The sequence below is a fragment of the Drosophila sechellia genome, chromosome 3R (genome assembly GCF_004382195.2).
Source record: "Drosophila sechellia strain sech25 chromosome 3R, ASM438219v1, whole genome shotgun sequence".
Lineage (NCBI taxonomy): Eukaryota > Metazoa > Arthropoda > Insecta > Diptera > Drosophilidae > Drosophila > Drosophila sechellia.
Genome location: NC_045952.1, coordinates 1,993,357 through 2,137,535, shown reverse-complemented (window position 1 = coordinate 2,137,535; position 144,179 = coordinate 1,993,357). Strand labels below are relative to the sequence as shown.

At 40.1% G+C, this 144,179-nt stretch overlaps 2 protein-coding genes and 3 long non-coding RNA genes across 8 annotated transcripts; 4 read left to right on the top strand and 1 right to left on the bottom strand.

The window, feature by feature from the left end:
• The first annotated feature begins 12,173 nt into the window (after positions 1-12,173).
• On the top strand, positions 12,174-13,039 carry LOC116801619. Its single transcript, XR_004362128.1, has 2 exons — positions 12,174-12,646; positions 12,704-13,039. It is a non-coding gene; the product is annotated as an uncharacterized LOC116801619 (long non-coding RNA).
• Positions 13,040-29,348: 16,309 nt separating this feature from the next.
• Positions 29,349-104,133, bottom strand: LOC6620523 (poly [ADP-ribose] polymerase). Of its 4 annotated transcripts, XM_032723388.1 has the most exons (6): positions 103,949-104,130; positions 102,024-102,165; positions 101,635-101,968; positions 57,195-57,713; positions 42,550-43,119; positions 29,349-30,697 (listed from the first exon to the last, which is right to left on the bottom strand). In XM_032723388.1, the coding sequence occupies exons 1-6, from the start codon at positions 104,060-104,062 to the stop codon at positions 29,407-29,409; spliced, it is 2,970 nt and encodes a 989-aa protein (XP_032579279.1). In that variant the 5' UTR covers positions 104,063-104,130; the 3' UTR covers positions 29,349-29,406. The 4 variants fall into 4 exon arrangements, with proteins under 4 accessions (XP_032579279.1, XP_032579281.1, XP_032579282.1 ...); XM_032723390.1 differs by lacking the exon at positions 42,550-43,119 and having other exon boundaries at positions 103,949-104,131; XM_032723391.1 differs by lacking the exons at positions 29,349-30,697; positions 42,550-43,119 and adding an exon at positions 78,525-78,654 and having other exon boundaries at positions 57,606-57,713; positions 103,949-104,133.
• On the top strand, positions 59,749-62,162 carry LOC116801792. Its single transcript, XR_004362232.1, has 2 exons — positions 59,749-60,358; positions 60,437-62,162. It is a non-coding gene; the product is annotated as an uncharacterized LOC116801792 (long non-coding RNA).
• Positions 104,134-105,486: 1,353 nt separating the features above from the next.
• LOC116801622 lies at positions 105,487-110,762 on the top strand. The gene is made up of 2 exons (XM_032722346.1): positions 105,487-109,257; positions 109,731-110,762. Exon 1 carries the CDS (start codon positions 105,903-105,905, stop codon positions 106,773-106,775), a length of 873 nt encoding a protein of 290 aa, XP_032578237.1. The 5' UTR covers positions 105,487-105,902; the 3' UTR covers positions 106,776-109,257; positions 109,731-110,762.
• Positions 110,763-130,410: 19,648 nt separating this feature from the next.
• LOC116801672 lies at positions 130,411-131,362 on the top strand. The gene is made up of 2 exons (XR_004362160.1): positions 130,411-131,224; positions 131,295-131,362. It is a non-coding gene; the product is annotated as an uncharacterized LOC116801672 (long non-coding RNA).
• Positions 131,363-144,179: the final 12,817 nt, after the last annotated feature.

Here is a 144,179-nt window from a genome sequence, read left to right as displayed (position 1 = left end):
GCAAGATAGATGCATCGTCTTCAAGGTGTGGACATCCCTTGAACTTTAGGCAGGGAAGTAATAAACATGCCCCTGAAATGCCAAACTCCTCTGAGAGAAATTCTGCCCAAAGGCGCCAGAGGGTTTTCAATGTTGAGCAAACCGCAATTGCGGAAGAAGGTGATGATTACGAAAACGCGACCTCCGCCGCTCTTTATGCGATTAAGGAGGACAGTGACTCATTGGACTCCAACGACCTTATCGATTTTTTAGAGGAAGGTCCCGCTTGCCCTTTATTAAACGAGGGCTGGCGGGGAGAGTTGTAAAAATTCTCATAGATATTGGAGCGGCAAAAAATTATGTATTTATTTATCACCAAATAAATGTTAAATAATAAAAAATAAAATATATTTTTTAAATAATTAAATAGTAACAATTTGAATTTGCAGATCACTGTGCACAGTGGCTGCGTCAGAATGGGGTTCGTTTTCCAAAGCATTAATAAACGTCGGCTACAAAATTTTCCTTTCCATGCTTATAAAAAACTTTGTCGTTGTGTTCTTCGCTTTCCATTTTATTTTAGCATTTCTATTCCGTTCGGATATAGCGAATGTGAAAGGCTGATGGTCCCTAAAAATCCGAACCTCTCTGGTGCCTTATAATATATAATATAATAAGTAATTTGGCAATTTCCCAATAGCTCAGACGATTGCTAATAATCCGTTGCGTGATTGGTCGTCCCTTTTGGGACAGTACCGCACCGATACCGCTAGTAGTCGTAGTCAAGACGAAAGGCTGATTAAAGTCTGGATATGTTAGTATTACATCTTCCGATGATAGAATGTCTTGAAGGCGTTCGAACGCTCAGCGTTTTGTCTCAACAAATTCAATAGCGACCTTTCTTGACATGTGTTTATTAACGGTGCCCTTCTCTCCCTTAAGTATTGAGATAAGTCTAGCTATGGAAGCGAAGTCTTTAACAAAACTTCTTTAATAACAGGCCAGTCCAAGAAGAACCTGAGGATGAAAAATTTTTGGTTTCGTGTACTCTTTAACGGGTTTTTCCTTTTCCGGGCCTGTTTTGGCTCCATTTGATATAATGATAAAACCGAAAAATTTAAAACTTTCTTTGATGAATTTGGTTTTTCATGTGCCACTCTCATGTTGGCTTGGTATGTCGTGGTCAGCAGCATTTTCGGAGAAAATTATTACGTCGTCTACGTAGACGTGACAAATTTTCCCGATTTGTTCACGTAACACATCGTCAATCGCCCTATGGAAGATGCTTCCTGCATTCTTTAGTCCAAAGGGTAGACGGCAGAATTCATACTTTCCTCCGCTTATGGAGGAGGCAGTTTTTTTGCGTCTCCCAAGTTCGCTCAAATCATAGGAATACTTGGCATGGGGTACCGATAGGCGATTGTTCCTTCATTCAGTTTCCTGAAATCGATAACCAGACGTTTTTTTATGTTTCCGTCGGCATCAGTTCCTTTTTTGTCAAGAACCCATGTTGGGCTGTTGAATGGCGACCTAGAAGGCCGGATTATACCATCCTTTAACAGCTGTTTGATTTCTGTGTTATCAAAATCGGCTGCTCCCATGGGGAGCTCTCCGTACGAATTGTGGCAATGATCCAGTTGTTAAATGGAAGCTCCTCGTTAGAGTGCAAAAACACTTGTTTCCTCTTAAGGATCCTTTTATTGAATTCAGCTCTAACCGAACTTGGGACTTCTACGTCATTGATATTTGTAAAGTTGAAAGTATCGCATTCGTGGTATTTTAGCTGTTCCGATACGTTTCCATACCTATTTACGTAGTTGTGTAGATCTAATGCCGCTCCGACCTGCGTTAGCCAGTCGAAACCTATTATGGCAGCAAACGTACTGAGGGTACCAAGTAATAAGAATGGGGCCGTTAGGCCAAATATGGGCATTAAGTACTTTCCTTTTACTATACTTGAGCCGTGAATGGAACTCACAGTGAATGGATAGTCAAGAGTTATGTTATTTAGCTCCTTTAGGGGCTTTACATAATTTTTTGCCGCTCCAATATATATGAGAATTTTTACAAATCTCCCCGCCAGCCCTCGTTTAATAAAGGGCAAGCGGGACCTTCCTCTAAAAAATCGATAAGGTCGTTGGAGTCTGTTAGGATGCTGGGGTTTGCTGGTCCTGGAAAATTCCTAGTTTGCTGAAAATAGAACACTCGAAGAAACACTCGAAGACTTATAGAAATAGCGCGGGCGCGACCGGGCGTATGTTTATTGATCGTGGTTAGTTTTTACACTAAAGCTTATTCTAAAGAGTTGGGTTCTCCCAAGCGCAGCGGAGACTCCTTGGAGACTCTGTGGTGAAGAGCGGGAGAGCGTAAGAGGGAGCGGTCCACACCCCGTAACTTGAACATTCCGCCCCCTTGCAATCACTGGGGTTGCAACATAGCCATCCTACGGCAGGCTGCAGGCACCGGACACGATCCACCCAAACACAGTTTTTTGAGCGACCGGCATTACCTCGTCGAAGGTCAGGAATCCGGACTGGATAACCTTAGGATAAACATCTGCTCCTAAGACCATGGAGACGGTACCGGCCGATGGAACTGGTAATCAGCCAGCATGATGTCTCGGTACTTGGACACTATGGTGTCGCTCAATGCCCGGACAGGTGTGCGGATCCGCACCCTGGGCTCGATCTTGAGCACGACCTCCAGCTTAGTATTCGCGTCGATCCTGGAGCGAATCGTCGTCGTGCAGACCTTCTCGTCGCCAACATTGGTCATCGGACGCGTAAAGGATGACGCCAACGAAGCGTCGATGCAGCTCATGGGGCTGCACGGATCGATAAGTGCTGCGGTCACGAAGGTCTTCGTCCCGGTCTCCAACTTGACCAGCGCTGTGGGAAGGATGTTCAAGCTGTGGTGTTGCAGCAACGACGAGAGCGATGGGCCTGGCGTGGTCGATTCCGGGCGTCGTGGCGGTGAACTCCTACGCTGAGTTGGCGGATTGTGCCGGCGGGATGGTTGGGACGATGGTTATCCAACCCGTAAATATAGCAATCTGCCCCAGTTAATAAACAAATTTCAAACTCCAATCTCAGCAGCATTACCTATGCCCTTGTATATGTCGCCAACACTTAGGCTGCTCTTACCCTTGTTTTTGTCGCCAACACCTAACCACTCGATAAATAACCAAAATTAAAGTAAACAGAATCACCACTTGGAGACCAAGCCATGATCAACTTATTGCGCTTCAATCAAACTGCATCAATCAGCATATTTCAATTTCACAATAATGTGAAATAACTTCAGCATAAACCTTTTATCCTAAACATAACTGAAAGTTCAAAAAGCTCGAATCAAAAGCTTATGGCCGAGGTGGATTGGGTCAGGATTAAAAATTAGAAGATGAATCGGGACGAGATCGTGAACAGCTTCTAGCCAAAGATAATCTAGCAATAAAGTGTCTTGGAAAATCGCAGCCCGTCTTAGGATACATCAAAACGGAAGTCACCTACCAAGATCGTAAAAGTTATTTGTTATTCCCTTACTAAATAAACTACTAAAATTGGGAGTAGATTTTTTGGAAAGAAAATAAGTTAGCCCCAGGGAAATTAGCAGAGTCGAAGCCAAATTCTTGATTTACGATTACTTGCTCTATGGGATTCCTGATGGTTGCGCAATTTATTTAAGGTGTTCCGAAAAGAAATTAAACCATCGACGCCGCAAGATTGACATGCGGAAGCGAATTGGTCATAAGCAGTATATATATATATATAGTGACATATTCACATAGTTAGCACTGTCCAAAGGTATAAGAATATGCAGAGTGTCAAAAGCCACACAATCCACATCAACTCATTGTATACAATCAATATCCTAAGCGGGGGCATACGGGGTAGCTGAAAACCCACTTTGTCACCTTGGTCTCTATCGCCGGCTAACAAGAGTTAGCTGTACAAAACAATAATACAAATATAACAATTAACATTATAACAATTATAAGATCATCATCATCTCCTGGTTCTCGCCAAGGGAGACCGTATAATGAGGTCCTTCGGCTGTCTCCTGTGGAGCCTTCTTGGTGGGCGAGCTCTGGACAGTGACTTGGCTAGGCGATTTCTGTGGCGCTCTAGCCTGTCTAGCGTGCATGTTTATTGCCTGAAAGACATTGGCTAGCTTGAGGTCTTTGTGCTGGGTTGAGTTCCTTACGTACCATTCGCAGCCGGTAATTGTCCTGGCGATTTTGTTTTGGGCAGAGTGAATGCGGCGAATTTAGCTGTCGCAAGCCAAGCCCCAAATCTGATAACCACACTTCCATATTGGCCCTATAAATTGCTTGTAAGTCGTCACCTTGTTGAAGAATGACAATTTACTTCGCGAATTAATTAGCCAGAAGTGCTTTGTCGCTGCTGCACGTATACGCACTCTCAACGCACTCTCTTGCTTCGAGAAGTTGAGTCTCCGATCCAAGGTTACACCAAGATATTTGGCTGTATTGGACTGTGGGACAGGGGTGCTATCGATGAGCACAGCCGGTGGTGTTTTTCTTTTCAGCGTGTAGCACACATTCGCAGATTTGTCACCATTGATGCCAATGTTGCCCATTCCGCAAATTTTGATGCGAAGTCCTGGATGCCGTCAGCAGCATCCTGTTCGCAGCAAGACCTGGAGGTGACACACACGTCATCAGCAAATGTGGCCAAGATTGACGTCCCGGGCCGAAGCATGTCGTAGCTGTACAGAAAGTAAAGCAGCGGGCCAAGTACACTTCCCTGTGGTACTCCGGCTGCCACATTGTGCTCATTTGACAGGGCCGAGTGGAATCGTACCGCAAATCATCTCTTTTCGAGATACGACCTCAGGAGACCGAAGTATGGTGCAGGCAGCGTATTCATAATTTTAAGCAGGATACTGGAGTGCCACACACGAGCGAACGCCTCACGTACATCCAGAAAGAGTGCGTTGCAGTACTCCTTGTTTTCGAAAGCCGATAGGACTTGCTCGACCACTCGGTGTAGTTGTTCTACCGTACAGTGTCCAGCACAAAAACCAAACTGTTGCTCGGGCAGGATACCCTTCTCTTCCATAATCCTGACCATCCGAGCAGCAATCAGTCTCTCAAACACCTTCGAAATCGAAGGGAGGAGACTGATTGGCCGGTAGGACCCAGGGTTCTTTTCAGGCTTTCCAGGTTTGTGAATCATGGAGATAATACCGAGCTTCCACTGTGGAGGGAAGTATTGCAGCCTCACCATAGCGTTGAATAACAACGTATTGTAGAGGATCGCACATCTCGGTAGTGCCTTTAGGATGGAGTTGCAGATAGTATCATGCCCTGGAGCTTTTTTTTTGGGGTTTTGTTTGGCGATGACGTCAGCAATATCGCTGGGGGTGATCGGTTGCATCGCGACTCGGTTCAGTCGCGTCAACATCCTGGGGACTGGCGAGGTTCAGAGGATGAAATCGGTCCGCGAGGTGAACAGCAAACACTTCGGCTTGCTCTTAATCAGTCCGGCACCATGCTCCACTATTATCAGCCAATGGCGCTTTCCTTGCACTTTTGATAGCGCGAATTACAGGTTCTCCAGATGCCAATCTGCACTTAGGTGGATTTCCAGGTAGTTTTCAGGTTGCAACTTCCCACGTAGTTATTAGAAAAATCAACGTTAATTGCCAATTACCCAAATAAATTAGAAGACCAACGTTATTTGCTTTTGTCCAAACTGGAACTGAATCTTACTTTATTTTCAAAACTAAAGTTAAGTTAAAAATGTATACAAGATTTCGTGTCTGTGTCTAAAAATGTACCCAAGAAAACGCTAGTGCGGCAGTTCTCATTTCTGTTTATAAGAACTGTCGCAATGGACATCCTGTCAAAGTGCTGTGTCGGCACTTGCAACATTGTAATAGATTCCAATGCTCAAGTGAGCAATGAACTGTGTATCGGCGGCTTGGCTGGTGGTACCGAATCGCATATACTCTGTAATGCGGTATCGGTAACTCGCGCGTAGCATTCCATAGCGAGTGCGTCACATCACATTCTTTACCAGTATTTGCAAGCCTGTCATCGAACCAAGCTGATTTATGTTCGACCAGGGCGCGATGTAAAACAAGTTTTGCTCATCCATCTTTTGCGTAAACGCCTCTTCTCAGCTATAAGAAGCAGAATCTCTCTGGTGATAGGGATTTTAGCTGCTGTGGACCAAAAATATTGGAAAAGTTGCTGGGTCGATGTACTCAGTGCATTACCCTTGAATAAGTATAATATTTTTTACTATGGTAGGCCGCGGACATTTCCATATATCTATATAGTGACGTATTCACATAATTAGCACTGTCCAAAAATATAAGAAAACACGGAGAGGAGAGAGTCAACTGACGGGACATTAGTTCGACACAATAGAATACAATCATTTAACTATATATATTTATCAGCGTATGTAAGTTAAGACATTTAATGTGTAAACTTAAGTATTAGTCTTTGGTGATTATTGGATCACCCTAGAATCTTTATAAGCAGACTCAGCATAAACACCTTTAGTGGTTGTGCTTGATTCCCATTGGTTGCCGGTATGGTATGATAAGCTATTTTTGCTAGTGTCAGCACTTTGCTGTACGAGCCTTGCGCCTATTACGACAAGGACTTGGGTCGGTCCGTCAAGGCGACCAAACCCTAATGCAGTGCTCCGATGAGGTCGAAACAAAATTTGCCCTCGTTACAAAACAAATTTTAATGGCATATGAAGATGAAAGAGCAACCATGATTAATTAAGAGGTTATGGCTGATGCCGTACACATATTTAAAATTCCTAGGGGCTGTTGTTTTTTTCAGCACAACCTAAAGACCTGCCCTCAGCTCTGGCATTAGCACGAGAGGCAAAGGCCAGTATCGAACGAAGTATGTTTGCGACCAGGGCGAGGGCGGAGCAAAGAAATCAAAATTTTGAATTCAACAAGAGCCTGAAAAACAAGGCAAAAATTCTTTTGCCGACCGCGGCCCAGAAAAAAAACCCCAGTATTTAAAAAAGTCAAACAAGAATCAAAATACCGGTTTATGGCGCAAACGGGACGACTGGGTCTCTAACCTACCCAAACAAAATCAATCCCCAGAAGCAAGATAGATGCATCGTCTTCAAGGTGTGGACATCCCTTGAACTTTAGGGAGGGAAGTAATAAACATGCCCCTGAAATGCCAAACTCCTCTGAGAGAAATTCTGCCCAAAGGCGCCAGAGGGTTTTCAATGTTGAGCAAACCGTCATTGCGGAAGAAGGTGATGATTACGAAAACGCGACCTCCGCCGCTCTTTATGCGATTAAGGAGGACAGTGACTCATTGGACTCCAACGACCTTATCGATTTTTTAGAGGAAGGTCCCGCTTGCCCTTTATTAAACGAGGGCTGGCGGGGAGAGTTGTAAAAATTCTCATAGATATTGGAGCGGCAAAAAATTATGTATTTATTTATCACCGAATAAATGTTAAATAATAAATAATAAAATATATTTTTTAAATAATTAAATAGTAACAATTTGAATTTGCAGATCACTGTGCACAGTGGCTGCGTCAGAATGGGGTTCGTTTTCCAAAGCATTAATAAACGTCGGCTACAAAATTTTCCTTTCCATGCTTATAAAAAACTTTGTCGTTGTGTTCTTCGCTTTCCATTTTATTTTAGCATTTCTATTCCGTTCGGATATAGCGAAGGTGAAAGGCTGATGCCTTATAATATATAATATAATAAGTAATTTGGCAATTTCCCAATAGCTCAGACGATTGCTAATAATCCGTTGCGTGATTGGTCGTCCCTTTTGGGACAGTACCGCACCGATACCGCTAGTAGTCGTAGTCAAGACGAAAGGCTGATTAAAGTCTGGATATGTTAGTATTACATCTTCCGATGATAGAATGTCTTGCAGGCGTTCGAACGCTCAGCGTTTTGTCTCAACAAATTCAATAGCGACCTTTCTTGACATGTGTTTATTAACGGTGCCCTTCTCTCCCTTAAGTATTGAGATAAGTCTAGCTATGGAAGCGAAGTCTTTAACAAAACTTCTTTAATAACAGGCCAGTCCAAGAAGAACCTGAGGATGAAAAATTTTTGGTTTCGTGTACTCTTTAACGGGTTTTTCCTTTTCCGGGCCTGTTTTGGCTCCATTTGATATAATGATAAAACCGAAAAATTTAAAACTTTCTTTGATGAATTTGGTTTTTCATGTGCCACTCTCATGTTGGCTTGGTATGTCGTGGTCAGCAGCATTTTCGGAGAAAATTATTACGTCGTCTACGTAGACGTGACAAATTTTCCCGATTTGTTCACGTAACACATCGTCAATCGCCCTATGGAAGATGCTTCCTGCATTCTTTAGTCCAAAGGGTAGACGGCAGAATTCATACTTTCCTCCGCTTATGGAGGAGGCAGTTTTTTTGCGTCTCCCAAGTTCGCTCAAATCATAGGAATACTTGGCATGGGGTACCGATAGGCGATTGTTCCTTCATTCAGTTTCCTGAAATCGATAACCAGACGTTTTTTTATGTTTCCGTCGGCATCAGTTCCTTTTTTGTCAAGAACCCATGTTGGGCTGTTGAATGGCGACCTAGAAGGCCGGATTATACCATCCTTTAACAGCTGTTTGATTTCTGTGTTATCAAAATCGGCTGCTCCCATGGGGAGCTCTCCGTACGAATTGTGGCAATGATCCAGTTGTTAAATGGAAGCTCCTCGTTAGAGTGCAAAAACACTTGTTTCCTCTTAAGGATCCTTTTATTGAATTCAGCTCTAACCGAACTTGGGACTTCTACGTCATTGATATTTGTAAAGTTGAAAGTATCGCATTCGTGGTATTTTAGCTGTTCCGATACGTTTCCATACCTATTTACGTAGTTGTGTAGATCTAATGCCGCTCCGACCTGCGTTAGCCAGTCGAAACCTATTATGGCAGCAAACGTACTGAGGGTACCAAGTAATAAGAATGGGGCCGTTAGGCCAAATATGGGCATTAAGTACTTTCCTTTTACTATACTTGAGCCGTGAATGGAACTCACAGTGAATGGATAGTCAAGAGTTATGTTATTTAGCTCCTTTAGGGGCTTTACATAATTTTTTGCCGCTCCAATATATATGAGAATTTTTACAAATCTCCCCGCCAGCCCTCGTTTAATAAAGGGCAAGCGGGACCTTCCTCTAAAAAATCGATAAGGTCGTTGGAGTCTGTTAGGATGCTGGGGTTTGCTGGTCCTGGAAAATTCCTAGTTTGCTGAAAATAGAACACTCGAAGAAACACTCGAAGACTTATAGAAATAGCGCGGGCGCGACCGGGCGTATGTTTATTGATCGTGGTTAGTTTTTACACTAAAGCTTATTCTAAAGAGTTGGGTTCTCCCAAGCGCAGCGGAGACTCCTTGGAGACTCTGTGGTGAAGAGCGGGAGAGCGTAAGAGGGAGCGGTCCACACCCCGTAACTTGAACATTCCGCCCCCTTGCAATCACTGGGGTTGCAACATAGCCATCCTACGGCAGGCTGCAGGCACCGGACACGATCCACCCAAACACAGTTTTTTGAGCGACCGGCATTACCTCGTCGAAGGTCAGGAATCCGGACTGGATAACCTTAGGATAAACATCTGCTCCTAAGACCATGGAGACGGTAGCCGGCCGATGGAACTGGTCATCAGCCAGCATGATGTCCCGGTACTTGGACACTATGGTGTCGCTCAATGCCCGGACAGGTGTGCGGATCCGCACCCTGGGCTCGATCTTGAGCACGACCTCCAGCTTAGTATTCGCGTCGATCCTGGAGCGAATCGTCGTCGTGCAGACCTTCTCGTCGCCAACATTGGTCATCGGACGCGTAAAGGATGACGCCAACGAAGCGTCGATGCAGCTCATGGGGCTGCACGGATCGATAAGTGCTGCGGTCACGAAGGTCTTCGTCCCGGTCTCCAACTTGACCAGCGCTGTGGGAAGGATGTTCAAGCTGTGGTGTTGCAGCAACGACGAGAGCGATGGGCCTGGCGTGGTCGATTCCGGGCGTCGTGGCGGTGAACTCCTACGCTGAGTTGGCGGATTGTGCCGGCGGGATGGTTGGGACGATGGTTATCCAACCCGTAAATATAGCAATCTGCCCCAGTTAATAAACAAATTTCAAACTCCAATCTCAGCAGCATTACCTATGCCCTTGTATATGTCGCCAACACTTAGGCTGCTCTTACCCTTGTTTTTGTCGCCAACACCTAACCACTCGATAAATAACCAAAATTAAAGTAAACAGAATCACCACTTGGAGACCAAGCCATGATCAACTTATTGCGCTTCAATCAAACTGCATCAATCAGCATATTTCAATTTCACAATAATGTGAAATAACTTCAGCATAAACCTTTTATCCTAAACATAACTGAAAGTTCAAAAAGCTCGAATCAAAAGCTTATGGCCGAGGTTGATTGGGTCAGGATTAAAAATTAGAAGATGAATCGGGACGAGATCGTGAACAGCTTCTAGCCAAAGATAATCTAGCAATAAAGTGTCTTGGAAAATCGCAGCCCGTCTTAGGATACATCAAAACGGAAGTCACCTACCAAGATCGTAAAAGTTATTTGTTATTCCCTTACTAAATAAACTACTAAAATTGGGAGTAGATTTTTTGGAAAGAAAATAAGTTAGCCTCAGGGAAATTAGCAGAGTCGAAGCCAAATTCTTGATTTACGATTACTTGCTCTATGGGATTCCTGATGGTTGCGCAATTTATTTAAGGTGTTCCGAAAAGAAATTAAACCATCGACTCCGCAAGATTGACATGCGGAAGCGAATTGGTCATAAGCAGTATATATATATATATAGTGACATATTCACATAGTTAGCACTGTCCAAAGGTATACAATCAATATCCTAAGCGGGGGCATACGGGGTAGCTGAAAACCCACTTTGTCACCTTGGTCTCTATCGCCGGCTAACAAGAGTTAGCTGTACAAAACAATAATACAAATATAACAATTAACATTATAACAATTATAAGATCATCATCATCTCCTGGTTCTCGCCAAGGGAGACCGTATAATGAGGTCCTTCGGCTGTCTCCTGTGGAGCCTTCTTGGTGGGCGAGCTCTCTCTGGACAGTGACTTGGCTAGGCGATTTCTGTTGCGCTCTAGCCTGTCTAGAGTGCATGTTTATTGCCTGAAAGACATTGGCTAGCTTGAGGTCTTTGTGCTGGGTTGAGTTCCTTACGTACCATTCGCAGCCGGTAATTGTCCTGGCGATTTTGTTTTGGGCAGAGTGAATGCGGCGAATTTAGCTGTCGCAAGCCAAATCTGATAACCACACTTCCATATTGGCCCTATAAATTGCTTGTAAGTCGTCACCTTGTTGAAGAATGACAATTTACTTCGCGAATTAATTAGCCAGAAGTGCTTTGTCGCTGCTGCACGTATACGCACTCTCAACGCACTCTCTTGCTTCGAGAAGTTGAGTCTCCGATCCAAGGTTACACCAAGATATTTGGCTGTATTGGACTGTGGGACAGGGGTGCCATCGATGAGAACAGCCGGTGGCGGGCCAAGTACACTTCCCTGTGGTACTCCGGCTGCCACATTGTGCTCATTTGACAGGGCCGAGTGGAATCGTACCGCAAATTATCTCTTTTCGAGATACGACCTCAGGAGACCGAAGTATGGTGCAGGCAGCGTATTCATAATTTTAAGCAGGATACTGGAGTGCCACACACGAGCGAACGCCTCACGTACATCCAGAAAGAGTGCGTTGCAGTACTCCTTGTTTTCGAAAGCCGATAGGACTTGCTCGACCACTCGGTGTAGTTGTTCTACCGTACAGTGTCCAGCACGAAAACCAAACTGATGCTCGGGCAGGATACCCTTCTCTTCCATAATCCTGACCATCCGAGCAGCAATCAGTCTCTCAAACACCTTCGAAATCGAAGGGAGGAGACTGATTGGTCGGTAGGACCCAGGGTTCTTTTCAGGCTTTCCAGGTTTGTGAATCATGGAGATAATACCGAGCTTCCACTGTGGAGGGAAGCGTTGAATAGCGTTGAATAAAAACGTATTGTAGAGGATCGCACATCTCGGTAGTGCCTTTAGGATGGAGTTGCAGATAGTATCATGCCCTGGAGCTTTTTTTTGGGGTTTTGTTTGGCGATGACGTCAGCAATATCGCTGGGGGTTGTAGAGGCAACTGAAGCAGTGGGCGAGAAAAATGTCGATGAATAATCGATAGGGCGGTCAGCTGTGACACACTAAAGTGAGGTCTTACTAGATGTAGCAAGAAGTAGCTGGAATATACCAGACTGGATGCAACCCTTGTTAGCTGCACCCGATAAATTTGGTATAATTCGGTTATCGGAGAAAAAGTGTTGTTCAGCTGATCGTGGTTTCCGCCGATGGGCTACGCCTCGACTAATGTTTCCGGTTTGCCTTCTTTTCGATCTGAACAGTCAACGCGTCGAGTGGCGAAAGTGCATCGGAAAAATTTGAACTTGCGGTTATACGGAATCTTTTGTCGCGCGAAATAGCGAAAATACGGCGTTCCTTCGCCTATAGTGGTGCGCGAAATAATTCCGGCGTGTGTTTCCCGGCGATATTCAGCCGAAGAGATCGGCGTTCGTCACGGCCATCCCACGGCCGCCTTGCCGCCAAATCCTAGCTTCGACTGGGACAAATTGCAGGTTAGTAAATTTCGGAATATTGGTGGACGGTAGTTTGATACGGGAATATAATCACAGCCGAAATTGAAGACCGGAGGGTTTTCGCTGGACATCTAATACGTTCGCATCACTGCCCGGGTCCCACGATTTTACGAAGCCGCCACCGGCGGGCAGAAGGAGAGACGGCAACTGCGCCAGGCCGAGGAGTGGATCGCCTTTCCAGCAAGCCGGAGCGAAGGACCAGCCGCAGCAGCAGGACAGCGACCGCCCTAAGCCGGGGCCACCAGGAGAGATATTTAAACTAATCAAAATGCAGCCTAAGTAGACATTAAAGTGAGGTTAGAGTGAATGGAAAATTTTTATTGCTTGATTGACTGTCCAGAATGCCCAAAATTAAATTAAATCAATGTTAAATCGATCAAAATTTCTAATTATACGGAAAATGCTGAAGGGCAGACCTAACCTTTTCTAGAAAGTATTAATCCAACCGGATCGCCATTTTGAACATAGAGTTTAAGAAATTAAAAATTTTTTTTCTATGTAGTTTAAGTTTAACGTTAAGCTATAAGAATATGTACTCGAGTAGGAAACTCGGTCATACTGTTTAATAATTTTTCTTGGATTTAAATTGAATTCTTATTAGCGATTAAAATTTCTATATAGTAAGTGATCTAACCTAAGCTAATTAAATTTTTTTTTAGAAGACTTCCTTTTCGGAAAGTGCTTATTTAAAAATTTTCGAGTAGTGTTTTATAAAAGTTTAATCGCAGTTGTGTAATCCGAAATAATGCCTCCTTTTAGTGTTTGTGGGAAAAAAAATCCAACTTTTCGTTTCAGCTCATCTGCGCCGGGAGATTGATCTTTCGCCGAGGAGTGAAAAGTTGAGTGAGTCTCATTGATAAAATTTATTTTTATTGGAAATATTCGGTAGTGAACCGATTAAATTTTGCTAAATTTTGTATACACACTGCAAATAGACAAGTAAAAAAAAAAATGGAGTGGCGAGAGCAGCCATTTGAAATATAAAAAGAAAAAGAAATAAAAAAAAATCTATCCGAATTTTCTTGCGGCTCTCTCTCAAACAGAATTAATTTTTCTTCTCGCTAAAGATTCGTTATAAAGAAAACTCAAAAAAATAAATAAAATTAATAATTCCCAGAATAAGATTAAAGAGAGAACAAAAATTATTGAAAATTTAAATGAAATCTTTGTTCCTTTCTGAAAATATATTTAGCCAATAGTATTTTTAATTTTTTTTATTGTAAAGATCTCAAATATCGAATTGAAACCACATTTTCTGAAACCTTGTTTTGGATTCCTTTGAGTCACACTAGTCTGTATTTTTTTTATATTTTATTATTTCCTTTAGTATGTACTTATTTTTAGATATAAATATTGTCATTAATTATTAAGTACTGATTGATAAAAAAAAAATATGAATTTCTAAAAAAAAACCTAAATACTGACTCGGCTGATGTTTCTCCGGACGTAGGGCACAAAAGGGGCCCCTAGAGCTATGCTCTTAAGGAAAGTGGTCTAAGGTGGGGTAGGGCAATGCGCGAACACGATTCCACCTGTGCTTCGCAGGCGAAAAATTCTCAAACTTTCCTCCCATTCTAGAACTGTCCGCTTCCGATAGCGCGAATTACAGGTTCTCCAGATGCCAATCTGCACTTAGGTGGATTTCCAGGTAGTTTTCAGGTTGCAACTTCCCACGTAGTTATTAGAAAAATCAACGTTAATTGCCAATTACCCAAATAAATTAGAAGACCAACGTTATTTGCTTTTGTCCAAACTGGAACTGAATCTTACTTTATTTTCAAAACTAAAGTTAAGTTAAAAATGTATACAAGATTTCGTGTCTGTGTCTAAAAATGTACCCAAGAAAACGCTGGTGCGGCAGTTCTCATTTCTGTTTATAAGAACTGTCGCAATGGACATCCTGTCAAAGTGCTGTGTCGGCACTTGCAACATTGTAATAGATTCCAATGCTCAAGTGAGCAATGAACTGTGTATCGGCGGCTTGGCTGGTGGTACCGAATCGCATATACTCTGTAATGCGGTATCGGTAACTCGCGCGTAGCATTCCATAGCGAGTGCGTCACATCACATTCTTTACCAGTATTTGCAAGCCTGTCATCGAACCAAGCTGATTTATGTTCGACCAGGGCGCGATGTAAAACAAGTTTTGCTCATCCATCTTTTGCGTAAACGCCTCTTCTCAGCTATAAGAAGCAGAATCTCTCTGGTGATAGGGATTTTAGCTGCTGTGGACCAAAAATATTGGAAAAGTTGCTGGGTCGATGTACTCAGTGCATTACCCTTGAATAAGTATAATATTTTTTACTATGGTAGGCCGCGGACATTTCCATATATCTATATAGTGACGTATTCACATAATTAGCACTGTCCAAAAATATAAGAAAACACGGAGAGGAGAGAGTCAACTGACGGGACATTAGTTCGACTCAATAGAATACAATCATTTAACTATATATATTTATCAGCGTATGTAAGTTAAGACATTTAATGTGTAAACTTAAGTATTAGTCTTTGGTGATTATTGGATCACCCTAGAATCTTTATAAGCAGACTCAGCATAAACACCTTTAGTGGTTGTGCTTGATTCCCATTGGTTGCCGGTATGGTATGATAAGCTATTTTTGCTAGTGTCAGCACTTTGCTGTACGAGCCTTGCGCCTATTACGACAGGGACTTGGGTCGGTCCGTCAAGGCGACCAAACCCTAATGCAGTGCTCCGATGAGGTCGAAACAAAATTTGCCCTCGTTACAAAACAAATTTTAATGGCATATGAAGATGAAAGAGCAACCATGATTAATTAAGAGGTTATGGCTGATGCCGTACACATATTTAAAATTCCTAGGGGCTGTTGTTTTTTTCAGCACAACCCAAAGACCTGCCCGCAGCTCTGGCATTAGCACGAGAGGCAAAGGCCAGTATCGAACGAAGTATGTTTGCGACCAGGGCGAGGGCGGAGCAAAGAAATCAAAATTTTGAATTCAACAAGAGCCTGAAAAACAAGGCAAAAATTCTTTTGCCGACCGCGGCCCAGAAAAAAAACCCCAGTATTTAAAAAAGTCAAACAAGAATCAAAATACCGGTTTATGGCGCAAACGGGACGACTGGGTCTCTAACCTACCCAAACAAAATCAATCCCCAGAAGCAAGATAGATGCATAGTCTTCAAGGTGTGGACATCCCTTGAACTTTAGGCAGGGAAGTAATAAACATGCCCCTGAAATGCCAAACTCCTCTGAGAGAAATTCTGCCCAAAGGCGCCAGAGGGTTTTCAATGTTGAGCAAACCGCCATTGCGGAAGGAGGTGATGATTACAAAAACGCGACCTCCGCCGCTCTTTATGCGATTAAGGAGGACAGTGACTCATTGGACTCCAACGACCTTATCGATTTTTTAGAGGAAGGTCCCGCTTGCCCTTTATTAAACGAGGGCTGGCGGGGAGAGTTGTAAAAATTCTCATAGATATTGGAGCGGCAAAAAATTATGTATTTATTTATCACCGAATAAATGTTAAATAATAAAAAATAAAATATATTTTTTAAATAATTAAATAGTAACAATTTGAATTTGCAGATCACTGTGCACAGTGGCTGCGTCAGAATGGGGTTCGTTTTCCAAAGCATTAATAAACGTCGGCTACAAAATTTTCCTTTCCATGCTTATAAAAAACTTTGTCGTTGTGTTCTTCGCTTTCCATTTTATTTTAGCATTTCTATTCCGTTCGGATATAGCGAAGGTGAAAGGCTGATGGTCCCTAAAAATCCGAACCTCTCTGGTGCCTTATAATATATAATATAATAAGTAATTTGGCAATTTCCCAATAGCTCAGACGATTGCTAATAATCCGTTGCGTGATTGGTCGTCCCTTTTGGGACAGTACCGCACCGATACCGCTAGTAGTCGTAGTCAAGACGAAAGGCTGATTAAAGTCTGAATATGTTAGTATTACATCTTCCGATGATAGAATGTCTTGTAGGCGTTCGAACGCTCAGCGTTTTGTCTCAACAAATTCAATAGCGACCTTTCTTGACATGTGTTTATTAACGGTGCCCTTCTCTCCCTTAAGTATTGAGATAAGTCTAGCTATGGAAGCGAAGTCTTTAACAAAACTTCTTTAATAACAGGCCAGTCCAAGAAGAACCTGAGGATGAAAAATTTTTGTTTGGTGTACTCTTTAACGGTTTTTTCCTTTTCCGGGCCTGTTTTGGCTCCGTTTGATATAATGATAAAACCGAAAAATTTAAAACTTTCTTTGAAGAATTTGGTTTTTCATGTGCCACTCTCATGTTGGCTTGGTATGTCGTAGTCAGCAGCATTTTCGGAGAATATTATTACGTCGTCTACGTAGACGTGACAAATTTTCCCGATTTGTTCACGTAACACATCGTCAATCGCCCTATGGAAGATGCTTCCTGCATTCTTTAGTCCAAAGGGTAGACGGCAGAATTCATACTTTCCTCCGCTTATGGAGGAGGCAGTTTTTTTGCGTCTCCCAAGTTCGCTCAAATCATAGGAATACTTGGCATGGGGTACCGATAGGCGATTGTTCCTTCATTCAGTTTCCTGAAATCGATAACCAGACTTTTTTTATGTTTCCGTCGGCATCAGTTCCTTTTTTGTCAAGAACCCATGTTGGGCTGTTGAATGGCGACCTAGAAGGCCGGATTATACCATCCTTTAACAGCTGTTTGATTTCTGTGTTAACAAAATCGGCTGCTCCCATGGGGAGCTCTCCGTACGAATTGTGGCAATGATCCAGTTGTTAAATGGAAGCTCCTCGTTAGAGTGCAAAAACACTTCTTTCCTCTTAAGGATCCTTTTATTGAATTCAGCTCTAACCGAACTTGGGACTGCTACGTCATTGATATTTGTAAAGTTGAAAGTATCGCATTCGTGGTATTTTAGCTGTTCCGATACGTTTCCATACCTATTTACGTAGTTGTGTAGATCTAATGCCGCTCCGACCTGCGTTAGCCAGTCGAAACCTATTATGGCAGCAAACGTACTGAGGGTACCAAGTAATAAGAATGGGGCCGTTAGGCCAAATATGGGCATTAAGTACTTTCCTTTTACTATACTTGAGCCGTGAATGGAACTCACAGTGAATGGGTAGTCGACAAGAGTTATGTTATTTAGCTCCTTTAGGGGCTTTACATAATTTTTTGCCGCTCCAATATATATGAGAATTTTTACAAATCTCCCCGCCAGCCCTCGTTTAATAAAGGGCAAGCGGGACCTTCCTCTAAAAAATCGATAAGGTCGTTGGAGTCTGTTAGGATGCTGGGGTTTGCTGGTCCTGGAAAATTCCTAGTTTGCTGAAAATAGAACACTCGAAGAAACACTCGAAGACTTATAGAAATAGCGCGGGCGCGACCGGGCGTATGTTTATTGATCGTGGTTAGTTTTTACACTAAAGCTTATTCTAATGAGTTGGGTTCGCCCAAGCGCAGCGGAGACTCCTTGGAGACTCTGTGGTGAAGAGCGGGAGAGCGTAAGAGGGAGCGGTCCACACCCCGTAACTTGAACATTCCGCCCCCTTGCAATCACTGGGGTTGCAACATAGCCATCCTACGGCAGGCTGCAGGCACCGGACACGATCCACCCAAACACAGTTTTTTGAGCGACCGGCATTACCTCGTCGAAGGTCAGGAATCCGGACTGGATAACCTTAGGATAAACATCTGCTCCTAAGACCATGGAGACCGTAGCCGGCCGATGGAACTGGTCATCAGCCAGCATGATGTCCCGGTACTTGGACACTATGGTGTCGCTCAATGCCCGGACAGGTGTGCGGATCCGCACCCTGGGCTCGATCTTGAGCACGACCTCCAGCTTAGTATTCGCGTCGATCCTGGAGCGAATCGTCGTGCAGACCTTCTCGTCGCCAACATTGGTCATCGGAAGCGTAAAGGATGACGCCAACGAAGCGTCGATGCAGCTCATGGGGCTGCACGGATCGATAAGTGCTGCGGTCACGAAGGTCTTCGTCCCGGTCTCCAACTTGACCAGCGCTGTGGGAAGGATGTTCACGCTGTGGTGTTGCAGCAACGACGAGAGCGATGGGCCTGGCGTGGTCAATTCCGGGCGTCGTGGCGGTGAACTCCTACGCTGAGTTGGCGGATTGTGCCGGCGGGATGGTTGGGACGAGGCCGAAGCTGCTTGCCGGGTTGGCACCGGTTGGAGACGCGAGCGCGCTCGCTACCGCGACAACGAGCTAACCTGCTCGTGCATGAGGAGCAGCGTGTGGTGGGATCGGTCGCACTTCTTGCAACGATCACCGCTTCGGCAGTCTCCCGTGGAATGCTCGTGAGCGAGGCAATTGGCGCAGTATTTGTTAATGAGGACTGCTCGCAAACGCTTTTCAGCGCTGAGCTTTAGGAACCTCGCGCACTTCCGAAGAGTATGGATACCGCGGCAGACTCGGCATCGGTAGGATTGAATACCTCGGGTACGTCTGCTCTCCACGGCACGAGCACTGCGTGCGTTTTGTTGACGAGGGGCCATGCTCGAAAGGAGATCGAAAACGAAATGAAAAATAATGGATGATTAGTGCCAGTAAACTACAACTAAGGACGATAGGAGCGCCTATTATTGTCCAGATTCGGAAGACTCCTTCGGCAAAAGCACCACTTTTGCCACTGGACGTTTAACAACTCCACGCGCAGTACGGATATTTACTACACGGACGTTGCCGTCTGCTCCTGGGAAAACAGACTCAATTCTGCCGAGCCGCCACTCATTAGAGGGCAAGTTGTCGTCCTTAATGACGACCATGTCATCGATGCGGAGATTTTTGGACGGGGCCTGCCATTTAGAACGCTTGTGGAGTTCTTTGAGGTACTCTTCTTTCCATCGCACACGGAACTGCTGATGGAGAGCTTTCAAATGCTGCCACCGATTAAACATGGATTTCGTTTCCCCCTTTACTTCGGGTTCCACCGTGGACATAAGGGGTCCCCGACAAGGAAATGACCTGGCGTCAGAACCAGCAAATCTGTCGGATCCTCAGACATAGGAGAGAGCGGCTTGGAGTTAAGGCACGCTTCTATTTTTGCCAAGAGCGTGAAGAGCTCTTCGAACGTGTATTTTCGTGTGGCAGTACATTTGTAAAATAGCGTCTTGAAACTTTTTACGCCTGCTTCCCAAAGGCCTCCCATATGGGGTGCCCCCGGAGGAATAAATTGCCATTGCATCTCTTGATGAATATAGGCATTCGTCACCGACTCTTTTACGGCTTAAAGGAAATCGCGGGACAGCAGGGTGGCAGCGCCAACAAAGGTTTTGCCATTGTCTGACTGGACTTAACGTGGACACCCTCTTCTGGATACAAAACGAGAGAAAGCGGCAAGAAACTTTTCGGTCGTTAAGTCAGATGTAGGCTCTAAGTGGATGGCCTTGGTGGAGAAACAAACAAAAACTAACACATACCCCTTTGTAATAAGACATGCTCTTCCCGTATAGTTCTTTATATCGAACGGACCGGCGTAATCCATGCCAGTATACGTGAATGGTCGGGAGAACGATGCTCTTTCTTTGGGCAGGACACCCATCAGTTGGCTTTGCAACCGCTTTTTGTGGATCACACATACTTTGCACGAATTAACTACTGCTTTCATCAGGTTCTTAATTCTCGGAATCCAGTATTTCGACCGGACGAGGCGCACCATTAACTGGTTGTGGCCTGGGCGATCTTAGTCACCCTATTGGCTACAAATGTGGTCCACTGGCACGCTGGCTTGCTTAACCATGCAAGCACTATCGTGGAGTCCGTCCAACAGTAAAGTTCGAAGTTAATCGTAGGCATCTGCGGAATGATGGCTGCAGCCATTTCGGAAAGCAATAACGCTCCGCACAGCGCCAGTCTTGGGAGCGAAACCGTTTTGACTGGTGCTACCCGGGTTTTCGCGGTTAGGAGTTGCACCATAATGGTGCTGCCCACTTCTACGCGGACATATATTGCCGCCCCATAAGCCTTTTGCGATGCATCGAAAAAGCCATGATGCTCGATCTTGAAATCTGGGCGAAACGATAGCCAGCGTGGAATGCGTATCTGCTCTAACACTGAATAACTTTGGAGGAAATTAAGCCATCGCTGAAAAAGCTCATTTGGAATGTTTTCGTCCCACCCAAGCTCCTGCAGCCAAATCTCCTGCATGAAAATTTTAGCTCGAACGATAAACGGCGCTAACCAGCCTGCAGGGTCGAACAACTTGGCAATTTGGGACAGGACTTGGCGTTTTGTAAAGGACGTTTCGATAGCCAACTCTGGCGGGACGAAGAAGAATTCGTCGGAGGTTGCCTTCCAGCGAATACCGAGGGTTTTGGCAGTATTTTCTGCATTGATCTCGAGAAAATCACTATTTAAAAGATGGTTGCTCTGAATGACCGCTAAAACTTCCTTTTGGTTGGAGGTCCATTTCCTCAATGGAAATCCGGCGGAATTCAGAGCGTCTCGGAGCTCTTGCACCATGAGCTGAGCTTCTTCCGTGGAGTCCGCTCCGGCTAGAACATCATCCACAGACATGAAATTTCGAATGACATTGCTAGCTTTTGGATGGCTGAGTTCTACGTCAGCTGCTAGCTGCTGCAGTACTCGGATGGCCAGGAAAGGCGCGCAATTGACTCCAAAGGTTACTGTTTTCAATTCGAAATCTCTGATTTCTCCTCTATGGTTACGGAAAAGTATTCGCTGGAATGGAGTGTGTTTCGGATCTACCCAGATCTGCCGATACATTTTTTCGATATCGGCGTTGAACACGTATCGGAAATAGCGCTACTTCAGAATTTGAATGGTCAAGTCGGAATGTAAGACAGGGCCAGCATGAAGGATATCATTTAAACTGGTACCATTCGATGAAGGGCTGGAGGCATTGAATACTACACGGAGTTTAGTAGTTACGCTCTCCGGTTTTAAGACGGCATGATGTGGCATATAATAGGCGTTGCAATCATGGGCAGGAAGAACTTGTCGCATGTGCTTTAAGTCGAGATATTCCTGGATCACCGAATCGTATCTCGCTTTTAAGGCCTCATCTCTTTTTAGACGCTGCTAATTTCTTAAGAACTGAGCCAACGCGAAAGACCTAGAATGCCCTAGCCCGGAACCGATATGTTCTGGGTCGCGAAAAGGCAGAGTAACGACATATTTGCCGCACTCGTTTCTCGTGGTCGTTTGAAGGAAATTCTTCTCGCACATGGAACCGGGTTCCCTTACCAACTTTGTTGGTATATCCTCCACCTCCCAAAATTTTGTGAGGAGTTTGTCCAGTGAATTATCGTACGCGTGGGAGATCTGTGTCGAAAAAGAGGAAATTCTGCTTTGGGTTGAGGCTGAGACTGGCCCAGTTTGTACCCAGCCGAAAATGGTCTCTTGCCCCAAGAGAGAGCCACAGATGTTGGTTTTTGCTCCACTCAGAAGCACCGAAGGCAGGATGTCGGCTCCGATAAGAACATCTATTTGTGCGCTCTCATAGAATTTTGGATCAGTGGAAAATCAAGAAGATCCCGAAGGAAATTTTGCGGAATTGGGTAGGAAGGCAGATTTCCGGCTAGTTGAGGGAGGACATAGGGCGTCGTCTCCAACTGCAACGCGGGCCTAGTCGGAGATCGGATGGTGAAACTGCAAAACTTCTGGGACTGAGCAGCTACTGTTTGGTTTAAGCCCGAGACTTGGGCTTAAACCACCTAGAATGGCAATCTAATTAGATTGAACAGTCGCTCGGTTATGAATGTCGCTTCTGATCCGGAGTCGATCAGGGCGCGTGCCCTAAAGTTAGTGCCAAGATGGGAAATATTGATTATGGCAGTGCCAAGAAGGATAGCTCTTGAGCCTGTGGCGAAATAATTTTGAACACCGGCTTGCTCATTTGGAACGAAATTGGCCTGATTAGCCGAAATTGGCCTTGCAGGATTTGAAGGGCTTGAATTGCTGGAACAGAGGTTGTTTCGGTGCAACAACGTTTGATGCCGGCCAAGGCAAGTAAAACAATTGTGAGTGCTTTTGCACTCACGAAGCTGATGTCCCTTTGCGAAGCAGTTTAGGCATAACTGCTTCCGTTTAATGTAGGCTGACCGGTCGTCAACCGACATTTGGAGAAAACGCGGACATACACGGACAGGATGGTTCTCCTTGTTGCACAAGTCGCAACTTTTCAATTTCGGAGCCACTTTCGTCTCATAGGAATTTAATTTTCTAGAGGGCCCACTTGAGTTTATCGCTTTGGAATGCGACTGACTCGGTACGGACGGTCTCACATCATCGATGGCCTCTAAGGTTCGATGACGTTCTGAGAGGAAGGTGTTCAGCTCTCCCGGGATGTCGGCTTTCTTATGTAGCGACTGCTCCCATAAGGAGAGAGTTATCTTCGGGAGCTTGGATGAGCACAGATATACCAGCAGGCAGTCCCAGTTCTCAGTGTTGATGCCTGACAGTTCTAAGGCAGTCAAGCAACCTTGAACAGTACTTTGCAGTACCTTCAAGGCCGCCCCAGATTCCTGTGGTATCGACTGCACATTAAACAGTATTTTCAATTGACTGTTTACCAACAATCGTTTATTTTCGAAACGCTCTATCAGGTTTTCCCACGCAGAGCGGAAACCCTCGTTAGTGCGAGGCGAAATCGAGACTATGGCATGCGCCTCGCCACTTGTATTGGCATTTAAGTGGAATAACTTTTCAACCGGAGTCAGCCGTGGATTATTGATATAAATGGCTGTGAAAAGATCCCGGAAAGTCGGCCAGCGAAGATAGTCGCCTGCGAAAACTTCTGTACCGACAGCCAGAGGAAATGTAGGCCTAGGGCGCAGCGTTCGCGGTTGGGATGGACTGAGAAGTGCCCTGCTTGTTTTTATCAACGAGCTGGGCAACACACCTTTCATAGACTGAATAGCAATAACTGTATTTAGCCCTGAGAATAGGCATGTTGCTTGCTGCCGCTTCGCCTGCTGACACAAGGCACTCTGAGCAGAGATCGTATTCCTTCTCAACCTTGTCCCATAGGGTTCGGACTTGGTCGCGACGGACGCCAAGCATCGTGACGGTTGGAGCTGCGGATTCCGGAGTGTTGATCTGAGCCTCAAATTCGCTTAAGCGGTCAGAAACCGAAATGAATTTGGCTAGCGCTAGATCGGAAGCAGCCATATTTTTAGCTGTGCGCTGTACTGTGGCTTTGGATGGAGTAGCACAGTCGTCGGAAATCTGCGCAGGCGTTCTCACCGAAATGCTTGGGATTCTTGGACTCTTGGGCCCTTGTGGTGAAAAAATAGACCTGGGTTTGTCAGCGGACAATTTCTTCTTATCGTCCCCCATGGGCATAATCGAAGAAATACGAAATGGAAGGGAAGCGGTTTTGGAGCCCGGTCAAACTTTTGAAAAAGTAGACAGATTCCTCAGACTGTACTTAATAATTTAAGTGGTGTAAAATTCACGAAGTGGAAACGTCGTAGTTTAGACTGATCGGACAGGTGACTTGGAGTGAACAGCGAATTGTATAAATGACCTGTGATTTACGGTAATTGGGTCCACCTTATTTATGGTTGGAACCCTTGGAAATTGGAACACGGTGATATAAAATGTTTATTAGAAGGAAGAAAATTTTATTCTTTTATTTACAACTGGAAACGGAGAAAATGGAATGACTGGAATTGAAGTCTTTTCTCCGCGTTGTAAATACTTCTAAAACAACCACAAGCTAATATCCAAGCAATACGAAAAAGAAATATTTGTCGGGTGAACGACTTGTATTTGGCGGTCGTATTATTTATTTATGGATAATTATTTTTTTTTTTAAATTTTCAAAAAAATGTAATAAATATTGAAAATGTTTAATTTAATTTATAATTTATTTATTGCTCGGAAATTAATTTGGAAATTTACGGAAAAATATTGATGGAAAATAAAACGCCTTTTCCGCGTCGGCACTTGGAATAAATTTTATTTGTGGTATGGATTTGCCGACGGGAAACAATCAAAACTTAGGTAAACTTTGGTTATACGCCTTTTCCGCGTCGGCACTTGGGAAACAGGCAATGTAAACTTTGGTACACTTTGGTTAAAGGGAATGCGCAATGTATGTCTCTAATATGTGTAATGTATATGGAGATGTATGCGTATATGTATGTATATGGCGATGTATGCGTATATGTATGTATATGGCGATGTATGCGTATATGTATTTATATGGAGATGTAATGCATGCAATGTATATGGGTAAATGGCGGGTAAATATTTAATTAATATTTTACTTGGAATGGCCAGAGGGTATGTGTTGTTTGTTGTTGTATTGGAATGTATAGCAAAGCAAATTGTGTTAAGCGGACTGCGGAGTTGAAGCAAAAAAATGTGTTGCGAAAAGAATTTGTCTTGCGTTGGACACAGTGAAACGAGAATAGAATTTTTGCCACTTTCGGCAGAGCTTTACTTTAGAAATTTTCACTGAACTTGGCACAAATTAATATCACTTTTTCACATCCGGAATTTTGCACTTTTCGGACTGGATGAATATTTAAATATATTCGGAAGGTGGGACTTAGAAATTTAGAACGGTGGGTAATATGGCGGCGCCCGTGAGAATGGATAAGTACTTTCCTTTAATTGACTTTTGTCGAATAAATAAAATCTAACGGTTTGACAATAAATCTTACAGCAAATTGAACGAAATTGGATTTTCGAACCTTTTGCTGCAGACAGGCAATTAAAGGGAATGGAAGTTTCGTACTTATCTTATAAGTTGGTCGCTGGTGGACAAACTTGAAAAATCCAGGATATCCGGCTCGAAGGACCAAAATGTTAGGATGCTGGGGTTTGCTGGTCCTGGAAAATTCCTAGTTTGCTGAAAATAGAACACTCGAAGAAACACTCGAAGACTTGTAGAAATAGTGCAGGCGCGACCGGGCGTATGTTTATTGATCGTGGTTAGTTTTTACACCAAAGCTTATTCTAATGAGTTGGGTTCTCCCAAGCGCAGCGGAGAAGAGCGGAAGAGCATAAAAGGGAGCGGAGAGCGGGTGACAGTCCACACCCCGTAACTTGAACAGAGTCCAATGAGTCACTGTCCCCCTTAATCGCATAAAGAGCGGCGGAGGCCGCGTTTTCGTAATCATCACCTTCTTCCGCAATGGCGGTTTGCTCAACATTGAAAACCCTCTGGCGCCTTTGGCCAGAATTTCTCTCAGAGTGGTTTGGCCTTTCAGGGCATGTTTACACTTTGAAGACGATGGATCTATCTTCATTGCTTCTGGGGATTGATTTTGTTTGGGTAGGTTAGAGACCCAGTCGTCCCGTTTGCGCCATAAACCGGTATTTTGATTCTTGTTTGACTTTTTTAAATACTGGGGTTTTTTTCTGGGCCGCGGTCGGCAAAAGAATTTTTGCCTTGTTTTTCAGGCTCTTGTTGAATTCAATATCTTGATTTCTTTGCTCCGCCCTCGCCCTGGTCGCAAACATACTTCGTTCGATACTGGCCTCTGCCTCTCGTGCTAATGCCAGAGCTGCTGACAGGTCTTTGCGTTGTGCTGAAAAAACAACAGCCCCTAGGAATTTTAAATATGTGTACGGCATCAGCCATAACCTCTTAATTAATAATGGTTGCTCTTTCATCTTCATATGCCATTAAAATTTGTCCCTGTCGTAATAGGCGCAAGGATGTTTTATCTGCATAGGAGCTTTTGTCTAATCTAGACAAAATGGCTTTTAAATTAAGCACTGTGTTGTGCGAAACTAGCATCGCACGCGCTGGTCCTTTAATTTTGTTTCTAATAATTGTAACGGCATGAAAATGACCGCACATTGCACGGGATTGCAGATTGTAGATCCAAATGTAGAATTAGAATGATTACGTAGGCCTAGAGACTCAGATAGCGTGATAATAGGTATTGCTTCTTATTGAATCAGTGGTCAAAGCAAATCTAAAAACTTATCTAACTGTACTAGAGCTAATCGCGGCCGGCAAGACGACCGCTCGTACAGCAAAGTGCTGACACTAACAAAAATAGCTTATCATACCATACCGGCAACCAATAGGAATCAAGCACAACCACTAAAGGTGTTCATGCTGAGTCTGCTTATAAAGATTCTAGGGTGATCCAATAATCACTTCTAACAAAAACAAGTTTTCCTTTCTTCTTCGCAAATATCCCACCTGTGCACAGTGGTTCCGTCAGAGGCCAAAAATAAAAAAAAAACATCTAAATATTTTTACGCATATAGTAACCAAATTGTTTCCAAATAGTCCAAATATTTCCAGCCAAAACGAGTTTGAGCTTCAAACCTAACGGAACTTTCTAAATATATAATTAAAGTTATGTAAACGTTTTCATTTGTGAAGCGAAATTGCATGCATTTTAATTTCTGCATTCCAAAAGCAAAGTTCAAAGGCATCATACTTTCATTGAGGAGCTTCGATTTAAATAATTTAAAATGGATTTTAAAGTATAAGTTATTTACTTTGTATCATATACAAAAACTAATAATTAACTAATCGGTTATCTAAGTTAAGTAAAATTAATATCTTCAAATGGCCTTTTTATGGTATTTTTTGTGCGTATTTTCATGTTTACTTAAACTTTTAGTTGTGTTCCTCAAAAATGCAGAGCTAGACTCCTTATATATTAAATTAAACATAGTTTTAAGATAATAAAAGTGTTGAGTTCAGCTGCGGAAACTTGCGGATGTGCTTGTAATATTGAATCTACTAAACGCCCATAGTTGTTATTTTTGGGTTAAGTTTGTGTCGTTATGTCTTTTGTGTTTGTGTATTATTTGTGTATTGAATCTGCTAAACTCCCATAGTTGTTATTTTTGGGTTAAGTTTGTGTCGTTATGTCTTTTGTGTTTGTGTATTATCCCCTATGTTAATTTAACTTTTATTATTTTATTAAACAAGTAATTATATTTATTTGTTTAAATTTATTTTTACTTATGGAAGACGATTCAGAGCTCTGTGTGTTTCCACACCTATATATTTTTGATTTATGGTGCACAAAGAAGGGTACCCACGGAGAAAAATTACAAGAAGTCATCAATATTGTACAATTTAATATTGAAAATAGCGGACACCTGCCAATAGTAACTGAATTAACTGAATGCGTTGGCAAAATTTGTCAAGTATATTGGACCTTCAAGCTGAGGTAGTCGAAACTCTCACTAATGATTGTTAACAAATTTGTATTAATTGGAAAGTGGAGATTTAATGGAAGTACCGGTCATAGCGAATATAATCAAAAGTTTTCCAGTAATGATTTACAGGATAAAAGTTTATTTATTACATCCTAATTTCAAAATTTTTAATTTGGAAAAACTACAGACCGTCAACACGTTACTGCAGGTCAGTACGATATCAATTTAAAAAAGAGACAACCAAGCTGAAGTGAAATTTTCAGACCACATTTCGACTAATGTCAATAAGGCCAGGGGTGTGCTGGGTTTTATAAGAAGGATATCAAAAGAATTTGATGATCCTTACACAACCAAAACCTTATTAACTTCGCCAGTCCGTCCGATTCTTGAGTATGTTTGGAGTTTTCAATACGCAGTTCAATCGGACCGCATTGATTAAGTCTAGGGTCGAGAAGTACTTAGCTCTTCATAAATTATCCAGCACATTACTTATTATTAGTAATGGATACCTGTCCTTTATCAATTTATTATCAAATCGAGATATAATGAATTGGTCCAAACCACTCGCCATTCTAAATTTTGTGCAGAGCTCCTTCTCGATTAGCGATCGAGGCAAAGTTGGCATATTTATAAAGTATAAGTTTAGGAATTGCTGGCGGCTGCGTGACTCGACACCAAGAAAAAAATGGTTAATTGAAAAGATCTTAAAGGGGGAAGGGTAAACCCAGCGCAACTTAATCAAGACAAATAAAAATTAACTAAGACTAAAAACGAGACAGAATGCTATAGTTGAGTTGCCCGACTATAAGATACCCTTTACTCCGTTAGTGGAAATGCAGACGCGAAATTTCATCACTTTTCTGGAATAGATAGAATAACAACCATTTAAAATTCTTCAAAAATGTGGACGTGACAGTTTTGCTCAGTTTTAGGGCGTTAAAGTGAGCGTGAGAAAAAGTTTTTTGCAAATCGATAGAAATTTACATAACTAATTATAATATGACAAAATATCCAAAAATTGTTAAAAAATGTGGATGTGGCATTTTTTGGGCGGTTTAATGGTGTCAGAGTGGTAGTTTTTTTTTGCAAATCGATAGATATTTACAAGACTAATAAAAATGTGACAAAATATCAACACGTTTTTCAAAAGTGTGGGCGTGGCAGTTTTGTGCCTTTAGTGTGCGTTGCAGTTGGCGTGGCACCACATGTAAACAAACTTGTGCTGCGTCTTAGTCTCTAGAATCTACGAGTAACGGGTATAAAAATTAAATAAACGGAAGTAATTCCGAAAAATTGAAGTTATTATTATCCAAGCGGATTTATATAAAAAAAAGTATAAAACAAAATAGAAAGCTATAGTTGAGTTCTCCGATTATCAGTTATCCACCCGTTACAGCTAGTTAAAATGAGAACGCGAAATTTCATCAATTTTCTGCGAAAATATTCGCATATATATTTCATATAGGATATACTCGTGCTTAAATGGCAATGTTACCGAGTTTCCTGCTTGCCGGAGATCACTTCCTTCATCTCTGAAAATTCAACGTAAAATATAACAAGTGTTTGTAATTTTTAAAAATAATTCAAATTTATTAAAATCAATATCACTCAATATAATTTAAGCCATTTAATAAGAATACTTGAATTCCATACGAAACAAATATTGAATATTGACCTGCGCAACATCATATACTATATATTCGTTATATAATAACGATGACTTTAAATGTTCGTCGGTAATGGTTTCTCCATAAGGAATTTCAACCCCATCACTTCTTATATAGCTTTTAGTAGGATCTGGCATGGTGCGACCATGACCAAAACAACTATGTTTATTATTCGATAGTTTATTAATATATTTCGCTGAAGTACATTCCATCATATCGCCCAAAGCAACTTCAGATAGAAGCATTAATCCAGTGGAGTGTTGTCGACTTGTGCAACAATAATTTGCGGATTTTGAAACCATATCCGCAAAATAAATGCCTTTTCCGAACATATAACCTGTTGGTGGTGCTTCTGGGGGAGCAATTTTTAAACCATGCGATAATATACCAACAAAATTAGTTAAACGTGATCCGTGCCATAATAATTTTCTGTTATGTAGCTTCTTGAATGGTTTAAAGCGCCTTGCTTCTCCCTGGCGAGATACTTTAAATACATCAACAATTTCTAAATCATAAGATTTGTGGGTAGATGCATGACTGTTTTTTACGTACTGGCTTAGAATCGAAAATTCTTCACTATTTTTGTCTAATGCAACCAACTGAGTTTTAATCTGTGCGTAATGATTATCTAAAGGATTACAAGAATCAGATCCATCTTCGCTTTTGATTATACTGTACGCAACCTCTATCTCAGCTAATGAATCAAGCATTTGTCGCAAATCTTCAATTTGTTGATGTGTTTCAATTAATGTTGGTGATTGAACACCAAAATTATGAGGAATTAACGTATAAAACCTATTTGTTGCATCAATAAGTTTTGCAGCATTGGAACCGCATTCTAGTACTTCATAAATTTCCTTCACTACTCTGTAAGCAGATTGGATTTGATGAGCACTGAGCTTGCCCAGCGGCATTTTATCCATGTCAATATGGAATTCCATCAATGTTTTATTCATTGAGTCAACATCAAAAATCAGCTTCATTAAATTTTGTACAGATATCTCTAATTTGGAAGTATTGAAATGGCTATTGTGTTTTACCAACTTTTGGTCATCATCATATTGAATTTCGATTGGGTACATTCGACCTGCTATTTTAACAAAGTTGTCTCGTTGATCGTATTCATTTCCAGTTTTATCTGCATATATTTCTTTAAAATTTCTTTTCGCAGACTCGCTCGTGTCAAATTCTTCAAGTTTTGAGTTTCCAATGTTTGTTCCAATTCGACCCCATGAACGAAAAATCCAATATCTGAAAAAAAAAAGCATGTGCAAAATTATTGTATATATTAAACACACTTATTTATTAGTGAAAACAAGAAAGAATGCTAGTCAACTTTTCCGATTGTCAGATTCATCTAGAGGAAACGCGAAATTTCATCATTGTTCTGGGTATCGATAGATATGGGTTAATTAAATACAATACAATTTAAAAATTGTAATGCAAAAAGTTTTTATATATATATATATATAGTGACGTATTCACGCCAACTCATCACGCTCAGTTAATTGAATATTCGCGCCACCCAAACTGGGCCGCTCTTGTAAACAGATTCCCAAGCCTGACCTAGCAGTTTCGTCTGCTCTCACTGAGGCTCTCCTCAACGTAAACATCCAAGATTAAACTAACATAACATGATTTTATCAGTTGCTGATCTACCGTTTAAAGCTATTTTCTGCGTTATCTACGTTTCGATCGTCTATTGCTTCACTTCACAGCCTTGGGAGATATTCCGTTTTTCCTATTCTTTATTTCTGTAACCCATAGAGGCCCCTCCTCAATCTCACTCACATTCGAAATCAGTCTTAAGTTGAAAGTTATACCGTAAAGTTCAATAAGTCTTAAACCGATATTCAATAAAACCAAAAACGAATTTATTCAGTGTTTAATTTATTTCGGAGTTGATCCTAGTTTAAATACGGATCATTTGTTCGACTTGAAAAATAAAAACTATTTAACTTTCAGCGTTGATCTTAGTTTAAATACGGATCATTTGTTCGGCTCAATAAAAAACTATTTAACTGGCGCAGTCGGTATGATAACTCAAAGATTGCTTGATGCGAAAATATAAAATTTTTAATTCCTGTAATCTGTGTTATCCGCCAAAGAACTTACGTAGTGTTACTGTGAAAGTGAAGTGTTGGCCATTAATACGCCTACACTTAAAAGAACAGTGAGACACATCTGTTTAAACAACAGTGAACTTCCAACATTTACCGCAGCTATAAATTCAGAAATTTTTTTTTGGTTACTCCGAACAAGTGAATTGCTGGAAAATAAAAAAATAAAAAAAAAGAACCTAAAACTAAATATATTAAGGAATTACCAAATAAGTGAAAAATTAAAATCTAAGTGAAACAAAACATAAGGAAGTAAACCCAAATCAATCAGTTAAAAAAAAAAAAATCTTTAATACGAACTATTAAATAAGTGCATATAAAACAAAACTATATACACTCAAAGAAAATATATATCTAAATAAACTCTATCTAAGCTCAACGGAAAATAACAAAAGAAATAAATCTTAACGTGTTTTCAAGAGAGGAGAGTAATAGACTTCAAACGTAACATAAGTGAAAAATCAATAAGAGTGAATAAAATTTAAATGAAGACAAAAAAAACTGAAGATATAAAGTTTGAATAAATTAAAAATAAACTAAAACTATACAATACAAAAATAAAAATAACAATAATAAAATTATGAAATAACCGCTACTCACGAAACATCAGCAACTATAAACATTTAAAAACAAAAAAAAAAAAAAGAAACCAACAATTTTGTACTCTAATAAAAAAAAAAATGGCAGTAGCAGCACCAAGCCCAATATATGGATAAATGGAGTCGAACACTTCAACGGGGACCCACAGACCCTGTATACGTTCATCAGCCGCATCGATTTCATCCTGGCACTATATCAAACGACCGACGAACGGCAGAAGCTCACCATCTTCGGACACATTGAGCGCAACATCGCGGGAGAGGTCATCCGCACACTAGGAGTTACGAACCTCACCACCTGGACGGAACTCAGGACTCATCTGATCCTAAACTACAAACCCCAGAGACCAAATCATCTACTATTGGAGGACTTCTGGAATACCCAATTCCGAGGTAACGTTCGTGAATTTTTAGAAGAAGCCGAACGTAGACGGCAGATATTAACAAATAAGTTAGACTTAGAAAGCGACACTGCAGAAACTACCCTGTATAACCAACTAATTCGAACCAGTATAGAAACATTAATTCTAAGATTACCAACTCACATACAGTTAAGAATAATCAAATGCGAAATTCCGAATTTACGATCATTGATAAATATATTGCAAGAAAAGGGAATTTATGAAATAGCAACTACATACAAGAACAATACAAAGCCAGTCTCAAATCCCATTAAATCACCTAACAATGCAACTCACAGACAAACAACTAACTACTATAATCATACAACACCATTCCAACCATCATACAACGCCATGTATCAACCAATTCGCCAACCAATTTCATATATACCACCTCAATTACCCAGAACTAACCCTAATCCGTTTTCCCAATACCAATACCGTCAACTTCACCCTCAACCTAACATATCTGTTATAGCTCAACCTAGACCATTGAATCGTCAACATACATTTGACCAGAACCGACCAGGACTTAGTTATTCAAACGCACTAAATACAAGAGAAAATATAACGACCGGTGGACCAGCACTAAAGAGACAACGACCGTCTGACAGTGGACAATCACGTATGAGTTTTGATGAGGCTCATTACCAAGAAGAATTAGACCAAACTCATCAACAGTTCAATCCTTACATGCATTACGGGAATCATACCCAATATCCTTTCGATCTTTACATGCCTTACGGGCCGCCCCCCAACAACATCCCGATTTATTACATGCCTTACGACCCCCCACAACATCATCCGGTTGGCATACAAGAGATGGCAGAGGCACGAGAAGAGCCAACTGAACCTCCTATGGAATTAATAACAGAAGCTGAAACGGCTGAGAATTTTCGGCCCCAAGCCTCGGAACAAGCCAATTCATAATTATTAAACACAAAGGACTCAATTTAAAATGCTTAATAGACACAGGCTCAACAGTAAATATGGCCACTCAAAATTTTTTCAAATTACCAATCCAAGAGATAGCAAAGAAAATAAACTCAAGTAATGGCCAGTTCATTGCACAAAAGAAAGTAACGTTACCCAAAAATAATCTTTTCCCTAAACCATACGATTTTTTGATATATCCTTTTTCAACTAAATACGACTTGATTTTAGGACGACAATTACTTGACGAGGGAACTACATCAGTAAATTACGGACCCCGTACAGTTACAATATACGGACACGTGCACGAAATGTTCGATGCCTTCCTTCCTTCAGAAGAAATACATATTCAAGATACACAGAATAATTCCTTTAGGCTAGACCACTTAAATTCCGAAGAAAAAGCAAAATTGATAACCCTCCTAAAAGAATTCCAGGACCTTCAATATAAGAAGGGAGACCAGCTCACATTCACTAATAACGTAAAACACACTATTAGAACATCCCATAATGACCCAGTATAGAGAAAGCCTTACGGATATGCACCCGGACTAGATACGGAAGTAGAAAACCAAATAAAAGAAATGTTAGATCAGGGAATAATCCGAGAAAGCAATTCCCCTTATTGTAGCCCCATTGTAGTAGTACCCAAGAAAACAGACACCTCCGGACAGAAGAAATACAGAATAGCCATAGACTACCGTAACCTCAATGAAATAACAATAGCAGACAAATACCCAATACAGAATATGGACGAAATCTTAAGCAAGTTAGGAGGATGCAACTATTTTACTACAATTGACTTAATCAAAGGGTTTCACCAAATAGAAATGAACCCCGAGTCTATCCCCAAAACAGCCTTCACAACTAAGACAGGGCATTACGAGTATACCCGTATGCCATTTGGACTGAAAAACGCCCCAGCTACCTTCCAACGATGTATGAACGATGTACTTCGTCCACTATTAAATAAAATCTGTATGGTATACTTGGACGACATTATTGTATTTTCAGCTTCCTTAGAGGAACATCTTCAATCCTTTGAGCAGTCTTTCAAGTATTATCTAATGCTAATCTAAAACTCCAATTAGATAAATGCGAGTTTTTAAAACACGACACATATTTCTTAGGACATATGGTTTCTCCAGAAGGTATAAGACCTAACCCGGAAAAACTACGAGCAATAGAAAATTACCCCCTTCCTACTAAGCCGAAGGAGATAAAATCATTTTTAGGACTCACAGGTTTTTATAGAAAGTTCATACCCCATTTCGCACAGATTGCAAAACCCCTAACAACATGTCTTAAAAAGGACAAAAAAGTAGATAGTAAAAACCAGGAATATATTGAGGCATTCAAAAGGTTAAAACTACTTATTTCTAACGATCCCATACGTCGATCACCAGACTTCAAGAAAAAATTTGTACTCACAATAGACGCTAGTAATGTAGCTCTAGGAGCAGTACTTTCTCAAGATGGTCACCCCATAAGTTATATTAGCAGAACACTTAACGACCATGAAACAAACTACAGTTCGATTGAAAAAGAACTACTAGCTATTGTTTGGGCAATGAAAACGTTTAGACACTATTTGCTAGGTCGACATTTTGAAATAGCAAGTGATCACCAACCGTTGTGCTGGTTGCACAAGATGAAGGAGCCCAACGCTAAATTAACTAGGTGGAAATTCAGACTAGCAGAATACGACTTCGATATTAAATACGTCAAAGGCAAAGAAAATCATGTAGCAGATGCCCTATCCAGGATTACTATAGAGGAAGCGTTCTTTACTGAAGCTACACAGCACAGCGCCCAAGAAGACAACCAGAATTTAATTTCCCTAACAGAAAAAGCGGTAAATAATTACAATAGACAAGTCATTTTCACTAAGGGACCAGAAAAAGTAAAACAGGAGAATTATTATAAGAAAAAGATCATTCATATTTCGTACGAAACACTCACTCATAAAAAAGCCAAACAGTATTTGATAGATTACTTCGTAAACAACCACAGCGCTTTATACATAGACAGCGACGCTGATTTTGAAACAATACAGGCAGCCCATAAAGAAATTATCAACCCAAGCACCACAAAGGTAATTAGAAGCCTAACTTTACTAAAAAACATTAAATCATATGCAGAATTTAAGGAATTAATCCTTCAATCCCATGAAAAGTTATTGCACCCAGGAATCTAGAAAACTAAGAAATTATTTAGTGAAAACTTCTTTTTTCCAAATAGCCAACTACAAATCCAAAACATTATAAACGAATGTCAAGTTTGTAATCTAGCAAAGTCAGAGCATAGAAATACCAAAGTCCCATTTAAACTCACGCCAAGTATAGAATTCTGTAGAGACAAATTCGTTATAGATATTTATTCAGCCGAAGGCAAACACTATTTGAGCTGCATAGACACTTATTCAAAATTCGCTACACTAGAGCAGATAAAAACCAAGGACTGGATAGAATGCAAGAACGCCCTGATGCGCATATTTAAGCGTCGCTCCTAGATCGCTCTTATACTTGGAAACGCTTTCCGAGTATTTTCCCTCTACTTCGAGCAAGAGCTCACCTTGCTGAGTTCTCCGAATTTTGCGTACGTGTCTGCCCAGTTCGCTAAAGCTCGGGTCCGATCTTAGTTTCCGGAGCATCGCTGTGAAGAAGCCTCACCCGACTTCTTTACGATCAGTGCCTTTGGCTTTTTAGGGAGACGCATAGTCGATAGATGCATAGCTGCCTGGCTTGGACTCGTTTGCTTTGGTTGTCGCCTTTCCTTATTCGTTGCTACCAGTCGTATGGTTGCTCGGCTTGGGCGCCTGAACCTTGTGCACTTGCTGCTTGGGCACCTGCACCCTTTTTGGTAGTCTTTTGGACCTTTGTACGGGTAGCAAGAGCACGTCAATCCGTCAAACTCTAACAAACCTCCAGACTTTATACAAAATTTAAAACAAGAGAGAATGATATAGTCGAGTTCCCCGACAATCAGATACCCGTCACTAAGCTAGTGTGAATGTGAACGGGAAATTTTATAATTTTTTTGGGGAATAAAATGAGAAAAAATTTAAAAATTGTTCCAAGGTGTGGGTGTGACCTGTTCGGCGGCTTTAGAACGTTAGAGTGGATGTGGCAACATGGGTCAGCAAACTTGCACTGCGTCTTTGTCTCTAGAATCTATATGCTGAATCTCAACCTTCTAGCTGTTATAGTTCCTGAGATATCGACGTTCATACGGACTCGGCTATTGATCATGGTCAAGAATATATATTCTTTATATAGTCGGAAAAGCTTCCTTCTGCCTCTTACATACTTTTCAACGAATCTAGTATTCCCTGTTATATATTCTTGATCAGCATCAAAAGGCGAGTGTCTGTCTATCCGTATGTTTTGTTCGTGAGTAATGTTAAAGTTTTTTCTACCTCGTCATAACAAGTCTGGCTATAGTAGCTTTACAATTTTACACACTATTAAAAGATGCCTATTTGCCAAGCGGTTCGTCGCACTGAATTCCCTGAACAACGTTTACTCTTTGGTAGCTTGTGTGTCAAGCTCTAAGCGAATGTCAGTCTCCATGGCTTTAATTACGTCTTGTTGAGTCATTTTGTCAGAAACATTGTTTTCTCCGTACGATTAAATAATTAATTAATCAATTTGTTTTCACCATCAGGATATGTTGTGGTATTAATGTTTCTCCACATTAATCTGTCACCGGATCGGGTATTTGATTATCAAAAAGAACACAAATTTCGCAAATCACAAAATATTGAATGTAAAAATTTTTCACTTTAAATTCGAAATACTTAATCAATTCAACAATATTATTTTCCTTTATATTTTTTTTTATTAAAAGGAGTGATAACCTTTAGCATTCCATTTACATGGATCTCATGTTTTGTTTAGAAAATAACTTGAAGAGGCGTCGACGAAGAAGCGGCAAGTGTTATAAATAAATGTTATAAATAAATAAATATATTAAAAGTACCGCAACGAGACACGTTATCGACATACTCCTAATATTAACCAGGAATGCCGGGCCGCGTAGTATTCGATCGAGGAACAGCGTTCAGCTCAAAACACTTCGGTAAATTCTGTCGAGATAATAATATAAAGCACATCCTAACAGCCGTAAGAACCCGAACGAGCGGAGCGGATCATAATGTCAATGCTATTGCCGACTAATTGACAACGACAAGCGTTAGGATGATATGCTGCGCTCTATCCAATGGAGCGTCAATACAATGCAGAACAAGACTACAGGGTACACCCTAACCAAGTTTTATATGAATTCGAATCGCATGACATTCTGCAGAACAAGCTCATTATATTTTCCTTTTTACCCTTAATTTAGTTTAACAGCATTAAACAGGTATATAATATTTGGAACTTTTTATATAATTATTATATTTTTATATTTTTTGTTGAGCTAAAAAGCTCTTTTCTAAGCTGGGAGAGATTTTTAATCAATTCGATGTGCATGATAACGAAAGCGAATTGTAATGAGCTACTTAATTGCAGAGTGAACAATAGAAAGCTAAGCCAAAGTTGTAGGTGCGAGAGGGAGTACAGGAGAGAGATCGCGAGAGAGGATAGCTTAGATAACGCAAGATAATGGCACAGTTGGCAGCAAATAAACAAAAGGATTTTTGAATTGCTGGCGGCTGCGTGACCCGACATTGTTATTATTAATTATTCCCAATAAAGTTATGTATATATTGTCTTACAGATGTTTGCGCTTCGTCTACCAGGGAATAAATAAACAAAGTAAATCAAAACGGCTATTGAACTGAAATTTAAGACTTGAAGTTAAATAAAATAAAAAATGAAATATTTCATAAGCTGGGACATTGTTATATTCTTTGGGAACACTTCCTCCTCTTTAGAAGCACTCAATATCGGGCTTCATGATAATTGATTCCGGAAAGTATCCAGTAATATTCTAGCAATATAAATAATACATCTACATGGAATAATACATCTTCATAGATATTACAATAAATACATCCAGAAGCCATTGAGGGAATGATTACAAATGCATTTCAGGAAATAAATCCAAAAGCTTTTCAGTGAATGCATCCATATGCATTTCACGGAATGCATCTAGAAGCCTTTCAGGAAATGCTTACAGAAGCATTTCGGGGAATTATGAAGCAGAGTCTTAAGCCGGACAAAAAGCAATGGTAACTTTCCTTCTTATGAAAGTACTTCCGCTCGAAAAAGGAGGAATGCTGTGCAAGTATCTGCAAATTTAAGGAGGTGAACATTGAAAGTAACTCCTTTGGTTACGCAGGATTGCAAACAACACAAACAGTTATATTGTGCGCGTACTAAGCCAAATAACGGAAACTGCCGCTAACTCTTCTTTGCGCTCATGTTCCCGCTTGAACCGAATAGTCGCTATTTCTGCCGTTTCGTTGTTGTTGCTCTTGCCATGGAAGCTGATAATTCTGCAAACGTTACCGCAGATGCAAACAGGGTGTCATTTTTGATGCGCAAGGTGGATGCAATTTATAATTGAGCGGATTCCTTGTCAACCTCGTAACGCGTAAATCCTGTATTCGGGGGTAGCCTGAGTGCGTCTCTCAAATGCACTCCCACTTAACTTTCGATAACGGCATTGCTCCGTATGGTTGTGGCCACCAGCAGCGTTCACTGAAGAATAGGGCACCGTCGGTGCACCCTCTGGAGCTCCCAAAATTCGTTGGAGGCTATGCTAACTTCGTTAACATCATTAACCCATCAGCACGCTGGGACAGGGTGCCAGTGGCGCACCAGAAAGCAGTGGTCTAGAGCAAATATCGCAAGACAACGGAACAGGCTTCTCGGGACCAGTCCAGTAGAATAGGATGCGCTGCAGAACGACCCAGAAGCAGCAATAATTGCAACAGGGAGGAGTTCAGCAACCACAGCCGCAAGAGGCATCCCACGGCAAAGCTGCTTACAATGGCGCACGTATGCCTGGTGAATCCATCGATCTGACTTCGATCCCTTCGATTTGGTCTGCGGACTTGGTCACAATTCTTAGATTCTATGATCCAGTTCTTTGACAGGTCAAACCAGTTGGCTTTGCTGCTGGAACACTTTCTCGCCGAGATGTTCGAAAAAAGAAACAAGAGAATGCTATAGTCGAGTTCCCCGACTATCAGATACCCGTTACTCAGCTAGTGTAAATGCGAACGCCAAATTTCATAATTTTTCTGGGCTATCGATAGATATTTTGGAATAAAATGAGAAAAATTAAAAAATTGTTTAATAATGTGGGCTTGACCATTTCGGCGGCTTTACGGCGTGGCTAAAAGCTATTTTTGCAAATAGATAGAAACTTACAGGACTAATAAAATTATGACAAAATTTTGAGAAATGATTTACAAGTGTGGGCGTCGCAGTTTTGAGATAGATTGTTTTGGGATGGTTTACACGACTAATAAAACTGCCACGCTCACCTATTTAAAAAACTTCTTGATATTTTCTCATAGTTTTATGTGTCTTGTAAATTGTAAAAGACTTTTCAGCACGTCCACTCTTACGCCCACAAGTTGAATAAAACTTCCACGCCTATAATTTTGAACAATTTTAAAATCTTTTTCTCATTTTATTCACCAATAATAGATATTCTAGAACAATTATGATATTTAACGTTCGCATTTCCCCTAAATGAGGAACGGCCATTCTGTCTTACTTTATTTTCTATTTATTGTATACAAATACAATGGTAGACGGTAACCTTTACTAGAAGTAATCTATTTCAGGGGCTGGTTTATCGGAAAAAGTAGATATCCGTGGTTGGTATCAAAATAATTTATTTGAATTTACTGTTCATGAACCGCTGCGATCATCATAAGTAATAATGTTATCAGGTGGCAGGTGCCTGTAAAATTTAAAGTTGATTGTTTATCTTTTGTTTTTTTGAAGTTGTGTTTTGTACGAGTATAGTGATTTTAGTGATTTTCAATATGCATTTACTAATTTGCCTTTTTGTTGTGGACCTTTTCTGTAATTGTGTCGACTTAATATGCCGTTCTGTCGTTACTTAATTTTGTTTATTATGTTTTCTTTGTTTTATTGGGTGTTTAACATTGGTTGTTTGCCTTGGAGAAATATGTGTGCCGGGGTCTGTCCAGTGGTATCATGTTTAGTCTTGTGATAGTATATGTATAGCATTGATTCTATTCTTCTTAGTTTGCCTTTGTCGTCGTCGGATGTTTTGATTATGCGAATCTTTTCATTAACTGTTTTATATAGTCTAGTCTGCCAGTTTTAGTTGTGTTAAGTTGTAAATCGATTTCCTCACTCTCCAGTCATCGCCGTGAATAACTTTGGCTTGCCAAACTAGTTGAATATGCGTGTTGGGTCATGCAGCCGCCAAAACTGTGCAGTATACTAATCTCATACGTGTTAATATTTAAGCCGAATTAGTCATGGGCATCGCAACTGCTACGCCCATAGTGCAAACCGCTGTTCTCGCACGCATTTATCTGTTCGGCGCTCATTCCTTGTTGTTTGTTATCTACCTACGTTAAGCTTGGGCGCAGCATTCTCGGCTGTCTGTCCCGCCAATTGCCACTTCTTCGTGTTTCGGGAAAGAGTAAGCTTGTGCATTCTATATAGCTCTTTGTCGGCCCTAGCTGCCGCAAAAAATTCGAAAATAAACAGTGTCGTAATATAAACAAACTTTCTTCGGCTTTTTTATTATTCGCAACAGCTATTGAAAAAGCTCAATAGCTAAACAATGCGCATAAACGCATTTCGCATTCATACAGTCTTTTGTATGAACAAGGAACCGTTTCCGATTGTATAAAGTATATATATTCTTGATTAAGATCAATGGACGAGTCGATCTACCCATTTCCGTCTGTCCGTATGAACGTCGAGATCTCAGGAACTATAAAAGCTAGAAGGCTGATATTCAGCATACAGATTTTAGAGACAAGGACTAATGAATTAATTTTCTTTGACATTTTTATTAGTCTTGTAAATTTCAATCGATTTGACAAGAAACTTTTTGCCACTACCAATCTAACGCCCTTAAGCCGCCAAACCGTCACATCCACACTGGAAAGATTTTTAAATTTTTTCTCATTTTATTTCCCAATATCTATCGATATCCCAGAAAATTGATTAAATTTTGCGTTCTCATTGACACTGATAGTCGGGGAGCTCGACTATAGCCTTCTCTCTTGCTTTCGTTTTCCCATTTTTGGAAAATGGGAAAATGGGAATGAAAACGCATTTCCAAATGCTATCTATGCTTTTCAGACAAATTTGTTTTAAGTACAACAAATGAAAAAAACATCCCAACATATATTTTTTTCGCGTTTTGTCTGAAAGTTTTAATAAAAAGTTATATTTCGTTGTGAAATAAATAAATTTAAGATGTTTTATTTTCTAAGTTAAGTATAAAATAATTTTTCGTCACAAAAGTTGATAACTAGTTTGTGTTAAGGGTGCGTTAAGTTTAACATCGTTAAGGCGCGTTTAATATTAAAACCTCGCAAAACTACTAACAATTGATCTCTACCGGTCAGCTCCTTTAAATCGGTCTGGATAGCGGACAAGTTATTAAAATAATCGTGAAGTTAAAAAAATGGCGTAATGATCTGGACATGACCTCCTCTCCTGGAAAGATGGTCCTGTTTGTATATTGTATAAATACCTGGGCAAAAAGTTCAGATTAAGTGTGCAGATTCTCATGACGCCTATGCTGTGCAAAATTGATGCTGGCTCACTTTAAGCACAAACTCCTAAAAAAAAGTTGTCCCACAATTTAAAAAATTTGGATTCTTTTTAATTTTCTTATTTGTGTTACCAATTTCTATTGATAAACCAGAAACGTGTTGGATATGCACAAAACACCGAAATGCTACGTACTCATTTTTACAGAATGTTTTCAAGGAAGTATACTATACAGATCTTAAATTATTTTATTTGTATTTACAAAAAGTATTACTTTTTGGAAATGGAAATTGAAACCCCGTGAATTTCAACTTCTTTTTAGGACAAACACACAAATTGCACTAGTAATTTTGAAGAAAGTGGAAAAGTTAAAATACTTACTTCTCCATTTTATCCGCTTTTAACAGCTGAACTTTGTAGTAAGAGTTTTTATTTCGCTGAATGTCAGTCAAGCCAAGAACAACACTGTATTTATTGTTACTGTCCACATAAACATGGGCGATGTCCTCAAGCCGACTGTCCGGATCAACAGCTAGGCCATCTTTTACTTTAAATGTCCGTGATACTGGCATGGATTTTGTATATATACTGTTCGAATTTAAACTTTTTGTTGTTTCCTTTTGAATTCTGGATTTTGGATCTGTCCCCCAACTACAAATACATGTGCTATTTATATATTTAATAGCTCCTTCTTTATCGGCTTCAACAAAATCTAAAAATTCAATAGGCACAATTTGAATTCCGAGCTCTTCTGCAGACTTCATACGGACAGATTTCTTTTGTATTTCTAATTCTGTTGATATTATTGCTATCGTGTTTTCCGATATCTTAGCTTCAAATTTTCCGCCCAAATTTGCTATTCTCTTTCTTAGCTCTTTGTGCTGGTTCTTTAAGCCTATAATTGAAAACTTTAAATTGTATAATGGCGGACTTATAGGAGGTATTGTTGGCCTGAAATAAAAAGGTGGAAAAATAACTATTAAACAAAACGAAAAGACTCTTTAAATAATGGAGTACATGTAATAATGACCGTGGGTGATACAAAAACGAGTATTATATCTTAAGTTTTTATGAAACAAAGCCCAAAGGCCCTTTTCCACGTGTAGGCGTTCTGAAAAGCTAAAGAGTACTAATGCAGGAGCATATGTTTATTCATGTTGAGTAAAAGGGTATACTAGATTCGTTGAAAAGTATGTAACAGGCAGGAGTTGCCGACCATATAATGTATATATATTCTTGATCAGGATCAATAGCCGAGTCGATCTGGCGCTGTCCGTCCGTCTCAGGAACTATAAAAGCTAGAATGTTGAGCTTAAGAACACAGATTCTAGAAACATAGACGCACTTTTTGCCTCGCAAACAGTTTTCAAAATTTTTTTGATCTTTTTCAATATTTTGATCGCTAATTAATTAGAATATGCTCAGCGGTTTCCTCAACGCCGCATTCTGGGAAGTTGAGGTCATCGTCGTGGCCAAGCCTGGTTAGGTAGCTCCTGAAGCATCCATGCCCGTATAGAATCTGGGTAAGGCAAAAATGGAGTCCATCTCCTCACATCCGGGATAATCCTATGGGTCTGGCACCTCTTCGTCGACTGATGCCGCCGTTTCTACCACCTTTCCAAGCTATTAGTTCTAGCGTTGACTTTATTGGCTCCCCTCTGAGAAGTGCTCACCTCGTCGTAGATCTCCTTTGCCTCCACAGCCAGCAAGTCTATAGGAAGAGTACCAGCTATAATATGGGCTGTGGAGGAACATGGAGCACACCCTGAGAACACAAAACCTGTGCGTCGATTCTAAACCCCTAATATATGACCTTCTCTCTTTGAACGACAGCCTAGTGACTTGGACTCCTGGCCTCCGTTTTGTGGTGTTCAATGTCTAGGTCAACCGATGAAAGCCACTCCACTATGGTGCAAATAGATGCCTATCCAAATCCTTTGCTGGTGGTAGCGACCACTGCGAATGGTGATCTCAACTACCGACCCTGCTCCAGCTGTGCCGAAGGTGTGATCCGATCCCATATTTAGGAGAGATACTTCCAGCGACGCGATAGCTTTCTGGAGGGTTCGCCCTCTTGCATTCGTGTGGACTGGGCCCCACTCTTTGGGACGGCGTCAAAGTCCCCTGCTATGAATACGCTCCGCTCTCCTCTTGCGCCATTTTCCAGCTCATCAATGACTATGGAAAATTCTTGAAGGGAAGTCGTGGTCTTAGGTCAGAATCGCGGCGCTTCTTGGGAGGATTTTTTGTACGGCTCGCTAATAAGCGCAAAGTCAGCTTGAACTTCGTAAGCAGTTTGGCCCAGCAGGTGGTGCACAGCTTCGCAATTATTGAGATAGAATTGGATAATCTTCACTTACTCGGCGGCTAGGTGTTCATACAGTAGTGAGCAGTACATTTTACAGCATTAATATTAAGTTCATCAATATTTCAACATAAATTGTTATTATTACTTTTGTAATTTAAAACATAATTTTCAAAAAAAAAAAAAAAAAATATATATATATATAATTAAATACTCAAGTGCTTTGGCTTATAATTTGACACTTTTGTTTTTCGGGACTGCGAGTCCGAAGTTTGAACGTGATGTTTAGTCTACTTGTAGGTGATTATTGGAGTTGGGATTTTTCCATTCAACCTTGGTTTTAAGGATCTTATGACAGCCCATTATGATTTGGGGTTTTTTCCATTCAACCTTGGTTTTGAGGATCTTATGACAATTTATTCTTATATGATATTTGTTGGGTACATAGGGGGTGTATTTGGGTGTACATTGTGTATTGGTGTGTAGGCATTGTAGGCATGTGCTTAAGTCTTAGGGACTTATGGATATTTCTCTATATATATATTTAAATATATGTTTCATAAAAATAATACAAACACACAATTATAAGTAAATATTTATAAAATAAATAATAATATGCCTGTATGCGGGCACCTAAGAATCGAGGTCTACTAGACAACATATACTCTAATTTTTCACACGTCGAAAGCTGAATACTCTAATGCCAATTATTCTAATATAGTCATTTTTGAAATTTATTTTGTGATAGATAGGTACATAGGTACATAGATTCGGCTTTTATTATTTCTAAGTTATATTCAAATAATAAGCGTTAAGGCAATGCAAAAAAAGATTTTTTACATGGTGATCAAAAATAATATAGATTTAAAGTCAAAGAACTAATAAGGGCATATTTTGTCAAATTTAAAATGCAAGTTAACAACAGAAACTCTGGTTACTCCTCTCGACGGTCGATACAATGAACTCTTTACTTTGTCTGCAATAATTGTGCAACAATGTATTCTAAAGAAAACAAATGTTCAAAATCATAAAACAGCAATATTATAATTTGATCCAGTTCAAACCACTCCAATTCTTCGCCTAGCTGCCGATCACTTAGTCAGTGACGACGCCAACGTTCTGCCTACGCCGCTGCCACACAAGCACATCTAGCTTAGGGCTTACATTAATTTTCAATGTTTAGTTCCTAATTTGAATCCAAATTGGACTCGAGTTTTAATCAAGTGAGATAATAACTTGCATGAGCATGCGTATGCACACATACAGTTGAAAACCTAATTTCCCCAACTGCCCATTTTCCTAAGTGAGCATGCCTAGCTCATAAGCTAGGGGGTCGACAAGATCATTCGCCAACGTGCTCGGGTCTGTCGGCATATCGGCTGCTGTGTACAACTTTTAAGGTTGCTCAAATACCAGGGTAGTCCTGATGAATGTCCTGCCGCTCGCGATTGTATTACTCTAAGCCTATTAAGCTGAGTCTTAGAGGCAGTTCCCCACACTTCGATGGCGTAGGTCAGTGTTGGACCTAATATGGCTTTTATTAAGAGAGCCTTAGTTGCCATGTGGAGTTTGCTTGAGTGAAAATAAGTCCGAATAAGTGCAGTTAATGGCTATGTTCCATTTGGCAGTCCATCGCTCGATTGCATGCAGCTATTCCTAAACTGCAGTGGAAGCTATTTGCGAGGATGAGTAAGTGGCCAGGAGCAGCTCAGTAGGAAAGGCTTCGTCAGGAAGGGTCCAAGAACACTTCCCTGTGGAACCCCTCCATGAATGTGTTTCTGGCTAGACCGAGAGTCTTGTACTGCAACATCGAAGGTGCGATCAGCGATAAAGGAGATGAGGATGACATAATGGGATGCTGGCAGGAGATCTTTCAGTTTATATAGCAGACCTTCGTGCCACACCTTATCACGCGCTTGTTTCACTTCCAAAAATACGCATACTGTGCGCAAATCTTGTGCTTAAAGCCATGCGTGATGGCTTTACAAGGCGATGGAGTTGTTTGGGGCAACGACGAGACTTACTGAAACCGAATTTTTATTGTGGGATGTGTTCTGTTACCTGCGGCAGTTCCATCAAGCGGGTAAGCAAAATTCGTTCAATAACTTTGGAGAAAGTATGAGTCAATCAGTGTTAGTGAAATCCCCAAGATCATTACAATTCGTGCACGCTTCCATTGCCTGGGGAAATGACCTAATTAGCATAGCATTTAACATTTTCACAAAAGCAAGCACTCCTTTGCGTGGTAGAAATTTCGCAGTTTGGTTGTCTATGCCATCGTAACCAGATGTTTTTTTTTTGTTACAAGACTTTTAGTTGCATCATTACTTCCTGGAGTGAGGTATGTCTTATGGGGCGTGTCTGAGCAGTCGGAGTATCCAAAAAATTTGCGATAGCTTCACGATTGGTGTCGTCCGTTAAAGTGAAGGGCATGAAGGTGGAAGACAGGTGCGAAGCAAAAGCACTTGCTTTCTCATCATCCGTCTTAAGGCAGAGGTCACCTCGATCCTGAACTGATGATTGAATCAAAGGCTGTCGCTTGATGCCTCTCATGAGCTTCCATATTGAGAATCCACTATTACTATCTGGACCAGGTATCCAGGTTTGCTTTACAGTTATTGGCTAGCAGCTGGCGCAGTAGATTAGTAGTACTTGAATATTGCTGGTAAAGGCTAGGATCTCTTGACGCGATGTATTGTCTTCTGAGGCTATTATTTTCCCTAGCCTCCAAGCTTAAAATGGGAGACCTCCTTATTGGAGAGGCAGTTCCACGATAGGCAAAAGTTTCCTCTGCTTGCAGTCAGCTGAATAACCAATGCCTGGATATGATTTTCCGATGGCGAATGGAATGGTTAATGAGATATTTATTAGAGATATTTTATCTAACAAAGATCGCCGCACCTCCGTGTTGGCTGTCATCCGGATGGTTGGCAGTTTTAAGGCGTTAGAGTGGGTGTGGCAAAAGGTTTTTTGGCAAATTGATAGAAATTTAGAAGACTAATAAATTTATCCAAAATATATATATTTATATGTGGGAATTGGTTCGAGTAAGAATACTCCCAGTGGAAATAGGTATTAGATCTATCGATACTTCTACATTGCAGCCTTGATTAAAACGCAACCCTAGACCAGAGCAAATTATCGATAGAAAGAAAGCGAGTGTAGAGTGTAGGGGGTCGAGTGAAGTTGTTTCCAAGAGCGGCTGTTCCTTAATCTAAATAATAAATTTCGTCATAAGTCTAAATAATTAAATGTGAAGTCTTGAAGTGATGATTTGATACACTTGCATATAAGCTTTACTACTTGTTTAATAGAAACTACATAAACAAAGAACTACAAATTGGCGGCTCGTCCGGGATGAGCTTAAGTGTAAAGACAAAATTTGTGCATATGACGCAGTTCGTTTTGGTAGCAACCAGTGAACGGTAAAACAGATCCGTTGCATGATCGACGCTGGAACAACGCGAGCTACAGAATACAGAATTCTCGAAGAAGTTTCGAGAGTCGGCAAACCAAAGTTGCTGCTTAAGTTGACAGAAGCAGAACTGGTGCATACGTCGGCAGAGGCAAAGTTGCTGCTTAAGTTGACAGAACTTACTGGTGCATACGTAGGTAGAGGCAAAGTTGCTGCTTAAGTTGGTAGAAGCAGAGCTGGAGCGTTCGTCGACAGAGGCGGAGATGTTGTTTGCAGCGACAGAAGCAGAGCTGATGTTTGCGTCGTCAGAGGCACAGCTTAGAGCGAACTTCAGCAGAGTCCCAATTGCTTCATTATATCGAGGCAGAACTGGTGCTTACAGTCGTCAGAGGCAGAGTTGCTGTTTCCGTCGGCAGAAGCAGCGTTTCTGCGTGAGTAGACAGAGGCAGAACTTGGTGCGAACTTTGACAGAGGCAGAGCTTGATACGATCGTCGGTAGAGGCAGCGCTGTTGCATGAAACTTCAGAGGCACAGCTGGTGTGTGCGTCGACAGAGGCAGTGCTGGTGTTTGCGTCGACAGAGGCAACGTTGTTGCCTTAAACTTTAGAGGCAAAACTGGTGTGTGCGTCAACAGAGGCAGAGCTGGTGCGAGTTTTGACAGAGGCAGAACTAGTTTAAGGTTACGTTAACTAACAATAGTATTGTCAAAGACACTAGAATAACAATATGCGTAACGGCCATACATTGGTTTGGCACTATGCAGCCACTTTTTTGGTGACGGCCAAAATTGCTCTCTTTCTTCTCTCTTACGCTGAGAGTGTAAGAAATCTAAAAATAGAATTTGCTTGTTTGTGTAAATAAAAATAAAAACAAGAAACGAGAACGCGTATATGTGTGCGTACTTGTGCTAGAAGACGATTTTCGGGCCGAAATAAATTCTGATCGAAGAAACGAATTTACATATTTAGAGTTTTGGCCAATTTCGTAAGAATATGAAATAAAATCAAAACTCACGCCCTGACTATTATAATTTTAAAGTTTCTTAAATTCGTTTGTTAATATCACCGCTCGAATTAGCTACCCTTTACATATTTATATTAATGTTGATAATTAATTATGTGTAATATATATACACTACCTTTATTTGTGCACTTTATGCTCAACAATACATTTTTTATACACATTTGTTTTTTATTATTTTTAAAAATATTTCAAAAACTTTAATGTGTATTTTACAAACATTAATAAAAATATCAGATGGTGCCTTTAGTTTTCCGAAATATTACAAATTTATGTAATAAAAAATAATATAAAATAAATAAAAATATGAAAGCAGTTTGTTGCAAAAGTCATATCTTGAGGCACGAAGTGCGGACACAAGCACTCAACAATCATTGCCTTATTAATTTTTCTCACGTCGCAAGCTGATTACTCTAATGACAAATATTCTAATTTAAAGTCATTTGTTAAATTTATTTTGGTATATTATGTACATAGATTCGGCTGTTACTATTTCTAGGCTAAAATAATAACGTTAAGGCAAAGCAAAACAAGAATTTTTCGCATGGTGCCAATTGATCAAAAATAATATAGATTTTGTCAAATTTACAATGCATGAGCATACGTGTGCACACATACAGTTGTCTGCTATCACTGTATGCGTAGAAAAGAGCTGTTCGCTGTAGCGCTCTCTCGCTCTCGAACAAAAACTCGAAAGAACCTGGAGCCACCTCTAGAGTCACGGCAAAAAAATCGTGTGCCAAAAAATCGTATGGCGTTACGCACCTTGTTATTCTAGTGTCTTTGGTATTATGTTGTATACTTTTACTAATTTTGATTGTTTTCTAACCATTTCAAAAAGCAACTTGACGAGATCTTGGAACATCGCGTTGCAGATTTAAGGTCAAAGTTAGCAGAGTTGGCGCTACCAACAAGTGGAAGAAACTAGAGTTGCGGAATAGATTGCTTACACATTTTGGAATTCAGCATGAAGAGGAAATCGATTCAGATAAAGTTCAATTCGTGGTTACAGAGCGAAATTTAGCTAAAGATCAAAGAGTACATAATGCACCATGGGTAAAAAGCCGGACATTTTGGTTTAAATGTAATTTTTTTTGTAATTGATATTTTAATGCTACTTTAATTTTTTGATTCGTAAGTAATAAGATAGCATAAAATAAATTTAGAACATTTTTACGAGTTCATTTTTGGCGCGCTTTCAAAGTAAGCTGATTCAGAGGTGCTTTGAATTGTGAAAATTGGCGGAAAAATTGTCTTCATAGTAAACTTTGAGTTTATTTTTAATTATGGAAAAAAAAAGTCAGAGTATGTAAAGTAATAGTTAATACATGTTTTTCGATAATTGTGTGTTGTTGTTGAATTGTCCAATGTATTGCTTGTGAGTATTTTCAATTGTTTACTAACAAATGTTCTAGTGTTCTGTGGAATATTACTTTTGAATGGCACAAAGAAGCACCAAGGTTAATGTTGTATGTTTTTAACAAATATATGTGGAATCAAATATGTAGAATCTAAGAGACCTTTTTTAGTCACAAAGAGCAAAAGATTACCATTTCAAAGAAAGTAAATCAATTTATTGCTTATGTGAACAAGCACTTAAGGAAATACAATACAATGTTGGAGTGATTCAAACGAAATCATTCATTGTGGCTTCCGTCTAACAAAGTTCTTGTTATTGATAAGCCAAAAATGACACTATGCAATGGTCGAAAACAGTTAACATATAAAGATGCAGCAAATAATCAGCAAATAAGACGGCTGCAGAACAAGGGCATTCAACACCACTTCTCGTATATGCTGCTTCAATTCAAAACGGCCTTGGTATTAAAATAAAAGCATAAGCAGTGAAAACATACATGATATAAAAAAGAAAATTGAAACAAATCATCCCATTAAAATAAGTGCTGATAATGCTTTAGCTTTCTTAATTGAAAATGAATTTACAAAGCAGCAATATAATAATATAAAAGCGCTCAATAAGCAGCAAGGATGCGATATTTTGAAATGCAGTCCATCCGAACTAAAATTTCCTGAAAAAAGGGCAGAAGTATCGTTGCCAGATTTGATACATATATACTTATAATGCAAGAGGAAGTTTAAGATGTTTGCACAGGTACAACTAATTGTACATTAATTGTGAGCTATGGCTTCAATGGATCTACGGGCCAAAGCACGTACAAACAAGGCTTTCTATCAAACGACTGTCAAGATCGCTGTCTAGATTGTCTAGATCAATCCCTTTTTGTCACTACAATTATACCGTTAAAACTAATATCAACAACAAGTTATTTGGATAAATTCATAAAAATAAAAAACCTTCGACCATATTCCTACACTTCCAAAAACCAAATAATAGCAGTTAAATACGAACCTTATATGACATTATTTGATGGTAAAGTTTTGAACGTTTTAAACGGAACAAATTCATGCCAACCATGTCCATTATGTGGAACAAAGCCAACTATGTTGTTTCACACAACAGCCTTTAATTCGCCCCCTTTAAATGTAAAATCAGAGAATCTGAAATATAGAGTAAGCACGCATCACGCATGTATTCGATTTTTAGAATTTTTATTAAAAAATTCTTATAGAATTGAGTTGAAAAAATAGCGCGTCTACGGAGATAAAAAGCTCAGCCTATCGTTGTGTGTTGTGGACCGAATTGGGCCTGAATGTTGACTCACCTAAACAAAATGGAAGCGGTAATACCAACGACGGAAATTTGAAGAATAGCAATAAACTTAAAAAAATATAAAAAAATGTATTGACTTTTATCTCATAATAATGGTTTTTACATCTTGTGTCCTCACTTCGCTCCCACGCCACGATCCATATACATATTAACACCCACACCTCCTTCGCCACCCATCCATGTCCAGATTTGCAACTTTTTGTGTATTCGAAACAGATGCTTACAGGAGCGGCTAAACTGTTTGTGCGTAGTGAGGCGATTCGTAGTTGGACTGTTTTGAAGGCTAAATTTCAAGTGTCATCAGCTGAGGTTGATGAGCCAAGTTTAATTGACTATTACATAAAGGGTATTCCAGATTCGAAAGGGAATAAGATTATGTTATACCAGGCCAGAAATATACAGGAACTGAAGCATCAAATCGAGATATATCACAAAGTTAGATTTGGCAAATCGAATCAATGAGCTGGGGGACGTCAGGAGCAAAAGAAATATCAAGGCAATGGTCAGGTTAAGTTTGGAACATCCAGGAAATGTTGCATATGCGCCGAAAGACTGCAAGAAAACAGATTTGGTTTGTTTTAAATGTGGTCAGACAGGACACCGATCAGCACAATATACAGCAAAAACAGATGTCAAGAAAGAAACAAATGCTAATGTAGTTCAAATAGATAAGTAGGAGTGTCGTTAGGCAGTGAATTTACTCTTTCAGGTCTTGAAATGGAAAACGTTGTTTACAAAAATATTATATTTAAAGGATTGATTGACACGGGCGATGATTTGTGCTTAATGCGCAAGTTTCCAATGGAAGTAGAATTTCATTTGGTTCCAGATAAGGATATAGGTTTCGATGCTATTTTAGGAAGGACAATTTTGGACACTGTCGATATGAAGGTTACCAAAAGTGGTACACACATTAATATCAGGACAACAACTGAAGATGGAGATAAAATTAGGGATGCAAAGATATTTGATCGTTTGATCGAAGCATGTGTGTGGAAGAGCTTATATCAACTTCTAAAGTAGATTTATATCATCTTAGTCAGCCTGATGCTAAAACGGTATTGGAGATGATCGAACAATATTGTCCAATCCGTACGTAACACAAATGCCCCTGGCGAGATGAAAATTGGTTTGAAAGATGACGTTCCAGTTTATCAGCATCCGAGGCGACAGTCGTATAGTAACCAAAACTTTGTAGATAAGCAGGTGTGGGAATGGTTCAAAGAAGGTATAATACAGCCAAGTACATCCGAGTATGCTTCGCCCGTAGTCCTGGTGGCTAAGAAAAAGCGTCTATGCTGCGACTATCGCAAATTAAATGAGAAAATTATACGAGATAATTTTCCGATGACACACATGGTCCGTGTCTAGAAAAACTTCGGAATGCGAAGATATATACAACATTGGATTTGACCAATGGATTTTTCCATGTGCATGTAGACGCAGGTTCCAGAAAATACACTTCGTTCGTGACTCAAAATGGTCAGTACGAAGTTTTGTTTCTATCGTTTGGCATTTCGAATTCGCCTGCAGTTTTTACTAGGTTTATAATGTCTGTTTCACTCGTGGAGTAAAAACGTATACTAGATTCGTTGAAAAGTATGGAACAGGCAGATGGAAGCGTTTCCGAATATAAAGTAAATATATATTCTTTATCAAGATCGATAGCCAAGTCGATCTAGCCATGTGCGTCTCTCCGCATGAACGTAGAGATCTCAGGAAATATAAAATCTTGAAGGTTGAGATTAAGCAAACAGATTCTGGAGATAAAGACGGAGCTGAAGTTTGGTGCCTATGGTGCCACGCCTACTCGAACGCCCACAAGCCACACAAAACTTTTTGCCCACACTTTTGAAAAACGTGTTGATATTTTGTCACATTTTTATTAGTCCTGTAAATTTCTATTAAATTGGCACGCCCACTCTAACGCCCTAAAAGAGCCCGAAACTGGCACGCCAACATTTTGTTCGATATTTTTTGATAATTTTGGGGAATAAAGCGAGAAAAAATTTATAAATTGTTTAAAAGAGTGGGCGAGACCGTTTTCGACATTTTTAGGGGTTAGGAGAGGCGTGGACAAAGTGTTATTTGGTGAACTGATAGAAATTGCAAAAATTTAGATTTTTCTTAGATTTATTGTTTGTCTTGCCAATTTTTATAGGTATACCAAAAACACTGTGGACACGCCCCAACGCCCCCCACCCCCTTCACCAACAGAACGACCAAAACGGTTACGCCCACACTTTTGAAAATTTGTTAGAATTTTTCTTATTTCCTCAACATTGTTAATTTTTGCGTTTGCATTTACACTAGCTGAGTAACGGGTCGGGGAACTTGACTATAGCATTACCTCTTGTTTTTACATTCACACTAGTGTTAGGTAATCCTAGTTCGATTTGAGGAATAAGTTCGTTCGTTCGTTTAAAATCAATGAACTAGGTCACTTTTTTAACTTGCTTAAAGGTGCTTAAAAAAAAAAATATTATGAATTTAATTCATACAATGCTGTCATTGAAAATTAATATTACTTATTCAATTTATGTCAAAAAGACATATACATAATAATAATAAGAAATAAAAAAGAGTTTACAAACAGATAATATAGTATTTTTAATGCATTAGTTTTATTTATAAAAAGAGAATAGAGAATAACATATGATAATATTATGTTTCTACCTGTGATCCACAGCAGTCACCTCCAGCGTCCAGCATAAAATTCACCAAATAAACATAAATGAACAATATGTGGATCCAAAACATTCTTATTCAAATGCTCGTTTCTTCTAAAACAGAATAATGACTCCCTTAATAAAAGCTACCCGGAACGCTAATGGCGTTTCGCGGCACAAGCTAGAACTTGCTCAGTTCCTAGCCGACAGAAACATTGACGTTATGCTACTCTCAGAGACTCACCTTACCGAAAAGTACAACTTCCATATACCAGGATATAAATTTTACTTTACGAATCATGGCGGATGGCAAGGCCCATGGAGGCACTGGCATACTAATACGATTGCGAATTAAGCACAACTTTCTTGGTAATTGGCAAGATGACTGCTTACAATGTACCTCTATAAACCTCCAATGCCATAACCGTGCTCTCACTCTGGCTGCTGTTTATTGCCCACCTCGCTTCACAATCTCTGAGAAAAAATTCACAACACTTTTGACTTGTTTGGTGAAAGTTTTTTGCAGCTGGCGATTGGAATGCCAATCACATTTACTGGGGATCTCGGATAGCTAACCCTAAAGAAAAGCAGCTGTACAACGCAATCATCAAACCGCAACACAAACTTAACTATGTTTCCCCGGGAGCGCCTACATACTGGCCAGCAGATCCCATGAAGCTTCCAGATTTGATTGACTTTGCCATCACAAAAAGGATACCACAATTAATGATTACAGCTGAGGCACTTTCAGAACTCTCATCTGATCACTGTCCGGTGCTCTTTCATCTTTTGTACCAGCTACAACACATCGAGCGACCGTGTGGGCTTGAAAGCAATAGGACCGACTGGGCGAGGTACAAAAAATGCGTTTGTTCCCATACCTGCTTTTCTAGCCCCCTGGAAAACGAGCAAGAAATTGATCAGTTTGCTGGTGATATAGAATCAATACTTGTAGCAGCAGCAAAAGCGTCAACTCCACAAGACAACCATGTATGCAGTAAAAAGTTTAACAAGAGATACTGAAGATAAATAAGCAAAACATGGGAAAAAAATCTGTGATCCATCTACATGTTGCTATGAAGGAACATTAGATTTTCTACTTTATATGGTTTTAGTAGCATCCGTCTTTTTCGGATGACTTCCCCAGCACTTGAAAATAGGCGTTCGCAAGGAACTGATGTAGCCACAAGGCATAGTCGCTTAAGGCTGTAAGAATATAGATGCGGATACAATTTCTTTCTTTGTTCCCACCAAACCAAAGGGTCAGCAGTCCTTGGTATATATTCCTTTTCAAAGTATTTTTCGATCTCTTTCTCGGCAGAACCGGTAGTGTTTGCATCCTTTGCCGTGTTCTTGAACTCACTGTCAAAATCACACCAAGCCGAACTCTGATTGGCTGAATTAGGTTCAAACGCAGGTGATTCGAATTCATAATTTTCGCTGTTGAGACAAATTGAAGTTACTTTCTTTGAAGATTACATTCAGCTTTTTCGTATTCTTCTTTTGACTTGAACCAATCGGGGATCTAAAATGTTACTCTCTGCGTAGAGTTCGTTACTTTCCAGATTGCAAAATCGTCGATTAGGCTCAGGTTTTAGAACTGCAACAAGTGCAGCAACACATTTATTCAAACAGTTCTGCAGCAAAATAGCAAGAACTATAACCTTTGAAAGGGTTACAATCTTTTCTGCTGATATTTCTTCTGTTACCTCCATGAATGGTTTTAATATAGGCAGTAACTCTTCTACTATCGCCCACTCATTCTGAGCATAGAGCATATAAGAGCATCTTTCAACAGAACAACCCTTTCTTTCTAGCATTTTAAAAGTTGAGTTCCAACGAGTTGACACATCTTGAATCAATTTGAGATCGGGCAAGTTCAATTGGGTTTGAGTTGACTTCAACTTCTTAAGGCCGAAAGTGCTACGATTGAAAAACTCCGCAATGAATTTTACTTTGTTTTGTACAACGCTGATTTCGCGGAGTCCTTTTTGCGCAATTAGGTTCAAGCTATGTGCAAAACATGGTATATGTGGCCAATTTCCTGTTTTAATGGCATTGACAGCTCAATACAGTTGCCTCACTCTCAATAAAATGAGCTGTAACAGCAATATAACTTTCATTTGCAAGAGAGGTCCAACAATCCTTTGTCAAACAAACTGCAGATGCCAGCTCCATTTTTTCTTTGACGCTACCAACAATTTCGTCCCGAAGCTTTGGAAGAAGCACGTTGGACAGCGTTTTTCGAGAGGGCATCTTGCAATTAGGCACATCATTTATGAGCTGCTTGAAATCAGGCTCTTCTACAATTCGCAATGCATGTTGACCTTTTGCAGTTATACGAACTAGTTGCCTATCAATTTTCTCAGCTTTCCCGGCAGCCGGTGGTCGTTGAATGAACGAAGTTATTACTTGCTGTTGGGGTCCAATTATCTGAGGAGTTTATTTTAAAAGAAATCAAAAATTTGGTAAGCCTACTTAAATAAATAAATAAAAATATTATGTTTACATTGGTTTCCTGTCGGCTTTCATTGGTCTGGCACTTTGTTTCCTCCAAAGCAGCTGAGTGCTTATATTTAAGGTGACCCGATCCACTAAGCACAGTTTTGCAGTATTTGCATTTAGCACTCTTCTCATCCACTGAATCAAGGAAATTCCAAACTTTGCTATGCTTTCGTTCTAAAGCCATAGATACGCACAAACTTGTAAACCGTAGTTTTAAATGTATGCAAAAATTAATCAGCTTATTTGATAAGCGAACTTTCAAACTAAATGAACTAAGACCGACCTATCGAACTAAGTGAACAACGAACAATAGATCAGGCTAAGCGATCAAAATGAACGAATTGAACTTCGTTCGTTTACGAACGACACAACACTAATACACACGTAATTTATTTTTCATAGCATATTTCCAATACATACCTAACCAAATTTTCACTGTTTTTATTCGTTTTCAAAAGACTTCTACTGGGAGGAATGTTATGAAAGATCCGTGCAGATGGAGTTTCTTTCACGGTATTCAAGAAATGATATACTGCTTTAAGTTCTTTTGGCACTATGCATGCCGATCTTGTTGGCTCTTTAATCAGCTTGTTACATTTGGTCCACTCAGAATGGTTTCCATTACATATATATCCAGATTTATTAAAAATAAACTGAGAGCTGTTGCATTCAGAGCATGATTCAATAGCACCGAATGTCAGTAAATCAGCAGTTTGATCGAATAACTTTTCTGTGTCACCAATTACAGGTTGTTGATTATTAGACTTGAGAAGTATATCAATGTCTTTCTTCTTCATTATATTTTTAATGTCATCGCGAAACCTAAAGTAGGCATCATTTTGATCTTTTAATCGTTGTTCCTTTTCTCCTTCTTCATTTGTATCTGATAATTCCATCTTGGCTCTTTTTGTATCTGGTATTCCTTCAGATTTTATTGGTCTGAAAAACAAGAAAATATATATAATTTATAAAATATTGTTAAGTTAATAGTCAAATGCCCCCTGCCGGACAGATATATTTAATCGGCATTCCCTTTATAATATAGTACTGCATTTTCTGGAAAGAAATATATTAAACCAATTTTTCCACGAATACCATTTCTAAAATCAGTAAACTTACAAGCACATTCAGGTTCCGAAACGCCTTACCAACGCAGAGTAATTTAAGATAAAAGGGAGTCAAACAAGGCTGTTGCTGAATTGCTTCAGTAATTTTTTATTATTTTGGTGGTTATTATTTGTAAAATAATTTAATATGCAATTACTACCACGAAATCAGTTGTTTTATGCTTGGACTAGAAAAAGCAAAATATAAGGGGAGGTGTGCCACGACTACAATTTTTAGTACCATAAAAGAGAATCTAAATATCTTCCTCCGTTCCGGAGTTACAATCTAAAAATATATTAGGGGATGTGCCACGCCCATATTTTTGACATCATATAGCCCGCAGAGATAATTACCTCTGGTCAACAGATTAAGCTATCATGGTAATCCATCCCAGTGGAAATGTTCCAAAACCGGGCCAGCCCGATGCTAAACTGTCGTCCTACAGGCCAATCAGCCTTCTAACCATCCTGTCTAAAATTCTAGAAGCTCTTAAAGGGAATAATGCCAATATTGGAGGAGAAAAATATCATTCCTGACCACCAGTTTGGCTTTAGAAGGAGTCATGGTGCTGATCAGCAGTGTCAGAGAGGTGTGAGCAGGATTTTGGAAGTTTTTTAAAACAAAATTTATTGTGCTGTAGATTTCCTAGATGTTAGACAGACCTTCGGCAGAGTGCGGCATCAAGGATTGCTTTATAAGCTGCAGCATTATCTTCCTACACCTTACTACTTGGTCCTAGAAGGATATCTCGATAATATACTAAATATCTCGATAGTTTTTATGTAAGAAACAAACAATCAAAATCTCATACACGGAAATTACAAGCTGGAGTACCTCAGGTCAGTGTGCTGGGTCCGATATTGTACTCCATGTACATTGCTGATATGCCGATCACTATGGAAAGAAACTAAACAACGTGCATATATGGTGATGATACAGCATTCTGGTATCAGCTGACACGCTTGCTATAGCAACCCAAGAACTGCAGCAGACTCTGGACAATCCTTGTTACTGAGAACATCCTAATAAATGCAGACAAATCGACACACATAACTTTCACTCTAAAAACAGTCATCTCTCCACCTGTTTTGATAAATGGCACAGTCATACCGCAGCATCCAGCATATAAATTATTTGGGGCTCACATGGAAAGAACCCATCAAGGGACAGGTCTTACCCCATCTTACACCTAACTACACAATATAGCAACATCCCACAATTTCAGATCAACAAACCAAACCATTTAATTATTTCCCCTCTGTGCATATGTAAATGAAGAAATTTAATTAAAAAAAAAAAAAAAACAAGAGAGAATGTCATAGTTGAGTTTCCCGGCTATCAGATGCCCGTTACTCAGCTAGTGTGAATGAATTAATTTGAATTGAATGTAAATTAATTATTTAATTTTTCTAATAATCGATAGATATTGATATTGGGGAATAAAATGAAAAAAAAATTAAAAATTGTTACAAAGTGTGGGCGTGACCGGCTCGGCGGCTTTAGAACGTTAGGGTAGGCGAGTCAAAAAGTTTTTTTGCAAGTCGATAGAAATTTACACGACTAATAAAATTACGAAAATATATCCAAAAATTTTTCAAAAATTTGGCGTGGCAGATACAAAATAAGAAGACAAATAAAATATCATAAAATTTCAACACGTTTTTTAAAAGTGTGGGCGTGACAGTTTTGTGCCGTTTGTAGGCGTGGCAACAATGGTCAACAAACTTTGTCTCTAGAATCTGAATACTGAATCTCAACCCTCGTCCTTTTATAGTTTCCGAAATCTCGACGTTTATAGAGACATACGGATATGGCTAGAACGACTCGGCTATTGATTCTGATCAAGAATATATGTATATACTTTATGTAGTCGGAAACGCTTAGTTCTGCCTGTTACATACTTTTCAATGAATCTAGTAAACTCTTTTACACTACGAGTAAGGTGGATTAAAAACCTGTTATATAGATCACGTAGGAACGATAGAGATCACAACTAAATCAATTTCCAACACTAAACAGATGGCAATATAATAATATTAATAGATGACGTAAATTCCAATACAGGCAACGAGATGCAGCGTCTGCAAGACAGCTTCGAAATTTCCTGGAGACGCACCGAAGGATGGCGGTCGCCAGTAGCAGTGCCAGTCTAGTGGAGGCAACAACGATGCCAGGCGCGGCGAGAAAACGGACGGCGCCAGCAAAAATGGGCGACCAGTGCCAGAAGGGGGCATGCTGAAACCTCCAGCAAAGAGGGCCACGGCGAAGAAGGCAAAAAAAGAATTGCGCAGAACGCCCAGGAGAGAGCAAGCAGTGAAACGAGCACAACAATGCCGCAGCCCAAAAACATCCGAGTGGCGACATTGCAGCCATCACAGTCACCAAACCAACAGGCGCCAGCGCGACCATTTTCAACTCCGACGTCAATATTAAAAATATTGAAGACACCCGTTCACAGACATTGGGAAGCCCCCACCGTGAGCCCAAACCTATTAACTACGCACGAATAGAGCCCCAATAACCAATTACTGTAATATCAACGTCTTTTTCTTTAGGACCGTGTCGGATTTTCTTATAACCCCACCTGAACCAAATATTAGTTCCTGAGACGAATCCTGGCCATCCCATATCTATCCAAACACTTACAGATCGACACAGTGGCGTCCGAGCAGGTTTAGGGGTTGCAAGGGAGCCGACACCGAGAGAGAAATGTCGAGCTGTGTTAACCTGGCAACGAAGGAAACACGGGATACGCAGCCGTGTTCGGATTGGACACGTTAGGGAGAAACGAGGAATTAAGGAGCGGAGAGGCGAAACGGGAATCGTAGACCGGGTACGAAACTGGGGTATCCGCTTTAAAGGCTCGAGCAACCCGTTAGAATTCCTGAGCAAGATGGAGCAATGTGCCACCGGTTGCGGTATCCAGAAAGACCAGCTCGACTAGACAATGACGTTTATCTTGGAAAGAGCTGTGAGAGATTGGTGGAATACATTTTGCCACCGAGATATTTGAACATTTAGGAATGCAAATCACTCAACTACGACAACGGGAAACGGAACCGGTACTGATTCCGTTTACAAGGCCATCAGAGGATGAAAAACTCGACCGAATCTAACGGAACTGCAGAAGCAAGATAAATCTATACACGCGCAGTACAGGATTCGAGACGCTAACACAGTTTCTCACGCTAGCAGAAGAAGTAGAGGAGATAGAGGCCTCCGAGAGCCAAACAAGAGTCGAGCAACCACGTCAACAGCAGCTCCGACCAGACGTATGCATGCGGTGCGGCGGAACAGGTCACGCGGCACGAACCTGTGGCAACCTGGATCTGCGGAAGGAACGGCATGAGAACAACAGAATTCTGCAGACCGGGATCGGGAAACGCAGCAGGCCTGAGCAGTTAAAGCTCAGTTTAAAGGCTCAGGCGGCTACATAAGAGCCAGCAGCAGAATAGTTGAGTTGCGATGGATTCCACATAATAGCCATGATAAGAGTATGAAGGAAAATGGCGAAGGGAGTAGTGGATACAACACGGAACAGGGCAAATGGAGCGGTGCCCGATCCGAGATAACGCTGGCCAATGGTTCATAGCAAAACACCGTAAGAAAGTTTACAGAGGAAACCCGTTTAGGAAGAGTTCTTTGCACTATGCAGCCACTTTTTTAATGAAGGCCAAAATTTCACTCTCTCCGCTCGCGAAAAAGTGAGATCGTAGGAAATCTATAAATAGAAATTGCTTGCTTGCTACAAGATGATTTTTGAGGCGAAATAATTTTTAATCCATATAACTATTTTACAAGTTCGGAGTTCCCGCCATTAAAGTTGCTATCTGGAATTGTTATTACTTTTATATATTTATTAAGTGTAGAATCCGTACATCTTATAATTGTATCTTAACATCATAGGGTGGAGAAATATTCTTCAGAATTGCCAAACACTATATCAAATTAAGCGAAGAAACTTTTTTTGATAATTAAAACCATAATGTAGGGCTACTATAAGCCCTCTTATTTAAATAAAACACGAACGCAGGAGTTAGCCTCTTCGGTTTATTCGGTACTTCGCATTTCCAGCTTTGGCATTCGACTGACTCCCTCTCCGTTAGCGATCTGCCTCTATGCTTGTTGCTACAGAGCCGATGTTGCGAAACAGAGAGAATGCCACCCGAAAGCGAACAATGTCTTCATGTTTATATACTTAATGTTTATATACTATGTTGCTATACTGAACTTATGTATGCGTACCTCTAGCCTACTACAATAAAATTTCCAAAAAATAAATAAAAACATAGAAAACAAGAGAGAATTCCATAGTCGAGTTTCCCGTCTATCAGATACCCGTTACTTAGCTAGTGTGAATGCGAACGCAAAATATTATCATTTTTCTGGGGTATTTATTGATATTGGGGAATAAAATGAGAAAAAGTTTCTAAATTGTTCAAAAGTGTGGGCCTGACCAGTTTAGCGGCGTAAGGGCGGTAGAGTGGGCGTGGCAAAATGTTTTTTGAGACTCGATAGAAAATAAAGACTAATAAAACGTGAACAAATTTCAATATCTTTTTCAAAAGTGTGGGCTTGGAAGTTTTGTGCGATTTGTGGGCGTTAGTTGGCGTGGCCACATGGATCAACAAATTTGCGCTGCGTCTTTGTCTCTAAAGATTCTGAGATCTCGACGCTCATACGGACAGACAGACACGGAATGTACGTACGTTGTTATATACTTTTTAACGAATTTAGTATACCCTTTTACTATACGAGTAATGGCTATAAATATCAAACCTAAAAAACATTATAGCCAATAATTTAATTGAAAAGTATTACCAGAAAAGAAAGTATACAGAAAAATTCCGGCGCAGGAAAAGATCAAGTAGATTTGCCTAGACAAACTTACAACAAAGCTCCTCAGCTTAAATTGAGTAGAAGACAAGGTGCTGTAGAATATGTTAGTGTGTTTCGAGAGAGCATTGCTTTTGCATGCCCAAGTTGAGGAGAGCTCTAGTGATGTCGGATGTTTTAATTTTGAAAATCTTTATGTGCGCCACACTAGTTTTAGTTGTGTTGAGCTGCAAATCGATTTCCTCACCCTGCATCGCCTTCGGATTTCTAAGCTGGTTTACACATCCAGACTTTTGTTTTATTTCCTCCAATGTGGCAAATTTAGAAACACGAACGTCACTCTGACTACGAATAAAAAGCTGTGCCACTCCACTGAGTGGAGTTCAATCGACGTGTACAATCAACAAAGTGCATAGTTCTCATCTTCGCAAATATATTTTTAGCCACTGTTCAGCTAAAAATGTTCTTCATATTTGAACTTCAACCCCGACGAACGTGTTTTTAACAGAGCTGCAGTTAATATAGAAGTTTAAGTTTAAGTTTAAGCCTAAGTGCAACCATCATATAAAAGCGAAAAGACTAACACATATTTATATGTGTTAGACACCTTATATAACTCTGTAAACAAGATAAACAAAAAAAAAGTGAAAACAATAAACAAACAAAAATATATATAATTTTTTTTCTTTTTTTTTGGGTGTATTTATTTAAAACTGTCCTTCGCGGACAATCATTAAATTTGAGGACTAAACTTAACGGTAGAGAATTAATGGATTACATAATTTATTGCGAAAACTTTACAATAACTGTCGATATTGTATGTGTGATGTATATCATCATGTATGTATAATTTAATTTTAATGTGCGTGTCTAATCCCAGAGAGGTCCAAAGGGTGGGATCGGTGCAACCTCCTGGTGCGTTGACTGGAGTCCAGCAGGTCTTGTGCCAGGTTGTTTGGGTGGTCTTGAAGCCTCTGCATGTACTGCCTGCTGCTTTTCTTAATCTCATCCTTCACCCAGGGGAAGCTGAGGACCTCGTGGATAGTGGCATTATCGTGGACAGGGTGAGCGTTGGTGACGGTGCGGAGCGTTTTGTTTTCGAATGTCTGGATAATGTTGATGTTACATTTCGATGCAGTGCCCCACAGTTGAATGCCATACGTCCAGATTGGCCTTATGATCGCTTTGTAGATAAGGAGCTTAGTGGAAGTCGGTAGCTTAGATCGTCTGCCCATCAGCCAGTACAATTCTCGGACTCGGTTCTCCGCCTGTTTCCGCTTCTTTAGCAGGTGTGGTCTCCATGTAAGTCTCCTGTCCAGTGTAAAGCCAAGATAATTTGGATTGGCTACCTCTGGGATTGGGTACCCGTTGAGACTGACTGGAAGGCAAGTGCCGCGCCGAGTTGCGAAGGTGGTGGCGGTTGACTTGTCGCTGTTTACCGATATATTCCATCTCTTGTGCCACGTGTTCAGTAGATCTTGTTGCTCCTGCATAGTCTGGGAGGCCTCTGCTGGGGTATCTGCTATTGTTAGGAACGCAGTATCATCGGCGTAAGTGGCTGCCATAATGTACTGGCTCCGTATCACCGGCAGGTCGGCCGTATACGCATTGTAGAGGAGCGGACCGAGAACGCTTCCTTGGGGAACTCCTGCACGGGCTTCTTTGACGCCTGAGCGCGCTTTTCCACACCTGACGGCGAACCTTCTGCCCTCCAAGAACGACTTCAAAATCAGAAGCGAGAGCTTCAAGCTAAACAAAAACAACTCCTACCTTTCATTCACCCACATATCATACTACACAAACAATTATCAAAGCCTACACCCTCAAAGTGATGGAATAGCGCGATCTTGCTCTTCAGCATTAGAGAGACACAACAATTACTCTCTCTCTCTCTCTCTTACTTTGAGCGATACGTCAGTAAAGTTCGGTGATCAAGATCAAATAAAAATTTCATTTTCATTTTTTCATTTTAAACTTTGGACTCTGCCTTGCAGAGTCGGCATATGGACAACAACAAACAACAGTGGATAAGGTGCGTTAAACTTGCAATTTGTGCCCATTGGGCCCTTCTCTCTGTGGACTTCTCAAAAACAGTAAACACCAGAGCGAAACTGAAAACGACCCTGCCCATTAGGCTGGTGACTTGTCTCTCACTTGTTAACGTCTCGGAAGAGCTGAACCGATTCGAGAAGATGAAGAAAATCGCTGGACATACTCAAGCAGAGATACGAGCCATGATTGCCTCAAGGCAATACGATTCTTTTGGCCTTTCACAAGGAAGTCTTGTTAAAACCAGCTCTGCTTCAACAGTAACTAAAACAGTTACCACTTCTCTTGCTTGTTCAACAACAACAACGTACACTGTGGGAACAGTTACCACTTCTCTTGCTTGTTCAACAACAACAACGTACACTGTGGGAGCTTCGACAAGTACTGCTCCGACAAGTACTGTTTCGACTAGAACTGCTAGTTATGTCAACAGGTTATACTACTTTACCAGACCTTTCCCGTCTGGGGTGGTCCGTAGTATGTGCCTATGTTATATTGAGAACATTTAAGTGTAACAGCATACAAACATATAGCAGCACTTTGTTGCTATGTTTATGTTTATGTTTATCCAAGCAATAAGGCCCGAGGCGGATGTAACATGATCGCACACTTGAAGGCCACAAAGTATAAGTGCATGGTCAGCATTCCCACGCCGACCAAATGCATAATACATACGTACATACATAGCTCGCTCTAGCCTAGATATATAAGATATACATAAGACAGCCGCTCCGCTGCTGGGTACCCGGCAGCGCAGCTACGCGGTTTAGCCTAAGACCGAATATATTCAAAACTTACAATTCAGACACTGTTGAGACATTGAACTGGCAGAACCATTTCTGCTAATCAATAAAATATAAAGAAAGAACTTAAAAAGAACAAGACTTGTGTTATCCTTGGAGGAACTATACATGGCGGCCGTGACAGTCGTCCAACGCTGGACGAATTGACCAAAGCTATTAATAGCAAAAAGGAAAACTGGACTGGAAGAAGACCCATCACCATTAAATGGAATTGCCAAGGAAAAATCTGAGTGAGTAGAGTTCTATTGAGTATGGGAAATCACCGTGGCGGTTTAAAAACTAAGCTGAATAAACGTATAGCCCACGTAAGGTGGCTAATGTACGGTCAGCAAACGCCACCGGTTTGGTCGAAAGCTCTAAAGCTACATGCAGAGCTAGACCACTTGCTGCAATATCAGCAAGAATTAAAGACCCAAAAACTCGAGAAAACTCACTCAGATAATATTAAAAATATACCCAAAACTAATGAAGTTCCAAAATACAAGGCATGTCCAGCACCAGCACTAACAAAGCCGAAGAAGTCCTGCCTCCCTGGCTGCGAAGGAATCTGGAGTCCTCACTGCCTGGGGACTTGTGAGCAGCCATCAACGTCATCAGCGGCCAAGCAATAGACAGCAGCGAGGGAGTGTCAGCGTGCCACCCCCGGCGACGCCCTGCTGAAACCCAAGAAATAGACAGCAGCGAGGGAGTGTCAGCGTGCCACCCCCGGCGACGCCCAGCTGACACCAGATGAACATCAGCAGCAGTAAAACATTAAATAAATAGCAATAAATGTAGAATATATATAAGAAAATTGTAAGAAATATTGTAAAACGGAGCATATACTACTATGCCTTGTTAACCCAATATGGCCCGTGAAGCCATAGCTAGAATCAGGCAGGAAATAATGTAAAATACAATTTTTTTTACGAGCATTGAACAAAATTTTTTTTTTTTAATTAATAATTCCAAATATAATGTCTGTAGAGACACATGGAATAAGTAAAACTAAAAATATAAATATATAAAGAAGATTCTCTACCAAAATATAAAATTAGTATACCCAAAATGGGTCTAATAGACACTAAAACTGTGGACGCCAATGTTTTAAACAAAGTGGGAGGCCAAAATGCAGACTTGTTCTGGATAACCATAATACTAATTATAATTGCACTAATTATGGTATCCAATATTAATAATAATAATATACAAATTGCACAAGTGTCTTAAGAAACGATACCGTAGCACTGCTAACGGTTTAGATAATATTTAAGGAAGATTTTGAAGAAACTCAATTATGAAGAAAATATGAGAAACATTTTTTAAAGAAAAAAAAAATAAATAAAAATTTAAACGTAATATTGAATTTATCACGATTAGAACCTAAAAATACAAATGCCTAAATGGACTGGGAAAAGCTTGTTGATCAGATAAAAGATTCAAATGAAAACTTCAGAAAATCTTATAAATGCTTAACGCAAAATAGATCAATACAAGTTGTAACAATAAATAAAAATGCCCAAATCTTGGTGAATAGTTATTATGAAGTTAGAGAACTGATCAATAGAGAGAATTTGGACAGTAAACAGTGTGCTAAAGTTTCGGAACTACTGGTGACATTAAGAGAAAAATTAATATTAATAAAAAATAAATTCAGCCTCCAGATAGAAATTCCGACAATAGTAAACACTCCGCTAAGAATAAATTTGGATGAAGAAAGCACTAACTCGGACGAAGAAAATACGACTGTAGTCGAAGAAGATATTAAAGACGAAGATCTTCACGATCTAACTTTACCAGCAAAATTAATGCTGAAGGACGAAGATAAAACAAATAACGCAGCTGACTCCGAAAATAAATTAACCATGGCAGAACAAGCAGCAGCCATTAGGTCTTACATTAAGGAAGTCGCTTGCTCAGTGCCAGAATTTGATGGGCAAAAGATCCATTTACAAATATTCATTAAGGCAATCAAATTGGTAGACCTAGCTAAGGGACCATTTGAAGACATTGCAGTTCAGGTCATTAAGTCAAAAATAGTTGGCACAATTTTGAACTCAGTTGACAATGAAACGACAATTCCAGCAATTATAAACAAATTGCAGAAAGTAGTTGTCGGTGAGACATCCAGTAATGTCAAAGCAAAGCTAGCAACAGTTCAGCAAAGAGGTAAAACTGCAATGCAATTTACCGCTGAAGTTGATAGCCTGAGAAAGCTATTAGAAGCTTCCTTTATCGATGAGGGTATACCTCTAGAACATGCCATTGGTCTAAGCACCAAAGAGGCAATTGACACCATGATAAATCGTGCTGAGCACGAAAGTATCAAAACAGTACTGGAAGCAGGGACTTGCACCACTATGGATGCAGCGATAAGCGCATACATAAGAACGAGTGCAAGAGTTACCGGTGACATCAATAAAGTGATGTACTTTAGAGGTAACAGATTCAACAGAGGATATGGAAACGCCAATAGAGGTGGTAACCGAGGTAGAGGCTACAATACCAATATTAATAGAAGCAACTATAACAACGGTTACCAACATAACGGTTACCAGAATAACGGTTATCAAAACCGCTATAATGGAAATAATAACCGTTTGATGGCTATAACAGAGGCCGCAATAATGGAAACAGAGGCCGTAACAACAATCAGAATAACTATAACAGAAATAATGCCAATGTACGAGTAATCCTAGATCAGGGAAGCTCGCAACAGCCTTTAGGTACTCAGTAGAAGAAGATCGTAGAGTAGACACCATCAATTATAATCTCAACATATTTTCTACATTCATTCATGCCGAAACAGGCGTAAAACTAGTTTTTCTTCTTGATACAGGTGCAGATATCTCTATTCTTAAAGATAACTCTGACAAATTTTCTAATATTCAAATAACTAACAAAATAAACATTCAAGGCATAAGCCAACAGAAAATTCAGTCTCGAGGACAGACTTTTATTGAGATACAGACAGGTAAATACATTATCCCACACGACTTTCATTTAGTAGATAAAAATTTTCCCATACCGTGTGATGGAATAATAGGAATAGATTTCATTAAAAAATATAATTGCCAAATCGATTTAAACCCAGAAGAAGATTGGTTTATAATTAGACCAAACAATTTGAAATTTTCAATCTACATTCCCATAACATACAGCTCTGGTATTAACACAACGTTATTACCAGCAAGATCCCAAGTTGTCCGAAGATTAATAGTATCATCAAAAGATGATAACATTTTAATTCCAAACTAGGAAATTCAAACTGGTATTTATGTTGCAAATACAATCGCAACATCAAGTAATACAGTTGTCCGAATTTTAAACACAACCGATTCCGACCAATTAGTCAATATGGACACTTTAAAATATGAGCCACTTTCGAACTACAATGTAGTTCAGGCAAATAGTGAAAACAGAAATAAAACTGTATTATCTCAATTAAACAAAAATTTCCCCGACTTGCTTAAATCACAATTAGAAACTATATGCAGCGAATATATAGATATATTTGCATTAGAATCAGAACCAATAACGGTTAATAATTTTTATAAACAACAGTTGAGATTAAAAGATGATGAGCCGGTATACACAAGAAATTATAGAAGTCCTCATGGTCAAGTAGAAGAAATGCAAGCCCAGGTTCAGAAATTAATAAAAGATAAAATAGTCGAACCATCCGTTTTACAGTACAATAGCCCTTTGCTATTAGTACCTAAAAAGTCAAGCCCAAATTCATATAAAAAGAAATGGAGATTAGTAATAGACTATCGCCAAATTAATAAGTTAGCTGACAAATTTTCACTACGAGAATAGATGATATTTTGGGCCAACTTGGTCGAGCAAAATATTTTTGCTGTTTAGACTTAATGTCAGGCTTCCATCAAATCGAGCTGGATGAAGTCTCGAGAGATATAACATCTTTCTCAACCAACAATGGCTCATATCGTTTCACGCTATTGCCATTTGGCTTAAAAATAGCGCCTAATTCATTCCAAAGAATGATGACTATAGCATTCTCCGGAATAGAACCGTCTCAGGCATTCCTTTATATGGATGACTTAATAGTCATAGATTGTTCCGAAAAACATATGCTTAAAAATCTCACTGAAGTTTTTGGTAAATGCAGGGAATACAACCTAAAGTTACATCCTGAAAAATGTTCATTTTTCATGCATGAAGTCACATTTTTAGGACATAAATGCACAGACAAAAGAATTTTGCCGGATGACAAAAAATATGATGTCATTCAGAACTATCCAGTTCCACATGATGCGGACAGCGCTAGACGTTTTGTAGCATTTTGCAATTACTATAGACGTTTTATCAAAAATTTCGCCGACTATTCGCGGCACATAACAAGATTATGTAAAAAGAATGTTCCATTCGAGTGGACAGATGAATGTCAAAATTCATTCGCACATTTAAAATCTCAGCTAATTAACCCAACACTCTTGCAGTACCCAGACTTCAGCAAAGAATTTTGCATAACAACAGATGCAAGCAAGCAAGCGTGTGGCGCTGTTTTAACTCAAAACCATAATGGCCACCAACTCCCAGTTGCTTATGCATCCAGAGCTTTTACGAAAGGTGAAAGCAATAAGAGTACAACAGAACAAGAGTTAGCAGCAATTCATTGGGCAATAGTACATTTTAGACCATACATTTATGGAAAACACTTCACTGTGAAAACAGACCATAGACCATTAACATATTTATTCTCGATGGTGAACCCCAGTTCTAAATTAACAAGAATAAGGCTTGAACTAGAGGAATATAATTTTACAGTAGAGTATCTAAAGGGCAAAGACAATCATGTAGTTGATGCGTTATCAAGAATAACCATCAAAGAGCTAAAAGAAATAACTAGAAATATATTAAAAGTCACTACAAGATTTCAACGTAGACAAAAATCCTGCGCAGGAAAAGAACAATTGGATTTGCACGAACAAACCAAAGAAATAGCTTCAGAGCCCAACGTATACGAAGTCATAACAAATGACGAGGTACGAAAAGTAGTGACATTGCAATTGAATGACACGATATGTTTATTTAAACATGGAAAGAAAATCATTGCAAGATATGATGTTGGTGATCTTTATACTTGTACTAATGGAATTCTTGATTTAGATCAATTTTTCTAAAGGCTTGAATTGCAAGCCGGTATATATGATATCAGCCAAATCAAAATGGCACCGTGGAAGAAAATCTTTGAACACGTTTCAATAGATGAATTTAAAAATATGGGCAATAAAATATTAAAGAATTTAAAACTGGCGCTACTTATCCCGGTGACCCAAATAAATAATGAAAAAGAAAAAGAAGCTATATTGTGTACACTACATGATGATCCAATACAAGGAGGGCATACAGGCATTACAAAAACCTTGGCCAAGGTCAAAAGACATTACTATTGGAAAAATATCAGTAAATACATAAAAGAGTGCGTAAGAAAATGTCAAAAATGCCAAAAAGCAAAAACAACAAAGCATACAAAGACTCCAATGACTATAACTGACACACCAGAACATGCTTTCGATAGAGTTGTCGTGGACAGAATTGGTCCACTACCTAAGTCAGAAAATGGTAACGAGTACGCAGGTACTTTCATATGTGACTTAACCAAGTACTTAGTTGCCATACCAATAGCAAATAAAATCGCAAAAACAGTCGCAAAAGCTATATTTGAATCTTTTATTCTAAAGTACGGTCCAATGAAGACGTTCATAACGGACATGGGAACAGAGTATAAGAATTCAATAATTACTGACCTATGTAAATATTTGAAAATAAAAAATATAACATCAACAGCTCATCACCACCAGACAGTTGGAGTAGTAGAAAGAAGTCATAGAACTTTAAACGAGTACATACGATCCTACATATCGACGGACAAAACCGATTGGGACGTATGGCTTCAATATTTCGTATACTGCTTCAACACGACCCCATCTATGGTACATAATTACTGTCCATATGAATTAGTTTTCGGTAGAACAAGTAATTTACCAAAATATTTTAACAAACTACATAGCATAGAACCAATATATAATATAGATGATTACGCTAAGGAGAGTAAATATAGGCTAGAAGTAGCATATGCGCGAGCAAGAAAACTGCTTGAAGCGCATAAAGAGAAAAATAAGGGAATCTATGACTTAAAAGTAAAAGACATAGAGTTAGAAGTAGGACATAAAGTTTTACATAGAAATGAGGTAGGTCATTAATTAGACTTTAAATACACAGGGCCCTATAAGATAGAAAGCATAGGAGATAATAAAAATATTACGCTACTTGCTGATAAAAACAAACAACAAATAGTTCATAAAGATAGATTAAAGAAATTTTATTCATGATTGATTTTAAACTTATATTTTTCTTAATCATTTATACAAAATTTTCCAAACATATATTTATGGTAGACATTTCACAGACCACAGACCACTTACATACCTGTTCTCTATGATATATCCGAGCTCTAAACTAACTCGTATGAGACTTGAATTAGAGGAGTATAATTTTACAGTTGAGTATCTAAAGGGAAAAGACAACTATGTAGCTGATGCGTTATCAAGAATAACCATCAAAGAACTACAAGAAATGACCAGAAATATAAAGAAAGTCACTACAAGATATCAAAGTAGACAAAAATCCTGCGCAGGAGATAAAGAAATAGAATTGCCTAAGCAATCTATAGAAAAAGCTTCAAAGCCCAACGTATATGAAGTCATCAAAAATGACGAATTACGTAAAGTAGTGACCTTGCATATAAAAAATATGCTATGTTTCTTTAAACATGGTAAGAAAATTATTGCAAGATATGATGTTAGCGATTTATATACTAATGGAATACTTGATTTAGGTCATTTTTTCCAAAGGCTTGAAATGCAAGCCGGTATAAATAAAAAAATTAATAAAAGATAAAATAGTCGAACCATCCGTTTCACAGTACAATAGCCCTTTGCTATTAGTACCTAAAAAGTCAAGCCCAAATTCATATAAAAAGAAATGGAGATTAGTAATAGACTATCGCCAAATTAATAAGTTAGCTGACAAATTTTCACTACGAGAATAGATGATATTTTGGGCCAACTTGGTCGAGCAAAATATTTTTGCTGTTTAGGCTTAATGTCAGGCTTCCATCAAATCGAGCTGGATGAAGTCTCGAGAGATATAACATCTTTCTCAACCAACAATGGCTCATATCGTTTCACGCTATTGCCATTTGGCTTAAAAATAGCGCCTAATTCATTCCAAAGAATGATGACTATAGCATTCTCCGGAATAGAACCGTCTCAGGCATTCCTTTATATGGATGACTTAATAGTCATAGATTGTTCCGAAAAACATATGCTTAAAAATCTCACTGAAGTTTTTGGTAAATGCAGGGAATACAACCTAAAGTTACATCCTGAAAAATGTTCATTTTTCATGCATGAAGTCACATTTTTAGGACATAAATGCACAGACAAAGGAATTTTGCCGGATGACAAAAAATATGATGTCATTCAGAACTATCCAGTTCCACATGATGCGGACAGCGCTAGACGTTTTGTAGCATTTTGCAATTACTATAGACGTTTTATCAAAAATTTCGCCGACTATTCGCGGCACATAACAAGATTATGTAAAAAGAATGTTCCATTCGAGTGGACAGATGAATGTCAAAATTCATTCGCTCATTTAAAATCTCAGCTAATTAACCCAACACTCTTGCAGTACCCAGACTTCAGCAAAGAATTTTGCATAACAACAGATGCAAGCAAGCAAGCGTGTGGCGCTGTTTTAACTCAAAACCATAATGGCCACCAACTCCCAGTTGCTTATGCATCCAGAGCTTTTACGAAAGGTGAAAGCAATAAGAGTACAACAGAACAAGAGTTAGCAGCAATTCATTGGGCAATAGTACATTTTAGACCATACATTTATGGAAAACACTTCACTGTGAAAACAGACCATAGACCATTAACATATTTATTCTCGATGGTGAACCCCAGTTCTAAATTAACAAGAATAAGGCTTGAACTAGAGGAATATAATTTTACAGTAGAGTATCTAAAGGGCAAAGACAATCATGTAGCTGATGCGTTATCAGGAATAACCATCAAAGAGCTAAAAGAAATAACTAGAAATATATTAAAAGTCACTACAAGATTTCAACGTAGACAAAAATCCTGCGCAGGAAAAGAACAATTGGATTTGCACGAACAAACCAAAGAAATAGCTTCAGAGCCCAACGTATACGAAGTCATAACAAATGACGAGGTACGAAAAGTAGTGACATTGCAATTGAATGAAACGATATGTTTATTTAAACATGGAAAGAAAATCATTGCAAGATATGATGTTGGTGATCTTTATACTTGTACTAATGGAATTCTTGATTTAGATCAATTTTTCTAAAGGCTTGAATTGCAAGCCGGTATATATGATATCAGCCAAATCAAAATGGCACCGTGGAAGAAAATCTTTGAACACGTTTCAATAGATGAATTTAAAAATATGGGCAATAAAATATTAAAGAATTTAAAACTGGCGCTACTTATCCCGGTGACCCAAATAAATAATGAAAAAGAAAAAGAAGCTATATTGTGTACACTACATGATGATCCAATACAAGGAGGGCATACAGGCATTACAAAAACCTTGGCCAAGGTCAAAAGACATTACTATTGGAAAAATATCAGTAAATACATAAAAGAGTGCGTAAGAAAATGTCAAAAATGCCAAAAAGCAAAAACAACAAAGCATACAAAGACTCCAATGACTATAACTGACACACCAGAACATGCTTTCGATAGAGTTGTCGTGGACAGAATTGGTCCACTACCTAAGTCAGAAAATGGTAACGAGTACGCAGGTACTTTCATATGTGACTTAACCAAGTACTTAGTTGCCATACCAATAGCAAATAAAATCGCAAAAACAGTCGCAAAAGCTATATTTGAATCTTTTATTCTAAAGTACGGTCCAATGAAGACGTTCATAACGGACATGGGAACAGAGTATAAGAATTCAATAATTACTGACCTATGTAAATATTTGAAAATAAAAAATATAACATCAACAGCTCATCACCACCAGACAGTTGGAGTAGTAGAAAGAAGTCATAGAACTTTAAACGAGTACATACGATCCTACATATCGACGGACAAAACCGATTGGGACGTATGGCTTCAATATTTCGTATACTGCTTCAACACGACCCCATCTATGGTACATAATTACTGTCCATATGAATTAGTTTTCGGTAGAACAAGTAATTTACCAAAATATTTTAACAAACTACATAGCATAGAACCAATATATAATATAGATGATTACGCTAAGGAGAGTAAATATAGGTTAGAAGTAGCATATGCGCGAGCAAGAAAACTGCTTGAAGCGCATAAAGAGAAAAATAAGGGAATCTATGACTTAAAAGTAAAAGACATAGAGTTAGAAGTAGGACATAAAGTTTTACATAGAAATGAGGTAGGTCATTAATTAGACTTTAAATACACAGGGCCCTATAAGATAGAAAGCATAGGAGATAATAAAAATATTACGCTACTTGCTGATAAAAACAAACAACAAATAGTTCATAAAGATAGATTAAAGAAATTTTATTCATGATTGATTTTAAACTTATATTTTTCTTAATCATTTATACAAAATTTTCCAAACATATATTTATGGTAGACATTTCACTGTCAAAACAGACCACAGACCACTTACATACCTGTTCTCTATGATATATCCGAGCTCTAAACTAACTCGTATGAGACTTGAATTAGAGGAGTATAATTTTACAGTTGAGTATCTAAAGGGAAAAGACAACTATGTAGCTGATGCGTTATCAAGAATAACCATCAAAGAACTACAAGAAATGACCAGAAATATAAAGAAAGTCACTACAAGATATCAAAGTAGACAAAAATCCTGCGCAGGAGATAAAGAAATAGAATTGCCTAAGCAATCTATAGAAAAAGCTTCAAAGCCCAACGAATATGAAGTCATCAAAAATGACGAATTACGTAAAGTAGTGACCTTGCATATAAAAAATATGCTATGTTTCTTTAAACATGGTAAGAAAATTATTGCAAGATATGATGTTAGCGATTTATATACTAATGGAATACTTGATTTAGGTCATTTTTTCCAAAGGCTTGAAATGCAAGCCGGTATAAATAAAATCAGCCAACTCAAAGTGGCACCGTGGGAAAATATCTTTGAACATGTTTCAATTGATAATTTCAAAATAATGGGCAATAAAATATTAAACTCATTGAGAGTAGCGCTACTCAACCCGGTGACCCTAATAGAAAAATTAAAAGAAAAAGAAGCTATATTGTCTACATTTCATGACGATCCAATACAAGGAGGTCACACAGGCATCACAAAAACCTTGGCCAAGGTCAAAAGATACTATACTGTCGCTAAAGCAATTTATGAATCTTTTATTCTAAAGTACGGTCCAATAAAGACGTTCATTACGGACATGGGAACAGAATATAAGAATTCAGTTATAAATGACTTGTGCAAATATCTAAAAATATAACATCAACTGCACACCATCACCAGACAGTTGGAACAGTCGAAAGAAGTCACCGAACTTTCAATGAATATATACGTTCATACATATCGGTTGATAAAACTGATTGGGACGTATGGCTTAAATATTTCGTATACTGTTTTAACACGACCCCATCAATAGCACATAACTATTGTCCATACGAACTTGTCTTTGGTAAAACAAATAACTTACCAAATCAATTTAATATTGATTTAATATTGATTCAATTTAATCAACTAATATTGAACCCATATATAACGTAGATGATTATGCTAAGGAAAGTAAATATCGATTAGAAGTAGCCTATAAAAGAGCTAGAATTATGATAGATGAACATAAAGAGAAAAATAAGAAACTTTATGATCAGAAAGCAAGGAACTTAGATATATTAGTAGGAGATAAAGTTCTATTAAAAAACAAAACAGGTCATTAGTTAGACTCCAAATATACAGGTCCGTATAAAGTAAAGGAAATAGGAGAAAATAATAACATTATAATAACTAATAATAAAAATAAAAAGCAAACTGTTCATAAAGACAGATTAAAAATTGCGACGTCGTAAATATTTATAGTATGATCATACATAGGCATAAAAATAAAAATAATAATAATAATAAAAAAAAAAATATTTTTCTTTTTGAGGTTTTACTTAAAAATTCTCACTGCATAAATGTACTTAAAAACAATCATAATACAATTTTTAATAATGTATAAAATAACTTCATAATATTACTTTATTTTTCAAAAGGAGGGAGATGTAGTATGCACACGTATCGGTTAACCACTGTATTCATAATGTACAATCACATTGTAGCACTCTGTTGCAATGTGTACATAAACAGTTCAGCCCAAGCGTATGTTGAGGGCAACGTACCTAATATGCATGATCAGCAGTACTCACGCTGGCCAAGCGCTGACCGCTAATATGTGTGCCTATAGCACCCCTCCTCCAGCACCGTCGCTCGGCGCTTACACATATTACGCTTACCAGCATTGTACATACAATCTTGCACATGCACAAACCAATTCACATTCTTGCTTACATATCATTCTTTTGTACACATATAGAAAAATCAAACCCCACACCCACAAATACACTGAATAGACATTCCCGTTTCTCGCGGCTCACTTCGAGCCGATAAAATCTCTGTACAGTAGTCTTAAGCTGACATTCTTGAAATAAAGACGTTAACCGAAATTTGTTCGTGTTTCAATTTAAAGTTTTCAGCGTTGATCTTTGTCGTTGTTATTGACGGATCATTTATTCGACTAATAAATTAATAACTACGTAAGTGGCGCAGTCGGTAGGATGATACTAATTGATGCGATATTAAACATATTCAATTCTCTGTGTATCATCCGCTAAAGAACTACCACTACAACTTCAAAAGCTCGCGTCGGTAAATCGGTACAGTCAGTTCAGAACCAAAAACATATCCGAAACCACAGAGTGATAGTGAAATTGGAAAAACTTAGAATTATATCAAATTTTAAGAAGACGCCTTTGAATTCACTGAGTAGTAAATCCACAAAAGGTTACTTAAAACAAAGTGAAATGGCTAAGTGCGCAACACTAAATAAACGTAACTACAACTAAGTGAACTACAATAATAAACGTTAAACTAAGTGAAAATTAAATAAACGTAACTACAATTAAGTGAACTACAATAGTAACCGTTAAACTAAGTAAAAACTAAAGAAACGTAACTACAACTAAGTGAACTACAATAATAACCGTTAAACTAAGTGAAAACTAAATAAACGTAACTACAATTAAGTGAACTACAATAATAACCGTTGAACTAAGTAAAACTTAAATAAAACGTAACTACAACTAAGTGAACTACAATATTACCAGTTAAACTAAGTGAAAACCAAATAAACTTAACCACAAATAAGAGAACAATAATAATAACAGTGAAAATAAGTGGAAATTAACCCTTTCGCGCCCAACGTTGCTTGTGAGCAATTTCTGTTTTCAGAACTAACTGTAAGCGAGCCTCTTGTTTTATCGGCTCATTCTTTTTGATAGCACCGTGCTTTTATGTATATGCCTACTCTGAATACGAAAAGAAATAAGCAAAGACACAAACCATTAATTAGAACACAAATCCCATCCAAATCACAAACCTAAATAAAGACACTAACAAAAAAAATTCAAACCAACAAACCACGATGGTCGTAGCAGCACCAGCACAAATAGAATTGTCTGAATCAAACATGATTCAAGTAGAAAGACAAATACACGCAATCGAGGTTTTCAACGGAGATCCCAACACTTTGTACACTTTCATCAGTCGCGTCGACTTCATCTTGGCTCTGTATCAGACCACAGATGAAAGACAAAAGCTAATAATCTTTGGACACATCGAACGGAACATCAGTGGCGATGTTATCCGCACTCTCGGAGTAACCAACCTCAGCAGCTGGAGCGAACTCAGGACTCAGCTTATACTTAACTACAAGCCCCAAGCACCGAACCACCAACTTCTGGAAGAATTCAGGAACATACAATATCGAGGTAACATTCGACATTTCCTCGAAGAAGCTGAAAGAAAACGACAGATACTTATAAGTAAATTAGAACTGGAAAATAATACTAACGAAACCATTCTCTATACTAGATTAATACAAACCAGCATCGAAAATCTAATTCAAAAACTTCCAAGCCACATTTATCTCAGAATAGTTAACTGTAATATTCCAAACCTAAGATCGCTAATAAATATATTACAAGAAAAAGGTCTTTATGAGGCACCAACCTCAAGTAAAGATAATATGAAGCCAAATTCAATTCCAAACAGAATAACAACCAACCCCCAAAATAGACAAATGAATAACCAAATTAGACCCTTTGTACCCTTACAACCATTCTATAATAACGTCTATCAACCCTATCACCAACCACATTCTCATATGCCCAGGTTTATACCAAACACGGTTCCTCAATATCAAAATAGACCCATTTACCCACAATCTAACATACCCATGTCACAAGTACCCAGACCAAACCCAGCTTTTAACAGACAAAATATTTTTGACCAAAACCGATTTGGACCTAGCCACACTAACATGCCCACAACATATCCTCAAAACAGAAACGTAGAAGCCAATAACCCAATAAAAAGACCGAGACCATCAGACAGTGGACAGTCTAAGATGAGCACAGGAGAGCTAAGATACCAGGAAGTAACGTATAATCAACCCGAAAATCCTTATAATTATAACTACTATTATCCCTGCTATCCAGAATATTTTCACCCTCAGCCTTATCCCTACCAATTGAATTATACTCAAGAATCAATTCAGTTTCCCCCTGAACAGAACTACGACAATTCAGAGATAACAGAAGAGGAAATACCAACAACAAATGACAACGAACCAGTTGACCTTGAACAAGCAGAACATTTTCGGTTAGTAGCCCCGGATCAAACCAATATATAATTATAAAACACAATAATACTGAATTGAAATGTCTAATCGATACAGGATCTACGATAAATATGCTCACGCGAAATATTTTTCAAACGCCAATACAAGAAACCAATCAGCTAATCCACACTAGTAATGGCCCATTAATTATTAACACACTTACGAATATACCACCTAATAACTACTTCCCTGTTGCCCAAGACTTCTTTATCCACCCGTTCTCGGATCATTATGACATGCTGATTGGACGATAATTGTTGTCCGAAGCCAAAGTAATAATCGATTATAAAAAGAAAACTGCTACCCTATTTAACAAAATATATAAGATAAAAGACAGTAATAACATTACAGAACGGAATCATATCCAAATGGACCCTTCATTTCCACAAGACCCCACCTATTTAGAAACCTCCACACTTCTGAAAAACTTGTTCCGACTAGAACACCTTAACGTAGAAGAAAAACAAAAATTAATTAACCTACTGATAAAATACCAAGCCATTCAATTTCACGAAGGTGACACGCTCACGTTCACAAACCAAGAAAAACATGCTATCAACACCACACACAATATCCCCGTCTACTCTAAAGTTTATAGTTTCCAACAGACATATGAAAAGGAGGTAGAAAAACAGATCCGAGACATGCTAGAACAGGGTATTATCCGAGAAAGTAATTCACCGTACTGTAGCCCCATTTGGGTCGTACCTAAATAGCTAGATGCTTCTGGACAGCAGAAGCTTCGTATCGTAATAGACTATAGGAAATTGAACGAAATAACAATAAACGACAGATACCCCATACCAAACATAGATGAAATATTAGGAAAACTAGGGAGGTCAAATTATTTCACAACAATAGATCTTGCAAAGGGCTTCCATCAAATAGAAATGGACTCAGAGTCAATAGCCAAAACTGCCTTCTCTACAAAATATGGACACTACCAGTACACGCGAATGCCATTTGGGCTTAAAAATGCCCCCGCTACATTTCAACGATGTATGAATAATTTACTCCGTCCGCTTTTAAATAAATGTTGCCTAGTATACCTAGACGACATCATAGTTTTCTCCACATCATTAGAAGAACATCTTCAAGCCTTACAGGCTGTTTTCAAAAAATTATCACAGGCAAATTTAAAAGTACAACTAAACAAATGTGAATTCTTAAAACAAGAGACAACTTTCTTAGGACATGTTATCACTAAAGACGGGATTAAACCAAACCCGGATAAAATAAAAGCTATAGTCAAGTATCCATTACCAAGAAAAACTAAAGAAATTAAAGCCTTCCTAGGACTCACAGGGTATTATAGGAAATTTATACCTAACTTTTCTGACATTATCAAACCACTGACCAAGTGCCTAAAGAAAGGAGCAACAATAGATATAAACAGTTCAGAATACTTAGAAGCATTCCAAAAGTTAAAATTATTAATCTCTGAAGACCCGATCCTAAAAATACCGAATTTCGAGAGGAAATTTACATTAACAACAGATGCCAGCAATGCAGCTTTAGGAGCTGTTCTATCACAAGACGGACACCCTGTTAGCTACATCAGCAGAACATTAAATGAACATGAAGTTAATTATAGCGCCATAGAAAAAGAATTATTAGCAATAGTTTGGGCCACTAAAACCTTCCGACACTATCTCTTAGGACGACATTTCGAAGTAGCTTCCGACCATCAACCCTTGTGCTGGCTATACAAACTAAAAGAACCTAATTCAAAATTAACAAGATGGAAAATTAGACATTCAGAATATGACTTCGACATAAAATATATAAAAGGAAAAGAAAATTATGTAGCAGACGCACTTTCTAGAATAAAGATAGAACAAACATTTTTTGGTGAATCTACACAACATAGTGCCGAAGAGGACAGTAACAATTTGATCGGACTATCAGAAAAAGCTATTAATCAATATAAAAGGCAAATCATCTTAACTAAAGGTCCCAATAGTACAGAAATAGAAACTTACTTCAAAAAACAAATTATACACCTTTCTTATAAAGAAATGACCCTCGAAATAGCCAAAAGATATCTACTCGATTATTTCTGTTCAAAAACCAGCGCTCTTTACATCGAAAGCGATGCAGATTTTGAAGTAATTCAAAAAGCATATAAGGAGACAATGAATCCAAGACATACAAAAATTTTCCGAAGCCTCATCTTACTAAAAAACATTCCCACGTACGCAAATCTTAAAGAACTAATTCTAAACACACATGAAAAACTCTTACACCCCGGAATACAGAAAACTGTAAAACTTTTCAGCGAAACATACTACTTCCCAAATAGCCAACTCCTCATTCAAAATATAATTAACGAATGTCAAGTTTGTAACTTAGCAAAAACAGAACACCGAAATACAAAAATGCCAATGAAAGTCACCCCTAAACCCGAACATTGCCGCGATAAATTCGTAATAGATATCTACTCCTCTGAAGGAAATCACTATTTGAGCTGTATCGACATATATTCTAAATTTGCCACCCTCGAGCAAATAAAAACAAAAGATTGGATAGAATGTAAAAATGCTCTAATGCGCATATTCAATCAGTTCGAAACTGAAAATGTGGAATTACAACTTAACACTACAAAAACAGGTTTTGCAGATATAGAAAGGCTTCACAAAACGATAAATGAAAAAATCCGTATTATAAAAAATTCCGATGACAATGAAGTAAAATAGAAACGATCCTTTACATTTACAACCACAAAACCAAACACGATACTACTGGACGAACTCCTGCCCCCATATTTATTTATGCTGGACAACCAATTTTAGATACACAACACAACAAAGATATTAAAATCAACGAAATAAACAAAGACCGAACAGAATACAACGTCGACACTAGATATACAATTACAGATTAGATATACATTACAAAATCACCAATAGAAATAGAGAAACACATTACTACAAGACCCAATTTAAAAAACAGAAAAAAATTAATAAACTTTACATTCCACAGGCCCATGGTTCATCATAATATTCCTCCTTACGTTTTCAAATAAATAACATTGATACTAACCATGGATACCTCTTATTTTCCGATAAAACAATTCAAATCCCTTCAGAAAATGAACATCATTGTCTTCGCGTAAACCTTTCCGATATAGATAACCTAACTCACTATTTCAACAATAAAATAACTAACTACACTAACATTCCTCAAATTGACCTTTTATACAATAAAATGCGAAGAGAACTTGGCGGAATAACTTTACACCAGACAAATAGACAGAATTTAAATATTTATTTGAAACACTCAACCAATATGCAATTTCATTCCTACAACAGTTAACCAGATAATTAAATATGTAGAGCCAAACAATATCCTTACTTGGAATATAAAAAAAAAAAAAAAAAAAATACTATTATAGAACAAGATTGCCAAGAAATAAATAAAAATGTAAAAATTAACGGCAACAAAATAATAACAATAAAACAATGTAAAATCAAAATAGGAAAAATAACGTTAAACGAAAATCAGCTGAGTCCCGAATTAAATCTAACACTATTGTACACACCCATCGAATTAATAAAAATAAAACCAATAGAACATAAGGACATTGTAAAACTAATATCAAATAATAATATTACAGGCTTTATTATCGTATCACTCATTAGCCTCACGTTTTGTATAGTTTGTATCTATTTAAAACTAAAAATAACAAAAACAATTATAGAAACACAAGATACAAACCCAACTGCATTACCAAGATTATAATCGTCAAGCACATTGCAAGCATAAGCTTCCTTTTAAGGGGAGGGAAGTAGCATAATACACATATTACGCTTACAAGCATTGTACATACAATCTTGCACATGCACAAACACATGAAACCAATTCACATTCTTGCTTACATATCATACTTTTGTACACATATAGAAAAATCAAACCCCACACCCACAAATACACTGAATAGACATTCCCGTTTCTCGCGGCTCACTTCGAGCCGATAAAATCTCTGTACAGTAGTCTTAAGCTGACATTCTTGAAATAAAGACGTTAACCGAAATTTGTTCGTGTTTCAATTTAAAGTTTTCAGCGTTGATCTTTGTCGTTGTTATTGACGGATCATTTATTCGACTAATAAATTAATAACTACGTAAGTATATATATGTGGGAAACGCATATAAGCGTCGCTGCGCTGCAGGCTATGCCGGCAACGCTGCTCCTCGACTTAGGCTAAGAAACCATTATATGTAGATCGCCAAAATGATTGACGAATTAACTTCGAATGGAGCGGGACCTTCCCTGCTCCTACAAATCAATAAAGAGTAAATTCAAAACTAAAAACCAATCTTTCAACTGGGTGATACAACAATATATTCAAAACTTACAATTCAGACACTTTTGAGACATTGAACTGGCAGAACCATTTGTAAAACCATCAATAAAATATATATATCAATATATAACCATCAATAAAATATAAAGAAAGAACTTAAATAAAATCTAAGTCAGCCTGACGGCTGCACTCTCAAAAAGAACAAGACTTGTGTTATCCTTGGAGGAACTTTACAGGTCGTTTCAGACCATCCCCCCCTTCTAGACGCAGGAAGCGGAACCCTACCGATTTGGGAAAAGATCCGAATATATGGATTCTCATCAGGAATCAATTGAATTTAGCGATGACAACTCAAAGACTGAACAGCCGCGTCAAACGGCAGCTCCAAAACCTCCTCCAATATGTGTTCCTAATGTTAACAGTATCAGTAAGCTAGAAAGCACCCTCAACCAGGTAATCTCTGAAAAAAAATACGACATACGTACCTCCAGATCAGGAATCTCTCGAATCTACACAGCAGATGCAACGTCATTCAGAAGTGTGGTTCGTGACTTGACTGCCCTGAATTGCCAGTTTTGGCATCATCAACTGCGTGAGGAAAAACCATATAGGCTGGAGGTGAAGAACATAGAGCGCTGCTTCACAGACAAAGGCTTCGTTGTACTGAACATCTACTCCCAAAGGAAGCCCGGCTGGAATAAAATCTTGGCTGATGGAAATGACGACGAAGAAGCCATTATCGCACAAACTAGACAACGTCTGTTTTTTGTAAATCTTAAGCCGACTCCGAATGTGGCCGAGTCTCTAAAAGTAAGCCGTATTGGAAGGCACAGGGTTACAGTGGAGAAGGCTACTCTCAACAAGGACATAGCTCAATGTTACAATTGCCAAAATTTTGGGCACACCCGCAATCGCTGTCATTTAAGCCCAGTTTGCGGGAGTTGTGTGGGTGAGCATCCTACCGGTTCTAAATCATGTGAGACACACCTAAACAATCAACACGTATGTGCAAACTGCATAAAGAATCACCCTGCCAGTTTTAAAGGCTGCAAAGTCAGAATACAATTGAGTAAAAAATTAAAGCCAGGGCCTAGACCACCCAACTACACCATTAACAGAAATAATGAAATCCGCCATGTACAATACGCGTCGTCGTCAGCTGTCAGAAATGGAGTCTCCTATGCTGACATAACAAGAACTAAAACTGAAAACAACTACAGCGTTTCTGCTAAGAACACAATCACGCTAAATATCAACTAATGAAATAAAAATACAGCCACTAGAAACTACTCACTATCACAACATATTAAGACTATTCAAAATAAATCGACCAAATACTACACCTTCAGACCAAAAAACCAGAGCGGGTTTAAGGTAATTCTTCGTAACGTCCATCATGCTACAGACAAAGACGATATTATCAATGAACTAGATCAGAAAGGGCTTGAAGTTATAAATTTACACAACATCCAGCGCTACGACTCCAAACAACCATTGCCTCTATTCTCTATTGAACTCAAAATGAAAGACAATAATAAAGACCCTACTTGCGTAAAGTGCGCTGGAAAACACAGCTCATCATCCTGTACTATTAACACAAGATCGGACAGAACAAGCATTAAATCTGCACTATGCAGTGAAAACCGCACTGCAAACTATAAATGTTGTATGGTATACCCAATTACCCAATATACCCCAACTCTTCGAAAAAAATAAATACCTGTAACAGAAACAACACATTAAACGACACAACACAGTACAAAAAATAACGTAGTAAGCTTAAAGATGCCAGCTTTATCCTATGCCGAAGTCTTTAAGTAACTAGCCATCAAACCAACTCAACAACTCAACCTACTATTGTACCTGATATACAGCCTGCTTCACCTCAATTAAGCCAAATGAACATTTTCACGCTTTTATTATCTTAACTTGACAAATAAACACCTAACAAAAACATTCTAAAATGAAATTGACGTAATGCTCATTTTTGAAACACACTGAACTAAAAACATTCTAAAATGAAATTGACGTCATGCTCATTTCTGAAACACACTGAACTGAGAAAACCTATATTAACATACCTAACTATAATATTTTCTCTACTAATCACCTGGACGGTAAGGCCATTGTGGTACTGCAGTAATAATTAAAAAAAGCATCAATTGCCTTGAGCTTGAGGGATTCAAAAAGAACTACGTACAGGCTACTACTATATCGACCTCAGACAACGAGTTCAGCAAATATATCGGCAGTTTATTGCCCGCCTAAATTTAATAACACAAAAGATCAATACCTCGATTTCCTAAAATCACTGGGAATTCGGTACTTGGCAGGAGGTGACTATAATGCCAAACACATAACTTGGGGCTCCAGACTTACCACTGCAAAGGGACGTCAACTGTATGAAGCAATAAGTAACAATAATAGCCGTGCTGTAAGCACAGGAGAGCCGACTTACTAGCCAACTGACACAAATAAACTACCGGATTTAATTGACTTCTGCATTACAAGAATTATAACATGCTAGAACCTAACAATAAAATCATGCCTAGACCTCTCTTCCGACCATTCCCCAATATTTATTACAATACATGGTGGGATAGAAGAAAACGAAAACGACTCCCCTTTATTTAACCACAAAACAAATTGGAACATGTTTCGCGACATTTTGGAACAGAACATGGAAATAAATATCTCTCTAAAGACAAACAACGAACTGGAATCTACAGTGGCATATTTAAATGACAACATCATTTATAAATCTATAAAACTGATCACATTAAAGAAAACTCCCGCTTTTATTAGAGAAAAAAGCGTAAACTTAGGAGGATATGGCAAAGAACTAGGCATCCAGAAGAAACAAACTTAATAGAGCAACAGACGCGCTCAAGAGAACTCACAGGGAAGACAAGCCGGTTATCTGCTTCAATACTACCTTAGCAAACTTGGAACTTCCTTATCTACAAACTATTCCCTGTGGAAAGCGACCAAAAAATTGACGAACTCAACTATACACAAGCCACCTATAAAAAGAAACAACAACACATGGGCGAGATCAAACAAGCAGACACTCTTGCTAAACACTTTAAAACATCATTTAGTAATGACATGGACGGCCGCCACGCCAGTAGGTATCACAAGGGGATCAACGCGCCACCAACGGTGGTACGCGCCGTAATTGTGACAAACTACTGGAAGTGCAACTACACTCTCCACGCGAGGGCGGCTGGAAACAGACTCTTCCACACCTCCGGGCCAGACTAAGGTGTCATTCGACCCGTGCCGAAAGTCTGCCAGGCTGGGTGCCCGTGTAATAACTAGCCCAGTCGATAACGGAGAGTCCGGGCAAGTGGCGTCCGCCCGTTCTAGTTAGCCTTACCCGGGTACTGCGGATCTCTGCCCGGGCGGACCTTTTATTTCTCTGCAACTCGTGGGTACTATGAGCAATAGACCAAACAATTTTAAAATACCGCAGGCCTTGACTGCGGGAAATGTCGCAAGGCATTACGAGGACCATCTCCTTGACGGAGAGCGGCCTACTTCGGTGGTAACACCAAAAAATGCTCCTAAACGGAGTGCGCCAACGGCGCAAGCACGCCCAGTTGCGGGAGGGAAGTATCAGGCAGCTACACCGAGTCACTCGAATGTCGGCCAAGCCGACCAAGCGGGACGGGCTAAAAACCCATTACCGCAACTTGGTCAGCATGGGGATGACCGGGATGACCCTAACCGTAAGGGGCTGAGCGGGTCCAGAACGAAGTGGTATCTTCGTTACCTTCAGCAGGGCAAGTCACCCGCAGAAGCTTTGTCTCTGGCCAAAACACCGCAGCCGCTAGAGCAAAAGCCCAACTCTGCTTAGAAGCGGGCAAACACCACCCTGACGCCTCCGACGGAAACGCCTACGAGGCAGAAGGTGGAGAAGAGCAGGCCACTGACTGCTCCCTTCGATGGCCCAAGTACCTCAAGGGCTGCAAAGGCAACTGAGGTACGCAAGCCATCATATGAGACCGTAACTGGGGCCATTAAGGTTGCGGTCGTACCAGAGGGGTACCCCAAAGTCATCCTCAGCAGTGAGAACCTCTCACAGCTCGAGGACGCACTACTGGAGGAAATAGTCCTCTCCGGTTGGGATTCTCCAATCAAGTTTGGAGGAATCCACTTCAGGGTGGGCCACCTGATAGTGGACTGCCGCAACGCAACCACTGCTGAGTGGCTACAATCAGCAGTCCCCAGTCTCAGTAAGTGGAGCAGTGTCCCCCTGGAGGTAAGGATGGGCGACGACCTGCCATCGTCACACAACATCAGCATCTTCTGCCCCAACAAAGTGGATCATGGAATTGATCAAGAAACAAAATGACTTGGACACTGAGAACTGGCGTCTCATATCAAGGAAGAATGAGGGTGGTGGCTCTCACCTCAGCCTTGGCATTGATGACAACTCATGCGCCAAAATTATTTCTAGTGACCACAAGCTGAGCATCAGGTTTGGAGACATCTCAGTTTGTGTTCTAAAGAAGGATAAAACGATAAAATCCGGCCCAAGACAGGTCGAGACTCCTCGAAATCCACCATTCTCCGCGGAGAAGGAGAAGCCCAATAAGCTCTCCGAATCCAGCGAGGATCTGGCGGATGATGAGGATCTTGATGCGACCATCATCGAGATGGGGGATCAGACCCCGTTATCCTCTCAGGAGCTAGGCATAGAACTAGACCTGCTGAGTAAGGAAGAAGCGATACCGGTGGATGGTGATCTGGGTATCTCCAGATCAGCAACGCCGACGATGGAGCCGATCATCTATTGGTCGGAAGTACAGGGATAGCTCAGGTGAACATCCATCGCGCCAAGGCGGCCTCGGCTGTGCTAGCAAGGATGTTCACCAAACAACATCTTGGGTTAGCCCTGGTTGGGTTAGCCCAATGTTCCGACAATTGTTACCAGGGTAAGATCTGAGGTTCTGGACATTACCCTTTCCAGCAGATCAGTGGCTTCGCATATAAGCGACTGGCACGTATCTCCTGAGGAGTCAATGTCAGATCACAGAATTATCCGTTTTAACATAGGGCTAAATCTAGAATGTAGCGAGCGTACGGCGAGGAATACGAACTGGGAAGGGTTCAATGCCTCCTTACTGCGGAATCCAGCTTCTGGGGTAACCGGGAAACTCCGTACCACTCTAGAACTAGAGGCCGCCGTAAAAGATATTAACCCGTGTCTTACTAACGCGTTTAGAGAAAACTGCTCCCTTGGTCGAGCCAAGAAGGAAAAATATGCTCTATGGTGGAACGACCAATTGGAGAAGTTACGGTAAGCGACCAGGCGTCTCTTTAACAAAGCAAAACGAGAAGGGAACTGGGATGCCTACCGGAATAAACTGACCACGTATAACCATGAGATCAGGAAAGCCAAACGAAGGAATTATAATACCTTCTGTGAGGAAATAGTAAACACATGTGAAGGCGCAAGACTTCACAGGGCAATCTATAAAAGGAGTGCCAGAATCAAATCAGGCACTACGTACGGAGGATAAATCCTATACTATAGGAAGTAAGGAGAAACTTGAGCTACTACTGGCAACTAACTTTCCGGGAAGCACGCTTCAAACGGATGGGAATACCCCGGTAACGGCACAAAGTAGACCGTGTGCTACTGATTGGGCCAAAGCAAAATCAATAGTAACAACGGAGAGATTAAGATGGGCAATTGGTACATTCCAGCCCTACAAATCTCCTGGTCCAGATGGAATTCAGCCAATCCTGCTACAACGAGTGCTAAATCAGCTCGCTGTGCCGATCAGGAAAATACTGATCAGCAGCCTAGCTTTAGGACACATACCTACTGCCTGGAGTATAGCAAATGTGGTCTTCATTCCAAAAGCTGGAAAGATAGACATCAGTGATCCGAAGTCGCTCAGACCCATCAGCTTGACACCGTTTTTGCTAAAAACGTTGGAAAAGCTAGTGGACGTCAGCATTAGAAGCACTCTGCTTGTAGAGCATCCGCTCCAACGGACGCAGCATGCTTACAGGGCGGGCAGATCAACTGATACTGCCCTATATCACCTGAAAAGCCTTATTGAGGATTCACTTACTCATAAGGAAGTGGCGCTATGTGCCTTCTTAGACATACAGGGTGCATTTGAAAATACCTCTCATGAGGCGGTTAACGTATCCCTGGCAAGAAGAGGACTAGATGCAACAACCAGTAGATGGATCAAATCACTACTGGCATCTAGGTGAGTCAAATCCACTATAGGAGGACAGTCGTCCACAGTATCTACCACAAGGGGATGCCCCAAGGGGGTGTCCTCTCGCCTCTCTTGTGGAGCTTGCTGGTAGACGAGCTGCTGGACAGACTGACCCGCAGAGGTATACTTTGCCAGGGCTCTGCTGACGATATTGTCATTATAGCCAAAGGTAAATATGAGGAAACACTCTGCGATATCATTCAACTGGGCCTCAACATGACCAGCGAATGATGCAAGGAAGTAGGCCTTCAAAACTCATGTCGATAACACAATTGATAAGTGCACCAGAGCACTCTTCACGTGTAGAAAAATTGCTGGAAGTCGTGGGGAACCTCACCACGCATAATAAGATGGCTGTACCTCATGGTAGTCAGACCCATACTAACCTATGGAGTAATAGCCTGGGGTGATAGAGCACGCCTTAGCACCACTAAGGTGAAACTACATAAGCTCCAAAGAATGGCCTGCATATGCATGACAGGAGCAATGCGCACCTGTCCCACTGCAGCCCTAGAAGTACTAATGGAGGTAACGCCGCTTCATATCGTCATTGAAATGAAACAGAAAGCCACCCTAATAAGAATTGAGGGAGCAGGAAATGACTGCAACCTTACAAGAAAGGATGCTGAAAGCCTTAAAAGGGATATCCCTTTGCTGATGCAACCAAGGGATGAGATGACAGCTGAGCACAGGTTCGCTCAGAACTTCAGCACTCATATCATTAATAAAAACAGTTGGACAACCCTGGGGAAAGTACACCCTATGAAACCACAAACAATAAAGTGGTATACAGACGGATCCCTCACCAACGAGGGAAGTGGGCTGGGGGTTGTAGGCCCCAGGTTAAAATACCACGAATCAATGGGCAGATACACCAGCATTTTTCAAGCTGAAGTCTGTGCTATTGGACGCTGTGCGGAGTTTAATCTGCAAAGGAACTATCGTTTCAAGGACATTGCTCTACTGTCTGATAGTCAAGCAGCCATAAAGGCGCTCAGCAAAGCTAAGATAACATCTAAGCTAGTAAATGAAGTGAGGACAGCCCTAGACAAACTGGGAGCTGTTAACAAACTCACAATAAGGTGGGTCCCGGGACAAAACAACATCCCGGGATATGAGCTAGCGGACAACCTACCCAGGAAAGGGGCAGAGAACCCTCTAATTGGGCCCGAACCATTCTGTGGTGTTGGTCACCACAGAGTACTGGGCTTACTTAAGTCAATAGAGGAAGAAAAACGTCTGTCCTTCTGGGAACACCTACCAGGACTTAGGCAGTCTAAAATTCTCCTTCGTGAATATAACCACAAAAGATTAAAGACCTTAATGACACACGGGAAAAACACCGTGCGCATTTTAACTGGCCTTCTTACGGGGCACTGCCGACTTCGCAGTCATTTGCATAAGATTGGCATTGCAGACAGTGAACTCTGTCGCTTCTGTTGCATGGAGGAGGAGAGCTCTGCACATATTATATGTGACTGTACGGCATGGACAACGACAATGCTGAGCTTCCAAGACAAATCACCAACTTAAATTGTGCAATTAAAACTATAACAAAGGCAGAAATTAAATCTCACATAAAACAAATTAAAAACCAGAAAGCCCCCGGATATTATAAAATCGGAGGAAAAATTCTTAAAGAACTACCGGACGCTATAATCACCTGTATTAGAAACTTGTTTAATGGAGTCCTTCGATTGCAGTACTTTCCCAAAACTTGGAAGGTAGGCTAAATTAAAGCAATTCCAAAACCAAACAAAAACGCCAATACTTTAAGCTCGTACAGACCAATCAGTTTATTACCTGTCCTCTCAAAAGTATTTGAAAAAGATATTATGCCAGTGTCAGAGGGTGTTTCCCAAGGTAGTGTGCTTGGGCCCATATTATACGTGATGTATACCTCCGATACTCCAGCGCCAACTACCCCTGGATCAATGATTGCGACGTACGCAGACGATACTGTGTTAATGTCGTCAATCGAGTGCGAAAAAACAGCTGCAAGTACACTACAACAAATCATGACACAAACAGTATCCTAGGTTGAGAGATGGGGTACCGAGATAAATAAAAACAAAACTGAACAAGTAATATACACAAAACGACAACCCAAAAACGTCGCAATTAAAATCAATGACAATCAAATATTATTACACCCATATGCCATATGCCATATATATGCCATATGCCACCAGGGGAAAAAAAGTCGGGCGCGCGCGAAGTGCATCGAGGTGGCGCTCCTGGAAAATCTCTAAATTTTCCGGGTCGCGCCGGGCCGACAGATACAGGATCGGCTGTCCCTAACGCACAATGTTTAGGCGGTGCTCACCAGCAGTAGGGTCCAGGGATCGCCCGCCGACGACGATCTTCAGGGGCATGGGGCAGGACAGGGTGAGAGTAGCAAAGAACTTTCTCTTCGCTATTTTATTTTCGTCCCGTGTGTTGTGCTGTCGCCACTTGCCAGTCACGCCAGCTGATCACGCAGTCAGCTGGGATAGCAGTGCTGGCAAACGGCAAAAGCTCCCAGGTCTGGCAGCGCTGGTCGGCTGCACGAGTCCCCTGGCATAGGTGGCGCTTTCTTCCCAGTGTACTCACTGACAAAAGCTAGCAGCTACGGAAATCACCCGGAGACAGATCCACAAATCGATCATGAGAGGCAGAAGAAGAGTGTAAAAAGTCAAGGAGCAGACCAATGGCCAACCCCCCCGCGTAGGCGGCACACTATAAACTCGGGGCTCTGGCGACCGAACTGGAGCGGTATATCTCCCACCGTCGCAACGTTTTTTTTCCTTCTGCTCACTTCACCACACCACATAGGTATAAAGCCGCAAATCTGGCAGGAGGTATAAAATGCAACAATTAACTAGAATGACTTTTTTCCTTCTGCTCACTTCACCACACCACATAGGTATAAAGCCGCAAATCTGGCAGGAGGTATAAAATGCAACAATTAACTGGAATGGCTGGAAACAACTTGATTACTCCAGGTGGCAGCCACACATGTGGAAATCCACCCTCGGCTAATCCCGAGGCTTGGGCACGGATTCTGGAGGCCCTACCCAACATTCCCCCATCCCTGCCCCGACGGCGGCACACTTGGCCGTCGGACTAAGCAATGCAACAAGTGCACCCAGTAAAGAAGAAGAAAGCTTGGTGTTCGGGAAAAGGTCAAAGGTACTAAGGACCCCACCCCAAAACCCGAGCGATGGCACCCACAAGAGACTATTGTAATCATTCTGCTAGGAAGCCCATACCAGAGCTCAACTAGCAAAGCGGGTTAATACCCCCCAGCTAGAAATCGAGATGGGAGCAATCCTGGACGCCCTTCTGACGAAGGTCAACCATTAAGGGGTGAGGAGCATTAACCTGGCAATGAAGAACTCATTCGCCAGATTGAAGGAGCTCCAATTAAAGCTGCGCACTAGGCTGACGGAGGCGGAGAAATCGCAGGTCGGACGCTCGGCAAGAGCTGATGCTAGTCAACAGACCACCCCTAAGCTCCCATCCAGCCACAAAGAACCGTGCAACGGTAAGGTTAGCCCCAAACCAAAGGATCGCCCGGCGCTGTCCGCGAAGAGAGCCCAGCGACCCGACCACCAGAAGGCTGCGGGACCCAAGCGCCTACCTAGGGCTCCGCCCCAAGCCACTGCAGCGGGAAGCAAGCCGCACCAAGATGGCAGCAACCGCCCGGACCGCGCAGGAAGAGACCGCCGAGGGAGAGGCCAGACGCGCTGGTTATCACCCCTTCAGCTGGCTTACCGTACAGCGAAGTGCTGTCGCTGGTCACAAGAGGGATGGACGCCAGGCTCTGGGCCATCGGGGAGAACGTAGCAAGGGTTAAGAGGACGGCCAAAGGCGAACTGCTCCTCGAGCTACGTGCCTCTGCCCAAGACTTGACGCAGAAGCTCAAGATAGACATGGGAGCTGTGCTAGGAGACCGCGCCAGCCTTCGCGCGGTAACTCAATCAAAGGTATTCTTGATTCGCGACCTCGACGAGCTCACTACGGAAGACGAGTTGAAGAGGGCCCTGGAGGCCAAGGCAGAGATCCCTGCAGCAGTGATGGCTATCAAGAGCCTACGGCAAACGCAGTACGGAGGGAAGACTGCGGTAATAGCAGTCCCAGCCAATCTGGCGGACCAGCTGATCAAGCGTGGCAAGCTGAGGGTAGGATGGTCCCAATGCCTGCTCAAGGAGCTGGAGCCACGCCAAAGATGCTTCAGATTTCTGGAAGAAGGCCACATAGCGGCCCACTGCAGAAGCACCGTTGACAGAAGCCAGTGCTGCTTCAGATGTGGGACCGCGGGACACAAGGCCGCTTAGTGCCCTAACGAAGCTAAGTGCTTCTTGTGCGCAAGCAGAGGAAGCGCCCAATGCACACTGGTTTTTTATGTGTTTTTTTTTGGCAGAAAGTCAAAAAATTTTTTTAACGGAATAAAAAAATTTATAGTTTCTTTATATTTAGGATAGTCTAATTAGATAAAAAAAAGTCGATTTTTACTTTTTTATGCAACACTTGCTTATTGTCCACCTCTCAAAGACAGGTGATTGTCGATAGCATGCGTAAGACAAAATTGGCGGCAAATAATTTTGCAACATTTGTGGTTAATATTTCCTCAGAGAATTAAAAAGTTTAAGGTGGTGTCATGGAAAACAGTAGGCCAGGTATGTAGATTTGTAGTTCAGTAAAATTTTTGTGTATGTTATATGTTTTTGTGTAGTTGTATCGTGTTTTGTTTATGTACCTTTTTTACAGTCAACTTAACAAATGTAGCTGTGTTTCGTGGAATATAACTTTTGTATGGCAAACCACTTCAAAAGAATTTTAACGGCAAGTTATTAACTAACATGTGTATAATATTATACAACTAGTTTCATATGCACCTTTTTGTTCCTTTTTGAAAAAATTACGTTTTTGTAGATGAATACTTGTTTGGGCATGCAGAGCTGCTAGACATTTGGAGCAACAATAGTCGCTCTGAGGACGCAGTTAGACAGCATATATTTAAAAAAATTGGTCAGAATAATTTAAATGAATGTTGTATTTCATTGATAAATAAAAAAGTTAAGTCCTTTGATTACATAAGGAAATATTTGCCAGGTTGCAATAGATCGTTGGAGGTTGAAGAAAAAACACTTCAAATGGCTGGCATCTAGTATTAGTATAATCGCTGATTGGAAAACTCCAAACAAAGTTGGTCGTCCAAAACTAGTTTATGAAAAGGCTAGTGCCATTAAAATTAGTAGACAATGAAAAAAAAATAATTTGGATCAACAGATCGCCACAATCTATACGGGTTTGTTGTCCTTTAAAAATTGAATTTATTAAGAAAACTCGAGAGCTTATATTAGCAGAAAAAGAAAACTTGGATACCCAGATTTGTAATCTGCACATATATTTGCATAAAATAAACAACATTAAAATATTTGCAAAATATGTCGGTCAAATGACACTAATAGACGGTAAAGTCTTAAACATATTAACAGGATGTAACTCTTGCCAATGTTGCCCGATTTGCGGAGCAAAGTCAACGCATTTAATGAATGTGAATGATTTTAATTCAGATATTCTTGATGCTAAATATGATGCTAATATAATATAATTAAATATAGATACATTTTTTTTTTTTTGGTAAGGTAAATATTTTTATGGCATATCGGCCAGATCGTTTATATGGCAGATATATGAAAGCTGACCAAATCACTTGAAACTTTGTGAATCATCTTGGGGGAAGAAAAGAGTAACACAAACCAAATTTGGTGAAGATAGGTCATCATTTCCAATTTCTGCCAAAAAAAACGTATAAAAAACCACAGTGCAATGGCGGGCAAAGGAGCACCAAAGGCATTGCAATGATGCGTCTGATTCAGCTAAACCTGACGCAGAGTAGAGCTTGCGCTACTCAGCGAGCCCTACCGGACGGCGGCTAGAATTAAACAATTAAATTATTAATGTATTAGCGTATCCTTACTTATTGTTAATTTAAAAAAAAAAACAGATTGTAATTTAAAGAAAAATAATAAAAAAAAAAGCCACTTTTCAGCGGTGGAAAGTTATGGCCCTTATCAGCATATAAATTGTGTCAAACGCTTCGAACGTCTAAATTTGGTGTTTCACGGATAAACACAGACAATTCTGATGCTTTTCGTGCTGTTGTTAGGCATTTATTAATGGTAAATTGTCAGATTTGGCATGATCAACATAATAAAGACAAGCCATACCGAATGGTGCTTCGGGGAATGCACGCAAACGTGCCAAAGGTTCAAATTGTAACTTCTATTTTTGACCTTGGTTTTGGTAAAACGAATAGATCTCTGAAGAAGACGACAAAGCGACAATCGACTACAAGACCATTTTTTCGTAAACCTAAAATATGGACCGAATGTTGACAAAGTACTGAAAATAGCTCAACTAGGCAGACATCAAGTCACTACAGAGCGTGTGCGCCGCAAAAAGGTGTTGCAATGTGTGAGATGCCACATTTTTGGGCACTCCAAGAACGATTGTCTTCAGAATTCAATCAGTGGTAAATGTGCACTATTAATAATTTATTGTGCATCAATTGTGGTGGTGATCATGCCTTAATAGCAAAGTCTGCCCAGGGAGGAACGAAAAATGAAGAAAACTATAAGCAGGACTATGCAGGCTAAGCCAAAAAATACAAATTACTATTCAGGCGGATTCATTCCCGATGTTACAGTAAAATGCAATATGTCATACACCGACATTGCTCGTGCAAATGGGGCGCAACTTGGATCAAATTTGGACAAGCAATCTAAGAGAGGATCAAAATCAAGACCTTGGCTTTGGGAATAGATTCCTGGCACTGGAAATCGCCATTCTGGAAAAACGCTGGAATAGACAAAATGTTTAAATTACTTGAGGAGACTGTAGAGTCTAACAAATCATTTCGAGAAGTGGTCCAGCTTCTTTTCTCTCGGATTCCAATATGACTGATACCATCATAAAAATTTGATTGTGGAACGCACGGGGACTAGCGAGAAACTATGATGAGCTTCGAGTATTCCTACATAATATAGATATCATGTTTGTCGCCGAGTCACACAAGCGTGAATGACAGTGCATCTATTTACCAGACTACACCTCTTACCACATCTACCATCCCAGTGGAATTAGCAGAGGAGGTGCCACAATCGTTGTGTGTTCGTCCTTGTGCCACTACCCCCAAACACCCATCTCAATGAATGACCAACAAATAGAGATAGTTAAGCTGCAAAAATCGGAGGGAACTGTTGTACTCGCAGCTGTGTACCTCCCATCCACTGAGTGATTGTTGAAATCTATAATTGAGTCCAAACTAGCTATGCTGAGCAACAAATTTATATCAGGCTTAAACCACGCTTGGTGGGGCAATTCTGGAGACTGCGCTAGAGGCAGATTGTTACAGAAAGTCGTTGCAATACCAACTTTTACTCTCCGAACCCTAGGTTAATACCATCTGCACTGGACTTATAACAAACGGGTAAGACAGGAGTAGGTTCAATATCCGAAAGCCTCATGAACAACTCTCGTCGGACCACACGTACCATGGAAATCCAAGGAGCAGAAAGCATTGATAACGCCGTTAGTATCTTCATGAACAACTTGAAACACTCATCTGCATACACTACACCAAGAAATCTACACAATAGCTAATATTCTTCAACTAAAACGAAAGGTCATAAAAGAATATGAGAGATCAGGAGATGACAGAATACAACAATAGAAAATAAAGTTAAGATCTACAAAAGCATATTAGATCCTGATTTATTTTATCCTATCCAAGTGTACGGTATTGCTGCCGAAACCCACCTGAACAAATTACGAATACTGCAGTCGAAACTCCTGCACAAAATCACTTGTGCTCCGTGGTATATAAGAAACTCTGATATAGACAGTGATCTCAAGGTCACAATAATAGGAGACAAAACTCAAGAGGTGTGCAAAAAAATACCAAGAGACTGGATTTACATCCCAAAAGCATAGCAAAACGACTGGGCAACCCTGCACTGCGAATTGCAGATCTCCAGACAAGGACACGAAGAAGACTCAAACGTCATTATCCCTTAAGATCTGCCAGAACGGGTTTTGACTTGACATGTATGAACAAAGTTTCCATTGATGTTATTCATGCTATCGATGTTAACGATAGCCCCAACACAATATAAACCTATATAAATATATAAATATAATTGCATAAGAAAAATTTCTCATTAGATTAAGCTGCCTGGATGGTAGTAGTTCGTAGCATTCCACCGTAATTATACACTCCTTAAGTTCTTTGATCCACTGATTAATATCTGCTGAACTAGTTCCCGAAAACTGTGATACAATTCCATCAGCATCCTTCATTCTAAACCATGAGCATTCTGTATTATGAATTTCAAACTGGCGATCTCACTACACCTGGATTCCGCGTGCGCTCACAATTTCGAACTGTCTGCACATTATTATATTATTATTATATGTTACGGATGCAAATGACTCCTGATAACAACTCCGGATCATCAACCTTTTCAATTTTTCCATTATCCGATTTCAAGCCATAGTGAGCAAACAGTCTGATCTGTAATTCTGTTCATTGTTTCGTAAATGTGCAACTACCAGTTCCAAAATCTCTTGCCTGTTCATTTTCAAACTAATGTCTACTTCTAAAAAATAACGTTAGATCAAATATAATATAATAAATATAAAATATAAATATCAAATATAAAAGTTTAAATCAAATATGTCACTTGGGCAATAACTCCAAGGAAAGTTAATTTAAAATAGTGTTAACTTAAGATGGAACTTCTGTTAATGAAGAAGTACAATTACGTAATATTAATACCTTAATAAGGATCATCCAGTTACGTCTTCTTTTTGCGTCGACTTTCTCTTCTCTCCAATCCGATCGCTTCCTGCCAAATCGTTATGTTTTCTACGACTCACCAATGTTCCAACTGTCTGAGTGTCTCAATAACACAAATTTAAATTCGGTCTCCCTATCTCACCAATACTGCTCTCAATATGACGAATTTGTTCTTCTCCAGATCTTTCTTTTTGTCCAGCTACTCGGAGTCACCAATATTTCTCAAGATAGATAGCTCGTTCTTCTACTTATCTTTCCGCACACGGCGCGGAAACATGTGTGAGTGATTATATAAGTATGTGCTTCAATGTGTTACGCTTGAGATCTCGGCACCGAATGCTCGTCAATTTGATTGATTTCTATTCCCTCACGCTCTAGGGACGTTATTAAAACCGTCTCTCGGACTACTTGCTCTTATGGCTTGTTTCTGATTCCTACATTTGTTTCTTTAGTGGAACCACCGAAAAGATTTTGGGACTGAAGGTTGTGTGTCAGAAGGGCCAACTTGTGCAGGTAGTACGGACTCTAAATTCCATTGCGGTGATAAACTACGATAAACAGATGGAATCACTGGTTGTGAAACCAGTACAGACAAGTCGGAATCTCTAACTGTACGGAATTAATAGGATTTCTCCTAATCCTATTAAGCTGCCGATATTAGCAACATTTGGGGGTATGCTGCGATCGACAACTGATCAGCTGTGAAGTCTTGTTAACCACTTGCCGCAGGCACTCCCTTTCGGTAGACTACCACCAGCGGCTTTCTTGCGCTTTGGAGATTCCACTTATACCGTAGGGCTATTAAACTGCGAATCTAGAGCGGAAAGGAGTTCATCGGCTGGACGAAAACTATCTCTAGCTACGCCCAAACTGTTGATCAGTCCTTTCAAGACACCTTTAAATTGGCGCAAAATCGATTTCATCCTATTCGCAACCCCAATGCAAGCATCGCAACAGTCTTTTAGATATATACTACATTCGTTGAGAAGTATGCAATAGGCAGAAGGAAGCGTTTCCGACCACATAAGGTATTTATATTCTTGATCAGGATCAGGACGTCGAGATCTCAGGATCTCTAGGGACAGAGACGCATCGCAAGTTTGTTGACCCATGATGCCAACCCCACTCTAACGCCCTAAAGCCGCCTAAAACTGAAACGCACACACTTTTAAAAAATTTAACTACAAACAACAGCATCAGCTACAGCCGCACCAACCCTCTCAGGCGTATCCATGAATTTTTTTGTGCATTTTAAACAGATAAACAAATTCAATGGAAGTCCACTTTATCTGGCTAGCTTCATAAAATAACCTGTTTATCCTGAGATACCTATTATTCTATTTGTCAATAAATGCTGACGAATGTTAAGATGATCCTGATTGTGTAGAAGGAAATTAAACTGATGAATCTATTATTCATTATTTAACGTTAAAATAGGTAGTAAAGAATATATTGATTAAAAAAAAACCAACAATAAATTATTAACAGTGCTGGGGAGAAACAAGGCGCCCACTTTGCTATAAGAATTATATCTGTGTGTCTAGGACTGGGAAAAATTTATCATCGTATCTTAAATATTTTACGAGATATTAATATATACCGAGAAAAACTGTTAAATTTACCATAGTGTACAGTTTTTATCACTTTTTATCCCAGATATAAGCTATAGTTATAAGAAATATGCATAAACTTAAAAGCCCCTGACAAATAAGACTCAATTGAAAAATATTAAAATTATAAGTATTTTTTCAATGTATCTCGGACCGATAAATGAAATTTGTATATACAATTAAATATTTGTTGTAAGTGCTACAGTGTTACCTCGCCACATTATTAAACTCGAAATTTGACTACGAGTGGTATGGTCCTGGTCAATTTTACCCCCATGATGCCCTTCGTGGGTCGTGACTAACACAGTGACACCATTTTCGTGATCCATCCGTTGTCAGACAACAGACACCTGAACTGAACGTTAAAACAGTAACGATAACGGTAGCAACATGGATTCAATGCGAAAATGTAAAAGTGCCATTCTAGAACCATACTCCCAGGACCTTAATGCAATAGAAAACGTGTGGGGGCGGTTGGCTGGGAAGGTATACGAGGGCGGTAAACAATATGCCACTCAAGAAGAATCGATCACCGAAATAAGACTCGGTTGGTCAACGATTACTTTGGATTACATACAAAAAATAATGATTCACTTCCCAGACAAATGTGTGAAGTCCTTGAAAACAAAAGTGGATTAACTCATTATTAATTTCCTTTAAAAATATTCTAATTTTTTCGAAATAAATCAAATCCTGATGACCCAATTTTGATTTACCCATCTATGGATTGTTTTTCTTTTTATTTAAATAAAAATATATAAACAACAAACTGCATTCCATAAAAACTTTTCATTTATAGAATTATTCAACTTTAAAGGGAAAATTTTTTCCAATTTACCTGATACATATTTTTCAACAAAGAATATATACTATTACACTCACGGTTACTATAGTCGAAGGGCATCCCCAACTAAGGAATTATCGAGAAGAGACCCCAATACTTAGTGGATCAAATTACTGTTATCTATTTCAGTTTACAATCCTTAGTTTATACTGATATAATTTTCGTTAAGAGGGATAACTTAATAATAACAATGCAGAACAGTTACCGAACAGTTAATAGAAATTCAATGTGAGATTAACTTACGGTATGGCGTTTTTAACTTTTGCTTGATCATCATCTGCTAAGCTCTGAAATCCTGGCATATCTTCACCTGACGCAAACCAGCCAAGCTCAGAGCGCAATTGGGCGAAGCATTCCAAATGATGCCACAAAGGTTGGCCTCCGTACTTCATACCAACTTCAGTATCATAAACAGTTTTACGTAAGCGAACTAGATCCTTGCTTATTTTTTGTTCACATCCACGACACGTCGATCGACTAGATTTTGCATATTCAATCCCATAGTCTTTTAGTGCTAAGTCAAAAGCCTTGGGTCGCTTTTTTCCGAATTGTGCGCTTATAACTTCTTGTATATTTTCTAAGTACATTTCAAAATGTTTTTAAATTAATATAGATCAGTTTTAAATACTTACCCACAAGATCCGTTAATTCCTTTTGATCGGCAAATCGGAGATTTCCAATGTTTTGTATGTCTCCTACTGAGCTGGGTCGCTGATTTTTAAAAAAGCAGGTTTTATGAAACCAATTCGGAACTTTGGCATCATGAAATGCAGACTAAAAAATAGGAAGTACAATAAAATAGTTTCGTCTAATCATCTCAATTTAAAACTTGTCACCTAAAATTAAGAACGATAAATTATTAGACTGCACTGCGTGTTCGGGCGAAATGGTCTTATAAAATTAATTCTACTCCGTTGTTGTTAAATGTGAGAATCATATTATCGTTTTTATGGTGATATGAAATTTTTTAAGTTTTACATAATACAAGTTCCCATAAAAATATTTCAACTGTTGTAAAAAACAATTAAACACAAGCTTTGCGACTTCAGCTGTGCAATTGTATTTTGTCTTATTTCCTAGCGATTGGAAATAAAATAATCCCTTTGTTATTCCTTTTCACAACATACGCATATATGCGAATGAAACCATGAACAAAAAATTAAATTTAAATAGTCGTCTTAATTTACAATGAGCTAATACAATTGCTTATTAACCTCATTATTACAAAATAGAATGATATAGTCTAGTTCCCCGACTATCAGATACCCGTTACTCAGCTAATATAAATGCGAACGAATCAAAACATTTTTCAAAAGTGTGGGCGTGGCAGTTTTGTATCTTTGTTGGCGTTAGAGTGGGCGTGGCAATATTTGGAAACAAACTTGTACCTGTCTCTGGAAGCTGCATGCTTAATCTCAACATTCTAGCTTTTAAAGTTCCTAATATCTCGACGTTCATACGGACACGGTATTCTCGATTGGCCTTGTCCTTTTGTATAAAAGTTATGATCTCGTAAAACTATAAAAGCTAGAATTTATGTATCGCTTGCTGTGAAAGTTTGTTTCAGAAAGAACTTTTCTCACAAGGCGAAAATCCAAAACGTAAATTCAGCTGATCTCACAATTTTTGCGGTCCCATACATACAGTATGTCAAGAAACTGTTTACACACTGTGAGATAAGTTGAATTTTTGACTTTAAAAGTAAAAATTAAGAGTTATTTGCTTAATTAAACCCATTTTTTTTAATATAATTAAGCAATATTTATTTTACTTATAAATCAAGAAACAAATTAAATATACAAGGAAACAAACAACAAATACTAAGTTTACACACTTTTGAGACTGTCAAGAAACTTTTTACACATAAAATTATGCTCTTTTGTAACGATGGGCTAGAAAAACAAAATATCATTCCAGCGATTAAATTTGGAAAAATGTCACTGATGGTTTGGGGCTGTATCTCCACACGTGGAGTGGGAAAACTAGCCTTCATTGAAAGCACAATAAATGCCGTGCAATATCTGGAAATTTTAAGAACAAATTTGAAGGCCAGTGCAGAAAAATTTGGTCTAGTTAGCAACCAGCAAAATTTTAAGTTTTATCAGGACACGATGATCCGAAACACTGTACTCTATGTACGCACCGCCTCAGAGTCCTGGTCTGAATTCCATTGAAAATTTGTGGGCCTACTTAAAGAAGAAGGGCTCTAAAACACGTCAACAGCTTATGACTGCAATGGTCGAAGAGTAGGAAAAGAACCCGCATGAATATGACCTACAAAAACTTATCTATTCCATGAAAAAAAGGCTTCAACTTGTAGCCAAAGCCAATGGGGGACATTTTAATAAAATAAATGTAATTGTGCCCCCACCGCTACACGATTTACCGTTGGCGATTACATGGCTACGCCGCTGCTGTCTCCGACCGATGGCACTAACGGCGAATCTGGGTCTTTTAAAGTAAAGTAAGTCAGTTTCATTTTCAATCTTTTATCTGCAGACGGCTTACGACACATACATACAGTACATACATATGTATGTACAACTTAGTAACTTACTTGAACCATGACAGCAATCCGAAGAGTATCTTTAGAAATAGAACTTTTACATCCTTTACAAGTGGCTCGTCCAGTTCTTGCATACTCGGCAAGATATGGTAATTCAATATCCATATTACACTGTAAAGGTAGCCAATTTCAAGATATATATTATTTATCGAATTATGTTGGTGATATTTTCCCAAATGATAAAATTGTATATCGATGGTAAAGACTATACAAATTTAGTTATACATGATTTCCAATGATTCTAAAAACTTTATACAGGAGCTCATTCCGTAAGTAAGCTGTATTCTGTTATACTATGTAAGACTGTTAGCTTTAAATAACTTTCTAATTGAATCCGCAACTTTTTAATTCAATTTGATAATTACTTAGGCGGCTAGAAGGAAAAATTCCAATTATTTAAAAGACTTATTAGGAATATATATTTTGTATCCGTATAAACTCGAGTTGCAAACGCAGCTCAAGTTTATTTTAAAAGACGCCCACTCCCTAGCACTGCCTGTAGTCAAGTAATGGGTATCTGATAGTCGATGAAATCGACTATATCGTTCCCTCATGTATTTCATTATTGTTGGGCTCTAGATATCGATGACGACGTCGGTGACAGGGGTCATTGTTTCGGGGTTCTCGGTCGCCGACAGCTGGTGTATATATCTTACCAATTTCTGTTTTGAAATGCACGTAATTAATTCATTTCGTTTTCATTGTGGCACATTCGTGAAATCGATAGAATGTTAAAAAAAAAAACAAATTATACGACCATGTAGAAGACCTTATAATTCAGACCAGTCTTAGTAGTACCCAAAAAGGGTCAAAGCGAAGACGGAACTCTGAAACATCGACTAGTCTATAGTCTATATACTAGACTATACAAAATTAAACGAAAACACAATACCGGACAGATACTCGATGCAAGACCCGTCTGTAATATTATCTAACTTAGGAAAGTCAAAATATTTCTCAACAATTGATTTGGAATCAGGATTTAACTAAATTTTAATGAAAGAGTCTGATATTGAACAGCCTTTTCTATTAACAACGGAAAATTTTGAGTTCTTACGTATGCCATTTGGGTTAAAAGAACAAGTCGGAAAAACTTGCCATGTTTATATGGATGATATAATAATCTTTTCAAATGCAAATGAACAACATAATACCGATCTAATACAAATATATAATATTTTACAACAAGCTAATAAAAAAACCTTTCTTGAAACATAATTTAATAGCAAAAGTTGAACCAGAATATAACAAAAAATTAACATTGACAACAGACGCATCAGATGTAGCTATCGGAGCAGTTTTATCACAGGAAAATAAACCAATTGCTTTCATATATAAAACCTTAAATAAAACCGAACAACTTTACGCCACAAACAAAAAAAAATTGTTAGCCATAGTTTGGGCTCTTAAAAATCTCAGAAATTATTTATATGAATTAATCGGTATAGAAATACAAACAGACCATCAAAATTTATCTTTTACAATCTCAGATAAAAACCCGATCGTAGAAATGAAAAGATGGCATTCTTTAAAAGAAAGTTTCACCCGTAAACCGTTAAATCAGTTTCAGCAAGAAGTGTTATTAACAACGGGGAGGTATACAATACATGAGTCATTGAGAGTTTTAGATAAGACACGACATATAATCGAATATCATATTTGTCGCAGATCATTTAAATGAAACGAAATTTCGTGTTTCTGCTTGGCACGCGCCATGAAGACGCCTCCTTTTATTTTTCTGATGCGCGGCGGGGGGGAAGTAGATGTCTGTACGAAAACGAGAAGCATACAGAAAAATGCGGTGTGCATAAGTATTGGTGTATGCGGACTAGAACAACTGTCATAATTGTGTTGGTATTGCATGTAAAGTCAAGAACTACGCATAATTCTGATTTTGTGAAGAAGAGATCAGGCAGTCAGTTTTCGATCGTTACGCATAACAGACATGCCTCGCGTAAGCGCCAGAAAACGTCGCGCGAACCATAACGAGAGTAGTGAAGAGGAAGAAGGGCATCCTGATGACTCTTCGACATCAGAAGTGGGATCGCCTATACCTACTTTGAACAATGAAAATAGTTTGCTGACAATTTTGGAGTCGCAAAATCGCCATTTTTCCGAACTTTTGAAACAAGTGCAACACTCACAAAGAGAGTCAAGAGAATCGTTTGCTGTGGTATTGCCCAGGTTTAATCCTGAACGTGCGGGATCAGATGCGCAATCCTGGTGTTCAACGGTGGACTACATCTTGTCCGAAAACCAACTGGAAGGCAGCACTCTTGTGATGACCCTTAGCAAATCACTGGAAGGAAGCGCGTCTCATTGGCTTTCACAGACTTGCTTTCCTGGTATATCATGGCCACAGTTCCGAGAATTGTTTTTGCAACATTTTGCGGGAACAGAAACATTAGCGGCAGCAGTTATGAATCTGCTAAATGGACGCCCTGCGGAAGGCGAGTGCCTGTCGTTAAACGGAAGCCGAATGGTTACTTCGCTTATGGCCAAATGGAAGACGCTGAGCGTGGAGCAAATCGCAGTCTCCATTACACTGGCGCATGCAGCTGGAATTGACAGGCGTTTGCAGCGTTTAGTTTTCACTTCCGATATCAACACTCGGAACGAGCTGCACCAAGAACTAAAGGCCTATTCATTCGACGCTAGACCGAGCCACCTTCCAAACGATGGTACATTAGATCCGCCAGGAAAACGAGCTAAGCCCTACTTCAAGTGTCACAACTGCGGAAAGCCTGGTCATAAAAAGGCGGATTGTCGATCAAAAACAGTGGCAGTGCACGTTCAGCAACCCGACAAGCAACCATAAGGGAAAGACCGGTCTACTTTGACTTGTTTCAACTGCGGAAAAGCTGGACACATCTCTACCGTATGTCCTGATCGTCAGGAGCGTTCGTCGTCTAGCAATAATAACATTGTTAAAGATGTCAACATCTGTACCGTTTTTGAGCCCGTAGGGACGTTTTCGCAATCTGGTGAGTCGTTCCAATTTTGTTTTGATTCTGGAGCCGAGTGTTCACTCATCAAGGAGGCTACTTCGCAGAGACTATCTGGATCCAGAATGGGCAACGTAGTTATTTTAAGGGGTCTTGGTAGCAATACTATTTGTAGCACTTTGCAGATATTGGCTAATGTTTTGATAAGTGAACGCTCATATGAAATATTGTTTCATGTAGTGTTAGACAATTATATTAAGTATGACGCTCTGATTGGTCGAGATATTTTGAGCCAGGGAGTCGGTGTGACAATAACATCAAAATCTCCTACAATGTTTAACGAAAAATCTGTATTGTCTGTTGAAGTTTTGGCTAATGTTGACATCGATTTGCGTGGACCTGATAGAGACCAATTGTTGTCAATACTACAAGAATATTCAGGGTCATTCATAAATGGAATTCCACTAAGCCGTGTGACTACGGGCCAGTTAGAAATTCGCTTGATTGATCAGAATAAGACAGTTCAAAGGCGCCCATATAGGTTGAGTGTAGAGGAGAAGGAAAAAGTTCGGCATTTAATTCAACAGTTGTTAGAATCATACATTATTAGACCCAGTTCCTCCCCCTTTGCGAGCCCAATGTTACTTGTCCGAAAAAAAATGGTACTGACCGCCTCTGCGTGGATTATAGAGAGCTAAATGCAAATACCGTTTCAGACAGGTACCCTTTGCCGCTAATTTCTGAACAAATAGCCAGGCTGAGTGGTGCTAGGTTTTTCAGCTGTATAGACATGGCAAGCGGATTTCACCAGATCCCAATTCACCCGAATTCAGTCGAGCGAACGGCATTTGTTACCCCAGAAGGCCAGTACGAATACTTGACTATGCCATTCGGGCTTAAGAATGCACCTTCTGTATTCCAAAGAGCTATTAATCGTGCCTTAGGTGATCTTACCCATTCGTATGCCATTGTTTATATGGATGACTTAATGATAATTGGACGTACAAAAGAAGAAGCTTTTAATAGATTGCGAGTAGTACTGCAAGCACTTACGCATGCTGGATTTTCTTTTAATATTACAAAATGTTCCTTTCTCAAGTCTTGTGTTGAATATTTGGGTTTCGAGGTTAAGTCAGGTGAGATTCGGCCAAATCCCAGGAAAATTCGAGCCCTTTTGAATTTGCCACCTCCGCAGTCCGTTACTCAGTTGAGACAATTTATTGGGCTAGTCTCGTATTTTCGACAATTTGTACCCAAGTTTTCACAACTGATGAAACCTCTTTACGCCTTTACTTCAAAGAGCAGGTAATTTTTGTGGGAATTGGAGCATGAACAAATACGGCAAAAAGTAATATCTATTTTAACTAATGAACCTGTCCTTACTATATTCGACCCACAATTTTCTATCGAGCTCCACACAGACGCGAGTTCTGTCGGCTACGGCGCTATTTTGCTGCACCGGATTGAACAGAAGCCTCGAGTTATCGAATATTTTAGCAAGATGACATCTTCAGCAGAATCGCGTTACCATTCATATGAACTGGAGACACTTGCTGTCTACAATTCTATAAAACACTTTCGCCATTACTTGCATGGCCGTCATTTTGTTGTGTTTACTGATTGCAATTCGCTTAAAGCCTCTCGTACAAAGATAGAACTGACCCCTAGAGTTCATAGGTGGTGGTCGTACATGCAATCTTTCGAATTTGATATTCAGTATAGACCAGGTGAGCGTATGGTTCCGGTTCCAAAAATTGTAAAGAATTCCATAGGCGTAGTCGAAAGGCATATCAATCTGACAGAAATATCCGAAAACTGGTTATTGGCTGAACAGCAAAGAGACGAATAAACTTCTTCCATTATCTCTAAATTGCGTAATAATGAATTGTCCGAGGATTTGGCCAAGACTTATGAACTACGGTCTGGAACTCTGTACCGAAAAATTCAAAGAAATGGAAAGACTCGATGTCTGCCCATAATCCCAAAGCAGTTTAGGTGGTCCGCTGTCAACAACGTACACGAGTCAGTTATGCATCTCGGTTGGGAGAAAACTCTTGAGAAAATGTACGAGTTCTATTGGTTCGATAAAATGTCTAAGTATGTTCGCCAATTTGTGGACAACTGTAACACTTGTAGATTATCAAAACCTCCGTCTGGCAAAATACAATCCGAACTCCATCCCATTCCTAAAATTGACATCCTGTGGCATACGGTTCATGTGGATATTACAGGTAAACTTAGCGGAAAAAGTGACCAGAAGGAGTATATAATTGTGATGATAGACGCATTTACCAAATTTGTCTATCTCTCTCATACTACGAAGCTAGACACCGATAGTTGCATTAAGGCAGTGAGGTTGGAAGGAATTGTCCGAGGATTTGGCCAAGACTTATGAACTACGGTCTGGAACTCTGTACCGAAAAATTCAAAGAAATGGAAAGACTCGATGTCTGCCCATAATCCCAAAGCAGTTTAGGTGGTCCGCTGTCAACAACGTACACGAGTCAGTTATGCATCTCGGGTAGGAGAAAACTCTTGAGAAAATGTACGAGTTCTATTGGTTCGATAAAATGTCTAAGCATGTTCGCCAATTTGTGGACAACTTGTAGATTATCAAAACCTCCGTCTGGCAAAATACAATCCGAACTCCATCCCATTCCTAAAATTGACATCCCGTGGCATACGGTTCATGTGTATATTACAGGTAAACTTAGCGGAAAAAGTGACCAGAAGGAGTATATAATTGTGATGATAGAGGCATTTACCAAATTTGTCTATCTCTCTCATACTACGAAGCTAGACACCGATAGTTGCATTAAGGCAGTGAGGTCTGTTATATCATTATTCGGTGTCCCCTCCCGACTTATTGCTGATCAAGGTCGTAGTTTTGCTAGTTCAGCTTTCCGTGATTTCTGCTCAGCACAGAAAATGGATTTACATTTAATTGCCGCAGGTGCTAGTCGTGCCAATGGCCAAGTGGAGCGAGTCATGAGTACTCTAAAGTCCATGCTGACTGCGGTTGAAACTGGCCCAGGATCTTGGCAGGATTCTTTATATGAGATTCAGCTGGCCCTTAATAGCACGCCCAATAGAGTTACTAAAGTCAGTCCATTGGAGATACTTATTGGCAGAGAAGCAAGGCCATTTGGGCTTACACCTGTTGTAAAAGAACAAAATATTGTTGATGTTGGCTTAGTTAGAGAAATGGCAAAAATAGATAAAGCTAGATTCGATAAAAACAAAGCCACTATTTTAAGACACAAGCTAGGAGACCATGTTTTACTTAAAAATGAAGAGCGTCACCAGACCAAATTAGATCCTAAGTTTAAAGGTCCATTTGTAGTGGCCGAAGTATTACCAGGAGATCGATATAAACTCAAAGCATTAAATAATAACCGAACTTATAAGTATTCTCATGAATCTTTGCGATCTATGCCTGAGAAGAGGATTACCACAGTATTTGAAGATGAAGGCACAGAAGATGCCAGTGATCAAGCCAGTGAGGGCTGTGATCTTGAGAATGACTAAAAATTTGTAAACCTCCGGACCTATTCCAAATACGACTTTCTCTACCTCATGGGTGCCCGAGTTATGTGGTTCGCCATTTTGTTGGAGTTAAGTTTAAATTTGGTAATGGTTGGTGGTGTGAGTTGGTTGGCCGGCTTATAGACTACGCCAACTGGTTGCCACGTATGTTGGCTGGATTGTCGAGTTGTAAGCTGTGAGCTAGGCTAACAAAAGATGGACTGGCCGGTTTGAAAAACTGTGCGCTAGTAGAAAAATGTATTGAAAATCAAGAACGTTAACGATTTATGTTTGAAGAAGACAAAATTATGATTGTTTGATTGAAAGCTAATGGTAGTCCGGTTCTCATGACTTAAATGAAATGTTTTAAATATTTGTATTGATTTAAAGTAATAAAGAATGAAGAATAACTTTATATTTAAAAAAAAAAAAAAAAAAAAATAAGCCTTTGAAAGATTCTGTTTAATTATTGAGAGACTGTTAGCACACGAGGACGTGTGATAGGTCAGGAAGGCCGTGTCGCAGATCATTTAAATTAAACGAAATTTCGTGTTTCTGCTTGGCACGCGCCATGCAGACGCCTCCTTTTATTTTTCTGATGCGCGGCAGACAACCGTTAGAGTTTCTGCCGAACGGAGTCTGGTCGCGGGTAGGAGCGGGGGGGAAGTAGATGTCTGTACGAAAACGAGAAGCATACAGAAAAATGCGGTGTGCATAAGTATTGGTGTATGCGGACTAGAACAACTGTCATAATTGTGTTGGTATTGCATGTAAAGTCAAGAACTACGCATAATTCTGATTTTGTGAAGAAGAGATCAGGCAGTCAGTTTTCGATCGTTACGCATAACAGCCATACCTCGCTCAAGCGCCAGAAAACGTCGCGCGAACCATAACGAGAGTAGTGAAGAGGAAGAAGGGCATCCTGATGACTCTTCGACATATTCAATTACCTTTAAAAAATAAATTTACTAACAAATTTAATTTTACCAAAATATTTTTGCAAGACAAAGAGAATAATGAAGAAAAGGACTAGATGAAAATTAAAAAACAAATCAATAAAATTAAAGGAAAACATTAAAAATTGTACAACTTGCAACGAAAATATATATAATACAATTAAAATCCTGATTGGGGAAGCTCCTATTCCAACTAAAGAAGAGGAAAATATTATTATTTTTTTTTCTTAACTTGCTTTGTATTCAAAATTCCTAGTAGAAAACTAAACATCGAGAATTATCTTTAACATTTTCCCCAAGCCAAAGTAATTATGACTGATAATGAACCTCTGCTCAATTTAAATCCTTTCGCATACCCCAGACACAGTACCTCGAACGGACAAGTTGAAAGGGAACATTCAACATTAACAGAATTAGCTCGTTGCATAAAAGAAGAATTTAATCTCATTGACTATTCAGAAATATTTATTAGAGCCGCAAAAGAATTCAATCAGAGCATTCATTCTACAACAAATCAAAAACCTTTTGATATTCTATATAATAGAATTGAAGAACACTGAAGAAAAAATGTTAGAAACACATAAGGAACGAGAGATTATCATGTAGGACAAGTGGTTTTTGAAAAGAAACATGAAGAAAGATATAAACTAAAAACAAGATATAAGAATCAGGTTGTTAAGGGGAACTTACCATACAAAATAATAATCAATAGTAGAAACAGAATTATTCACAAAGACAATATTAAGTTTTAACAAATATTATATTTCTTTTAAAATTACAGAAAAATTATTTCTTATTACTTTTAACACCATTCGTAATGATAGCCACTTCAGAAATTGATTACTCCAATCACGAATTTTCCTGTTCAAAGACAAAAAGGATGTTCTTACTTATGAATCATATGCCGACTTATTCCAAGTAATTAATTAAATTTTTTATAAAGAAATAATCGATCTTTAATCAGGATATATAAAAAAAATCATACAAATAATAGGTCACAATGGGAAATAACTTACGAACTACAGTTAATCGAATAATTTTATCAAAAATGATATCAACTAGATCAAATTGGGAATTAATGAGTTAGGCACTGTTTGGAAATGGTTAGCTGGAACTCCTGATCACGATGATTTCATTACAATACAGAATGAAATACGACTTAATTGAAAACAATAACCAACAATTTATTTTCAATTCCAAATTGTTTAACGACATAAAATCACTTTCCGATCTCACTTTAAAAACATTTTTATTGATCAAAAATTGCCGTTGTGTGGTTAACTTCCTTTACACTTAAATGTTCGAGTCTGTATTCGTTATACTCGAGTAATTCATTATTTATCGCGAGGCTTCTACATCGTCGTCAACCGACTTGGGATCAAAGTGCTTTGCATCATTTTCCACTGTGTGTTATTAGGAGTGGATATTTGTATACCCCATTAAACTTGCTGTCCGGGAGCACGCCAGACCACCCCCCGCAAGCCGGAACGATAATCTCGGCGGGGGCCATGACTGTAACTCCACAGTCCCATGGGCCTATATCGGCTGGGGGCGCATCTAAACTGCGGCGTGTAAAGCCACCTTTTTTGCAGCCACAGCTTTCTTATGATGGCTATGCACCACGGACTCTCTCCACCGTAGCTGTTGGCTCGCAGTTTTATTATGTATGGCACAGCACCCTGGACTGTGACCCGTTTGTGTACACCACAGCTTTGGATATGGCACCATCAACATCCAGTACTCAGAAAACAGGGGAAGAGATCGAGCAAGATTAAAAAATGGTGTTGACGCGTCTTAGCCATCGGCGTCGGCATTCCCAAGTTGCCCTAGGTTGCAAAATTTCGAGCTAAGCAACAAGGTCAGTTCTTTCAAAACCTCAACAAGTGTTTTACAATCCCAGCTAAATCCAGATTGTGGAAAAGATTGAAAAGGATCCTACCCAGCAAGCACACTGTTGTTTTCAACATAAAAGAAATATTGGCACCCGCGTGTGTCTATTAAATAAATGTTATGTTTCCAAAAAAAACATTATTTTCAAAAAAGTCGATGGTACAAAAACGGAAAATATATTTGTTAAATTAATAAGTTGTCTTCCGACAGCCGAGAGGAGCCGGCAACCATGTACAAATACACTACAAATTTGTATTTCACTAGTCTACGTATTTCACAGTCTTCCGTATTTTGATCAGACATTAATAGCAGAAAATATGAGAATACATTAATAAAAGTTGGACAAAAAAGTAGTCTCCGGAGAATTATTTTGTTAATGCGCGGAAGGAAAAGTTCACAAGCTTATTTAAATAAAATTGCGGTTTTTGAATGCTACGGTGCCTCAACGTCCTGAATAAAAACACTACTCCTATCGGCCCGCATTAATAAAATTTGCGCCAAAGTGTAATACATTTTCATTGTTAAATCGGAAACTATGCAGTTGACGGCAGAAAGGTGGTAAAGTTAGTCTTAGGCCCTGCGCATTTGGAAAACCTGTATATTGGGGATAGTAATTCTTATATAAAAAGTTAGGAACAACGTGAATATATGCAGTGTGCATCTGCATAGTTGCATTCAATCTTCGGTTTAATGTCATTAAAATATTTAACAATAAGTTTTATTTAGACGTGGTTTGGGTTGAGGTTTACTTTTAATGTCAAGTGCCTTCCTCATTACATTTAAGTGTAAAGTAGCCGTAAAAATACCAAACCATTGAAACATATGTTTGCTAACGTGTAAAAAATAGTGTAGCAGTCAATATTGTTCGGATAAAAGCAAACCCGAAAATACAGGAACAGCTATCTACAGTTATACATAAAAAATACAAATGTTTGAAACAAAAATTTCCGGATGTCCAAAGTTTTCAAAAGAACGCCATTAATTACTTGTATTGAGGGTACAATTCTAGCCAAAAAATATGAATATATAATTGGTACTCGTCTGTGAAAACGGTGAACCAAATAAATAAAAATTAACTCATAAACAATGCATAAAGCCATGTTAATTAATTTAATTAGGTTTCCCTACGCTTAAGAATTATTCTATAATGCAATCCATAAAATAAATAATAGATTAAAGAAGTCAAAAAATTATCGGTAGAATAAGTATACATAGTAAGTAATATGGTTTCTGTTGTCTCTTTTCCCCCTACAAGTATGAATTCTACATTTTATACGATTCATTTAAAATAAAAAAACTATACATGATTATAAAAAGATTTATTTAATTGATTTAATTTGTCGTTCCACAACAAATAAATTGTTTTAAAAGTATTTGTAAGCTAATTTTGTCATCAAAACATTCTCATAATTTTTGGTAAGTATTCCTTTTTATACCTATTTCTCGTAGAGTAAACTATATACTAGATTCGTTGAAAAGTAGAAGAAGGAAAAGAAGGAAGAGTATCCGACCATATAAAGTATATATATTCTTGATCAGGATCAATAGCCGAGTCGATCTAGCCATTTGCGCCTGTTCGTATGGACGTCGAGATCTCAGGAAATATAAAAGCTAGAAGGTTGAGATTCAGCATACAGATTCTAGAGACATAGACAAGTTTGTTAAACTATTTGGCACACCCACTCTAACGCCCAAAACTGCCACGCCTACACTTTTAAAAAGTGTTTTGCTATTTAGCCATGTAAATTTTTATCGAATTTCCAAAAAACCTCTAAAGCCCACAAACCGCCCAAGTCTGACACGCCCACATTTTTGAGAAATGATTTAATTTTTTTGGATTAAATGAGTTGTTTGTCAATTTTCATCGCTATGCCGAAAACATTTTGTCCACGCCCACTCTGACCCCCAAAAGCAGCCAAAATTTATTACGGCCACACCATATAGCATTTAAATTAATTTTTTGCCTCGATTTCTACCGATTTCCTGAAAAAATTTTAACATTCTCGGTCACACTTGGACCAACTGAGCATCGGGTATCTGATAGTCGAGGAAGTCGACTATAGCGTTCTCTCTTGTTAAGTACTGCATAATACAGTATTTAGATAAAAGGTTAAAGAATATATGTATATATTGTAAAATAGTTTTTATATTTTTTATTGAATCCCGTCAGTTGACCAAGGAAAACGCTGAGAAGAAATATTTTGACGAAGGTTTTTATTGAAGTTCTTTATTCGGATATCAGCTTAAGACTAAAAATAAAATGTAATTATGATTGAGGAGAAGCCTCAATGTTTTATGAATACTCTACTTCGGGAGAGCAATGCTCTTGGATCCTTAAGTTTAGAAGATTCAAAGAGAGCAGGCAAAACTGCTTTAGGATTTGTTTCCAAAGAAATGATTTTTAACGCATAATGCGCAGATGGCTTACAGTATGGAAATTAAAGAAGTGCCTTATTGTTTATAGTTCTTCGAAATAATGAAGTGTCCGGTTTGGGTGGATCACCAGTCTACCGGCCTCCGAAGTACTCAATACTGATAAAATGTAAAATAATAAAAATGACTTCATATACGTATTTCTGACGCCAGTGAAGTAAGGTCCCGGCCTGGGGGCCGTTGCGACACATCGGAGTAGCTCTAAGTATATATTAAAAGGCGACTTAAATTGCTTAGCTTTTAAAAGTAGGGAAGCTCCATGTTATTAAAAAATATGGTTTATGATTAAATTATTTTTAGATATCGGTACACGCTGCATGTACTTATCCGTGTTTTTTTACGTAATTTATGCCCGGTGCTGACAATTAATGTCCCTTCAGCTCCGGGATTTCGGAGATGGACACGTCTGGATTTCAGCTCGCCAAGAAAAGAATATTCCAGACTCGGCAAATGACCGGTGGTACTTCGTGACAACTTAACCGCTCCTGACAGCCACGTTTAGCAACACCCGGTTTCTCGTACTATTATCGATCTTTTTTGACGGTTCTTTCAACCTGCCGTGTCAGCTGTTTCAAAGTTTATTTGACTTCCATGGGTGTGCAGTTCGATCTGAGTTGTATAATTTCGTATTGTATTATTGTTGGTATTGGTAATTACACCCGTTACTTGTAGAGTAAAAGGATATACTATATTTGTTGAAAAGTATGTAACAAGCAGAAGGAACCTTTTCCGACCATATAAAGCATATGTCGGAGCGGGACTCTTCGAATTCTGGGTATTGTTTCTATGATTTCATATTCTGATGTAATTGTAGTATTGCGGTAAAATTCTGACAAGCACTGCGGGAAAGGCACGAACAGCCTCTGCAGCTGAGTGAGGTCCGATCGGGCTGTCATAAATAGTGTGTTAGAGTAAGATGACAATGTAGTGACCCTGCAGTGAAGTTTGACTGGTTGAGCTGATCGGAACTTCCTGTGCTGCCGCACCAATATTACAAAGCTAATAAACAAAACGGATGAGACTCCCCAGAATTCGATTTTTTTGCCATAAAGTATTCAAACATTGTACATTTTGTTGTTAAATCACAAATAGTTTGCACACAAAATTTGGACCGTACGACCACGCCCTCTCTCTCTTTTTTTAAATATAATAAGTGTGTTTAGATATATCGATTTATGAATAATCGCCCTCTTCTTCTTCTAGTTTCCAAGTCTGAACTCGAATCAGAATCAGAATATGAATGTTTAAAATTAGACTGTATTTTCAAAAATGTTTCTTCCTATTTTTTCACTCTCTTTCTTTTAAACAAATTGTTGATAATAGTGTGTCCGAGGAATCTATCGCTTTATGGAAAATATCACTCATATTATTGATTCGACTATTTTTCCTGGCATGTAATAGTCGGTCCGTTTTGTAAAGTTTATTTCGGGCTTCATTCGCATTTTCGCCTAGGCATCCAAGTGGAACCAACGCCGAAATATTGATTTGAAATCCGTGGACGAGTACTGTATGGATCGTTTGTGATATAGAGATTTTGTAGTAGCACTTGAGCAGTATTTTCCAGTACATTTATACCCTCTGGTCGGCACTGTAATTTTGCTTCGATCACATCATTATAGGTTGGATATATGTCGCTGTTATGGCTTTTATTTAAAAGCCTGGTGCTTTTATATTTGCTGTGCTGTCTTGGAGTTTTCAAAATCACGAACAAGAATTTTTATCTTAGACGCCATCCACTTAGTATGTTTTGCAATATATATCGGTCAAGTTGACTGTTACACTCGGGCAGATTTCTTTTAATGAATAATTCAAAATGTAATATTTTTTTGGCAATCTCTTCTCTGTTTCGATTCCAGATTATTGTTGTTGATAATAAACGTAATCTGAAACATAACTTATGTGCCTATTGTTACGCCTCCAAATGTCCAGGAGGCCGCTATGTCTGAACTCGAACTTGCCTATTATATAAAAACAAATTGTTAGAAAACGAGCAAAAATGAGCAAAAGATATTACTTTATTGTCAAAGAGAATAGTTAAAGGTACTGTAGAGGCGACTGAAGCAGTGGGTGATAAAAATCTCGATGAATAATCGATAGGGGGTTGGCGGTCAGCTGTGACACACCAATGTAAGGTCATACTAGATGCAGCAAGAATTAGTTAGAATATACCAGACTGGATGCAACCCTTATTAGCTGCACCCGATAAGTTTGGGATAATTCGGTTATCGGAGAAAAAGTGTGGTTCAGCTGATCGTGGTTTCCGCCGATGGCCTACGCCTTGGCTAATGTTTCCGGTTTGCTTTCTTTGCAATCAGAACAGTCAAAGAGTCAAGTTGCGAAAGTGCGTTGAAAATTTTAATTTGCGGGCATACGGGTTTTCTTGTCGCGCGAAATATCGGAAGTACTGCGTTCCTTCGCCTATAGTGGTGCGCGAGATAAGTCCGGCGTGCGTTTCCCGGCAATATTAAGCCGAAAAGATCGTCGTTCGGCACAGCCATCTCACTGCCGCTTTGGCGACAGACTTTAGTTTCGACTGGGTCAGTTACAGGTTAGAGAACTTCAAAAAATGGTGAACTGTGTTTTGATGCGGGAAATATAATCGCAGTTGAAATTGAAGGCTGAAGGGTCTTCCAGAAATTAAACGCCCGGGATCGACTTCAAAAAATTTCGTACATTATTCTCGCACTTGTAAATTAAGACTACCTTAAAACTAACAGTGGAAATACCGCGGGACCGCGGAGTGGTGAATACCTTGCTGGAAGGGAGGAGAGCGAGAGGAGAGAAGGAGAGCGCCGACGTTGAGTCGGAAGGTGCTTGTTCGGGACCGGAGTGTCACCGAGCAGAACTCGTCGCCTCCCAGCCCGGTGATGGGCAGCCGGAACGCAGCCGCCAACGACCGGTCGATGCTGCTCAGCGGCATGCATGGGTCGATCATGGCCCCGGTCTCGAAGGTCTTCGAGCCCGTGTCCAGCACGACGATGGCTGTAGGCAGAATGGGGACAGCCTTCTGCTGCCCCGTTGCCACCGCCGGAGACGCGACGGAGACCTTCGGACGCGGACGATTGTTGGCGACTGGGGCTGGTGGCGGAGTGCGGGAAATGCGGACCGGACGAGGTGCAGCGGGATGGCGCTCTCTGCGCGTCGGAGCTGGTAGCGCGCTTGGGGACGGAGCGGGAAGGACCTTGTGCATGTGGAGTAGAGTGTGGTGGTCTCCTCCACACTTCTTGCATCCCTCTTGGCTGCGACAGTCTCCTCCTGAGTGCTGATGGACGAGGCAGTTCGAGCAGTACTTATTAATAAGTACTGCCCGAAGGCGCTTTTCAGCGCTCAGTTTGTGCAACCTCTTGCATTTCCGAAGAGGATGGATTCCAGAGCAGACTCGGCAGCGGTAGGATTTAATATCTCGAGTACGTCTGCTCTCCAACGACTGGGTGGCACGAGGACGAGGAGCCATAATTGGAGGAAGTGAGTAAGTCTGCCAATAAAAGAAATGAAAAAGCTTAGTATGAGCCGACTACTATTGGCCCCGGAATGGGGGAAGTGCCCTAATCCCTAGGAACGGAGGACTCTTTGTCCTCCATCGGTAGCAGAATAACCTTGTGGACAGGGCGTTTTATGGTGCCGCGAGACGTACGGATCTCAACGACTCGAATGCGGTCGTCGGCTCCTGGAAAGGAAGAAACGATTCTGCCGAGCCGCCATTCGTTTGGTGGTAGATTGTCCTCCTTGACAACTACCATATCGTCGGCTTGGAGCCATACGAGTCCCTGATGGCTATATGCATCAGTCACGGACTCTTTGATAGCTTGGAGAAAGTCCCTGGAAATCAAAGTTGCCGCGCCCACAAAGGTCTTACCATTATCCGAATGGACCCGCTGAGGACAACCGTGTCTCGCTACGAAACGAGCAAAGGCCGCTAGAAATTTCTCGGTTGTTAGATCGGAAGTGGGTTCCAAATGGATAGCCTTCGTGGAAAAGCACACAAACACACAAACATATCCCTTCGTTATGAGACACGCTCTCCCTGTATAATTTTTTATTTCGAAAGGGCCGGCATAGTCGATACCCGTGTAGGGAAATCGTCAATCAGCTGTGTTTGGAGTCTCTTCTTGTAAATCGTGCAAATCTTACACGGATTGACCACAGCCTTCACCAGATTCTTGATTTTAGGAATCCAATACTTCGATCGGATTAGGCGTACGATCAATTGACTACCGCCATGAAGAGTAATCTGGTGAGTAAATTGGACGACGAGGCGCGACAGTCTACAGTCATAGGGGAGAATAATCGGATGACGTTCATCATATTGCAGGGTTTTGGAGGCAGTGAGACGGCCGCACGCCCGTAACAGGCCGTGTTGGTCAATGAACGGGAACAAATTCACCAAAGGACTTGACACTGGAAGAGGCCTTTTCTCGGTCAGATGCTGAAGCTCTTGGCCATATGCTCTGCGCTGCGCAATGGCGGTCAGAGTTCGTTCTGCCCCTCGGATCTCTTCACTCGTAGGGCGTGAATTGGGCAAGAACGAACCTTTGCGGCAGCGTTTAAGGAAGCGTTGAACATAGACCAGAACTCGCAGGGCCTTGTCCAATTTGGAGAAACGTTCGAGAAAGTCGATGGACGGGGCCTTGACAAAATGCACTTTGACCGCGCGCTGCTCTAGCTCTGTCACTGGAAGAGTGTCGCTTTGTGCTGGCCATAGCTCTCGTGGCCCTTGCAGCCACTCTGGTCCGTGCCACCAGAGATGGTTTTCTGCCAATTCATGTAGGGATACGCCTCGACTGGCTAGATCGGCGGAGTTTTGTTCTGAGCGAACGTGTGCCCAACAGTCGACTGGCGTCGCTTGCGTGATCTTGGCAACTCTGTTGGCCACAAATGTGGTCCAGTTGTACGCAGGCTTTCGCAGCCAGGCTAAGACGATTGTGGAATCTGTCCAGCAACGGATATCTGAACTGGCGGAGGGCATGTGCGGAAGGATTGCTGTCACCATTTCGGTTAACAGCACGGCACCACAGAGCTCTAGCCGAGGAAGGGAGACGGTTTTTACCGGGGCCACTCGTGTTTTGGCTGTAAGCAGGCGAGTCAGGATCTTTTGCCCCATCTCGACGCGGATGTATATAGCCGCTCCATAGGCTCTCTGAGACGCGTCACAGAAACCGTGGTGCTCTATGATTACCTCAGGCTGGTACCAGATCCATCTCGGAACGCGGATCTGGTTGAGGTCGGAATACTCGTCTAAAAACGATTGCCACCGCTGACTCATTTCAGTGGCAAGCTTATCGTCCCAGCCTAAGTTTTGCAACCAAATCTCCTGCATGAACATTTTTGAACGGATTATGAACGGCGCGAGCCACCCGGCAGGATCGAACAACCTAGCGATTTGGGACAAAACTCGCTTTGTATAGGAGGGTTCCACAACTATGTCGGGGGGAACGAAATAGAATTCGTCGGACTTTGCCCTCCACCGAATACCGAGCGTCTTGGCCGTGCTTTCGGCATCGATGTCGAGGAACTCGCTATGAAGGAGGTGTTCGGCCGGGACGTCTTTAAGGACGCTTTTGTTGTTCGAGGTCCACTTTCTTAGCGGAATAGATTAGCTTTCAAAGCGAACGGTCGTGTTTTTTTTGCTCCCCGGTTTTTATTTTGTGTTAGTCAAACCAGCCGTGGTTTTTAAATAATTTTCTATAATAATTATATATCTAAACATAATTATTAAAGATCCGTTCGCTTCGCGAGTGATTCTTTTGTGATTTGTGCAGTAGTTTAAACAAATATACAAAGTAGTTTGCATTTTTCGTCTCTTTGTTTTGTTTACTCTCCCTTTTTGTGCGTTGTTCGCAGTGGTGTTTGGTGTTGTTTTTTTTGCATGCACATAAACTGCACTTTTCGATCTCACTCTCTCTCTCTCTTTCGCTCTCCCACACAAAATCTAAATTTCTCAGCGTGCTCTCGTGTGGTTCTTTTAACAGCTCGCTTGAAAGTTTTGGTTTTGTGTTTTCGTGCACGCACAGTGGTCTGATTTCATTTAAACATGGAAACCGTAAATGTTGTCTGCTTTTATAAAAATTGTTGCCAGGTTATAAAACCTGAGCAGCCAAAAATGACTTGTTGGCTATGTGATAGAATGGTGCATACTAAGTGCGCTGGTTTTAATGGCCGTACAAGTGATGACCTAGCAAAGGGTAAAAATCTAAATTACTGTTGTGATGCTTGCCTTGTGGTTGCGAACGAGATGAAATCGTTTATGCGCCAAACTAAAGGTGGCTTGAAAGAACTGATCAACAGTTTTGGCGTAGCTAGAGATAGTTTTCGTCGAGCCGATGATCTTCTTTCCGTGCTTAATTCACAGTTTAATGGCCTTAAGCTATTAGATGAATCTCCAAAGCGCAAAAAAGCCGCTGGTGGTAGGCTGCCTAAGGCCCCGCAACCACGGGCAAATGATCAACAGGACTCCACAACTGATCAGCTGTCAATCGCAGCAAATCCACATATGCTGCTAAGATCGGTAGCTAAAAAAGATTCGGAGCAATCCGATCAATCAGCTCTGGATGGACCCCACCCTGTGATTGCTAAAAATTCCGAATTGTCTGCACTGGTTTCTCAACCAGTGATTCCACCTGTCTCGATTAGTTTACCACCACAAGGGAACATTGAGTCCGGACTACCGGCACAAGTTGGCGCTTCAGAAATACAATCTGCAGCACCAAAACCCCTCGCGGTGGTTCCACTAAAGAAACAAATTTTTGTTTCTCGGCTTTCCCCTGATCAAACATCGTCGGATGTATTGTCTTATATACAAGACAAAACAAAAGCCGATAATATAAAAGTGGAAAAATTTAACTTCTCTTACGCTAGGGACATATCATCTTTCAAGATAACTGTCCCAAACGAGCTCTTTTCGACCATATGTTCGGGTGATTTTTGGCCGGATAGTATGGTGGTAAAAGAGTTTGAAGCTAAGATCAAAAATAAGAAAAAGGTGCCCCAGGGAATTAAACTTCCCTCACGTGGCCAGACCACTGCACCATCCGCCTCTTCATCTTCTTCCTCTTCAAAAAACTAACTACAAAACTTACTATCTCCTATCAAAATGTTAGAGGCTTGCGTAGCAAATTAATAAAATTGTATTGTGATAGTCTTTCATTTGCATCCCATATTATAGTGCTCACAGAGACTTGGTTAAAGCCGGAGATACTTAACTCCGAAGTCTTCCCAGGTATGTACACTATATATAGGTTTGACCGTCCCTCCAGACGGGGAGGTGGAGTCTTAATTGCGGTTAGATCTACCCTCGCGTCGGAGGAGTTACTTTTGGACGATTCCTGTAACTCGGAATTCGTATGTGTAAAGCTGTCTTTTTCCGACAGATCAGTTTATATTACGTGCTCCTATATTCCGCCATCTTCTGAATTCCCAGAATATCAGAATCATTTGTCCGCTATCCAGTCCATCTTGAATAAACTTTCTGACAGGGACCAATTGGTAGTTCTAGGTGATTTTAATATACCTGGCACAATGTGGTCCCCAGAAAAACAATCGAATATCCTTCTCCCTTTAGCACAACATGACTTTATTGACGGCTTGCTCGACTTATCGCTGTCGCAAGTTAATTATATCCCAAATTCTCTTGGTCGACTTTTGGATCTATGTTTTGTAACAAGTCCTGAATGTGTGTTTCTGTCCAGGGTAGTACCTCTTACTCAACCTGAAGATCAATATCATCCTACTTTCGAGGTGGAAATCGACTTAGGTACGGTATTAAAAGTAAATTCAGAGAAGTCAACAAAACGAATTCCCTGTTTTCGCAAGGCAAATTTTCGGAGGCTAAACAATTTTATAGCTGGCTTTAATTGGTCCCATCTTTACTCCTGCAACATAATGGCGGATGCGATTAATATGTTTTATACCGCAATTAAATCATTTTTTAACTCTTGTGTTCCGATGTACTATCCGTCAATCTCTAAACCTCCTTGGTTTAATAAAGAGTTGACACACCTAAGAAATGTAAAGTCCAGACTCTATATGAAATTTAAAAATACCGGTTCTCAGTCCATCCTTTGTAAATATTTAAGCGCTCGGTTAAACTTTACCGTGCTTAATGCTCAGTGCTACAAAAATTATTTAAACCGTTGTAAGTTCCAATTTGCACAGGATCCGAAACAGTTTTATAATTTCGTTAGCACTAAGCGAAAAACAAGTTCTCACCCTTCCTCGCTATTTTTTGAAAACACTATGGTTACATCGGATCAGGCAATAGCCGATCTATTCGCCAAGTTTTTTCAAACAACATATTCAACTTTACCTCATTCCGAACAGCCATACTCTTATGCGGTATCTAAGTCGAATCTAATATTTTGCCCCACTATAAACGAAAGCTCACTGCTAAACGATCTTCAGCGTGTTAAACCGGTCTATTCGCCAGGTGCCGATGGAAACTCTGGCTGTGTGCTCAGATTCTGTGCGGAAGCCTTGTGCAAGCATCTACTGAAACTGTTTACCTTATCTTTGGAATCTTCACAATTCCCTCATATATGGAAGGAGTCCTTTGTGATTCCTCTTCACAAAAAAGGTAGCAAACTGGATGCAAGCAATTACAGAGGAATCTCTAAATTGTCGGCTATCCCAAAACTTTTCGAAAATGTTATCACTCCTCATTTGCAGCACCTTTGTAGATCAATCATATCACCGTGTCAACACGGTTTTATGAAACGCAGATCTACAACCACTAACCTCTTGGAGCTAACTTCTTTCGTAATAGAGGGTTTCAAAAATAATCTTCAAACAGATGTCATCTACACTGATTTTAGTAAAGCATTTGACTCTGTTAATCATTACCTTCTAATAAAAAAACTAGATCTTATAGGTTTCCCTGTTGATCTTCTAAATTGGATTTCAAGCTATCTGAATGGCAGGACACAACAAGTTCTCTTTAAAAATTCGTTATCTTCTATTCTCCGAGTCACATCCGGTGTCCCACAAGGGAGCCATCTTGGTCCGCTTCTTTTTACCTTATTCATTAACGACCTCCCCTTAATAATAAAACATTCGCGTGTACTTATGTACGCAGACGATGTTAAATTATGCCTCCAGTACAAGGACACTTCTTGCCATTTGGACTTACAATCCGATCTAGACCGATTTCAAATATGGTGCCGTGATAACATATTAGACTTAAATGGCTCCAAGTGTAAAGTTATGACCTTTTGTCGTGCCAACCCAATACGCACGACTTACACTCTAAGTGGGTGCCCTCTGGACAGAATAACACGAGTTGATGATCTTGGTGTTCTTCTGGACCCAAAACTAAAATTTTCTGACCATATTTCATCTATTGTCAATAAGGCCAGGGGTGTGCTTGGTTTTATAAAAAGGTGGTCTAAGGAATTTGAAGATCCTTACTTGACTGAAACCTTATTTATTTCGTTAGTCCGTCCGATTCTCGAGTACGGATCACCTGTTTGGAGTCCACAATACGCAGTCCACTCGGACCGCATTGAATCGGTCCAAAAAAACTTCTTACTTTTTGCCTTGCGGCGCCTAAATTGGGATGCAAACCATATATTACCTCCTTATTCCAGTAGACTACTTTTAATTAATTTACCATCCCTAGCTAACCGTAGAACTATGCTTTATTTATTTGTAAGCTTATTCGTGGGGATGTTGAGAGTCCCGACTTGATTAGTCGGCTTATCTTCTCGGTTCCAAGTAGAGTCACTAAAAACTATATACCCCTTATCTTAAATCATTGTAGATCTAATTATGAGTTGCATGACCCTTACAGAGTTTTATGTTCTGACTATAATAGACTTTATCCTATTATCTGTAATCTTGACTCTCTGCCGCTATTAAAGCAATCGATCTTATCTTTTCTATTACATAATTAGATCCTACTAACACTAATATTTATTTATTATTTAACATTATATTCATTTCCTCGTTCCTATTCTATTTTTTATATCGCGTCTATATTTTCTCGCGAATCGAGCCGTACGATACACGGCAGCGCCCCTCGGTCGGTTTGTCGGGAGGTGTGACCGTAGGACCCGTGCGAAAAAAAAAAAAAAAAAAAAAAAAAAGAAACCCGGAGGCACTTAGGGCTGCTTGCAACTCTCGAATTGAACTTTGGGCTTCGTTTACGGAATTCGCCCCTGCCAGAACGTCGTCGACGTACATGTGCTGCTGGATGATACGGCTGGCATTTGGAAATGGCACTTGGATATCCTCTGCCAGCTGTTGCAAGACTCGAATGGCGAGGAAGGGGGCGCAGTTGACCCCGAAGGTAACTGTTTTAAGTTCAAAGTCTCGGATATCTCCTTCCTTGTTTCGGAACAGAATTCTTTGAAACGGGGTATGTTTTGGATCGACCCAGATCTGACGATACATTTTCGTTATGTCTGCACTGAAGACGTATTGAAAATAACGCCATTTCAGGACCTGGATCGTTAGATCGGATTGTAGGACTGGACCAGCATGAAGGATATCATTTAAGCTGGTCCCATTTGCCGACGGACTTGAAGCGTTGAATACAACGCGAAACTTTGTAGTGGTGCTTTCGGGCTTAACTACCGCGTGATGAGGAAGATGATACGAGGGAGAATTGTGAGTCGGCGGAAATTCTTTCATATGACCCAGATCCAGGTACTCCTGGATCACGCTGTCATATTGCTCTTTTAAGGGAAAGTCTCTTTTTAAACGATTTTCGTTTCTAAGAAACTGAGCTAACGCAATGGACCTTGAATATCCTAAATCAGATCCGGTATTCTCGGGATCCCGGAACGGGAGCGTCACCACGTACCTCCCGCTTGCGTCTTTTGTTGTTGTTTGGAGGAAGTTCCTTTCACAATAGGAGTCCGACTCTTTTACCATCTTTACTGGTAGATCATCCACCTCCCAGAACTTGCTGAGAAGCGTGTCGAGCGAATCAGGGTCGCCTATTTGGAGCACCTTGGTCGTGAAGGATGCGACCCGTTTCGGCTTACCCTTGGAAATCGGCCCCGTTAGCACCCACCCGAAAATAGTTTCTTGGCCCAGGAGCGAGCCGCAAATATTTTGTCGGGTGCCATCCATCATTATGGATGGTAGAATGTCAGCCCCGATCAGTACATCAATTTGAGAGCTCTCAAAAGGAAGGTAGGATCTGCCCAGCGGAGTGCGGGCAGGTCCCTCAAAGAATTCCGAGGGATCGGATAGGAGGGCAGTTTGCCTGAGAGCTCCGGAAGGACGTACGCTTCAGTGTCTAACTGTAGACCTGGCTTAGTAGGAGAGCGAATCCCGAAGTGACACAGCTTCGAGGATTTCGCGGAGACCGAATGATTTAACCCGGAGACTTGGGTCTGGGTGTTGCGGAATGGCAACTTGATGAGGTTGAACAGGCGTTCTGAAATGAACGTCGCCTCGGATCCCGAGTCGATTAAGGCTCGGGCTCGGTAGTTCGTCCCCAAATGGCACACGTCTATCATCGCTGTGCTCAGTAGGACGGCTGAAGTGCCGGACGCGAAAAAAGTTTGCACCGCAGAGGTGCTTGCCGATGCATTTCTGCTAGAGGGTCTCGGAAGTTGCTGTGTAGGGGGCGAGGTTGAGGAACTCGCATTTTCGGAATTTGGGGTGCTGCGATGCAGCAGCGTATGGTGCCTGCCCTTACATGTTAAGCAGCTGTGTGTGCTTGTGCAGTTACGTAGCTGGTGACCTCTGGCAAAACAATTCAGACATTGCTGCTTCTTTTTTATATAGCCGGAGCGCGAGTCAACAGACATTTGAAGAAAACGCGGGCACAATCTTACCGGATGGTTCTCCTTATAACATAAGTCACACCCTTTCTGTTTGGTGCTGACCTTTGTCTCGAAGGATTGAAGCCTTTTTGGAACTGCCTGAGTCGGTTTCATATCTTCGATGTCTTCCAATGTCCGATACCTTTCGCTCAGGAAGGCATTCATTTCATCCCAAGCTGGGATCTCGGATTTGGCAGTTAGCGACTGTTCCCATAAGGACAGGGTCTGCTTGGGCAGTTTGCTCGCGCAAAGGAAAACCAAGATACAATCCCAGTTTTCTGTGGATACCTGGGAATGCGCTAGTGCTGTTAAACACCCCTGAATCGTGGATTGTAGCTCTTTTAGAGCATGACCAGATTCTTGCGAAATTGAACTCAAGTTAAAAAGAAACTTGAGCTGGCTGTTGACTAAAAGTCGCTTGTTTTGGAACCGATCTCGCAGCGCCTCCCACGTCGAAGCAAAACCATCCTTCGTGAGAGGAGATTTCGCCACGATGGCTTTTGCTTCGCCACTTGTTTTCGTAAGGAGATGGAATAGCTTCTCGACCGGAGTCAACCTGGGGTTGTTTACGTAAATTGCCGTGAATAGGTCCCGGAAAGTGGGCCATCGGAGGTAGTCGCCATCGAAGACTTCCGTGTCGCATAGAGGTAAGCGGCAGCCGGACGACATTAGTGGCTGAGAGGGTGCTTGCGCGACTTGAGGCGTTGCTCTGTCGATTGTTTCGCCAATTTGTGCTGCACATGACTCGTATACTGAGTAGCAGTAGTCATATTTGGCCTGGAGAATAGGCACTGTGTCGAGGGATCCTTCTTGGGCCATTAGGTCAGAGCATGTTTCGTACTCTCTTTCCACTTTGTCCCATAAGGCTCGCACCTGTTGCAGACGGACTTGTAACGTGTGTAGGGACGGAGAGGCTTGATCAGGAGTGTTGATCTTCGCTTCGAAAAGGCTTACGCGATCGCTGACGGCGATGAATTTATGCAACGCTGCGTTTGCGGGCGTTGGCTGCTCAGAGGATGCCATTTTCTTTGTGGTAGAGCGTGTGACGCGGAGGAAATCAGTCCCGACAGCGGAGAGACTCTCGGATTTTCTCAATAGAGAAGACTCACTAGACGCTCGCGTCACTGGTCGGGAAATGACCAACCTAGGAGTTGTCTTCGAACTGGTCGATGGCAAAACCTTTGCTTTCGGAGTGGGAGTCGCGGTTTTGACCCTGGGACTAACGGACTTGGGTGCTGGCTTACCGCGAGTGGATAGCGGAGATTGCGGGTTGAACTTTTGTTCTTTTCCAGGTGCGGGTGTCTTTTTCTTATCTCCCTCTAGGGGCATGCTCAGCTATGCCCTAGGAGAAGGAAGTCAAGAAGGCCTGCACGCTGCAAAAAAAAATGTGGAATTAAAAAAGAACCAGACACAGAGGGCACCCAAATCTGGATGGACAAAGGATCCCGTCGGACTTCGGGAGAAAGTTGCAATTGGGATCTGGAGATTGGAGCACGAAAGAAAAAAAAATCCAAATCTTTGTGAAATAAGGCCCAATAGATCTTCAATCAACTGTAAAAAAGCTTAAATGAAGCACAATATAGCTAAAATTCAGTGTGAAAAAAATAGTTAGGAGGATTCACAAAAAAAAAACAGCTAGAGTGAAGTCCACAAGAAGATATAGCTATATTGGAGTCTAGAAAAACAATAGCTCAAATTTATAAAAAAAAACTATGAATTGCAATTTCTGGAAAAATAGCTACCAGCTAGAGTCTGGATAATAGCCAAGGATTTATTAAAAATCGCTACCGACTGGAAATCCCGAAAAAAAATAGCTAATATAAAGAAAATAGCTAGCTAATAGCTAGCTATAGCGAGAAAATTCAAGTTTAAATTTATAAAAAAATAGCTACCGGATTTGGGACCACAACGAAAAAAAATCACGACAATTTTATTATTTTAATTTAGGAACCAGAAATAGGAGCCAGAAATAGCTTGTAAAAAATTATTATTTGGCTTAAATAATTATTAAATAATCGGTTCAGTTTTTTTTTTTTTTTTTAAATTTTGTCGTCGGACTTATTTATTTTATTTTATGTTTCGATTCTAGGGTATTCTCTCGTCGCTATGCGCCGGTTTTTTGTCAGGGCAATAAAGAACAAAGAGGAGACGAAAGAACTTGCACTTGGCAAGTCTATGTAAGTCGCGACTGTGTGTATGTGTGTATGTATTATTTGGAGTTTAATAGGGGACTTGCCATATGTATTTATGTATGGAGAAACATATCTATGTCATGTAATCTCGGAAGAAAAAAGTCAGGTTTTATTTTATTCTGTATGTCGAGATTTGTGTTTTATTTTGAGCCAAGAGATAAAATTTGTTCTCAGTTCGGACTCGATATTATTTATTATTTTTTTAGTAATATATTTTATTTGTGTATTAACTTGGTTAAATCTATGGAGTGATTCTTATATATGTATGTAGATGAGAATTTCATTGGAATATATATATGTCAATGGATATGTATGGATATGTATATTTGATTTAATTTAGTTGAATTTGTGGTTTGTATATTTCATTGAGGCAAAAAACAGCAGTTTAGCAGCGGACGATAATAGTGAATTTTGGACAGTGTATATATATATGTATATGCGCTTGGATACCAGCGGATCACCGTGAGACGAATTAGGGGGCCGGTATTGGCAAAGTGCTTGTTTATGCACTTAAAAAAAAAAAGAAGTAATCACGGTGGCTGGGCGCATGTACTTATATATTTTCACTTTTCACTTGATACGGATGGACGGAAAGAATGAAAGCCGTTGGAAAAACGAAAATGGCGACCACGGACGGAACAGGATTTAAAGCCGTACTTATCCACAGCGGAGTGGTGAATACCTTGCGGGAAGGGAGGAGAGCGAGAGGAGAGAAGGAGAGCGCGAGCAGCGGTGCTTGCGAGCCGTGGAGGAGCTGTGAGTACAAGCATTGGCCGCTTACTCTGCCGCTCAACTGTTTACGCCCTTCTGGCGTGAACACTTGGCATCTTTTACGCATCCGCATCACTGCCCGGGTACCACGGTTCGACGGAGACGCCACCGGCGGGCAGAAGGAGAGAAGGACCAGCCGCAGCAGCAGGACTGCAACCGCCCTAAACCGGGAGCCTAGGAGGATTGTTTAAATAAATAGCCAAAAGGCAACGACTCCGAATGTGCCCGGGATATACAGTGCCCAAATGGAAGTTACATTTATAGCGCGATTGGTAGTCCAAAATGGACATAAAGAAAATTAAAAACTATAGTGAGTTTAAGTTGATCTAAATTCTGAATTTATGCGGTAAAACGCTAAATATCTGAGCTAACCTGTACTTGGATGTATTAATTCCCGAACCGCCATCTTGAACACAGAGAGAGAAAAAGTTAAAATTTTTTTTTTGTAATTTAAGTTTAACCATAAGAATATAAGAATATGTACTCGAGTAGGAGACTCAGACATGCCTTTTTCTGAAATTTTTTCGGATTTAAATTGAATTCTCATTAGTGATTAAAATTTTTATATAGTGTGTGAGCTAACCTAAGCCAGTTAAATCTTTTTAAGAAGAGTTCATTTTCGGAGAGTGCTCGTTTAAATTTTCGAGTAAGGATTTTTTTTAAAGTTTTATCGCAGTCGTGTAATCCAAAATCATGCCTTCTTAAAGTGGTTGTGGAAAATACCACACTTTCGTTTCAGCTCATCTGCGCCGGGAGATCGATCTTTCGCCGAGGAGTGAAAAGTTGAGTGAGTCTCATTTATAAAACTTTACTTTTTATTGGAAATATTCGGCAGTAAACCGATAAAATTTTTCTAGAGGTCATCATATATTGTATACATACTGCTAATAAACAAGTAATAATAATGGAGTGGCGAGAACAGGCGTTTGAAATATAAAAGAGAAAAAAAAAAAAAAGGAGAAAAACTAACCGAATTTACTCGCGGCTCACTCTCAAACGAAATTAATTTTTCTTGTCGTTTTGTTGTCTAACAAAAAAAAAAAAAAAAAAAAAATCATGGAACAAGATTACAGAGAGAACGTTAAAAATTATTGAAGATTTAAATGAAAGTTTTGTTTCATTCCTGAAAATATATTTAAGCGCTAGTAACTTTAATTCTTTATTTGCAACGGTCTTGAATATCGACTGAAACTTTCATTTTCTGATCTCGCGACCAAGAAAACCTTGCTTTAATTTCCTTTCAGTCACACCAGTCTGTATTTCTATATTTACTTGTTTCCTTTAGTATGTACTTATTTTTAGATATAAATATTGTTATTAATTATTAAGCAAAGATTATTATTGAAAATATGAATTTCTAAAAACCTAAATACTGACTCGGCTGATGTTTCTCTGGACGTAAGGTACTGAAGGGGCCACTAGAGCTATGCTCTTAAGGAAAGTGGTCTTAGGTAGGGTAGGGCAATGCGAACACGATTCCACCTGTGCTTCGCAGGCGAAAAAATTATCAAACTTTCCTCCCATTCTAGAACTGTCCGCTTCCGAAAGTATTAATTTGCTTCCTCCGATTTTGTATTCTAGCTCCTTCATTTTGTTGTTGTTGCAAGCACGCTCAATTTCTTGATTTTATTCATTATTGTCTGTAACGAAAGAGATCTGTACAAGCAAGACCACCACACCCAAAGCCATGAGCTAGAGCCGGCCTCTAAAGCGTGCACTCGCAAGTACAGGTACTCTAGCCTTCCATCATTTTAATTCGTTACACGTTACAGTTTAGTTAAATATAATAATAAAAAAAATAAAGTGGCGCCCAACGAGTGGGGCCTTAGTGAGTTTTTAAATTCATTAAGACTCGCGAATTAATATCTTCAATCCTTTTCTTTACATTTTCCGTTTCAGTCTTATACTTCCAAAAATTGTTGTGTTTAGAATTAGTTGTGGAGTACACGTCAAGTCAATACTAATATTGCTGAGTGGCCATAACTAAGACTGATCCCAAAAATTTTCCTAAGTGTAGCAAAAGGAAACGTATATTTTGCTGAGGAAAACAGAGTAACAGTAATTCCGGTTAGGTTTCTGTCCCGGTTTTATCTACTTTCTTAAGCTAACTAAACGCTATTCTGGAAAAAAAAGATCATTAACGTAACATGACGGAAAATCTTCGCATTACTCAAGAGAAATGCAAGATCCTCATATAGTTGATGATTTTCCTCCTTTTTACCATTCGTCTTAAATAAGATAGAGTTTCCTCTAGGTTGGAATATTCGTGTCGAGGAAGAGCGCACGATCCAAGACTTCACTGATACATCTACTGGTGGTGTTGAAATTTAGTCTGACCAATGGAATATCTTCTTTTAACGAAACTCTTTCTACGCCTTCGGGAGAATTTTGAGCCGAAATAAGCCCTACGAAAGGAGAACATCAAGCCAAGAGTTCAGTTTTATTATCTTTTCACACCTTATCGTTGATATTTTTACGTATAAGTTTATTCTATTTTGCTCGCCATTTTCGAACCTGTAATTTTTCGCAAGTATGATAGGGTTAGACCGATCACCAACTAGGAAATCTCCTAGTGTCTCAAACGCTGTTTGTAAATTATGTGCAGCCGAGATCAGCACACCAGATTTGTACGTGACAACCTGTCACCATGAATTCCACAGGGAATGCATTGGCAATCATTTTAAAAAAAAAGTGAGATCTGTCCGAGGTGCTTCCAGTCGGTCTCAGCCTAGTGTGTCTATGTGTACCCTAGTCTGAGTATAGCGGGGGGGTTTTGTAGAGGCGACTGAAGCAGTGTGTGATAAAAATCTCGATGAATAATTGATAGGGCGGTCAGCTGTGACACACCAATGTAAGGTCATACTAGATGCAGCAAGAAGTAGCTAGAATATACCAGACTGGATGCAACCCTTATTAGCTGCACCCGATAAGTTTGGGGTAATTCGGTTATCGGAGAAAAAGTGTGGTTCAGCTGATCGTGGTTTCCGCCGATGGCCTACGCCTCGGCTAATGTTTCCGGTTTGCTTTCTTTGCAATCAGAACAGTCAAAGAGTCAAGTTGCGAATGTGCGTTGAAAAATTTTAACTTGCCTAGTTTCGACTGGGTTAATTGCAGGTTAGTGAACTTCAGAAAATGGTGAACTGTGGTTTGATGCGGGAAATATAATCGCAGCTGAAATTGAAGGCCGGAGGGTCGGCGGTCAGAAGGAGAGCCGATAAATACGCCAGGCCGTGAAGTGGAGCGCCTTCCCAGCGAGCAGGAGCGAAGGACCAGCCGCAGCAGCAGGACCGCGACCGCCCTAAGCCGGGACCACCAGGAGGGTTTTTAAATTAATTAATCAAAAAATGCAACCTAAGTGGTGATTAAAGTGAGGTTAGAGTGACTGGAAAATTTCAGCGTGATTGGTAGACCAGAATGCCAGAAATTAAATTAAATCGAGGTTAAATTGCTCAAAATTCCAAAAATTTGAAAGAAAAAAGTGAAAAGTTGAGTGAATCTCATTTATAAAACTTTACTTTTTATTGGAAATATTCGGTAGTAAACCGATAAAATTTTGCTAGAGGTCATCATATATTGTATACATACTGCTAATAAACAAGTAATAATAATGGAGTGGCGAGAACAGCCGTTTGAAATATTAAAGAGAAAAAAAGAGAAAGGAGAAAAACTAACCGAATTTACTCGCGACTCACTCCCAAACGAAATTAATTTTTCTTGTCGTTTTGTTGTCTAACAAAAAAAAAAAAAAAAAAAAAATCATGGAACAAGATTTCAGAGAGAACGTTAAAAATTATTGAAGATTTAAATGAAAGTTTTGTTTCATTCCTGAAAATATATTTAAGCGCTAGTAACTTTAATTCTTTATTTGCAACGGTCTTGAATATCGACTGAAACTTTCATTTTCTGATCTCGCAACTAAGAAAACTTTGCCTTAGATTTCTTTGAGTTACACTAGTCTGTATTTTTATATTTACTTGTTTCCTTTAGTATGTACTTATTTTTAGATATAAATATTGTTATTAATTATTAAGTAAAGACTAATATTGAAAATATGAATTTCTAAAAACCTAAATACTGATTCGACTGATGTTTCTCCGGACGAGGGTACTGAAGGGGCCACTAGAGCTATGCACTTAAGGAAAGTGGTCTTAGGTAGGGTAGGGCAATACGCGAACACGATTCCACCTGTGCTTCGCAGGCGAAATAATTATCAAACTTTCCTCCCATTCTAGAACTGTCCGCTTCCGAAAGTATTAATTTGCTTCCTCCGATTTTGTATTCTAGCTCCTTCATGGCAATATATCGTTTTGTTGTTGAATATATTCATTTTGTTGTTGTTGCAAGCACGCTCAATTTCTTGATCTTATTCATTATTGTCTGTAACGAAAAGAGATCTATACAAGCAAGACCACCACACCCAAAGCCATGAGCTAGAGCCGGCCTCTAAAGCGTGCGCCCGCAAGTACAGGTACTCCAGTCATCCATCATTTTAATTCGTTACACGTTACAGTACAGACGTTTTTTATGCTTCGCTGGCATCACATGGCCCCAGTTTAAGGAACTGGACGTCCAAAACCTGGAGAGAGCTTTGCCCAGTATGGAAGTCGCATTGTCACTTTGTTGCTGTCTAAATGGAAGGTCAAGAATTTGGAGGAGCGGTAGCGTTGGCTCACGTGGCACAACTCGATAATAGATTACAAGATATAAATAAAACTGTCCAAAGGCGCCCATATTGACTCAGCGCAGATAAGAAGCTGTTAGCTAGAGGAAAGATAGAACAAATGCAGTTCTCCATTTGCAGGTCCTATGTTAGAAGGACGAAGGACGGTAGTCACCGGTTGTGTATCGATTATCGTGAGCTTAACTTAAATACGATTTCTTATAATTTTCCGATTTTTTCATAATTTTCTTAGTCTTTAAACTTTCTAACAATTTGCTAAAATTTTGCCACGCCCACTCTAACGCCCTACAACCGCCCAAACCTGTACCGTCCACATTTTTGAACCACTTATCGATATTTTTTCATAATTTTATTAGTCTTGTTAATTTCTATCGATTTGCCAAAAAATTGTTTGCCACGCCCACTATAACGCCCCAAGGCTACCAAATCGGTCACGCCCACATTTTGTAAGTTTTGTTTTAATTTTTTCTAATTTTATTTCCCAATAGTTTTATATAGTTTAATATTTATCGTCCCATGTTTTTCCTATATTGAGGCCTATTTATTTTTATTTGTGAAAACTCATACTTTCATCAGTTCACTGACAACGATGTCTTCTCACGGTCGCGTTCAGCGAGTGTGATAGCCAGACTTCAAATCGACTGTTTTGAAGATTTTGGCTTTTTCGAAATTCCCCAATATCATTGAGTTATTTGGCATGGGGTATTTGTCGGGTACCGTCCTATCGTTTAGTTGGCGAAAGTCCAGTACTAAACACATCTTTTTATTGCCCGCAGCGTCGGTGCCTTCCTTGTCTACGACCCATATAGGGTTATTGTAAGGGGACTTTGACTTTTGGATAATGCCGTTTTTGAGCAGATTGACATCGGGCCAAGTGTGATATCAATTTTCTCTACTTTCTTTTGGGGACTCTGCCGGGCGGATCCCTTTCAACCCCTTAAATGGTCGAATGACATTTTTGCCGCACCCGTTTCTACCAGGTTTTATTTCGATCCCCGCTTCTCTTCGTCTGATGACGGATAGCAGAGATTTTCCCCTACAAACTTAATAGTTTAATAGTTTAATAGTCGTACTCTAGAATGGCATCGTCGTCGCTCTTTCCCGCTGCACTGAAGGGTGCAGTGGCATAAGCCATGTCGAAGGTGTTCGGGGCCTGATCAACGTGGTTGACACTTTGCCCTTTGTGAGGGGCCGAGCGGACACACGCGGCCGGCTTCGATTTTTGGCAAGCCAGGGCATGGGATGGTTGCATTGTTTTGTAGACTGACGGGTCAACTTCCATAGGATCCGGTGTGTTTCCTCGAGCCATCCTGTAGCTTCGTGGAGCCAAATATCATACACCTGTACCCTGTGCATGTCTTTCTGCTTTGCCGCGAATAGCAGTTCTGTGAGGTGGCGCCTGAGTCCAGAGAAAAAACGCGCAAGGAGTCATTTCAGAAATTCTCACACAGAATCGTTGCTGCCGATGCGTCATACGGCAAAATTACCTTGTTGGTAAGCAAGGTTACTATTTTTAGTGTCGTGGATTCTGTTAGTTGGGTGCTAAACAAAGTTATCCCCCGCCGATGTCTATAAGCCGACTGGCTGCTGATAGTTTTACTAGTATCCGTATCCAGCATTTTTGACGATAATGGTGGAAGTGTGACTACCCTACTTTGCTTGTTGACTTAGAGACTCAGTCAAGTTGCAAATAATAAGATGATTTCACGATAGTCGGTGATAGTCGGAGTTTCACTTGATTGGAGCTTCAATGAATCTTCAAAATGAACTGACTTAAAAGCTAACATAAAAAGGCGACATTGCGGCCTCTGCCAATATGCAGAGCTCTGCCGACTACGTAAGAGATTCCGGCCAAACGCTGTATCAGCAATTTGATCAGTGCTAGTGTCCGGAAAATCGGTCCGGTTAACTTAGTTAACTTACATATCGCAAACTCAACTCTTTGTGACGCAGAATGCGCACATTAAGATATATATAAGAGAATAATAAGCATTTTATATATTGTAAGCAAAAAACAAAAGATAATCCTATAGTCGAGTTCCCCGACTATCAGATCCCCGCTACTCAGCTAGTGTAAATGCGAACGCAAAATTTAATCATTTATCTGGATATCGATAGATATTGGGTAATAAATTGAGAAAACATTTTAAAATAAAATATCTTTAAAGGTCCTGGGATCTAGACATTCATACGGACATGGCTATATCGGCTATTGATCGTGATCAGGAATATGCTTTATATAGTAGGAAACGCTTCCTTCTGCCTGTTACATACTCTTCAACAAACCTAGCATACTATTTACTTACAACAACCAGGTTGGAGCACAAATAACGAGAAGTGGAAAGTCAAAAAGACAACGAGGAGTTCCGAATAGAGAGAGGATGGTAGACTCGAAATAAAAACCTAAATAAATGGAAACCGAGGAATGCAAAAAACGTGGAACCTATGTGTGAAGGAGGAAGAAATGCAGCGAGTGCTGGCAGAACACAATAGCACGGAGCCCGCCCTCAAAACAGTGAATAGAGTAAAAGACAGATACTTCTGGCCACGATTGACAAGAGACGTGAAGATGTTTGTGAGAAGGTGCAAGTGTTGTCAAAGATACAAAGTGTCGCAACAGTAAGCGGCTGGAAAAATTCTGACAAGAATTGCCGAAGCGCCCTTCGAAACTCTGTGCGTAGACTTTGTGGAACCACTACCACAGACCCAAAATGTGGACCAATTTTCGAAGTAGAATTAGCAGAAATTCCGCAAGCAACGGCAGAGGCATCTGTACGAATCTGTCGGGAAGGACTTATATTGAGGATTGGAGCTCCAAAGATTTTGATTTCTGCCAACGGTGTATAGTTCAAAGGACGTAAAATGATGATTGCGCAGCTCTTAGGAGATGAGCAAAACAAATGGGACGAACGAGTTCCAGAATCAATGCTGGCGTACAACAGGAGTACCTCGGAATTAACGAAATACAGTCCAGCACAACTCTTATTCGGTAGGGAACTTGGACTACCGAATACGCTGTTGATACAGTAAGTGGAAAAGACTTGGAAACATACGCAAGGAGGCAACAGCGCACATGAAGGACGCCGCAAAGCAGCAAAAAAAAAAAACCCGGTCGTCGGAGATCTGATCTGGCGCAAGACACACTTCCTATCAAAACAAAAACACTTCCTTTTAACAAAGCTGGCACCAAAATATGACGGCCCATGCACTATGGGTAAAAAGCCGGACATTTTGTTAATGTAATTTTTTTTGTGATTGATATTTTAAGGCTGCTTTAATTTTTTGATTGCCTAATAACAAGATAGCATAAAAATAATTTTAGAACATTTTTACGAGTAATAGTTTATTTTTGGTGCGCTTTCAAAGTAAGCTGATTCAGAGGTGCTTTGAATTGTGAAAATTGGCGGAAAAATTGTCTTCATAGCAAACTTTGAGTTTGTTTTTAACTATGGAAAAAACAAGTCAGAGTATGTAAAGTAATTGTTAATACATGTTTTTCGATAATTGTGTGTTGTTGTTGAATTGTCCAATGTATTGCTTGTGAGTATTTTCAATTGTTTACTAACAAATGTTCTAGTGTTCTGTGGAATATTACTTTTGAATGGCACAAAGAAGCACCAAGTTTAATGTTGTATGTTTTTAACAAATATATGTGGAATCAAATATGTGGAATCAAAGAGACCTTTGTGACTAAAGAGCAAAAGATTACCATTTCAAAGAAAGTGAATCAATTTATTGCTTATGTGAACAAGCACTTAAGGAAATACAATAGAATGTTGGAGTGATTCAAACGAAATCATTCATTGTGGCTTCCGTCTAACAAAGTTGTTGTTATTGATAAGCCAAAAATGACACTATGCAATGGTCGAAAACAGTTAACATATAAAGATGCAGCAGATAATCAGCAAATAAGATGGCTGCAGAACAAGGGAATTCAACACCACTTCTCGTATATGCTGCTTCAATTTCCGCAAAAAAAAACGAAGCAGGCAGAAACGGCCTTTGTATTAAAAAAAACATAAGCAGTGAAAACATACATGATAAAAAAAAAAGAAAATTGAGACAAATCATCCTATTTAAATAAGTGCTGATAATGCTTTAGCTTTCTTAATTGAAAATGAATTTACAAAGCAGCAATATAATAATATAAAAGCGCTCAATAAGCAGCAAGGATGCGATATTTTCCCTCCTTATTCAAAAGTAGCAGAAGCAAAATTGAAATGCAGTCCATCCGAACTAAAATTTTCTGAAACAAGGGCAGGAGTATCGTTGCCAGATTTGATAGATACATACTTATAATGCAAGAGGAAGTTTAATATGTTTGCACAGGTACAACTAATTGTACATTAATTGTGAGCTATGGCTTCAATGGATCTACGGGCCAAAGCACGTACAAACAAGGCTTTCTATCAAACGAATAACCTTCTTTGCTTCCCATATTATAGTGTTCACAGAGACTTGGTTAAAGCCGGAGATACTTAACTCCGATGTCTTCCCAGGTATGTACATTATACTTAGGTTTGACCATCCCTCCAGACGGGGAGGTGGAGTCTTAATTGCGGTTAGATCTACCCTCGTGTCGGCGGAGTTACTTTTGGACGATTCCCGTAACTCGGAATTCTTATGTGTAAAGCCATGAACCATCTCCAAGTGGACGGCTCTCATACTTAGGCAGGTGAATAGCGCCATCCACCACAATCGACACAAGCAATGGTCCGAAGTAGTCCAGGCCAGTGAACTTAAATGGCCATCTATTTGCCTCAAGCCGATCCTCCGGCAATGAGGCCATCTCCGGTTGTGTCGGTCGTGCCTTCCGCAACTTGCATACGTTACAATAAGCCACCACTTTCTCTAGTAGCCTCCTCACGTTAGTTATCCAAAACTTTCGACGAATCTCGCCGATGGTGGCCTCTACGTTTTGGTGGCACATCCTCTCATGGTTGTGACTAACGATCATTTACGTCAGTACGCTTTCATGGGACAGTATGATCGGACGGCGAGCCCCACATGGTACGCATGCCGCTGCGTCAATCCTTCTATTGGCACGCATGATACCCCCTCTATCCAAATACGTCGACAGTCCAGATAATTGGCTGCTCTTGCTAACCGTTCCTCTTTGAGCTTCCTCGGAGAACGCTTCTCACTGCGCCAGCCGGACCAATGCGTGCTCCGCGTCAGCACGTTCGACGGAGGTAAGCCCGTGAACCTCTCGCTCGTAGCGTTGCCCGCGACAGCGTCGAATAAATATTAGGATCCATGCCGTCGTTCTTACCAGCCGGTTAAAACTCGAGAACCTCTGCCAAGATACAAGCGGCGCGTTTGCCGTGACCAATGCAAATTGACATCTCTTCCTCAGCGGCCTGTGGAACGCGTCCATTGGTTACAGAAGATTTGGGACAACTTTCTTCAGGTCCCATTAGGAATGGTGGTCCGCTTAACCACCGCTAACCTAGGCTGAAGACCACGCGGCGTTCCGACCTGGTTGCGTCGTCTGCCACGTTTTCGGCAGATTGTAGCCATCTCCATTGGGAAGCATCTGTGGATTCTAAGTTTTCGGCCACCCGACAGCACGGTCTAGGAGTCGGTCCATAGTTTGCAGCTGCTGATCGCTACACCGTGTTCCTGTTTAACGGTGTCCATCAGTCTAGTTCCTAATACAGCTGCTTGAAGTTCCAGTCGTGGGATCGAAAACGTCCTCATGGGAGCACATTTCGTTTTGAAACACATTGGCCCGCCAATAAGCCAATGTGTGCAGACGTGCAGCTGCAGTGTCCGCACAAGTCCAACGCCGAAGTAGTAGCGTGGACATCGGAATTCTTCAATGTATTTCATTTTTTGCCGCCAGCACTCAAATGCTGCGGCCAATTCGTCTGGGAGCGGCTCATCCCACTTGACTCTCCTCCGGCAAACCGCCAACAGTTTGGCGGTTAGCAGCTCAAGAACCCGATTGGATCGAATGTGGACATAACAAGGCTTAGAAACTCCCTCTTGGTATGGACGCGTTTCCCGTACATCACACTGCTGGGTACCCGATGGTATTTGATGCTGAACTTGAAGTCATTCGTAGCCGGCTGCCAGTACATTCCCAATACTTTTTCCTCAGATTCGCTCCATTTAACTTTCGTGTTGGATCCTTTTGGGTTCAGAGCTTTGAGTACATCTGCCGAACTGGAGGAAAACCGACACAAATGAAATCCTCCGTTTGCGTGTATTTCTCTCACCCGTGATGAAACGGCGACAGCTTCGTCCTTGCTCATGAAACTATCCACATAGTCGTCCACGTAGTGGTACTCTTTTAAGACATGACCTGCATCTCGTAGGTGTCCGGGTTCCGACAATCCTCTCCATTTCTCCACAAGAAAGCTGGGCACATCTGTCCAGTGGCTGTATCAGCACTTGGTGAAACATCTCCTTGATGTCTGCACATACTCCAACTGCTCCTTACCGGAAGTGGAAGAGCACTGCTGATAGGGCCAAGTTAAGTGATATATCATTCACATTGGCTGCGGCATCAAGGACTAGACGGATTTTTCCCGGCTTGTTTGGGTTCTCGACCCCAAAATGGTGAAGGTACCGTACCTTGCCGCCGTTGGTATGGGTTATATCCTGCGGCTCTAGTCGTCGTGCATATCCCCTCTTGATGTAATCATCCATAATTCCATTGTATGCCCGCGCGAAGACCTCGTCGCTCTTCATTTTCCGTTCAATGTTGACGAGTCTCTTGAGTGCCATGTTGTAGCGTCTGGCAGTCTCACCTCGTCGTCTTTCCATAGAAGACCAGTCTGGAATCGTCGGCCTACACGTTTAGTCGTGTCCTCTAAAATGCTTAAGACTCGCACATCGTCACCAGCTGCGACCGGCGGTGCGTTCTTTAATCCAAAATTCTCAGTTTCGAAGTAATCGCTGACCATCTTCTCTAGAAGATTATCGTGTGACACGGCTAAAAGGCATGATCTCGATACCAGTGGACACTCCCTTTTACCGGTCCGTACACCACCCATCAAAGTTTGGTGGCGGCTGCAAATGGTCCACCTGCTCCAAAGCTTCTGGTCCTCAGTGGAATACCCAAATGTCCGTGATCTAAGCCGATCAAGATCCTTGGCGTTGCATCGAAGTATGGTTTAAGGGGTAGGCGTGCATTTTCCTTTCTTGCCTTAACATCCTCCCGACGCAAGCTTTGCATCGGAAGATTTAGATTCGATACAGCGAACACATTTCGTTGGTCATGACGCTTAGATTTGCCCGTGCCACTTATCTGCAGGCTAAGTACCGTTGTGTGCTCTCTGGCGGATTTGCCACCAAACCACTGCACGTTGAGCTGTCGACTCTCTCCCTTTAGGTTCAGGCTCTGGATAATATCGTCGTCAATAAGCGTTACGGACGATCCCTCATCGAGCAGCGTATATGTGTAGACTTGCTTATTCCTCACGTACAACGTCACGGGCAAAATCCGGAATAGCAGGTGACCTCCATCCGGGTCGACACAGCTAAGGTTTTGGTGTGGCGATTCCTGGCCATCCTCGGCTTGTCCTGCTTCTAGCGTTGCAGTCGTTGACGTAAAGGGATTGCGTCGGCGATGGCTGGTGTCCCTTTTGCAGCTCCTAATCTCGAGTGCTCCTATGCTCCCTCAAGCGTCCGCCGTTCGACTGTGGTAGCCTAGAATTCCCGATTCTATCGTGCAGTAGGTAGTGATGCCTTCTTTGGCACCCGTTGACACTGCATTTGGTGCCCTTCTTGCAGAACCGGGCCATCTGTCCACTCTCCAAGCACGCGAAGCAGATCCTATGCTTCCTTGCTGACTGGATTCTCGCTGCCGGAAGTGCATGATTAAATTCCTCGCAGTCCTTGATCCCATGCTGCCCCTCACATATTGGACAACATTTGTGAGAGTCAGTATCCTTTCCATCTAGATGACTTGTGCTTGCGTGCAATAGCCTTCGCTTCGGATCTTTACTTGCAGCATCCGTGACAATGCATATCAATTTAGCGAGCTCGTATACCTTCGCTAAGATGCACCAACTGTTGGATATGGTTCTATCGTAGCCGCATGCTTCGCCTAGTCCAACCTCTTGCTTATAGGCAACTTAGCTATCAGCTCCTCCATTAGGGTAGGATTTCTTAAAAGAATTCTGTTCAAAACTGACTTCAAAAACGCAGCAAGGTTGCTCAGCCTTGTGGCAAACGGCACAATCCTTGCTATGTTCTGTTCTGATAATGGCAGCACACTCTCCAGTTGACTTCGAATCAGTTGCTTCGGTCGTCCATATCGAAATCGAAACTGCTCCTTAACTTCTTGCACATTGTTTGGGAGGATGAGCAGCGCCTTTATTGCCACTCGTGCCTCACCCTTCAAAGCCTGCACTAGCCTTTGATTCTTCTCCAAAGCTGTACACTGATATGCCTCCGTCGTCTCCGGAAACGCGCACTGGAATATTGGCCATTCCTCAGGCTGGCCTTCGAACTTTTGAAGATCCGGCAATCTACGTGGCGTCCATACATTTGGTATACTCGCCGATGCTGCCCCGTTGGACCCAGGCGCAGTAACCACTAAGCTGCGTTGTGGTGCATTTGTGCATTAACATACCCTAGTTTTGGCTGCACCGTGGCCGTAACGTAGCAAGGCGGAGATAGGCTCACTGTTGTACAGTTATTATTCCGTGTGACTTGTTGCCCACTAGTTCCACTCAATTGTGGCTGCAAATGTGGTTCATTCAAAGATGGCGTCACAAATTGTTCCCGTTGCAGATTTTCACTCAACATCTGCGTCGTCGCTTCACTCATAGCTGGCAACGTTTCACTCATACTTAGCGGTGTATTCGCCGCTCCGTTACCGTTACCGCTCAACCCGATTCCAACGGGATTCCTTGCGGTCTCTACCTGCCCTTCTTTTCCTTTGACTTGGATAGTTCCCTTTCTAAGGTTGCGATTCTTTCCAGTAGGTTCGCAACCTCTACAGTTGTGGAATTTGTAGCAGGTTTGCCAGGTTAAAGGTCTCTGGTCCGTGATGGTTTTAAATTTTTGACCAAAAATATACGGGCGGAAGTATTTGGTAGCACAAATG

What these genes read in the sequence shown, in the direction of transcription:
- LOC6620523 (XM_032723388.1), bottom strand. Translation starts at nt 104,062, where the DNA reads ATGGATATTGAATTACCATATCTTGCCGAGTATGCAAGAACTGGACGA. An exon ending in GGAATTAACGGATCTTGTGG is followed by an intron (nt 101,969 to 102,023) that starts GTAAGTATTTAA and finishes AAATGTACTTAG; the next exon opens with AAAATATACAAGAAGTTATA. An exon ending in AAAGTTAAAAACGCCATACC is followed by an intron (nt 57,714 to 101,634) that starts GTAAGTTAATCT and finishes CTTGTTTTTCAG; the next exon opens with ACCAATAAAATCTGAAGGAA.
- LOC116801622 (XM_032722346.1), top strand. Translation starts at nt 105,903, where the DNA reads ATGCCTCGCGTAAGCGCCAGAAAACGTCGCGCGAACCATAACGAGAGT.